Here is a 144179-nt window from a genome sequence, read left to right as displayed (position 1 = left end):
AGAGCTGCTATGTCTCCTAGAATTGGTCGAGTGGCCTTATGTAGTAGGTGTCCTGTAAGGCCCAGTGGTTTAAACTCCCCAATCAACTGAGCTGGGCACTCTAGGTATGCCCCTGTGTGGGCTGTGTGCACAGTCTTATTGTAGTTGAGCCTTATTTGCTGTTGGCATCACTGGGAGGAATTAACACTCAGGCCAATTGGCTGTGAGGATCATCTGTGACTACAGTGGAAAAGTTGCTATGCAAGAGACATCCCTATGGAGCAGGACTTGTTTCAGTGGGATTTGGTGCTCACTGAGTCTGCCCCTTGAGTGTGTTGCTCATGGATGTATTGAGTTGTAATCTGGTATGGTCTGAAGCTGTCCACCTTGTGTATTGGCTCTGGGGCCCTGCTGGAGTTGCAAAGTCAGCCACTGCCTGTGCCCTGTCTGGGGCCACCTGTCAGGAGCTACAGAGTGACCTGCAGATGGCTGATACTTGTGTTGAGCTTGGAAGTTTCCAGGAGAGGCCAAGCTTTAAAGTAAGGCAGGCTGCTGCCAGTACCATCCTTGGGTTTCTTATTGAGAGGTATAGGGCATGCTGACACCAGCTGCTGCTTGATTGAAAGATTTTAGGAAAGTCTTAAGCCTGAACCAGGACAGGTCAGTCATATGGAAAAGCCACTGCAAACAGCTGGGGTGGGGCTGCAAATTGGGTGGGGCAGGATCTCAGGGAATCACCATGGTGGAGTGAACAGTGTGAGACAGATTGATGGAGACTCAGATATGGAGCCTGCCAGTCAGCTCTGTGATGGGGGATGTCTTAGCATAGGAACAATGACCCTTGCGAGCACTTTTGTCTTGGAGAAAGCCACCCCCAAGTTCTTGCTCTGATGCCAGACAATTCAGTTTCTCCTAATACATCCCTGATTCCTCCCAACATACTGCCCCATAACTGGAGGGAACAAGTCAATAAGTCCATTTGCCACCCCTTTAAGGGAAACTTAATGAGGTTCTTCAGCAGCCTCCATGTCACTCAGCCACAATCCCTGCTCATTCTGATAGCCCAAAGTTATGGGGGCTTCTCTTCACAACACTGGACCTTGTGCTGAGGGCCTGATGTAGGACAGAGACCCCTTGCTCCTCACAGGAAGCCTCCACAGCCTAGATATACCTCCTGATTAAAAAATGGCACATGTGGGTGTCGGCCCCTTCTAACGCTCTCCATGTGCTTTCTTCTTTACTTCTCTAGTTGTAGGACTTCCATCCAGCCAGATTTCAGGCGATTCTGAATGATGGTTGTTCTGCATTTTTGTTATAATTTTGATGTGGTTGTGGGAGGCAGCAAGTACCAGAGTACTGTGTTTATCTATGCCTCTGTCTTGGTTAATAACCCATATTTTTAGCAATTTAGTCACTAAAACCAGATAAGCCTCTTTTTTGAAATTCCAGCTGCTCTGCCTGGTCAACCAAACAGTGTGTGTCACTGTGTAGCCTGTTTCCCAACAAATATCAGAGCCACTCCACAGGAATACCTTGTAACTGTCACAACCACATGCATAAAGAGGCTGATAGTTGTAGAAAGGCAAATATCTGAATCAAGAAGGTCACTTTCCATTCCCAGGGAGCTAGTTGAAGGGTTTTTCTTTTCTTTTTCCCCCCTTGTAATATAGCAGCATCAAAGCATTGTCATTTAGTGTAAATTGAGCAATTCACCCACCAAGCCTGTGAAGATGGTTGAAATAGATGCTCTAATGGCTGAAGGCTAGACAAAGGCAACCATTGCAGGGTTTGCTGTTTTGATGGAAAAGCTGATTGCTCTAACCTGACAGTAAGACTAGTAAGTTATACCTGTGATAATTGGAAAGAGCTGGATCTGGAATGATCTGTGAGAGAAGTCGCTTCTCCAATGACTGGCCTATGGTAGCAGGCCCTCCTACACAGAAAGGCCACAAGACAACAGTGTGTTCCCTTTATAACTAGATATAGCAGATCTGCCACAGGCATTTCTCCTTGATGACAGTTAGGAGGAGGCTATCCCTGATGTAGGTATTGATACTGGCAACATTGAGGACAGAAGAGGTGTGGCCAGAGTTCATAAATACATCTTGGTAATGGGTGATCAGATGTCATTGTCATCTTATTTTGCATGCCCTTAAAATAGAAAACTCAATTTGATGTCCTGGAGAGGAAGGTTAGGGCCCCACAAATCTGGGTGTAGGTAGGCTCTAGTGGTCAGACTCCAATGAGATTCTTCCAGTCAATATTAGTGGGACTCGCCTCTGCTGGTGATGCAGGTCTAGCAACCTGCCTTACTTTGTTCATGGGTCAAGAAGAGTAGTAATTATAGAAATTTCTGGCTAACTGGTACAGGGCACAGAAAGGTACAACTGGACTTCAGAGTTATATAGAGATTATTGTTTTAGATAGGTTCTTTGAGTTTCTAAGGTGCAAAATTTCCAAAAGAAAGAATCTAATTAGTGTACTTTATCATCATTATCTCCAGTGAAAGCTCTTTTGACAAACTTCCTCCTGATTTCTGGCCATGGATTGGCTATTCTTGGGTCAGCTTATGAACCAGGAGCCAATCAGCTGTGGCTGGAGGGCTAGGTCACATGATATACAACATGGCTGGTCCTATTCCAAGACCACAGAGCAGAGGGCAAAAGAGTTTCTGGAGTCAGAGACCAGGAATCACACCTGTGGTTGATGGGTTTCAAACATTCATTCTCATTTCTGCACTTATAAAAATCAGATACTAAAACTTCATGGTTGTGTCCCCTGCTTAAAACTTGAACAGTTTCTGCAGATTATGAGAGTAAGTTATAAAAAGAATTTAGCTCAGGCCTTACTTGCACAGTGATTCCTAATCAGTATTCATCATTTACTTAATTTTTCAAACAAGCCCTCCCAAATAAAAAACAAGAATGAAAAAAAATACCCATATTGAGGACAGAAGAGGTGTGGCTAGAAAAAAATCTATAAGAGGGTTTCTTTATTGAATTACCTGAGTTGAAACATTTAGATGTTACCTAAAATAAGCACAGATATAATTATTTTTCTCAGTGTCCAGTGGTTTTATCTAATATTCAACAAGTAAAAAAAAAAATTATTTTCTCTTTTTATAATTCTCATCTTAGAAGAACCACCAGATTTCCCTCCTTCCCTTTTCCCATCTTCCCTCCTTCCCACCTTCAAATAGCTGCATTAATGGCACTCTCCTTTTAGTTCCTGGTGTTACTGGAAAGGGGACCTGGCCCTGAACTGGTCTGCCTAGGGCCAGCTGATGGTTTATGGGTTCTTGATTTTGTGCAGGAAAAATTTCACAACACAAGTCCAGGTGAATTTTAGAGGACGTTTATAAAAGCTGGGGACAGTGAAACAAGGAAGAGCTGGGTAAATGAGTGTAGGCTGGTCTACTTTGGCTCACTAAGAAGTCAGAGAAAAGGGGCCTTGGGAACAGGCTTAGGGAGTCTGCCTGGGCTGAACTGCCATTGCCCATTGCTGCCCTGGTTGCAAACCTTGTGGGGTCCCTTAGAGTTTAGGAGATGCATGCCTGTGAGGAAAGAAGGAAGGAAGGCAAGAGGGTGTTCCTGAGAAGGAGGGAGGGAAGAAAGGAGGGGGGACGTGGGGTAAAAAGGGAAGGAGAAAGCTGGGACCTTTGTTTTGAGGAGTTTAAAGGCTGAGTGTTTAAGGGAAGATTTCAATAGACTATTCATCAGCTTTATGCTGATGAACCAAAATGGGATTTATTTTGTTAACTTCATCTGTCCTTGGGTGTGGTTGACAGATGGCATTAACTGTATTTCTGCTATCTGTCTCCCTGAACAGGATGATTTAATCTATTTACCCTTTGGATGGGGAGATGTGAAAACCACTTACTCTTAAGTGTCCATGGTTTAGGGAAGATAGGATTTACTAGATGGCTGCAAACTGCTGTTTAACTATTTATCTCAGTTTTCCTATTCTGGTTTTACTGGCTTACTGGCCTGTCTCACGGGGGTTGCACAGCTTTTAGTCAATTTATGTCCCTCTCTCCTGTTCTCTCTTTCCCCAACAGTAAGTCATCACTGAGTCCTGTCTTTGTGTCCTTTCAACCCACTCCTTCCAATATATCCCTGCAATTTTGGCAACAGTCTCCCATCTGGGGCTCTGCCACTGACCTTCCTCTAGCCCTCAGGTTTCCAGCACAAAGCCTGAAGAACAATCTGACATAAATCTCATTTGGATCACCCCACTCCTATTTTTGCAAAACTATAATAAAGCCTCTGTCAAATTCAAATCCTACATCACACACTTCCTACCTTAAAGTTCCTAATCACATGTGAACCACACGCGCACACACACACGTGTGTGCACACACACACACACTCCTGCCCCACCCTCACCCCTATGTCTTCTTATCCAAGCCTGGTGCCCAAATGGCTGGCTGCCTAAGCCCCTCTCACATGTAAGACTAGGAGTCCACCGGACTTGTCCTCAGTTTGCAGAAAGAGGAGAATAAAGTCTCTTTTCATCATGGCAGTCCTACCTTGGAGTTGTACTAGATATTGGTTGTATTCCAAATTCACCGAAGAATAGTGGTCTCCTACTGCTGACCACCACTGGTCCCCTAGGTAAAGGCAAATGTTGAGTTCAACACGCATCTATGTTACCTAAGAATGATAAGACATTATCGGCCTCTAGTAAACGCATATCATGTGCTAGTTTACCAGACTAGCTAGAATCTATCTATATATATATAAAAGCCCAGTGACCATTACGGCGAAACAACCAGAATGACCAGTTGCTATGACACACACTGACCACCAGGGGGCAGACGCTCAATGCAGGAGCTGCCCCCTGGTGGTCAGTGCACTCCCACAGTGGGAGTGCTGCTCAGCCAGAAGCTGGACTCACAGCTGGAGAGTGCAGTGGTGGTGGCGGGAGCCTCTCTCACCTCTGTGGCAGCACTAAGGAGTGGCAAGCCAAGTGGTAAAGAGCAAGCAGGCAGGCATTAAGGAGCAAGCAGGCGGGCGGTAAGGAGTGAGCAGGTAGGCAGTTAGGAGTGAGCAGGCAGGTGGTAAGGAGCGAGCAGGTGGGTGGTTAGGAGCAAGCAGGTGGGGAGCAGGCCTAAGCCAGCAGGCAGGCATCCCCCGAGGGGTCCTAGACTGCAAGATGGTGCAGGCCGGGCTGAGGAACCCCTCTCCCTCCAGTGCACGAATGTCATGCACCAGGCCTTTAGTAAATATATATATATTTATACATTTCACACACAATGGTGATGACTGAAACCTTTAAAAGTGCCTATAACAGATGGTAGTTTTAGAACAAAACAGACCCATTAGCTGTCAAAACCAGTTTTCCGTAGGATAAAAATTAGAGTCATTCTCAGGTAGTGCTAAGAAAAGCTCTCACTTATTCTAATACCTCAGGATATGAATTCTTTTGTAATTTTTTTTCCATGGGAACACTGTGGCAACTCACAATTAAGGAATGTCACTACAAAAATAAATAAATAAAGGCTTCTCTAATCAAATAATATGAAACCTAATTCAAAATGTATTTTTTCCCTATTTTCAAAACTTATTGATTTCAGTGAGGAAGGGAGAGGGAGAGAAAGAGAGAAAGATCAATGATAAGAGAGAATCATTGATTGGCTGCTTCCTCCATGCCCCACACAGGGGATGGAGCCTATCCGGACCGGGAATTGAATCATGACCTTGTTCATAGGTCAATGTTCAACCACTGAGCCACTGTGGCCAGGCTCAAAATGTATTTTAAAAGACAGTGCAAATTTTCAGGGTTTTCAGATATGCATTCTTTTCCTCTCTCCATTTGTAGAAATGTTTTATCTCTTCTATTAACCACAAGAAGGATGAAAAAAATAATATCCTATTTCATAAAAAGTAGAGTTTTCTAGAGTGGTAGAAACCCTTAGAAGTCATTACAATGAAGGAAATGACTTGCTCAAGGTCAGACAATGGTTTAGAGACAGAGCAGACACTGGAAATCGAGTCTCTTGGGTGTCCTTGTTACCACCTCCGTTGAATGCTAAGTAGTCATTTCTAAAACACTATTTCTGTAAATAGTCACTCACATCGGTTTTTCTGTATATGTATATTCATGTGAATCTAAGTGATTTGATTTAAAAAATTACACAATATTTTACTCCACCACAGGTTTCAAGATAAATGAACTTACGTGTGTCTTGCTCACTCAATAGAAAGAGCAGAGTTCTTTGTACTCCCAGAATACTGCGTTTACAGACAGATAGCAGAACTTTAATAGTTAAAGCTTAAATGTCTATTTACTAAGCCATCCAATCTGTGTTTAAATCACTCAATCCATAATTTTACATATAAATAAAAATGAAACTTCTACTATCAACCCTAACACAGTCAGTCATGAATCAGAACTGAAATATAGGCATTTAAGCCACAAGAAAGAAAACATGCAAATGAGCAAAACAGTTTCAAAGAACCTGAAAATGTCTCTTTTTGGTTATGTGGGAGAGTAAATTAAATTAATATAAAATATAGCAATTATTTGCACCCTGGAAATCATCACAGTCACCCAATCCGTGGTCATTCTGTTTTCTACTTTCATATAGTTGTCAAATTGGTTTGCCCTTCTATCCTCCCTGAACAAAATAAAGCAACAATCCTGATATTAGACCTAGCTGTATATTAGAACTCTGATTCTAGAATACTAGTAGAGATGCTACTTACTCACTGATGTCTTTTCTTCCAGTTATATAACCTTTTTTGTCTAAATCTTTTGGTTTCTATGAACTCAAATTCAGTTTTGACATTTTCACTATTTCAGAGGAGTAATTTGATTATCTTTTTCATATAACCTAAATACTTGATGTTAAAGAGTCAGACCCTCAAATTGTGAAATCAGTCACACAAAAAAAGGCTTAAATAAAATGATCTGCTATAGCCCAGCCAGTGTGGCTCAGTGGTTGAGCATTAACCTATGAACCAGAAGGTCACTGTTCAATTCCCGGTCAGGACACATGCCCAGGTTGTGGGCTCGATCCCCAGTGGAAGGCATGCAGGAGACAACCAATCAATGATTCTCTTTCATCATCAATGTTTCTCTCTCTCCCTCTCCCCTCTTCTCTGAAATCAAGAAAAATATTTTTAAAAAAATTTTTTAATGATCTGCCATAAAATTAGCACATATTGAGATCCTACTCCATGTGTACCATCTGCTCTGTTTGCCACAATTTTTATGTGACTTTGTATTGGTCTTTACATTTCAATAGTATTTCCATATTGGTCCATGAGTCTCTGAAATAATATTTTTCTAGCTTAAGAATTTTGTAATGAATAAAAGTCATGGTTCTTGCTTTCAATAATTTACTATCCAGTTAAAGAGAAGATGTGCTGGATTGTAATATAAGACATGGGTTTTGCAGAACTGAGAAGACAGAGTCCTGCACAATCACAAAAGGCTATTTGAAGGAAATGAAAGGTCCTTGCAAAATGGGGAGAAGAAAGGGCTTCCAAGTGAGGGACAATGTGACTTATGAGCCACAGAAGTGAGATCTAGTTGTAGGAACAAAAGAGCTATGGTAGAAACGGTATGTGTGCATGGGGAGTGATGGCCTGACCTTGAAGATGCTCTTTAGTCACTTGGCAACTAGAACAAGAGCTCTAATCTCTAGCATCACCAATGACTTGGGTACCTGTTCTACTTAAAAGTACCCATGGATGTTGGACAATTGGATGTTGTCCAATTTGTGGGACTGTAACTGCATACCCTGCTCATCTGCACAGCAGAATTCTGTGGCATCAGAGAGAATTTTGTTTAGCCAAATTCTAACACTAATATAATCCTCCCTCTAGAAATTCCATTTGTTTGGATGAACTCTTTTGAAATGTTAAAAATTTGAAATTAAATAGCAAATTGGATGAGATTTTATAGACAAAAGTCATAAAACTATATCTGTACTGACTCTTTCTAAGAATGAAAAAATTAGAATTTTTTCAACATTAAACTGTCACAAAAATAACTTGCATTAAATTATACATTCCAATTAAATTGTTTTTAAGAAAGAATTTTTTTCCTCAAGGAAAAAAGAATATGTACCAAGTGCACTAAAGACTGACTGCCCAGAAAAACAATGAGAAACAAAGTATATATCTTATTTGCCTCTTTTTGGACACTGAACTTTTCTCCTCCACAAAGGACTGCTTTGTCCTTTGGCAGACAAATTGGTATAAACTGTGTGTCAGTTGTGTAGGACATTAACTCAAATGTTGCATATTACTGACAGGGCAGAAAAGAGTCCACTACTGAGTGTGAAATGAGCTGCATTTGACAATTTGATTAAGAGCTCATTTCTTTTTGTTTGCCTGTGAGATGGTGTAAATAGGCCCACGGTAGAAAATTCTGTCTGTGTTTGGAATTTACCAGTTATCTTAGCTTCAGACTTTCAATACTGAATTCTGCATGCTGAGAACCATGTCCCAAATCCAAATCATTAAATTGCTACTTAGCCTGGGTGGAAATCCAATCCCATTATTGAAAAGAGTTGTTGAATGCTTTGCTCCGACTGACAAAAGACATCCTCAGTTTTATAACCATTGTATTTCCTGTGGCTCCTACACTGGAGGTGTGTCCACAGGAGGGATGTCCACCTAGCTTTTTCCAACCACTAGAGCTTAACTCTTTCCAATTTGAGGCATATGATTTGAAAACGTTAGTATACTTCTTATAACCAAAGAAATTAAATGGACCTGAGAAGTCAGAAACACTTTTTGAAAGGTATACTGATATATTTCTTTGTTTTTAAATATAGAGCAAATTTCTTAGTTCTGCAGATTTTTATTTCTTTTATAAAATATTTTTATTGATTTTAGAGAGGAAGGGAGAGGGAAAGAGAGAGATAGAAACATCAGTTTTAAGACAGAATCATTGATCGGTTGCCCCCTGCACACCCCACACTAGGGATTGAGTCTGCAACCCAGGCATGTGCCCTGGCTGGGAATTGAACCATGACCTCTTGGTTCATAGGTTGATGCCCAACCACTGAGCTATGCCGGCCCAGACAGATTTTTATTTCTCGCTGAAGAATTCCTGCTGCTATCTGTCAGAGAAACAGCAGGATAAGTATAGTGGAGTGAACCTCAGATTTGGGGTCTAGAGACTTGTGGGAGAATCTTGGCTCTTCTGAATTAAGAACACTTGTATGATGAAGGAAGCCCTGTACCTCATTGGTGTGTGGTGATATAGAGTCACCCCCCAGCCTTTCACACCTTCACACCCTCTACCTGGGGCAGGAGGCAAACTTGTATCTCTTTGTTGAGTTTGGAAGGAGCTGAACGCACTCAGATCAGCACTTCTTCCTTCCTCCCTCTGAATCTATCAGTGAGCACACTCAGTCCGTTCTCAGGGGGCGTTGGGGTGGTGGTAGGCTGTGTTTGTTCAGCAGTGACACTGTCCATGACTGAGAGAGCATACCTAACTTAGGGGCACAGTGTTAAGCCCACTTGGGTATTAAACCAAACAGACTGAAACCCCATTTTCCAATATCATTTTATCTGTAACACAATGACCTTACTCAACTGGTTATGAATGTGTGAAATAAAAAAAAAAGTGTGTGTGTGTGTGTGTGTGTGTGTGTGTGTGTGTGTGATTTATTCATCCTTATGCAAAAATACCTGGTGTGGTACCCAGAACCTCACTGGACTTCAGTAACTTTTTGTTTAAAATTAATGAAGGTGGAGAGAGTGGATCTGATGGGAAAAAAGCAAAGTAGGCTGAGTGTGAAAATTATAAATAGAAAGCAGTTTGAAGCAGTTGATCCAGCTTCAAATTCCCGAAGATGTTTCATTAGCATTAGAATAGAAAACAGCAGTGTTCCTCCCCAGGGGAAATTCAGGATAAAATGGTCAGACTTCAGAGTTCCAGAACATCCACCGAATCAGGAGGGATCCTCATTGCAGGCCTCCTGGTTCATTTGTTTGCTTATAGCAAGTGGAGGATCTGCCAGCTCCTTGTTCAGGTTTTAAGTTAGAGAGTTTGGGAGATAGGAAGATAAAGACCCTGATTCAATTTTAGTTTCTTTCTCTTTTAAAAATAATAAGGTTCTGAAGCACAATCATTCAAAAACAGGAATTGGATGAAGTCCATTTTGTTTCCAGGCCCTGCCATGGGAAGAGAAGAAGTCATACATAGCACAGTTAATGTCTACCCCAAGGAGGGAGGCGAGGTACAAAAACAATGCTCATTAACCAAAATGGAGAAGGTTGTTTTGTTTTGTTTTTCCCCTCTTCAGGGGAAATTTTAGAAGCCATTGGTGACAGAAGGACCTATGGTCCCTAAGCCCCCCATAAGATGCCACGATGAGATCGACCACTGGGCAAGGATTCAAGAGACTACATTCCATGTCATTGTAAGTCACCCTGCCACCTGTGAAATGAAGGGCTGGGTGCTTTCTTGCATGGTGGGGAAGGTGGGCCTCTGGCTCCAACTGCCTGTATCTGGCCAGAGGAGCTGAATGCGATGGCTGCCTGGAGGGTGCAGGGCTTGCACCATCTTGAACAGCCTCTTCTCCCCCTGCTTCGTCTGGCTGCCCTATTTGGCACCACTTACAGAATCACTCCTGTGCTTCCATCTGCCGAATCTCAGTGGGACATCAGGGACGGGGGTGTGAAATGTGGATGCTGCTTCCATATATTTTTTTTTTTAGTTGCTGCTAATGGCTATCTAGGGAAGCCCTTTTTGGAAGTGTCTTCTTAAATGTTAAAATACCCAGAGTTCGCTGGATAATTGTTTCATAGGAGATAGGATAGCCACCCCATCCTTGTGGCCAGTGATGCTGTCTCATTTATCCAAAGGGGTGAGAAGTCACTATAGATGAGTTAATCACTTGGAATAGAGCAGCAGATGCCAATTGTCTAGCAAACAGCAAGGCTTTCTGTATTTTGAGGCTTTTAAAGCAAGCGCGCGCACACACACACACACACACACACACACACACACACACACAACTCTATTGTATAAAAACTATTCACAGTACGTGAAAACACAATTGTTTCAAATTAAATTCAAAATGGCTGGTTTGTTTTGTTCCCAATTATGTTTATAAAATGGTCAAAAGAATGTCTGAGTCCCAGTGGTTAACATCAGTGATCTATAACCTGGTTACCTTTTACCAACAGCAAGAGACTATGTTGGCTTTGTCCTTCTCAACCTAATGGGTGCTTATTTAGTTTAGGAGTTATCACCAAAAAAAAGCTGCTGAGCCCAGCAATGTGACAAATGGTGTTCTCTATATTCCTTTGTTTCCAACGCTAATGACACTAAAAATACCCTAAGAGTACACCGAGGTCCAACACTCACTCATCGGGGACATTATCTGCTTACTTGCTGATTGCTCAGGAAACTTTGTAGGAGAAACATTTGCACAAGTGATGGGCAGCCAGAGAAGAAAATGTGGCCATTCTGGGTCTTATCCTTGTTTACTCCTAACCCCCTCCTATCCAGGCAAAGGCCCTCTCAGCCACGAGAAGCAGGACCCTAGATAGCGATTGTGCACCCAGGCTTCTGGGACACTGCTGTCCTCACGGCAGAAGGATGGGCTGCCATCAGCTCACTGGCTGGCTGTTAGCTTCTGCTCTAACTCACATGCCATTGATAAGTGAGATCGGGGTGTGAGAGAAGAACTGAAGCCAGCCCCCATGACAGGATTGGAAATGGCAGCCTGAGGCGGATGCAGCCTTAGATAACCAGGCCCGGAATTGCTCACACAGCCAGCAGGGGCCGCGCTCCTTAGTCTCCTTGCGGGCCACCACCGACTTATTCAGGCCACAGGTGCAGAGGCCTGTCTCCACCTTCATGGCTAAATGAGACTGAGAAAACTCTGGAGAAGTAACAGCATGGTGACTTAAAGACAACTAACCGGTACATCTGTGAGAAGCTCTACAATATAATTTCTGACAGTTATTTGGCATAATGAAAAGATCACTAAGCCGAGCTAAGAAAAAAACTTTTCAGAAATAGATATGATTCTGGATGAGATTCTAATAGCATGATGGGATTTCTCTCTAAATTTATCTTTAAAGGATGTTCCTGACAGAAGCATGGCTGAGACAGTTAAAGAAGTCAGTTCGAACATATGGTGACTGACGTCAGATTTTCTCAGATGGGTGCAGGAGTCAAGAAGGTGGAAAGATGTGAAAAGATGATTTTATCAACTATTTAAATTTCCTCATGATGTCAATAGCTGTATTTTAAACTCTATTCATGTTCTTTAATGTCAATCTAATTTAGGTCTAAAGTAAAAAAGTACATTTTCTATAACACACAGGGATCCTCTGAAATGAGAAAGTAGAGTGGAGAACAGAAATGAAGGCTTTGGGGGAGTTCTTCAGGGGGATCCCTGTAGGGCCATAGCAGCAGAGAGGGCCAAAGCCACGTGTTTGCATGGCAGTACCAAGCCGCAGATCCTGGCATGTGGTGGCAGACAAAACAGAGCAGCTGGGAGCTTCATAGTTGTCAAAACCATCATTCCCACCCTCACTCCACCATCCACCCCCAGGCCCAGCCAATAGGAGCTAGCAGGCCAGGGTGTTCTTAGCTTACCAGACCTGGGAAAGAAACACCTGAGAGCTCTCCATAGAGACACCTGCCCGGTGGACAATGTGCTGGGCAAGAGCTTCACCTCTGAGCACAAAGCTCAGCGCTGTGTGTCAAACTACCCCCTCAGTGAGTGGCTTCAAGGCTTCAAGAAAGAAGCATTTTCTTTCCTCAGGACAGAGTTAGTAGCAGCACCCACGTCAGTATGTTGGGTGCTGGGCATTTGCAGGCTGAATGTTCCTGGTTCTGACTATTTATGAACAAGCCCCAAAGCCTGTGACATGTAATAATTTGTTCTTCTGATGATATAAAAAGTAGAATGGTGAGAGCAATGTTGGGAATGACAGTGAGCCATTTAGCTAATGAGCTTGGTTTACTGCTTAGCAGCTGCATTTCAACTCAGGTTTTGCCATTTTTTGCTCAGCCACTCTTGGGAGGCGCTATCTATCTATCTATCTATCTATCTATCTATCTATATTGAGTGGCCAGATTATTATGATCTCTGAACACATAATAATCTGGCCACTCAGTGACATATATAATTCAGGCCCAGTGCATGAATTCGTGCATGGGTGGGGTCCGGCCAGCCTGGCCAGGGGGAAGGGACATGGGCGGATGGCCAGCCTGCCTGCTGGTCGAAATCCTGGTCGAGGGGACAATTTGCATATTAGCCTTTTATTATATAGGATATACACTGAGTGGCCAGATTATTTTGTGTTCAAAGATCATAATAATCTGGCCACTCAGTGTATATATATATAAGGCTAATATGCAAAGTGTCTACTAGGGAGTTCGACTGGGAGACCAGCACACATCAAACCAAGATCGCTTGCTATGATGTTTGCTGACCACCAGGGGGTGGTGCAGAATGAAGGAAGGCCCCGGCTGGCAGCCCGAAGGCCCCAATTGGCCCTGATCTCCAGCCAGGCCTAGGGACCCTACCCCTGCATGAATTTCATGCACTGGGCCTCTAGTCTCTATATATAAGAGCCTAAGTGACCATTATGACTGGATGACCAGACAACCAGCCAACTGGCCAGTAGCTATAATACACACTGACCACCAGGGGCAGACAAACCTTGGTGGTCAAAAGGAGCTTTCCCCTGGTGAACAGTGCGCTCCCACAGCCAACCTCCTGCAGCAGATCAACCTCCTGCAGTCCCTGCCCCAGGCTGGCCCCAATTGGGAGTGGGCGAGACGGCACCAATTGCCCGGGAGGGATTCCGCTCATGGACGAATTCATGCACCAGGCCTCTAGTTAAAAAATAAAATGTTTTGAGCTGCCAGAGAAACCAAGATGGCAGCATAGGTAAAAACCTGAACTTACTACCTCACACAACCACTTCTAAACTACAACTAAAAGACAAAATGGACATCATCCAGAACCACAGGAAGGCTGGCTGAGTGGAAATTCTACAACTAGAAGGAAAGAGAAAAGCACACTGAGACTCAGAGGAGCTGCGGAAGTAAAGGTAGAGGTATGGAGGCATGCGTGCGGAAAGGGCTGGCAACTGTGTATGCAGCTGTCTTTTTCAATCAAGAGGGAGACAAAAGCTCCCGACTGCTCTGAACTCCATTTCTGGGCAAGACTCTGGGGATCCAGACTCATATGGGGAGAAACTGAACTGTCTGGCATAGGGTGGAACTCGATGGCAGCTTTCTCTCAGAGGTGCTTGCAGTGATTACCGGATTACCACAGGACACTGAGACCCAGGGGCCTCTTAGGGCAGGGCTGATGGGAAGCCATTGCTGTTTGCTCTGCCCTGAGACTCCGCCCACCCAAGCTGTGTGCAGAGGCTTTTGCATATGAATGGCCTGGTCCTTTGAAATCTAAACTTACCTAACAAACTGCAGCTGAGTCAGAGAGACCCAGAACTTCCAAAAGAAGGCCGAAGGCCCTACAGTAGCTTGCATTGCTTCACAGCTGGGCCTCATCTGGGCACCTCCAAAACCCAAAAAAGAAGAGGAATCTGCAGATCTCTCTGTAGCTCCTGCTGGGTGGCCTCAGGCAGAGGCTAAATTAGCACCTCCTTGGAGATCCAAGAGCCAGTGTACCCAGTGGTCAGAGCAGGACCATCCAGATGACAACTCCTCAGATCCATAAGGGACACACTCAGGGGGCAGACTCAGTGAGCACCAAAGCCCCACTGAAGCAAGTCTTATCTCATAAGGGTGTCTCCAGCACAGAAGTTCTCCAATCATAGACACAGCTGATCCTCATAGCCAATTGGCCTGGAGGTCAATTCCTCCCAGTGATACCAACAACAATCAAGGCTTAACTACAATAAGACTGTGCACACAGCCCACAAAGGGGTGCACCAAGAGTGTCCACCTCAGGTAACTGGGGAGGCTGAGCCACTGGGCCCTATAGGACACCTAGCACACAAAGCCACTCTATCAACAGAGGGAAGCAGCCAAAATGCAGAGACAAAGAAACAGGTCACAAATGAAAGAAATGGAGGATATAGAGTTCAAAACCACGGTTATAAGGTTTTTCTTTTTTTTTAATGTAATAAATCTTTATTGTTCAGATTATTACAATTGTTTCTCCTTTTTATCCCCCCATATCTCCCCTCCACCTGGTTCCCTCCCCCCCTCTGCCCTTACCTCCCCAACCCCCCTGCTGTCCTGATCCATAGGTGTATGATTTGGTCCAGTCTCTTCCCGTACCCTCCACACAGACACCCCTTTCCCCCTGAGAATTATCAATCCACTCTGATTCTATGCCCCTGATTCTATTATATTCACCAGTTTATTCTGTTCTTCAGATTTTTAATTCACTTGACTTTTAGATTCACTTGTTGATAGGTATGTATTTGTTGTTCATAATTTTTATCTTTACTTTTTTCTTCTTTTACCTCTTTTTAAATAATACCCTTCAGCTTTTCATATAATACTGGTTTGGTGGTGATTAACTCCTTTAGTTTTTTCTTATCTTTGAAGCTCTTTATCTGACCTTCAATTCTGAATGATAACTTTGCTGGGTAGAGTAGTCTTGGTTGTAGGTTCTTGCTATTCATCACTTTGAATATTTCTTGCCACTCCCATCTGGCCTGCATAGTTTCTGTTGAGAAATCAGCTGATAATCGGATGGGTGCTCCCTTTTAAGTAACTAACTGTTTTTCTCTTGCTGCTTATAAGATTCTCTCTTTGTCTTTTGCCCTTGGCATTTTAATTATGATGTGTCTTGGTGTGGTCATCTTTGGATTCCTTTTATTTGGGGTTCTGTGTGCTTCCTGGACTTGTCAGTCTATTTCTTTCATCAGGTGGGGGAAGTTTTCGGTCATTATTTCTTCAAACAGGTTTTCAGTGTCTTGCTCTCTCTCTTCTTCTGACACCCCCATAATTCTGATGTTGGTACGCTTGAAGTTGTCCCAGAGGCTTCTTACACTATCTTCAACTTTCTGAATTCTCTTCTCTTCATGCTTTTCTGGAGGCGTGTCCTTTGCCTCTTCGTATTCCAAATCTTTGACTTGATTCTTGCATTCCTCTAATCTGCTGTTGGGTCTCTGTATAATATTTTTTATTTCAGTCAGTGTATGTTTCATTTCTAGTTGGTCCTTTTTCATATCCTTGAGGGTCTCATTAAATTTATTGGCCTTTTCCATGAAATTGTTGAAAAACCTTATAATCGTGGTTTTGAACTCTATGTCCATTCATTTGTTCTCCTCCATTTCTTTCGTTTGTGATCTGTTTCCTTGCCTCCTCATTTTCGCTGCTTCCCTGAGTTGGTTAGGGTAGCTTTGTGTACTAGGTGTCCTATTGTTTTAATGGCTCAGCCTCCCAGTTACCTGAGGTGGACGCTCTTGGTGCACCCCTTAGTGGACTGTGTGTACAGCCTTGTTGTAGTTAAGTCTTGATTGTTGTTGGTGTCACTGGGAGGAATTGACCTCCAGGCCAATTGGCTGTGAGGACCCGCTGTGTCTATAAAGGAAGAATTGCTATGCTGGAGACACGTTTATGGGGTGGGACTTGTTCCAGTAGGGCTTTGGTGCTCACTGAGTCTGCCTATTGAATGTGTCCCTTACGAGCGTGGTTGAAATCTGGTGTCATTTCACACCAACCACTAGATGCCCTAGATCCAGAGATCTACAATGGGGTGCAGGTCAGCTACTGTCTGAGGCCCCCCAGCAGGAGCTACAGCAAGAAGTAGTTTTCTCCTCTTTGCTTGGGGTTTGGCAGTTTTGGAGCAGTTTGACTGGAGCTGCAGTTTATTTGGTTAAGCTGCCACAAGGCAGGCCATTTATATGCAAAAGCTGCTGTGTGGAGCCTGGGTGGGTTTGTAGAATGTGAGGGGCGGGGTCTCAGGGCGGGGTGGGGTCACAGGGCATCACTAGGTTAGGGCATGGCAAATGGCGATGGCTGCCGTCAGCCATCTCTGCCTTTCCGCATTTCCAAGTCCCTGTGTCCCACGCTCCAGTGCAGTAAACACTGATTGCTGGGTGCACCTCTGCAAGAAAGTCACTCTCACTTTCCGACCTGATGGCTGAGAGTCCAGCTTCTCCCCGTAGGTGTCTGGGTCCCCGGCGTGTCCCCAGAAACTGGATTTCAGAGTGATTGGGAGCTTGTCTCCCTTCAGCTTGAAAAAAAGCTGCAGGTCCAGTTGCCTGCCACCAGCCCACTACGCGCGCCTCTGTACCTCAGCTTTTCTGCATTTGTTCTCCTTTTTTTTTCCTTCTTAGTTGTTAATCTACCATTCAGCCAGATTTCCCATGGTTCTGGGTGGTAGACGTTTTGTCTTTTAGTTGTATTTTTGAAATTGTTGTGTGAGGCGGCAGTTTAGTTGTCTAACTTTGCCACCATCTTGGTTCCTCTATCTGATTATAAGGTTTTTCAAGAATTTTCTAGAAACCACTGATAAATTTAATGAGACCCTTGAGGATATGAAAAAGGACCAACTAGAAATTAAGCATACACTGACTGAAATAAAGAATAATATACAGAGATCCAACAGCAGACTAGAGGATAGCAAGAATCAACTCAAAGATTTGGAATACAAAGAAGCAAAAAACACTCAACCAGAAAAGCAAAAAGAAAAAAGAATCCAAAAATATGAAGATAGTGTAAGGAGCTTCTGGGACAACTTCTAGTGTACCAACATCCAAATTATGGGTTGCCAGAAGAAGAGAGAGAGCAAGATATTGAAAACCTATTTGAAGAAATAATGACAGAAAACTTCCCCCACGTGGTGAAAGAAATAGACTTACAAGTCCAGGAAGCGCACAGAACCCCAAACAAAAGGAATCCAAAGATGACCACACCAAGACACATCATAATTAAAATGCCAAGGGCAAACGACAAAGAGAGAATCTTACAAGCAGCAAGAGAAAAACAGTTAGTTTCCTACAAGGGAGAACCCATATTATTGTCAGCTGATTTCTCAACAGAAACTATGCAGGCCAGATGGGAATGGCAAGAAATATTCAAAGTGATGAATAGCAAGAACCTACAACCAAGATTACTCTACCCAGCAAAGCTATCATTCAGAATTGAAGGTCAGATAAAGAGCTTCACAGACAAGAAAAAACTAAAGGAGTTCATCACCACCAAACCAGTATTATATGAAATGCTGAAAGGAATTCTTTAAGAAGAGGAAGAAGAAGAAAAAGGTAAAGATAAAAATTATGAACAAGAAATACATACCTATCAACAAGTGAATCTAAAAATCAAGTGAATAAAAAATCTGATGAACAGAATAAACTGGTGAATATAATAGAATCAGGGGTATAGAAAGGGAGTGGACTGACAATTCTTGGGGGGAAATGAGTGTAGGGGGTGCAGGAAGAGACTGGACAAAAATCATACACCTATGAATGAGGACAGTGGGAGGGGGGTGGGTAAGGGCATGGGCGGGGTGGGAACTGGGTGGAGGGGAGCTATGGGGGAGGGGGGAAGAGGAACAACTGTAATAATCTGAACAATAAAGATTTATTAAAAAAAAAAAAAATGTTTTGTTGTGAAAAATGTCCATAAAAAATGCCAGCCAAGCATGCTGATCTTGGAAGTTAAAAAAAAATGCAAAATTATCTTAATAAGCTATGAGTTTTAGCCATAAAATAGAAATTTTTGATGAATTAAAAAACAATGGTATACATTGTATCAGGGGTGTACTAGACTTATTGGGGGGATCACTTTGCAAGTTATATAAATCTCTAGCCACTATGTTGTACACCTGAAACTAATATAACATTGAATATCAACTGTAATTGAAAATATTTTAAATAAAAATAAAAATAATAATGGAAAGAATGTACTAGAGGATTAAAGAAGGATTAAAATCTATAGGTATGCCAAGGTCCTGGATATTGTGTCTACTGTGTCTTCCAATTTGAGATGTGAGAGTTGCTCTTAATGTAGGTACTACACCAAGTAATAAAAGGAATCTACCTTTAGCCAAAACTAAAGTATCATTCACATTGGATGTGGATTACATATTGATAAAAATCACAGATAGTCTTCTAGTTTTTCCATGTAGGTCTCAATCGCATACTGATTCTATGACAAATTTTTGTTGTCCATGTATTTGAGTTGCTTATATCCCATGTATTAGAGTTGCTTATATTTTTTCCACATTTGGCCACCCATGCCAGTTTGGATCATTTGCAATTGGCCTTTCAGTGAAACCATTGGTCCATTCAAGCTGCCTGTGAAGTGTGAGACAGGCATAGGGCTGCAACTGGCTCATTCAGGGCTGCCAAACAAGGGCTGGGAAGGTGATTGAGTTGATGAGTATGCGTGCACAACAGTGCTTGTTGTCTTGAGTTCTGTGAGACCCCCTGAATTCTGGTCCCATGCACGTGGCAATCTTGTATTCTTAGAGCCACACTCTGATATTCAGGTCTTAACTCTAGTGGGCAGCACAAAGCCAAGGGAGCCCCAAGAATAGAGTATAGTTGAGAGATTCAGCATGTATTTGAAGGTCAAGTTTCTTTAATAAGCATCTTCAAAATAAACTAACAACTCTTTGCTTGTGTCGAATATTGGTTTCTTGAGAATTCCTTGGGCATCTTGTCATCACATTGGACACTTCATTGGATCCCATCTTTCTTACACCACACTCTGCCAGGCTCATGAGGATTTCCTGTGCATGAGATGGTTACTGCCATGTGAAATGAAGGAAAGTGAGATTTCTTTTGGGGTTGCTATAGGAAGTCAACAGGAACTTGCCTTCCTGCTTTATCCTAATTGTATTGAAATCAAGATGAAAACTCATGACCTGTGTAGAGGGCTACCATGCAATAGGGGAGATACAAAGAAAAGCCAGATCCCAGATGTTGTCATTGTTGAATGATCACCTTTCTGTTGAAGGTGGAGGAGCTTTGCCATTGCCTGCATCTCCCGTACATGGTCTTGGGGGAGGTGGATGGGGTCTTATGGAAAGAAGTCGGTTCTCTTACTGTTCAAACTAAAGTGTCACTCCTGCCTTTGGAAAGCCCAGCCACCCAATCCCACTTTATTTCCTTCTTGCCCACACACCTCACAGGTTTAGCCTACCAGTTCTCTGTGGTTCTCATTCCCCACTACTTGCCTAAATTTCCCTCTCCCTGATCTCACTGAGGTGTGGGGTATTCTCCCATCTTTTCGTCCTCCCACATTCTCTCTAAAACAAGCGTACAAAATGCAAAGAACATCTAGTTCCCACCAGAGGTTAGTTCCATTAAAATTGGCTGAGTGGGATGTTGGACCGTGATTCAGATTTCCACCCAGGGTGGATTCAGGCCGGTGCACCATAACTATGGTGTAGATCTGAGCCCCTTTTATCCTTTTCCCTTATCTTCCCTGTGACCCTGGGACAAACTTTATGCCAATTCTCTGTGCCTTAGAACTCTGCTCCTCCTGTGGTTCATGGCCCCTTTTTTTCTCTCCTGCTTTGAAGGTCTCAATTTTGCCCCTGAAGAATAGTCTGGCTCTCATCTCTTAGTTATTTGCTGATCCCAGACCCATTTCTTCATGTCTAATTCAGTATTGCTGATAGATATTTACTAGTCAAATTAGTAAAGCTGATTCTATCCCTGGGTGAATCATGGCTTTTAAAACTATTGTTCTAAATTAAGTTTTGGGCCAGCCTTACCAGCAGTCCTGTGGCCTCGATAATGGGTGCCAGGGTCTCAGCTGCCTTGTCTGTATTGCCTCAGCTCTAAGCATAATCAATAGCCAGCTCCCCATATTATCCCATTTCAAGGTTGCATGCCCATCCAGCATGCTAAACTTGGAATTTTGGTTGGAAGTGTGCATTTAGTTCTCTGATCATTTGCACTTCATATGTCCTGGAATCATAACATTTATCCAGCTGTGTTTTAATTATTTGCTTACCTGTTGGTCCCCTGGGATAGACTACAAACTACTCTTGGGCAAGGACTGCATCTGACTCATCATTGGATCGTGAGTGCCTGACACATGATAGGAGCTCAGAAAATATTCATGAGATACTCAAGTTAATAGCTGAGGTTCTCTAGGGGAAACCTTACAGAATCCTAAACCCTCAGCCTGGCATGGACAGTCCTTTTTTCCAGAAATAGGGATAATAACAAATGACAAGCTGTTCCCATTCATCCTAGATAAAAATTTTTTTTGCAGTTTTGTTTTGTTTCTTTGTTTCTGCATACTTATTTGTTCATTTTTAAATAGAGTGGGACTTCTCTCTGGAATTCATGTCATGTTGAATCAGCTGACCACAACAGTCAGGGGGGTGGGGCGAAATGCTGTGTTCCACCTTTTTTTTCCCCATTGTCAGTAAAAGCTAAGCTTCTCTGCACACAAGCTACACCATCACCCGAGGAGCTTCTGTGCAGAGAACCTTCCGGAAAGATGCTATCAGCCTGAACCATAAAGGCCTCCTCATCACTTTGCCTTATGCCTTCCTAATCCACCTCCTGACCTTTCTATCACCAGAGGTGCCAGGAGACAGAAGTATGCGCCAAGCAGAGTGGGTAGTGAGGGGTTGACCCTGGGGACACACAAAGTCAGGTCAGCCTAGAGCTGGACTCATGCTCTGTCCACAAATCCCATCTTCCTGAGCCTCAGTTTCCTCATCTGTAAGATGTGGGAGATGTACCTACCTTTCAGAGTTGTTACAGAGAGTGGTGGTAACATATCCTATCTAATAAAAGAGTAATATGCAAATTTACCATCACTCCAACACACAAGATGGCTGCCCCCATGTGGACACAAGATGGCTGCCACAAGATGGCCAGCAGGGGAGGGCAGTTTGGAGGGACCGGGCCTGCAACGAAGGGCAGTTGTGGGTGATCAGGCCTGCAGGGGAGGGCAGTTAGGGGTGACCAGGCTGGCAGAGGAGGGAAGTTGGGGGTGATCAAGCCTGCAGGGGAGGGCAGTTGGGAGGGACTAGGCCTGCAAGGGAGGGCAGTTGTGGGCGATCAGGCCATCAGGGGAGGGCAGTTAGGAGGGACCAGGCCTGCAAGGGAAAGCAGTTGGGGGCGATCAAGCCTGCAGGGGAGGGTGGCAGAGGAGGAAAGTTGGGGGTGACCAGGCCTGTAGGAAAGGGCAGTTGGGAGGGACCCAGGCCTGCAGGGAAGAGCAGTTGGGGAGGACCAGGCCTGAAGGGGAAGGCAGTTGCGGGGGACCAGGCCTGCAGGAGAGGGAAGTTGGGGGTGACCAGGCCTGCAGGGGAGGGAAGTTGGGGTTGACCAGGCTGGCAGGGGAGGGCAGTTGGGGGGGGGGCAACCAGGCCTGCAGGGAAGGGCAGTTGGGGGCGATCAAGCCTTCAGGAGAGGGAAGTTGGGGGCGACTGGGACTTCAAGGAAGGGCAGTTGGGGGTACCAGGCCTGCAGGGTTGGGCAGTTTTGGGGGGACCCAGGCCTCTAGGGGAGGGCAGTTGGGGGGGGTGACCAGACCAGCAGGGGAGAGCAGTTAGGGGCAATGCAGCTAGCAGGGGAGGACAGTTAGGGGTGACCGGGTCGGCCGGGGAGGGCAGTTGGGGGGACCAGGCCAGCAGGGGAGGGCAGTTAGGGATAATCGGGCTGGCAGGGGAGCAGTTAGGCATCAATCAGGCTGACAGGGGAGTGGTTAGGGGATGAACAGGCTGGCAGGCAGAAGCGGTTGGGGGCAATCAGGAAGGCAGGCAGGTGAGCAGTTGGGAGTCAGCAGTCCAGATTGGAAAGGGTGCAGGCTGGGCTGAGGGACACACACCCCTCTCCCCGTGCACGAATTTCGTGCACCGGGCCTCTAGTAAATTAATATTGTGATTATTATGGAAATCTCCAGGCACAGATCACATTCTCAAGCTGGCAAATAATGAAAGGCAAGGAATGTCAAATGCATTATTCATCACACCTTGACATGGCTTTTATGTAACAGTCAGCCAGAATATCTTCTCCATTTGCTATTCTGAACTCAGAACATAGGATAACTAGCTCATCAGTTCATTGAGCTGATTTTTCTCTTTTAATGAGCATCTGTTTGTGCCAAGGTCTCAGGTTCCTGAATATTTCTGATGTTAAGGTATGAGCTAAGATAGCTCAGGTGGTAGCATGGAATTTCTCAAATAGATTATTAAGGCTGCATATCATGTATGCAACGTGTTTCTATTTGGAGACGCTGTGGGAAGGTGACTCAAGCAAGAGCTCAGATTTTTCTAGTGAGAAACTGTGGAATTTAAATTAGCTTTGAGTCCATTTCTCTGCTGAAAATAGTAGATCTCTAAGCATTTCTTCAATAACATTACAGTAACTATAAAAATTCTGAAAGGAATAATTCACAGGATGTATATTTATAAGCTTAGAGAAATAAGAAAAGCAACATCCAATTTTGCATTTGGTACATGCCTGGAGTTACTGTGAGGTAGATGTTTAAAAATATTAATGACAATAATGTAGTTTGGTTGGTTCATGCTCTCCACCAATGCTCTTAAACAGTACCATCCAGCTGACCTTCCTGCAATAATAGAATGTTCAGATTTGTGCTGTCTCACACAGTGGCTACTGTCCACATTCAGCCATCATGTGATTGAAATGTGGCTAATTTGACTAAGGACTGAATTTTATTTAATACTAGAGGCCCAGTGCACGAAATTCGTGCACGGGGGGGCGTGTCCCTCAGCCCAGCCTGCACCCTTTCCAATCTGGGACCCCCTCGAGGGATGTTCGACTGCCCGTTTAGGCCCGATCCTCCTGGGATTGGGCCTAAACTGGCAGTCAGACATCCCTCTCACAATCCAGGACTGCTGGTTCCCAACTGCCACCTGCCTGCCTTCCTGATTCCCCCTAACTGCTTCTGCCTGCCAGCCTGATCACCCCCTAACCACTCCCCTGCCAGCCTGATTGCCCCTAACTGCTTCTGCCTGCCAGCCTGATCACCCCCTAACCACTCCCCTGCCAGCCTGATTAATGCCTAACTGCTCCCCTGCCAGCCTGTTTGTCCCTAACTACCCTCTCCTGCAGGCCTGGTCACCCCTAACTGCTCTCCCCTGCAGGCCTGGGTCCCCCCAACTGCCCTTCCCTGCAGGCCTGTTGCCCCCAACTTCTCTCCTCTGCCGGCCTGGTCACCCCTAACTGCCCTCCTCTGCAGGCTTGATCACCCCCAACTGCCCTCCCTTACAGGCCTGGTCCTTCCCAACTGCCATCCCCTGCTGGCCATCTTGTGGTGCCCATCTTGTGTCCACATGGGGACAGTCATCTTTGACCACATGGGGGCAGCCAACTTGTAGTGTTGGAGTTACGGTGAATTTGCATATTATTCTTTTATTAGATAGGATTAGCTACGATAGAGGCCTGGTGCATGGGTGGGGACTGGCTGGTTTGCCCTGAAGGGTGTCCTGGATCAGGGTGGGGGTTCCCTTGGGGCATGGGGCGGCCTGGGTGAGGGGCCTGTGGTGGTTTGCAGGCTGGCCACGGCCCCTGGCGACCCAAGCAGAGGCCCTGGTATCTGGGATTTATTTATCTTCTATAATTGAAACTTTGTAGCCTTAAGTGGAGGCCAAGGCAGGCCAGGGCTGTGGAAACTTGGCTTCCTCCATCGCCGGGGGCAACTCAAGCCTCCTGCTCTCTCCATCTCAGTGGCTGCTGCCATTTTTGTTGGGATTTATTTATCTTCTATAATTGAAACTTTGTAGCCTTAAGCGGAGGCCAAGGCAGGCCAGGGCAGGCAGAAAGCTTGGCTTCCTCCATTGCCAGGAAAACCCAAGCCTCCTACTCTCTCCATGGCCACAGCCATCTTGGTTGGGGTTAATTTGCATACTCGCTCCTGATTGGCTGGTGGCCGTGGCTTGTGGGTGTAGCATATTGTGGGAGGTATGGTCAATTTGCATATTACTCTTTTATTAGATAGGACTAGAGGCCCATTGCACAAAGAGATTTGTGCCATAGGCCTTCCTTCCCTTGGCTTTTAGCACCAGTTTTCCTCCAGCACCCGGGACCCAGGCCTTCACTTTGGCCAGAGTCTGCCTTCTTTATCTTTGCTGCAGAGTCAGGCCAGAGTCTGCCATCTTCATCTTCACTGCTTTGCTGCAGACGTCTTCGCTGCAGACTCTGGAGTCTGCAGTCTTGTCTTCACTGCGGCACTCTGCTCCTGTAGATCCCTTCGCCCCCGCCCTCCCTCTCATAGCAGGTGTCCTGCCCCGCCTGGCCACTCCGTGCCTGGAGCAGCTGGGAGGCCACCATCTTTGGCCTTCTAATTTGCATACTCACACTGATTGGCTGTGGGCGTAGCGGAGGTATGGTCAATTTACATGTTTGTCTATTATTAGGTAAGACTAGAGGCCCAGTGCACAAATTTGTGCACAGGTGGGTTCCCTCGGCGTGGCCTGTGGAAATTGGGCCAAAACTGGCAGTCCAATGCCGCCTGCCACTCCTGCCTGTCGCTCCCGCTCATCCTGGCCCCACTGCGCCTGCCACAGGCTTGTGCCCAGTCAGTCCTGATCAGGAGACCTGCATCTGGCGCCCATCCCAAGGGCAGTGGGGGGAAGGATGTGATCAGCCCTCCAGGTGGGCGGTGGGACGCCCTTGCCAACCTGGGATCTGGATCCATCCCGCTGACATTCACGCTGGTTGTTTGGAGCCACCTGGCGGCTGCTTTTATATCATTTCTTCCTTGAGGAACATCTAGAGAGGAGAAGCGGCCACAGTGCCCAAAGCCAACTTCCAGGAGGCCAGAGGCACTGTCGGGATCATGCTGGTGGTGCCGGTCCATTGGTGCCTGGCCTGTTCTCTGGAGACTGGACCTGCAGGACTACTGAGGGAGTGAGTGGCTGCCGCCAGGCTGGTGGGCCACCAGGACGGGTCAGTCAGCTGAGCAGCACTCTTGCTGTGGAGTGCACTGACCACCAGGGGCAGCTCCTGCATTGAACATCTGTCTCCTGGTGGTCAGTGCGTGTCATAGTGACCAGTCGACTGGTCGTTCGGTTGTTCAGTTGCTTAGGCTTATATATATATAAAATTCGTGCACTGGGATGTGTGTCCCTCAGCCCAACCTGCACCCTCTCCAATCTGGGGCCCCTCAAGGGATGTCCGACTGCCCGTTTAAGCCCGATCCCAGTAGGATCGGGCCTAAACGGGCAGTCGGACATCCCTCTCACAATCCAGGACTGCTAGCTCCCAACTGCTCGCCTGCCTGCCTTCCTGATCGTCCCTAACCACTTCTGCCTGCCAGCCTGATCACCCCCTAACCACTCCCCTGCCAGCCTGATTGATGCCTAACTGCTCTCCTGCCAGCCCAATTGCCCCTAACTGCCCTCCCCTGCCGTCCTGGTCCCCCCCGCAACCACCCTCCCCTGCAGGCCTGCCCCCCCCCCAACTGCCCTTCCCTGCAGGCTTGATCGCCCCCAACTGCCATCCCTTGCAGGCCTGGTCCCTCCCAACTGCCCTCCTCTGCTGGCCATCTTGTGGCAGTCATCTTATGTCCACATGGGGGCAGTCATCTTTGACCACACGGGGGCAGCCATCTTGTGTGTTGGAGTGACAGTCAATTTGAATTTTACTCTTTTATTAGATAGGATTAACTAATGAAATTTAAATAGCCACATGTGGCTACTGGCTAGTGTATTGGACTGCACAGATCTAAGGTACCAACTGGAAACCCACTCCAGCCACCCTACCATTTGGAGCCCCAATGAGGCATAGGAGAATGCCCAAAAGGCACCCAGAGAAACACAAACCCACATACTAGAGCTCAACTGAAGCCTCTTGATTTTGTTCTCTAATTTTTCATTTGACAGTAGATTGGGAACATCTAGTTAAAGAGAAGTAAGACAATGACAGCAAAGTGAAATGAAAAAGTTTGAATATAGGCCAGGACTCAAAAGAAACACAGTCTAAGATTATTGAACTCAAGGCTTTTACTCCTCAAAAGTATAGTATTTGATCCTTTGAGAAAATGTTGAGTTCTGGGATGAAGGCTTTAGAAAGGATAGAAAGAAAATGAGCAAGACTCTTTGTCTATCAAAGGTCATAAAAAATATAGATAATTTTGGCATACAAATGGGTGAGTTTTGGTCATCTGGAGAATCTTCCCATAAATAAGAAATTGTATGATACCTAACCGCTGTTGGGCTGAAACCTCAAATAATCACCATGCTCTGACCTGCCTTATATAGCTTTGTCCACCACTCCTGCCTCAGTTCACCCACTTCTCCAGACTCTTTGTTCTCCAGCTATGCCTGGTCTTCCTTTTGGTTCCTAAAGGTACCTTGATCCTTCCTCCATAGGGTTTGCATGTGCTGTTCCTACTATCATCCATCCCTCTCCAGCTCCAGATCCCAGTTCAAAGACCACATTCCTTAGAAAGTCTGTTTATACCTCCACCCCTCCCCGCCCTATCCAGGCCTGGCTCCTCTGTTACTCACTCCTCCAACTGAACCCCTACTGGAACATAGATATTCATCAGTGAGATGATCTGATTTAGTCATTTGTAAACTCTAAAAAAGCAGGGATTGTGTACGCCTGATTCATTCACCTTTGTATCCCCACCAGCTGGTTGATGCTCAATAAATGCTAAATGAAAGAATAATTGGTTAGTTTTGAGATTTTTTAGTATAACAAGTGTCCTCCAATTTCTAATACTTTCACATATTCTCATAAAGTCTCCTTTAGTCTCTGTGATGACTTATTTCTCTAAGTGCCATTCCAAAGTTCTTACTGTCTAATAACTTTTTGTCCTGAAATCTTCAAACTTAAAATTCCACCCACCTCCTCCTTGTGTGCTCTACTTACTACATTTGCCCCAAAACTTCCAGATTCCTTTAAATTGTTGGATCTCATGTTGACAAGCTGAAATACATCTGTGGTTCTTTTCTTAACAAAGCAATTTTATTCTTTTTTTTAGTTTATCCTCCACCCAGTCTTTTTCTATTATCTTTTTCATAGACTTCTAAATTTACAATTTTCCTATTTCTTATACTTTTCATTAAAAGAAGTATTAAAAAGTGGGGGAAATTAAACTTAATTTTTTGCTCAGCAACTCTTGTGAGGCGATATATATATATATATATATATACTAGAGGCCCGGTGCACAAAATTCATGCACGGAGGGGGGTTGTCCCTCAGCCCAGCCTGTACACTCTCCAGCCCAGCCTGTACACTCTCCAATATGGGACTCCTTTAAACGGGCAGTCGGACATCCCTCTCACAATCAAGGACTGCTGGCTCCCAACTGCTTGCCTGCCTGCCTTCCTGATTGCCCCTAACCGCTTCTGCCTGCCAGCCTAATCACCCCCTAACCACTCTGCTGCTAGCCTGTTTGCCCCCAACTTCCCTCTCTGCCGGCCTGGTCACCCCTAACTGCCCTCTCCTGCAGGGTTGATCACCTCCAACTTCCCTCCCTTGCAGGCTTGGTCCCTCTCAACTGCACTCCCTTGCAGGCTGTGTGCCTCCCAACTGCCCTCTCCTGCTGGCCATCTTGTGGTGGCCATCTTGTGTCCACATGGGGGCAGGATCTTTGACCACATTGGGGCAGCTATATTGTGTGTTGCAGTGATGATCAATCTGCATATTACTCTTTTATTAGATAGGATAGAGGCCTGGTACAGGGGTGGGGGCCAGCTGGTTTGCCCTAAAGGGCATCCCGGATCAGGTGGGGGTTCCCTTGGGGTGTGGGGCGGCCTGAGCGAGGGGCCTGTGGTGGTTTGCAGGCCGGCCATGACCCCTGGCAACCCAAGCGGAGGCCCTGGTATCTGGGATTTATTTTTCTTCTACAATTGAAACTTTGTAGCCTGGAGCGGAGCCAAGCCTGGGGCTCCCTCCGAGGCAGGCAGCCATTTGTGTTGGGGTTATAATTGAAACTTTGTTGCCTTAAGCGGGTGGGCCCGGCCAGGGTGTGAGGAAAGCTTTGCTTCCCCTGTTGCCGGCGGCAACCATAGCCTGCTCTCTCAAGCTCCATTCTGCCGCCATTTGTTTGAATTTGTTTACCTTCTATAATTGAAACTTTGTAGCTTGAGTGGAGGCTTAGGCCTGGCAAGGGCAGGCAGAAAGCTTGGCTTCCTCTGTTACCTAGGAAACCTTGCTGTCTGTGGCTGTAGCCATCTTGGTTTGGGTTAATTTGCATACTCGCTCTGATTGGAAGGTGGGCGTGGCTTGTGGGCATGGCTTGTGGGTGTGTCAGAGGTATGGTCAATTTGCATATTTGTCTATTATTAGATAGGATTATTATATAGGATATATATATATATATATATATATATATATATGCGCAAAGTGTCCCCTTTAATCCCTTCCTTCATTCCGCACCACCAAGTGATCTAACTCCCTTTGATTCCTTACCTTTGAAACATAAATCAGCATAATAAAGGAAAGTTGTCAATTAATCCTTTCCAGAACCTTCAGGGGATTCCCAACTTCCCACTTTCCATCTCATTATATTTTTTTCTAAACAAATGAGGGGTAAAAACTACCATAAGTTCATCCCCACTCCCTAAGCCCAATCAAGCAGTTATGCCTCAGGCTTAATTTTCTTTAATTAGAATTAACTTTCTTCATTAGTTAAATTATTTCCCTTTATAATAGACCTTATTTAGTTTGCGTGTAATATCTCAAATTCTTGAATATAAATTACTAGCGGCCCGGTGCACAAAATTTGTGCATGGGGGGTAGTCCCCTCAGCCCAGCCTGCACCCTCTCCAATTCAGGTCCCCTCGGGGGATGTCCGACTGCCTGTGGGATCAGGCCTAAACTGGCAGTTGGACATCCCTCTCACAATCTGGGACCACTGGCTTCTAACTACTCACCTGCCTACCTGCCTGATCACCCCTAACTGCCCCCCCCTGATAGTTAGTCACCTCCAGCTGCCCCCCTGCCAGCCTGGTCACTCCCAACTGCCCCCCCCACTGGCCTGGTCTCCCCTCATCACCACCCCTTGCAGGCCTGGTCTCCCCTAACTGCTCCCCCCCCACGTCAGCCTGGTCACCCCATGCAGCCTGCTGCTCAGTCATTTGGTCGACCCTCACTAACCCCCCTGCCAGCTTGGTCACCCCACACAGACTGTTCAGTTGTCCATTTGGTTGTTTTGGTTGTGATGGTCGCTTAGGTTTTTATATCTACACTAATAAAAGAGAAACATGCAAATTGACCATCACTCTGCTACACCCACCAGCCAATCAGGAGTGAGTATGCAAATTAACCCAACAAAGATGGCAGTGGCCACAGAGCTGGAGCGAGCAGGAGGCTTGGGCTGCCCCTGGTGATAGAGGAAGCCAAGCTTCCTGCCCTCCCTGGCTGGCCCTGGCTTCCACTCAAGGCTACAAAGTTTCAATTATAGAAGATAAATAAATCCCAGATACCTGCTTCCAGCTAGCCCTGGCCTCCACTCAAGGAGGCACTGAAAAAAAAAAGAAAAAAAGAAAGGGCTGGGAGCTTGGGTCGCTGGGGGTTGTGGCCAGCCTGCAAACAGCCCTTAGCCCCTCACCCAGGCTGGCCAGGCACCCCAGCAGCACCCCCCCACGCTGAAGGGGCTGTGGCCAGCCTGCAAACAGCCATCAGCCCCTCAGCCAGGCTGGCCACACCCCCATGGCCCAATCCCTGTAAACAGGCAGTTGAACATCCCTTGAAGGGTCCCAGATTGGAGAGGGTGCAGGCTGGGCTGAGTGACACCCCCCCATGCACAAATTTCATGCACTGGGCCTCTAGTATATAGATAATTCCCTTTAGCAAGTATTTATTAGGCACCTACTATGTGCCAGGCACTGTACTAGGGAAACAGCAATGAATAAGATTTTAAAATTTTTCTTCCTCATGGAAATTACATTTTATGTGGAGAGTATAATACTAGTAAATATATGAACATATATAATATAATTTTAGATAGTGATAAGCTCTACAAGTAATGTTATATGATAAATGCTATGTACAATAAAAAATCTGAATTTATAGCTCCTAGCCCACAGGAATTTTGTGAAAATTAATGAGAATAATGTATGCATAATGTATAGAGGAGGGCTCATGATTCTTGGTGGAAATTGTGACGTATTTTAAGCACAGAGTCCTGTCATAAATGTATTAAGAATTAGTTATTATTTTATTTTTTTAAAGAAAGGAAAGATTACCCACGCATTAATTCAATAGATATTTATGGGGTGTCTACTGTGGGCAAGTTTTACAATGAAGAATAGAAAACCTGTAACGTTCTAACTTAAAAAGCAGGACAAATGGGTCTGGGAGAGGCCAAGCGTCCCTGGATCCAGGTGAGACCATGTGTCCCTGGATCCGGGTGAGGCCTCGTGCACCTAGGCCCGGGTGAGCCCAAGTGGCCCTGGGTCTGGGAGAGGCCAAGCGTCCCTGGGTCCGGGTGCGACCATGTGTCCCTGGAGCCGGATGAGGCCTCGTGCACCTAGGCCCGGGTGAGGCCACGTGCCCCTGGGTCTGGGAGAGGCTAAGCGTCCCTGGGTCCGGGTGAGACCATGTGTCCCTGGATCCGGATGAGGCCTCGTGCACCTAGGCCCGGGTGAGCCCAAGTGGCCCTGGGTCTGGGAGAGGCCAAGCGTTCCTGGGTCCGGGTGAGACCATGTGTCCCTGGATCCGGGTGAGGCCTCGTGCACCCAGGCCCGGTGAGCCCAAGTGCCCCTGGGTCTGGGAGAGGCCAAGCGTCCCTGGGTCCAGGTGAGACCATGCGTCCCTGGATCCGGATGAGGCCTCGTGCACCTAGGCCCGGGTGAGGCCACGTGCCCCTGGGTCTGGGAGAGGCCAAGCGTCCCTGGGTCCAGGTGAGACCATGCGTCCCTGGATCCGGATGAGGCCTCGTGCACCTAGGCCCGGGTGAGCCCAAGTGGCCCTGGGTCTGGGAGAGGCCAAGCGTCCCTGGGTCCGGGAGAGACCATGTGTCCCTGGATCCAGGTGAGGCCTTGTGCAACTAAGCCCGGGTGAGGCCACGTGCCCCTGGGTCTGGGAGAGGCCAAGCGTCCCTGGGTACGGGTGAAGCCAGATCCTGGGTCCGGGTGAGGCCGTGCGCCCCTGGATCCATCCGGGTGAGCTTGGGTCCCAGGCCCGGGTGAGACCACGCGCCCCTTGGGTATGGGTGAGGCCACGTGCCCCTTAGTCCGGGTGACGCCGTGCCCCTGGGTTCGGCCGAGACCAAACCAGAGGGAGTCGGACCTCCATTACCACCATTTGTCCACCATCCAGAGCTGAGGGGTCAGTGCTGACATGTACACATAAGGAACTACTGGACATTGAAATTGGGTCTCAAAAGAACTGTTGGTCCAGGGGGAAGCTCGCTACAGATTGATTCATTTGCCTGTCAGCATAACTATTATTGCTCGTCTCACATTCAGTTCTTATTAGTATATATCTAGTGACATATGATCTCGCTCATCTAGGGGAAATGATGAACAACATAGACTGAGGAACAAGAACAGAACCAGAAGCAAGGAGGCATCGATCGGACTATCGGGCCTCAGAGGGAGGATAGGGGAGGGTAGGGGGAGGGTGGGGGGGAGGGGGAGAGTTCAACCAAAGGACCTGTATGCATGCATATAAGCCTATCCAACGGTTAAGTTCAACAGTGGATTGGGGCATGCGTGGGGAGAGGGGTGGGATGGGAATGGGGGGATGAGGACAAATATGTGACACCTTAATCAATAAAGAAATTTAAAAAAAAATAAATAAAATAAAAAATAAAAATAAAAAAAAATAAAAAAATAAAAAAAGCAGGACAAAAATCATGAGCCACCTCCACTGAGCCAGGAGGCGAGCTGGTACACTTCCCTCAGACCACTCTTGGTGACTCACCTGTCACCTAGTCAATTCCCCATAGCTCTAGATGGCAGAGCCCTGGTTGTTCTTTTGCCATAAAATTTAAAGGTATCCTATTTAATAACAGAGTAACATGTAAATTACCATCACTCTGCTACGCCCACGATTGGGCGGCGGGAGGCTGGGGGGCGGGACTCGGGGTGGCCTATCCGGCCAATGAGAGGCACGGATCCGCTGCCACTGAGGGGGGCTACCCTGCTGTTGAGAGTTGCAGGGGCGGGACTCCCGCCCCCGCGCCTCTCAACAGCCAGATCCGAGGCCGCTGTGGGGGCCTGCTGCAGACACCCAGCTGCGCCTCTCAATGGCAGGGTAGCCTGGTGTCCACCTGCAGCCCCCCTCAGCGGCCGTTGAGAGGTGCAGGGGGCGGGAGTCCTGCCCCCTGTGCCTCTCAACAGCAGGGTAGCCCCCCTCAGAGGCCGCGGACCATCAAAAGTGGGGGAGCTGGGTGCCTGTCTGCTCCGGCACCAGGCCTTTCAGAAGCCTCCCGAGCCGGAAGCTTCTGAAAGGCCTGGTGCACCAGCAGACAGGCACCCAGCTCCACCTCAAAAAGCGAAAGCATGTAGGGGACCCTACACGTGCATGATTCAATCATGCACTGGGCCTCTAGTCCTATATAATAAAGAGCTAATATGCAAATGGTCATTGCGCCCTCATGCCCTCGCGCTCTCGCGCCCTCGAGCCGGGGCTGGGGGACCTGAGACCGGGCTGGGGGAACTGAGGTCCCACCCCCCCGCCCCAGCACTAGGGCTGGGAGAACTGAGGCAGGGCCAGGGGACCTGAGGCCATGCCCCCCGCCCTGCAGGGCTTGACGGGAGTGGGCCTGGCTGGGTCTGGGTCTTGCGTGATTTCAAGGCACATGTGGGTGGGTGGGGACTTGACTCTGGGTCCCATTGTGTGCCCCAGACTCTGACGGGAGGGGGATTTTCATATACATTTTTACTAATTTTCTTTCATCTCTGACACTTCTATTATAGAGAAAGGGCAAATAGCAATACTAAAATATTTTCTCTAATTAATTCCCTTTTAATGTGCATGAATTTTGTGCACCAGGCCACTAGTATTATAATAATAGAAAGGCCAGTAACTCAGATTCATAGACTTGGAGTTGAAAAGAAATTCATATGTCTATTTTGCATATGCGGAAACATATACAGTAATGCACTGAATAATGACTTTTGGGTCAATGAGGAACTGCATATACGACAGTGGTCCCATCCTATAGAATAAAAGGGTAATGTGCAAATAGACCGAATGGCAGAACAACCGAACAACCAATCAAAGCATAATATGCTAATGATATGCTAAGGCTACTCAACTGCTTGTTATGACGTGCACTGACCACCAGAGGGCAGATGCTCTGACTGGTAGGTTAGCTTGCTGCTGGGGTCCGGCCCATAGGGACTGAGCGAGATGGGCCAGACATGCCCTGGAGCCCTCCTGCAGTCCCTTTCCGGCCTGATTGTGCACCAGTGGGGTCCCTCAGTCTGGCCTGTGCCCTCTCACAATCCGGGACCTCTTGGGGGATGTCAGAGAGCCGGTTTCAGCCCATTCCTACAGGCCATTCCCCTTGGGAGGGCGCCAGATGCAGGGCTCATGGTTGGTGAGCACTGCTGCGGCAGTGCGAGCCTCTCCCGATTGGGACTGATTGGGCACGAGCCCCTGGCAAGCACAGTGGGGCCGGGATGAGTGGAAGCAGCAGATAGGAGCTGCAGGCAGTGTTGGACTGCAGGTTTCAGCCATATCCCTGCAGGCCACCCAGAGGGACCCCCAACCGAGCACAAATTTGTGCACCAGGCCTCTAGTAAGATCATAATGGAGCTAGAGAATTCCTATGGCCTAGTGACATCACAATGTCATAGCACTAGGCGTTACTCCTGTGTTTGTGGTGATGTTGCCAGTCATATGTCACTGGTTTATGTATTTACTATACTATGATTTTTAAAAATATATGTTTTTATTGATTTCAGAGAGAGGAAGGGAAAGGAAAAGAGAGATAAATCATCAATGATGAGAGAATCGTTGATAGGCTTCCTTCTGCATGCCCAGTACTGGGGATAGAGCCTGCAACTGGGCATGTGCTCTGACCAGGAATCGAACTGTGACCTCCCGATTCATAGGTAAATACCCAACCACTGAGCCACACCAGCTGGGCTACTATACTATACTTTTTATTATTTTTTAAGAGTGTATTCTTTGTACTTATTTTTTAAAGTTTTGTGTAAAATAGTTTGCATGTTACACCACCAGCAGCCTCATGTCTCATATTTACTGTATCTCTTGATTACATTGTTTTCTCTTGTCCTTGATTTAATCTCATGTCTTTTTATACAGTAATATTCTATATAGACTTATAGCCTAGGAGCAATAGGCTATACCATACAGCCTAAGTGTGTCGTAGACTATACCACCAAGGTTTGTGTACATGCACTCTGTCATACTTGCACAATGACAAAATCATGTAATGACACATTTCTCAGAACAACGTATCTCCGTAATTAAGTGGGGCATGACTGTATTTATATTACATATATATATGCACACACATATACACATTTACATATACATGCCATAAAATTTAAAGGTGTATTATAATAATAGAAAGGCCAGTAACTATTTATATATATGTAAATAGCTTATTCTTTTGACCCAAACAAGCCTTTCCTTATCCTATATAATAAAAGCCCAGTGACCAAATGGCGGAGAGACCAGAACAATGGTTAGACCAGATGCTCAACGCAGGAGCTTGCCCCCTGGTGGTCAGTGTGCAGGGCTCCCACAGCGGGAGCAGCCGCTCAGCTGACCGGGATGAGCAGTGCTCCCACAACAGGCTGATCCCCGCAGGCTGGCCCCCACCAGTGCAGGAATCACAGCACTAAAAGCTGGCAGTTAGAAAGCACCATCCTTGTGGTGGGCGAAGGCCATGTATTCTCCACAGAATTTCAGATAATCCCAAAACCCACCTCAGGGTTAATCAAAGGGTTTCTATTCATAGCTTTAAGAAGGAATAAGATCATCAGCTTTTAAGTAGTTGAGGGAAAACACACACTGCTCCTTTTTCATTCTCTTCCTCCCACCTTCTTGCAAGAAAAGAAACTGGCTCCCACGCCCACCCTAAGCACTATGCTGAGAGCTCACCGGCCCTCGGCTCCAAGTGAGTCTGCCTTCCAATGGCTTTTACAACTAACACAGTTGCCTTAGCATCTTACTCAACCCGTATCACTGACTGAGCACCCGCTGTGTCCTAGGCATGCCTGGTTGTTCAAAGAGCAGCAGGGAGCCAGCCACCCTGTCCTACTGAGTGTGTGTTCCACCAGGAGAGGAAGGGGGGCGGGGAGGAAACACTCTCAGAGGTGCAGCTGTTAGAGGGCACGGGCACCATGGAAACATGGGAATGAAGCCACATAGGAGCTCCCAGAAGGAGGGGCAAAGGGAGGCTCACTGAGGGCAAGTGGATGGATGGAGGAGAGCCAGGCAGACACCTGGAGAAGGGCATCCGGTAGAGGGGACAGCCCATGGAGGGGCAGGAGGACAAGCAAGAGGCCGAGTGGAAGGGGGTCACGGCTGGGTCAGGGGGTACATCCTGCGGGGATCGAGGGACCGTGAGAACCCCTGAGTGCGGGGGGGCACCGGGGCTATAGGTGAGGACCCGCTGGGCTGATGCATTGGGGACAAAACCTCTGGCTTCTGTGTCAGGAGCAGACTGAGGGGGAAGAGGAAGCAGGGAGACAGCAGGAGGTGACGGCACTCTCCCCGAGGGGCAATGAGGAGACAGTGGAAACTGTGGCAGCTGAGGTGGTGGCTTTGGGGTGTGCTGGAGGGAATCCAGAGGGTAAGGAATGATGTGGGGGGGGTGAAGCCTGAGGCAGGGTCTCTGGCAGCTGCTGGCAGGCGGGCATTTGTTTTGATAGTCTGACTGTAAAACTTAGTTTGAGACCTTAGTTTGAGCTCCACACGAGGGATGTGGAATGTTCATGATCAGCCTCCCACCCTGATGTCCAGGAGGGGAGTCATTCCCGGCAGGCTGCCTTAACCCTCCATGGCCCCACCCCCCAAGCTCTCTTCAGTGATGACAAGTACTTATTGGAAACAAGCAAATGGTTTTATTTTTGGTACAAAAAACAACAAAACAATGGATAGTATTATGGAAAGCAAACATTGAAAACTACGAAAATGAAGCCGCCTTGTGGATACACAGATCAGCTGTGCCAGGAACCGGGTCATGCGTGACACAAAAGGGCTCAGGGTCCAATGCAAAGGGCTTCTCCAGGTGGTCCGACTCCAATCCTGACTCCAGTTTCCAGGACAGAGAGGATCCCGCACCACAGAACAAAACAGCCAAGACCAGCACCAAGTCCTGCGGCCTAAGGCAATGCTTGCAGTGCTTCTGGAGAAAGAAACTCTCCTGAGACACTGGGACAGGGCGATCAGCATCCAGATCGCTGCCTCTAACTCCCACCTGGGGTCTGTGGTGCTCCCAGCTCTGCCCCTCCCTCCCCCTCTCATGTCCTCTCCCAGGTGAACCGCAGATGGCCCTTCCCATCCTTCACCCGCCTCAGCTCCCACGGCAGGTAGGGAGGGTGGGGGGTCATGCAGGGAATCTGAGGGCCTCAAGGAAGTGCTGCTTGAAGAGCCAGAGACAGTGTCTGTCCACCTGCCCCCTGGCTGAACCCATTAACACAGAGGCCTCATGAGTGCGTGTTTAGAACCGGTCCCCTTCCCTCCCTCTGACTCTGCCACTGCGTAACTTGGCTTTTTTGGACAAGTCGACCTCTGGAGTATTAATTCTCTCTCCTTTAAAATAAGAACAAGAGCCCAGCAGGCATGGCTAAGTGGTTGAATGTTGACCTATGATTCAGGAGGTCAAGGTTTGACTCCCTGTCAGGGCACACGCCCATGTTGTGGTCTCTATCTCCAGTGTGAGGTGTGCAGGAGACAGCCAATCCATGATTCTCTCTCATCATTGGTGTTTCTATCTCTCTCTCCCTCTCCCTTCCTCTCTGAAATCAATGGAAGATATTCTATATAATAAAAGCCTAATATGCAAATTGTCCCCTCAACCAAGAGTTCGACTGGGAGTTTGACCGCTCACTATGACATGCGCTGACCACCAGGGGGTGGTGCGGAACATGGTGGGCATTGGCAACGAGACATTGGCAGTGAGTGGCAGTGGAGGTGTTGCCGGCCCCAATGGGCTTCCGGGTGAGCAGGGCCGCAGCTGCCAGGACCGCAGGGGCTGGTCAGGCTCACTGTGGGTTCACGCAGGAGCCAGTCTGCCGAGGTCAGCTGGGAGAGAGTGCGATGCCCACCCGGCTTTCATGCGATGCCACTGGGTGGCCCAGAGGCTCACACTGCTCCCTGTCCCGTGGCATCCAGCTGCACTTATCGCATCTCTACGTGGGGACTTGGGCACTGTGACCCAGGTGGAGGGGGGTGCACGGGGGCCCAGGGGCCCAGATGCTGCCCAGGGCCCAGAGGTCAGCTGGGACCTGCCTTTCTATGCCAGATGCTCGTGCTTCGATCACCAGCCAAGCCTAGGGACCGCACCCATGCACGATTTCATGCACCAGGCCTCTAGTCTATAATAATAAAAGCATAATATGCAAATTGACTGAACCACCAAACAGCGAAACCACCTTTCAGGCGAACTGGATGACCTTCAGAACAAAGCCAGGGCTGCGAAGGCCTACTCTTGCACGAATTTCATGCATCGGGCCTCTACTTGTTACTATAATAACCCTACTGACAATAAACAAAGTCAACTTTTCAACTCAGTTCAACCAACTTTTCCTGCTATTTATGTGCAAAAGAGCTTACAAAGTACTCTAGGAGGTATAAAAAAATGAACAAAATTTTTTTCCAGTTTTCAAGGAGTTTTCTATATAACACAGAAGATATAATTTTAAGTGTAATGGCACAATTATGGAAATGCACCCAAAGCAATTGACTCCAGCTTGACTAGTCTGACTGGAACTGGACAGCAGGCAGAGATGGGAGGAAAGGGCATTAGGGATCAGGGAATCAGAAGCTAACTCAGAGGCCTTGGGGCATAGGGCTTCCTCAGTAAACAGGAAATGATGTTACAGGTTCTGGAGTGTAGGGCTCACAAAGGCTGGAGAGGGATGGAGGTGGGAATGCCACTCCCTAATGGGCTTCACAGAACATAGGAATTCAGACTTGATTAGTCCCTGGTTTTGAACAGAAGAGCAACTTCATTAGAACTGTGTTTTATGACTAAACTCACTGAAAGAAGAGAGGAAGGTTGGCAGTTGCCTGAAAAGTGACAGCTCAGTTCTGTTATTCACATGTTACCTAGGATAATAAGAGTTAACAATGATTGAATATGCTAAGAGTTTTGCATACATTAGCTCACTTAATTGTCATCACATTCTTATGGACTAGGAGCTTTTGTTGTTTTTATTTTTTAATTATATTTTTTATTGATTTCAGAGAGGAAGGGAGAGGGAGAGAGAGAAACATCAATGATGAGAGAGAATCATTGATCAGCTGCCTCCTGCATGCCCCTAATGGGGATCAAGCCCACAATCCCGGACATGTGCCCTGATGTGGAATTGATCTGTGACCTCCTGATTCATAAGTCAAAGCTCAACCACTGAGCTTTGTCAGACAGGCGGAGCTTTTATTGTTTTGATTTCACAGATCTGGAAACTGAAGCTTAGAGAAGTTGTGTGCTAGAAAGAATCAGATCAGAGAACCAACCAGGTCAGTTTTAGTTCAAAATCTACCCTCTTATCTGTGGTGCGATATTGCCCTCAATTCTAAATCTGGTTGGCAGTGATTTTGTTAAGGGAGTACACATGGGAGAGGTGAGAAGGATTTTTAGACACCCTTATTTTGGCTGATATTAAAAAAAAAAAATGATAAGAAGACAAAAGCTGAGCTTGATTGTGCTTGTCACCAGCCCTACGTTGTGGGTGACATTTAACCCCTGAGGGGCTCCTTCTGCTAATTTTCTGGCCCAATTAATTCCTTACCTTCACTTTGTATGTGCTAAAATCACACAAGATGACTTTAATATTGATTTAAGAAAATTAAGAATCAGGAAGGTAAGGCTATTATACAGTAATCTTGTTCTATTTTAATTATCTGTCATTGTAAATTTTCTTTGGCATTAATTGACATTAATGCTTTTGATAAAAATCAAAGATCAAAGATCGAAGGCTGATTTTACAATTAAAGAGCAAAAATTCAGAATGGTGATTTTACATCCTATATCCAGACCCAGAATTACCCTAACTATGCTAACCCTCCTCATCACTTATTTCCTAGGCAACATTGAGGAAGAAACACACCACTCTCTTCAGGACAAAATGTCCTATGGCACTAAGACCCCAACAGAACTTCTGTTCCAACACAATTCTAGAGCAATAGAACAACTATTATAGATGATGCTTTAAACATCATCTATCATTTTAAAGAGACATTTCACAACAGGGAAGGTGCATCAAGAAGAAGCATACTCTACAGGATTTTGTCACTGCAAAGCCTACACAGGGTTAATTTGGATGAACACGGTGTGCTTCTAGTATATATATTTGAGTTTGAATGCTTATGAGGTGCCCCCATTTGACTTCTCAGTGATTATCCTCCACCCCCCTGGCTGCACATGCTCAGATGATCACCTGCTCAAATATAGGGAGGCCACAGCTGTGTGCAACAAGCCCCACATGCCTGCCCTCACAGCACCTGGTTGCTGTGCATTTCTCTTCTGTGGTCACTTTTTATTTCCAGGGCAGTCCTGAGTCTTTATTAACACCAGGGACTAAAGACAGGGTCTGTTTCTCCCTCTCAGTGGGACTCTCAATGAGCTTACACAAATATTTGTTAGATGAATAAGTATCCTATCTAATAAAAGAGAAACATGCAAATTGACCATACCTCTGCTACATCCACCAGCCAATCAGGAATGAGTATGCAAATTAACCCAACCAAGATGGTGGTTAATTTGCATATACAGGCGCAGAGCGAAGACTGAAGACAGCGTAGAAGGAAGCCAAGTGCTGCAGAAGGGAGTGAAGCTGCAGAGAAGCAAGCTGGGAAGCGGAGAAGGGAGGGAAGCAGGCGGGGCGACAGATGGCTGCAGGAAGCCTTATTCTTGCAGGAATCTTCCTGCAACGGGCCTCTAGTATAAGATAATTAATGATAGAATGAAATCAGAAAACACATTGTCTAAGGAAGTCAGTCCTAAGGCCCCATCATTTCATAATGAAGCCAAAACTCTTACTTGCTTTTAAATTGCATAGGGGAAAACTTCCTGAAAACTTAAAAAAAATGTTGGCCATACCATTTAATAAAATATGTACCCTATCCTGGTATGTCCTTCTTCTGCCTAAGGACACCTTAGGCATTAGGTTATATCCCAGAAAAATGTCAAGAGCCCAAATTGTGATAAGCATGACTAACGCCGGGGGTCTTGATCCAGCAACTAGAAGGGTTCTGCAATCTGGAGAAGGGGCTGTGCATAAATTAAATAAGAGTCCAGAGACAAAACATATTTTTGAAAGGCATTTGGCGGGGGGTGGTCAGGGGAGCTTGGCTGAAGAAACCAAGTTCTCCTCATTTCAGGACCCCTTGCTTTTTATTAACACAATTTGTCCTAAGGCAAGGTGGAGATATACACATCAAAGGGTAAGGTTAGGTACAGAATCCATTGTCAGATTGGGGAATTACCTCGGCCATTCAGGTGTTTGGCCAGGAGGAGGCAATAACAAGTAGATTAAGATGTCCTGAGCTGTCTGGCAGCAAGCAATCGTCCTTTTCAGGTTTGGGGAAATGCCTTTAGCCATTCCAGCAGGCGATAACATATGTGACTCAGCCCTTGTTGAGTCCCCAAGTTCCATCAACATTTTGATGAAACTCTTGCAATTATGACATGCTGGAATTGGCTTCTGGCACATGGCCATACCAGGGTGACTGCCATTGAGTGCCAGTGCAGTGTGCTTGGGCCTCATAACTTTTCTCTTTATTCAGGCTCAGAGCTGGAGAAGTACAGGAATCCAGCCTTACGATTGGTGAGCACTGATTTGCAATAAAGAGATGAAAATTTTATCAGAGAGAAAGACTTCAAGCATGGAACAACATTAAACACTCTATGTGAGAGGCTCCTGGGGAGAAGGTGACCATCATCCCCAGCATTCAGTTCCCCACGGATGTGCACCCTACTTGGTGCCCTCAGCCAGAGGCTAAGGACAAGGGTGGCAGCCAGCAGCCCCTCACCAGAGCTTTCGTGGAGTCTGTGGGAGGAGATTTCTGCTACTTAATGCTCTACTGCAAGTCCAAGTGTTTCACCCTAGGTAATAAGCACCTTCTTCATAAATACATGTCATCCTACATTTCAATGAAAGAGAAATTCCCAGTGCAGTATAAGGGCCCCATGCACTCAACATTAAAATAATGATAATAACTCTCACATGCTTTCGGCAAGTTCCCATAAGTATGTCCCTCACTGAACATTTTGGAAGTACGTTAGTACCTCTTCTCTGCGGGGGATCATGTTCAAAGACCCCCAGTGAATGCCTGAAACTGCAAATAGTACCAAACCCTACATATACTGCATTTTTCTTATACATATGTACCTATAATAAAGTTTAACTTATAACTTAGGTACAGTAAGAAATTAATAACACTAATTAACAAAAATTTAATTGTAAGAATCCCTTTCCATGTCCCGCGTGGTCCAGGGTTCCGGTTCAGGGTTCGAGTTCTGGAGAAGGGCCGCACACAAATGAATGGAGACTGAAGAAATTCAATTTGGCGAAATGGGGGGGCCAGGCAGTAGTCCACCTCTAGTGGGAGAACTACTCACTGCTCTGGCCCTGCCATCCCTTTTATTGAGGCTTTGGGGAAAACATCTTAGGCAAGATAAACAGAAACTTACATGTAGCCCTTAGGCAGGAAATAACAGAAACTTACATGGGACAAACAAAGGTGGAGGCTGCTTCAGCTAACAATATCTCAACTAAAGGGTGAGTGGTAAGAGCAATTAAGGTTGTTGACCAGCCTTCCTGGCTTCCTGTCAACATCTCTCTTTTAGTGAAACTGATTTGTTTCTGGCATTTAATCACTTATAACAATAACTGTAATGAAAGTTATATGAATGTTGTCTGTCTCTGTCTCTCTCAAAATATCATATTTTCCTGTACTCCCCCCTTCTTTTTGTGATGATGTGAGATGGTACATTGCCTACACAATTTAAAATATGAATAGTTTATTGCTGGAATTTTTCATCTAGTATTTTCAGACTGTGGTTGACCATGGATTACTGAAACTGTGGAGAACAAAACCACTAGGCACTAGGCACTAGGAAGGGGGACTATTATTGATTTTTTCCATCCTGATCTTGATGTGGCAGAGCTTGAAATTCTTGGCCCAACTTGCCCAGTTGAAACACATTAGCTGGCGCTATAGACATCTGCATTCTTCCTCAGGCTGCCGCTCTCACAGGTCCCTGTGCTCAGTTATCTTTGCTTCCCATTCATGCTCATTGAGGTCATTCTCCACCATAGCTGCATGAGTGGATGGAGTACCAATGGCAGACATCATTCAGGGGACAAATATGCTATGTGAGGCTCAAAGGCTGCCTGTATCAGGAGCATCACCTCAGACTCTCCAAAATGAAAGTCTAGACTTGATTCATTAATGGCCTTTTACTTGGAAGGTCCTAGGCAGCAAGCAGTCAGGGAAAGGCTAGTTTTATGGTGCTTTAGGGGGCAGAAAGCATAGAGAGAGAAGGTAGACCAGCAAGTCAATTACCAAATTTCTCTCTCTCTCTCTCTCTCTCTCTCTCTCTCTCTCTCTCTCTCTCTCTCCCCCACCCTTCTCTCAGTCTTGCTACTGAGAAGGTGGGCAGTATTCTGGAATACCAACTCCTCCCTGCTTTCTTGCCTTCCTAACCCCCTCTCTCCCTCTTCTTGCTCTCTTTTTTCCTTCTTCATTCCCCTCTCTTGTCTGTGTCATACCTCACCTCCATTCCTCCTTTGTGCTCCAACACCTCCCTATTCTGGCTGTGTATATTCCGATCTCTTGTCGTTTTTTTCAAACTGAATATAAAACAGGCCTCTCCTTTCTCCTACTCCCAGATAGACTCTTTCTCCCAACTTCCTAATATGGTTAATGGTGCCACATTTTCCCCACCTTCCAAGTTCCAAATTTGAAGTTACCTTGATTGACACCTCAGCTAGTCACCTAGTCTTGCTGATTTTTACCTAAATATCTCCTTCATATCTGTTCCTCCCACGCTGCTCTTATTGCTGCTGCCTTAGTTCCAGCTCTCATTATCTTAAACCTTGATTATCTCTATAAGTACTTTGCTCTTCAACCTCTCTCCCCACAATCCAAGGGGTGGGTGGATAGCAGAGGGCACTACAATCCATTTGTCTTAGCACCAGCGGCTGGGGGTGTGGAGGGTGGGGAATGTGGTCAGGGACTGATGAATGGGTCAGCTGTGGCTCTTCCCTCACAGCACTATCCCTCTGCTCCCCCGCCTGTAGGGAGGGGAGACCCTAGGCCCAGAACTGGGAAGATAACCATAATTTGATTTTCAACTATTCTGCAAGCATATATTGAGACCTTATACTACCAAACCCTGTCCTAGATATTGAGATGCAATAATGAACAAAGCAAAATCCCTGTCCTCATGAAGCTTACTTAGTCACAGGAGCCATAGATTGTCAACAAAGATGCAATGTGACAGGGAGTGATAAATCATAAAACTTATGTATAAAGAAAAATAGAGCCACATAAAGGAAACAAAAAGTGAATGGTACAAATGGCCAACAAACACAGAAAACAATGCTCAATGTCATTAGGGAAATGCAAATCAAAACCACAAAGACACACCACTTCACACCCACTAGTTTGGTTATAATTTAAAAACAAAACAAATGTTGCCAAGGATGTGGAGAAATGGACACTCTCAGTGCTGAGGGAATGTCAAATGGTGCAGCTGCTGTGGAAAGCAGTTTGGCAGCTCCTCAAACAGTTAAACACAGAGTTACCATGTGACCCAGCAATCCCACTCCCACATACTCACCCAAGAGACTGAAAACATGTTCACACAAAAACTCATACATAAGTGTTCATAGCAGCATTATCACAATAGTGAAAAGGTGGAAACAACTCAATATCCATCAAATGATGAATGGATAAACAAAGCATGGTGTATAAATGCAATAGAATATCATTCAGCCATAAAAAGGAATGAAGTACATTGTGAATGAACTTTAGAAATATTGTGCTATGTGCAATAAGCCAGATACAAAAGGCCATACATTGTATGATTCCATGTATATGAAATGTCCAGAAGAGGCAAATCCATAAAGGCAGAAAGCAGGGCAGTAGTTGTCAGGGCTGGGGACTGGGGAATGAGGAATGACTGCTTAATGGGATGATGAAAATGTTCTGGAACCAATGATGATTGCACAGCATTGTAAATGTACTTAATTGTACACTTTTAAAATGTTTAAAAAGGAAATTTTTATGTTGTGTGCTTTTTACCACAATAAAAATAAAAGGTGAATGGGGTGTCAGGGGTTGCTCCTTGAATAGGAGAGTCAAGGAAGCCTCTGCCATGAGGTGAGACTTGGGCAGAGACCTAAAGCAGGAGGGGTTGAGCCTTGCAGTTACCCAGGCAGAAAGCTTCTCAGGCAGGGGAAGCAAAGCTCACAGCTGGATCTGAGCAGCAACTATCATGCTCTGACTCAACTTTTCTCATTTCACCCCTCAGTCCAGATGCACAAATGGCTCCTCAGTGCCCAAACCACCTGCCTCTCTTGACCCAGCCCTTCCCTTCCTGCTATTTACCATGGTATGCATTGCTGTACTGTCCCCCAGATACACTGGCCCCTTCCACCTGTCCATCACCCACATGACTGATCCTTCCAGCCATTTGGATGTCAACAACCCTTCAGGTCCCAGACCAGCGACCACTTCATCTGGGGCACTTTTCTGACACCTGCCAGAGCATGAGCACTAGGCCAGACTGGGGGTTTGAGTGTTGAGTCTACCAATCACCAGCTGTGCGACACTGGGCACTTAGCCTCTCTCTAAGCTTCTATCCCCTCACATGTAAAATGAGTGCTGTTGAGAGAACAAAACGAGATGATTGCAAAGTGATTAGTTTAGTGCCTGATGCACAGTGAGCTCTCAGAAATGGTAGTTGTATTTTTATTTCAACCTGACCTATTAACGGAAGTTTGAAACTTAGCACTCATTTTGTTCTATCTGATAATATTTGGTAATTATTTCATAAATGTAGATAGGGGTAAAAACACATGATAAACACCAATGAAGTTATTTATATTCTTTGAGACAGCCCTAGCGACTATTCCAATACAGAGTTTCTAGAATGCACTTGAATAAATGTTGGACTGGCCAATGATTGATCAATTTGGTTCTATCATCAAATAAAAATGGAATTTTCTTCAAATTAAAACTTTAGAGGAAACATGATATTTTGGGGGGATGGGAGAGAGGAAGGGAGGAAGAGAAAGAGAGAGAGAAAAGAGAATTGGTGAGTAAACACTTGGTCCCACCAGGGTGAGATACATTGAAACATTGCATAGGCACAAGTCTTTACAAAACAAATCCCTGGAGGAATGAAGGCAAGACTTTCAGAAAAATTCACTCTACAAATGAACTGTTCTTTTATTTCAAGAGGCTATAGCTATGGGTGTTCAAAGATAATGTTAACACATTTTACAAATAGATGTAAGACAAATCTTAAATGTTCTATCACTGGAGAATGGCATGTATTAAAAATATGAAAATAGGAGATAGTAGAGAGAGATATTTCAAAAATTTAAAAGTGGAAAGAGAGAGAGAAAGGGAGAGGGAGAGAGAGAGACCCAACTAGTTGAAGAAAAGCTGCTGCAAGGAAAAGGGTACCAGTTTAATTTTATTCAATAAGAAGGTATGATGCCAAGATAGGGTTGGAACCACTCCTGTGTGAGCTGGTCACGGGACCACCCCCCAAGCAGCTGCACCAGAGGGTAATTGGACCAACCTGATTGTCCAATCTCTGAGACCTGTACACACCCTAAAGAGGATTGCTCCACCACACATACCTATTCCTCCAGCATCCAGCCCTTTCTCCCCATGAGACTCTCGTTTCATCACCTCTTTCAGAGAATCAGACACAAGTGCTGTTCAACAGGAAAAAAAGCTAGAAAGCAGCTGGCTTCTTCCAACACTGACTGACACAATTTTCTTAACCATCTTTTCAAATAAAACCACTAAAAAGAAAACATTTACCTGGTGAGATCCCCAATTTCTTCCGAAACTAAAATGGAATATTTAAGAAGCAGCTAAAAATGCATCTTCTGAGAACTCCTTAAATGAAAAGTCTGCCTCCGATAGCAGCTCTCAGTTTGAGCTCTGAATAGAGGCTGTGTTATTTTAACCACAAAGTTTCTAGTCAGTAGGGAGGAGAGATGGAAATGAGGTACATTGTTGGCAAGCAGAGGTGCCATTCACCTCAAGTGCAGCAAGCTCACAGACCTGCTGTACCAGCTCAGGGACATTTGAAGAACCCGCAAACCAACTTTTCCTAAACTAGAGGTTAAAGAACTGTGGAAAATTCCAAAGGAGTAAGATAAGACACTTAGGGTCTTTTCTAAAAAAAGACACGTTGGTATGCCCTGTCTGATACCGTCTGAAGGGAAGCCCAGCACAAAGCTGGCCTCTGGAGTCCTGGGCCTCGGACAGGAGAAAGTGACACTTGTCAATAGCTTTGCTCCATAATGAAAGTAGCCCTTCTGGGGGTTAAAAATACAGAATGACAAAGGAATGAAACAAGGTCAAAAACAAAACCGGTGTAATGAGAATTCATAGAAAGTTACCAAGTAAGGGGATAGATATTCTGGAATGTGTTATTATGGAAGAATAGGTGTGTGTGAGTATGTGAGTGGGTGTGTGTGAACATGAAGTGTGTGTGTAAATGTGTGTGAATGTGTGTGTTCTCTTTACTTCCCCAACAACTTAAAAAGCAAAGATCCAGCCTCAGCTTGGACCAGTTGGAGATCCTGCTCCTTAGTGTTTTGGCAAATACAAAGGCTGCCTTTGGACTTGGAGAAGAATGATTTATGGCACACAGAATCCACAGCAAAGATTAGAGCTGCTGAAATGGCCAATGGTCCTTTACAGCCAGCCCTTCACAGATGCCAAAGGGGTTTAACTCCACTTTTGGAAAACCTCTGCAGTGCTCCTATTAAGCAAGGTCATAACTCAGTTTTATATAGGGTCTTTCATCTCAAAGGAGCTTGAGGTGCATTTACACCAAAATATAAATTATCCTTTGCACAGTCACCTTGGGGACAAAACACAGCTCCTACCTAGCAGCAGCTGGCCAGGACACTGCCAGGCAGTTCGGAGCCACAATCATAGAGCAGGACCATGGCCAAGATGCACTCTTCGAGGAAGAATGAGTGGAATCTGCTTTTCCAATGTCACCCTTTCTTCCCAGGAGCTACAAGGGACCTCTCTGATCTGCCCCTCACTTTCCTTCCTGAGTCCCCTGTACCTCCCTCTAGTGATCCCCCCTCAGTCCTGCCTACACATGCAATCTCACAAACTAGGAGTAAGCAATGGCTGCATTTTAAAAGTTGAGTCTGTTGACTGGGGGTTGAAAAACCATGGCCCTTGGGCCAAATCCAGGATGCTGCCTGTTTTTGTAAATAAAGTTTTATTGGTACACAGCCACACTCATCTGTGGACTGTCTATGGCTGCAAAAGCAGAATGGAGTAGATGTGGCAGAGATTGTATGTAGAGTGTTTCTTTATTTTTTAGAGGTATAAGAAAGGAAAAAGAAGGCTCTTTCAATAATCTCTAAAGATCAGACTATGGAAGAAACATCATATTCAGATCCTGAGTCCTCCATCAGAGAGATTCTTTTACGCAGATACCCCTTCTCCCTGCCTAGCCACACTGCCCCAACGTACCTAACTTCATCCCCAAGAAATTACCCATGACTGTGCCCAACTGGTCTCACAAATAGAAGCATTGGAAGCACCCTCAAGGCCCCACCATGTCACCCACAAAGCACCTTGTCTTTGAACCCTCTCTGGTTCTCTCCAGGCAGAGTTAGTTGCTCCTTCCTCCATGCTCTCATATTTTTGTTTATTCTTATAATTCTTGTAGTTATCTCCCAATTATCTCTTTCTATGTTTTCCTTTCTTATTAGATTATGAATTTCCTGAGAGTAACAATGACATTGTATTCAACTTTTTATACCAAAACCTAATACGGTGAAAGACATATAAGGGGATGCTCCATTAAGCATTATTACAAAAATAACTCAATCTAACTCCACTGGAACATAACCTCAAAGGAAATGAATAAAAGAGTTGTCTGATATTCTCTGAAGATGAGGCGTGCTTAAAATAGTCTGCCCTGGGGATAACCCGGCTCTGTCCTTCTAACCCTTGCCCCTAAGTGGGGCTGACTTGTATACATTCTTCGTTGTTGGTCATGGAGTTTTGAATTTATGGAAGAAGAGCCTCATTACAGTAATATATATTAATAGCTATTAGAAAAAGACAATCTTTGTAACAACTAGAGCTGTCAGAAGACTTGGAAGGGTCTGACATTGGATGGAAAATAGGCTGAGCATTCTTGCTCTAAGGTTTGGAAACAGCCTAGTGTCTCTGGTGTGGATCCATGTGGACAAAAAAAAAAACACACAAAAAAACAAAAACAAAAAAACCATTCTATGAAAAGTAACCTCACAGGGTGACTTGATCATAAATTCCTAACTGGGCAAGTCATGGTGGGCAGTCATGCCCTAAGCATACAATTTCTTTACTAAAAGGCTTATTTTTGCCTTAAGCATACCCTGTCCATTGGCTCTGTGCAATTAGATTAGTGCACCTTGGAAATAAGCTGTAACCACCCTGAAGAGAGTATATACTCTTGTTAAGGATCCTAGAACCCAATCACCAAGTTGCTTCCTCCTACCTTCATGTAATCTTCTTAACTTCCTTTCTTAATTTCAAATGCATGACAAGAAACTGAAGACTGTTATTCTCCAAAGCATTTATCTCAGTCTGTTGGGATCTTCCTCCCAGGTGTATACTCTTTTTGGCTCAAATAAATTTTATAAAAATTCTCTACAGGTTTGGATGTTCTTATGTTGACACCCATCAGAAGACAGAGCTATCACATGGCCCTGGGATGCATATTTGCCCTCATCAGAACAGGAGCAAAAAAGGAATGAGGCCTGTCATGTGGCAAGTGGCATTAGCATTGTATCATTTCAGCAGCAGGGCCACCACTCCCCTTACTCGTATCCTTTCTAATGGTCACAAGTGTGGCAAGACCAGATAACATTTTGTAGTGAACAAAGTTGGTAACGCGGTGTCCTGGGCATTTATCACATGCATGGCCATTCAACAGCTTATGAGCTGTCTTTCTTTGGTCAACTTGATCTTCCCACATTGAGGCCTTGCCTTTGTCGGTTCAGGCAGCCATGGCAAAATCCCATAGGCTGGAGAGCTTAAACTACAGAAATGTATTTTCCTACCATTTGGGAGGATTGAAATCTAAGATCAAAGGGCCAGCAAGACAGGTTCTGGTGAGAGCTGTCTTTCTGGCCCATAGACTGCCCAGCCCCCTTCTCACTTTCTCCCTCTGTGCTCACATAGCCTTGCCTTGGCGCCTGTATGGAGAAAGATCTCTCTCTCTCTCTCTCTCTCTCTCTCTCTCTCTCTCTCTCTCTCTCTCTCTCTCTCTCTCTCTCCCTCTCCCCTCTCTTCCCTCTCTCCCTCTTCTTATAAGCCCACCAATTCTATCAGATTAGGATCTCATCCTTATGACCTCATTAAACTTAATTACCTCTTAAAAGCCCTACCTTTAAATACACTTACATTGGGAGTTAGAGCTTTAACATATGAATTGCCATGGAGGGGAGAGGTGCGAGGCACACAATTTAGTCCAGAACAGTCACCCTTCTCTAAAACAGAAGCCAGATGGATTCTTCCAGCCTCCTTTGCAGCTGGGGTGCAGGCATATGTCACGGGCTGGGCAGTCAGGTGTCTTCAACTCAATAAAGTCCAGGAGGAGGCAGGAAAGGGGTTGAATCCACTCTATAGGAGATTGGTCCCACTTGGCAGGGAGTTATGGGCTCTCAGAATCAGTCCCAGAGGGTGTCCAATTCAGATTATCTGCTAGGTGAGTCTAGGGCCCTGGCCCTTGCTCTATACCGACAATCACCCCTCATCCTCACCCTCACCTTCACCACTTGTAACTTGTGTTCCTGGTTGTACAGCTTCTGCAGCTGACCCTGCAATTAAGAAGGCCAATGTTATAACTGATACTAGAGGCCCAGAGCACAGCATTCGTGCACTGGGGGTAGGGGAGTCCCTCAGCCTGGCCTGCGCCCTCTCGCAGTCCAGGAACCCCTCAGGAGATGTCCACCTGCAGGATTAGGCCCACTTCCCACTTCTGGCTGAGGCACACTGACCACCAGGGGGCAGTTCCTGCATTGAGCACCTGCCCCCTGGTGGTAAGTGCGTGTCATAGCAACCGGTTGTTCTGCAGTTCGGTCGATTTGCATATTAGCCTTTTATTATATAGGATATGGGTGCTGAAAACTAAACCATGCAGTTTCCTTCTGCTTTCTTTGCCAGCTCTTCTGGAGGATTTTTCTTTCTTTCCTTGGTGCTATTTTGAATGGATATTTGACAATGTAATTTTGTACCAATTCTTGGCTTGTTTTCCTTGGGCTCATGCCTCATCTTTTCCCCACTTTATTTTGTGTCAAAAAGGTAGCAGGGGAGGAGGGTTATCCCTGGAAGTTGTGTATTGCAGTCTCCCATGACACCTGGTTTCCAGGTGGTTTCAACCAAGGAGAGGCACCAGAGGGAGATGGAGGGAAAAGCAGGGTATTTCTCCCCCTCTTTCCACCCTGGGTAGCTCTCCAGCAGGGTCATCTCCTGCTCCATGACTTCAGCTAAGCTGGACAAGCCCCTGGAGCCAGCTTCTGCCAGATGCCCCTGGCTCTGTGCTTCAGCCTACGAGCAGTGGCTTCCTGCAGCTGCTTGCCTCTCAATGGCCTCACCACCCCCGTTTGGCTTCTCATTTTTCCCACCATCTATGCTACCACCTCACTGTACTACATGCCCTGTGTTTAAACACTTAGAGTGGTTCTCATTTTCCTGGTTGAATCCTGAATGGTACACTATGAAGACATCACTTCTGTTTCATGTCAAAGAACCACCACATGCCAGTGGGCTTGAGTGGGACTCTGTGCGGTGCCTTCATCCTGTTGTGTAGAATTTCTCTTACTGTTTCAGACAAGATCATGTCTCCAGAGTTAATGACCATGAGGTAAGTCTTATCAGGCCATCTCCACAACTCTTCTGGTCTTTCTAGAGAACAAGAAACAGTGTTCAAAGAGACTTATGATGGGAAAAGTAATGATTAGAAGCAGCAACTAAATCTTTGCCTCACTGACCAGAAGATCCCATGAGGATAAAGCGAGATAAAGCAGAGATAGGTCAGGGAAGGCTGATACATAAATAAGGAATTTATTTAAATGTGCCTGGCTTTTAGAAAAACAATTATAAACACTTTCTTTCTAGTTCAAAGGGGCAGGGGAATATATATGCAAAGTATTAATTATGGTATTATCTATTAAAATAAGTCTTCATGTCCAACAGTAATAAAATTATGTTTCATCATGAGATGTTTTATCTCATGGAATAGTTTACAACCAATAGCAAAATAATGATGAAGGTGATGTAGCAACTTGAGGAATGTTTACAGAAGTGTTAAATAAATCAAACTAACAGGACCAGATAAGGTGTCCGCTCTGTGATCACAGCCATGTGAAAATCACAGATGCATATGGACAAACCAGAAATTGTGTGGAACAATGAATTGGTATGTTAAGGTAGTACAATGATAGGTGGATTTTTTTTTTTTTTACAAAATTGCCTTTTTAAAAATAAAGATGTTTGTACAACAATAAAAATTTCCCTTCCCTTCCCTTTCCTATCTAGGGTCATGTACTACTAAGTGATGACAGGAAGAGGACAGGCAGGGCTGAGAGGCAGCCAGCTACCAGCACCTGGGGCACATTGAAGGGCACATGGGAGTAATAAAGCATATTTAAAGGAATAAAATGATAAATACTGGAGAACCAGGTAATATGAAATTTTAATGATTCTTAGGACCTATATAGAAGCAAGAACAAGTAGGACTTTAAATTTGGGCTGAATAATATATGGTATTTACAATAAGTTATATCCAATACTTTACACATACTACCACATACATTATCATGGAAATGGAGCTCCTTTCCTGACACTATTAACAGATAGAGAAACGAACTGAGAGAGGTGAAGTGGCCTGCTCACAGTTACACCACTGGGAAAGTCTTCTTTGACTCCAATTCATTGGCCTCCACACCATGGTTGCTTCTAAACAACTAAGACGGTGGTTGATCAACACCAGTGTCCCTAATAACTGGAGATGGTCTTCCTTTGTTCACTCTTGATACCTCTTCCTGAGTCTCTTTGAGCTGCTTGGCAGAACACAGCCCTGGGTGACTGCTTCTCTCTCTAGATCAAAGTTTTCCCGAAGCGGAATCTTATCTATGATCAGAGGCTTCCTGTCAGCTGCAGTCTGCTCATCCTCTCCATGTTGACTCCAATGGGAAGACTGCTCAGGAGAGCATCAGCTGCTTTTAGGAAGGGTGCACATAAAAAAAAAGGCTGTCTGCAAGAGGGGGCGGATTTTAGGACCTTCTCACAGGGCCGTTGAAGGAATAAATTTCAAAAATGTGTGTATGGGATTTAGCACTGTGCCTACCACATAAAAAGTTGGCTAGCTAGCTACTAGTAAGAGTCCCATTAGTAGTAACATTGGAATAGCATCAATTAACTAAGAGGTTGGGATTAGAAATAGCACCATGGAAAAATTTCCTTCAGAAATTCTGAGCAAGGAGAAAGGTTTCTTCTTTCATCTCCCATAAAGTTATTTAATTCCTGATCCTAGGTAATTCATGTGCTTTATTTTTAGCCCAACTGCAAGGAGACTCAATTAGGCAATCTTATTTTAGTTTTTTCCTCCCCCATTCTTCATCCTCTTTACATCTTGCTTCCTATCTTAGGTATTATAAATCTGTTTTGAAAGAAGGCAGAATACAAATTAGTTGATTACCAAATAAATCAAGTAGTTATTGTCCACAGCTCAGCTGATTGAATAGGCATGTCACTTGTCCCCCAGTTATATTGTGAATCAAAGTATTTTCATGGTGTGTTTAATCTGTATACTTAGTGTCATTAATTTAGTTACTGCTCAATATAGGATTACCATCAGTAACATAAAGATTAACAAGAAGGTATGTTTTCCTATATTTCTCACTCATGCTATTTCCTGATAAAACAGGTTCATAGTTTATTGGTGAAAAATCTGTGTGTGTGTGTGTGTGTGTGTGTGTGTGTGTGTGTGTATGTTTCTTCTATTGAGTATGCTCTAGCTATCTACACTAATAAAAGAGAAATATTCAAATTGACCATACCTCCATGATGCCCATCAGCCAATCAGGAGTGAGTATGCAAATTAACCCAACAAAATGGAGGGTTAATTTGCATATGCAGATGCAGAGCATCAGGGGGTGGAGGGAGCTACAGGAGCAGTACTCCGGCCAGGAGCGAAGACTACAGGCTCCCAGGTGGCCAGGGGCAAGGACTTGCAGGCTCCTAGGCGGCCGGAGTGAAACCAAGGGAAGGAAGGCCTATTCTTGCATGAATCTTCATGCAACGGGCCTCTAGTATTACAATAGGTACAATTTATAATTTTACCATCACGCAGTCATTCATTTATTCATTTAGCAGGTATTTATCTCTACTATAGGCCAGGTTCTATGTTATAATGGAACCTCCCATGAACTTTTCAAGTTCTCCATGGTCAAGCCTTCCTCCAAAGCCTGAGAGTGGTGAGTGGTGAGTGCCCAGGCCATTCATTTGATACTTGGTATCTGTTCTCTGGCTTTGTAAATTGCTTTTTTATTAATGGTATTCTGTATTTCCCATAAGAATATACTCCTCTCTAGATCAAAGACCTTATCTTACTAATCTTTGAAGCGCTAGTACCTACCTAGTACATTGTCCTATACATACTAGGTTCTCAACAAATGGTTTTATTAATACTTATATTATGACATTCTGGTAATTCAAAATAAAATAAGTGGATATTACATGGGAAGTGAAATTTGATGCCTCTGGATTCATAAAATTCTATCATATTGACATATTGAAGTATATCCAAGGCCCAAGATTAGAGACTGATGGGACAGTCTAAACTAGATTAGTAAGGCTGTAGGCAAGTATCTGAGCAGAGCTGGCTGAGTAAATCTAAAGGTTGGAACCTGTAGCCTAGACTATGTCCAAATAAATGGATGGACTCCCAACCCAACACTATATTTAAACTGACATAGCCAAGAAAAGTATGAGTGTAATAATAATGGGAGTTGGGGTTGTACCTTCTGAAAATGGACAGGCATGTCATGAGCAAAACCATTCCTAAACATTAAGATGAATAGAATTTATCCTGTATATTGGCCCAAAAAAAGAGCCATTTTTCAAGTAGGAGAGATGGAAAATGATTACTTGCCAAGCAAAGCCTTGTTTATCTCAAGGCATAATTGATGAACTAGTAAGAACAGTGGTGTTTAGTTTGGAGGTGGGTGTAATGAAAGATATAAAAATAAATAAATACAAAAAGATCTCTAGGGAATGAAAAGCCAGTCTTTCTACATATTCAGTGTCACAGCTGAATGCTCCCTCCCATGGTCTCCAATGCTAAGGACCCACAGAATACCTCTTAGAAGAAAGCCTTTTTTGCTTTGTGGGCCACGCCCAAGTCGAAGCATCTATACCCATTTAAGTACCAAGAACTTGACACAAATTCCTCTTACATCATAGTAATTCTCAAACTTAAGCTATCATCACTTGGAACTTGATTTTGTTTTGTTTGTTTTTTAAGCATATTCGTGGGCCTCACCTCCAGAGATTTTGATTCAGTAGATCTTTTTTAAAAGTTTCCAGGTGATTCTGATTCTGGAAACTGGCCAGGTTCTGTGTCCAGTGATCCAGATCGCTCTCATTCTTCTGTACCACACTCTGCTGGGGGCTTAGGGTTGGAAAGAGGTGGTTCACCTTCAATGATGAGTTATTGGGAAGAAAAAACTTGCACAAATGAACAAGGAGAGAATAACAGTGATAAAGGAAAGCTTAGGGTAGAGTTAAGATGTCCCTAGACTGGAAAAGGGGCGGGACATCCCTAGCAAGAAAATAGCCTTAGCAAAGCCACAGAAATGAGACTAAGCAGGGAGCAGGGCCAGCTGACTGGGGTGGAGGAGACACATATTGGTGTAGATGGAAATAAGTCTGACTTATGGATATTTAACAAGTGACTATGTAATTCTTGTTAAAGAATGCTACTCATACACAGTAACCCAGTGGAAAGTGTGACTTGAATCAATAATTCCCACCAAGTTGGAGTTATAAGACACTGCAATTGCTGGTGTGATTTCACAGTGTCCCACTTTTCCCCTCCATATCTCTCCAAAGACCTCATTAGCATGGCATCCAGGCCCTAAGCACGTCAAGTTTTCCCTTTGTGAGGCTTTAAAAATGCTTCTCAAGAATTTCCAACTCTAATATAAAATAACACTTGAGTTAAAAATCTATGAATCACATTTCCATGTCAGCACATTTCCCAGCCATGTCCATGTAGGAATATGGGAAAGAGGAAGCCTATCAGAGAATGTTACAGAGCCCATCTTAATCAGAACAAGACCTATCACCTCATATTGTTAGTGCTAACTGGGAAACTTATCTAACAATGTATGCTGAAGATTTACTCTGAGCCAGGTGTCATAAGTACAGGATCTAGAGTCAACTGGTCTTCCTTAAGGAGCTCACCTGTTCATTAGATTGAAAGGTAAGTCCAAATTTGGATGTGCACCCAGCACAAAAAGATCATAAGATCCAAAAATGGTGAATGGCAAATAGAAGAAAGTGATGATACACTGAAAAAGGTTAAGAAGGGTCTGCTAAGTTAAAGAGTGGGAGTTTTTTATTCATACCTGTGATTGTAGCCATGAACACAAGTACAATACCAGGACTAAACAGGATCAGAATGATGAAGTAGTAATCTCTTACTTGCCTGTGGCATCAGCAAGAATTGCTGTAATTGGCTCACTTTCATTGTAGTTTTGTTGTTTTTCTTTAAACATATGTTTTTATTGATTTCCAGAGAGGCCAGGGAGTAGCTTTGATTTTTAAGAGTGATACACAGAAAATAAGAAGGCAAGAAGAACAATTCAGGTAGGTAATAGAAGTGAGCCCTAGAGAAAAGTGCAATGATTCTAATTCCTTCCAGGAGAAGAAAAGCCAGAAAGGGGACTTAATACAACATTTAACTAGAGGAGAGTTATTTTATGGGGGGGAAAAAAGCACTTATCTGTCTTAAAGTGGCTTCACTGACAGGAAATGGCTTTAATTTCAACAAGAGAGGTTAATTTACGTATAAAGATAACTTTTTGACTAGAAGCATTATTACAGAGAAGATAACTGGGGACTTGGTGGACTCTCCTTTCTTAGAGACCTTAAAGATGAGGAGAAACTGACTTTTGTCTGAAATGGTAGAATTATGGCGGGGGAAGAAGAGGTGGGGTACATTGCACCCAGCAATTCAGACTCTGCCATCCTATAGAACAAAGAAGGTGATTTTTATAATAACAACAACCACAGTCAGAGCTGTCCTTTATCTAGTGCTTACCAAGAGCACAACAACCCCATAAGGCAAGTTATTATATGCATAGTACACATAAGGACACCGAGGCACACAGAGATTTAGTTATTGTTCAGAGTCGCACATCTACAAGGAGCAGACCAGGTGTATGGCCCAGGGTGGGTTTCTGAATGTCTTATGCTTACCCACTGTGAGGACCTATATCTCCACCTCTAACTTACATCTTCTGGGAGGCAAGATAAGAAGGGCTATATTTAAACTTACATTCTTCACAAAATATTGTGGCTGAGGGGTGGAACTCTTTTAAGTCCAGGTCTTTTCTCAGAAGCTTTCTCTTCTGTCCACACAGTGAATGGGCAATAGTGGTGTTACCCAAGACATTTGGCTCACCTCCTGACCCCAGCTCAGGACCCACTTCCAGTTATGAAGCAAGGCACAGATCCTTTATTAATTTACCTCCGCATGCCTTATTCCAAAAATGATTTAAGGCAGCTCAAACCTAAAACAATTCTTAGTTTCAAGCAAATCAATACCCCTGCTTCTCCAGTCTACCAAAGAGCTTCCATTCATATGTACCTGTCCTTAAGCGGATGCAGTGAAACACTCCACTCTCATACAGTTTCAGGTATAATCAGGCCAGTTAAGCAAAAGAACAAAATGTTTACTTGGTGTGAGAGATGGTCTTAATCCACCAAAGGAAGGCTGTTCTCAGGTTGGGAATGGGATGAGAAAAAAGAAAAAAATTAAAAAAAAAAAAAACACCTGTTCCCCAACTATTAAGACCGATTTTTCTCAACCAGAGATAAACAGAAAAACTGACACTGTGTTTCATGGCTTTCTGGATAGTTCCAGAAAAGACCTTAGGAAATAAAATGTGCAGATTTTCATCACAGCTTCTCTTAACTTGGATGCAATAATTTGGGTCCAGTGTGAGTGTGGTTGTCTATAATCCAGAAGAAAACAATTTATCATTTTGGAACATTCAATGTTTGGGGTTTTCATCTCTATACCCCTCATCCTGCCTGAAGTGCCATTGCTTAGGTTTGCTCCATGTGAGAATTCATCTTACAGCTCTTACTTCATGAAAATTAGTCAGAAAGACCAGGGCCCCGTCTTCCTCTGACCTCTGCCACTTTCTGTCTGCTCAACAGGAAAGTATTGGTCTTGTCATTGGGGAGGGTCCCCTCAAGTTCAAGACCTGCCTAAAGGGTAGGCAAAACCACTTGTGATCCCAAATGAAGCTTCTGGTGAGAGTCCAGCCGAGGAAGGCAGGGACCCCTGGCTCAGTGAACATGTGGGCCCACCACCCTTCACACCAATAAACCAGACCTTCACACCCTATTGTCAATCACTTGAACGAGCCAGTCGAGAGCCTTCTCAGGTCTGTGCCCAGTGTCTCCACCCAGAGACAGTCTGGAATCCACTGAGTTTGGGTCACACGTCAGAAAGAACGCACAGGTGGGCAGGTCTCCTCGCACTGCGAGAGTCAGGGTGATTGTCTTGGTGGTCCATTCACCTCCCATTACCATCAAATAAGCCCTGGATTGAATTACTAATAATTTAACAAAATAGGGGGGTTGGGCAGCAGGGGTGGGGAAGGGGCAAGAAAGCCTAGAAGAGAAGCAGACTATGTAGTAGAGTGATGTGACCCAATGTCACAATGTCAGGGATTCTTAACATTTTGAGGGGCATGAACCATTTGTGAATCACTGAAAGTACGCGCCCATTCTTCGGAGAATAATGTCACACAGCACAACGTCTTACATGCAGTTTTAGGTGGGTTTCAAGGACACCCTGCAGCCCAGCTATGGACACAGACAAGAGCCTCAGCAAAGAATCTTTGGGGCAATTTTACATCCCTGAGAAACACAAGCCACACAAAACTCAGCTCTATGACAAGAACAAATACTGATGTGGTAGAAATACCTGCGAACCTCTCTGAAGCCCCACATTGCAATCTGCCAGAAGAGCAAATGAAGAGGGAAAATGTGTAATGAGATTCTTCTCAGAATCTTGGCAGCTGCACCCAGTGAGTCCCACACTGCTGCAGCTCCAAAGGGACCATCAGGGAACCTTAGGCAACTAGGAAATTTCAGTTCAAGTGATTAAGGCCTTTTCCACAGGCATAACCCATCAAGTTCCATTTTTAAACATATCCTTGACAGCATCCATCAAACCAAGTCACGTTTCTCCCACTCTCTTTGTTTTTAAGACAGTCACACGTCAGGGCGTTAAGGGAACAGGGAGGAGGGAAGGCGGAAGGCAAAGGGCCTCCCAGTTGGCAGTCTGTGTGAATTTTCACTTTCTAGGGGTAGGAGGTCCTTATGATTTTGTACCTGTGGTTTTCTAGGTGCACATTAGTAGCGATACCCTCTGACTATCAGTACCTGTAAAACAATGACCAACGTCACCTACCTTATAGTGCGTGAAATTAGTCCTCGCTGTCAGTGGGAAGGGGATCCGCTGAGCCCTGGCTGGTGCCAATGTCTAGGCTTGGAAAGGCGCCTCCATCTGGTGGCATACACGCAGGTCACGCGTAGGGAGAGCATAAAGCACATGGCTCAGAAATGGTGGAGCAGCAAACATGCATTTGGTTCTGGAGTCTTTGCTCTAAGTGTGCTCTGTGCAATCTACGGTCCTACCTTGAAAACAACCATGGGACAAATCAGCCCCGGGAGGGAGAAAAGAGGCATCTCATAGCCGTGGGAGTCTAACCACAGACCTTGTCCTCATGTTGACAATTAATTCACAGGATTGGCATGCTGGGTCCCCAACTGGAGAAAATTTGACTCTGAATATTCCAGCTGTTGGTCTGTAGGGCCCTCCCACACTGCGAATTACACTCTGGGGATAAACCATTTACGAGCAGCTCTACTAATCCGGAGCAGATGTGGGAGGGTTAATCTGGAGACCCTTCGGGGCAGCAGGTGAGAAACGAGCCAAGTCTGTCTGCAGGCTCCACCTCACTCTGCACCGACCCACCAGGCAGAAGAGCCACAGATCTCCATGCTGCCTCAAACCGGGCCGCTGTGGAGAGGTGGAAGTGGGGACGGCTCAGCTGAGGTCCCTGGACACTTGAGAGAAAGGAGTAAACACTCAGGCCAGGAAAAGGTGGGGCTTCAAACTGTGGAGCTCAGGAAAGGCTGGTTTGCTTTGAAGTGAGGCATGCAGCTGGCATCTTCCCATCGTGGGGCAAAGTCTTACTTCTCTCCAAGATGCTGGTCTATAATCCAGAAGGCACAGGTGCCGAGGGCTGAAGCACTTAAGCAAGGCTGGCTGGATGCCTACATGGGGTGACTGTTGTGTACAGGCCCAATGGAAAACTCAGGAAGGGCCCGCCTACAAAGCAAAGGACATCACACATACACGTACATAAACAGTCACATACCACACACATCACATGTACACATATCACAGATGCACACACTACATGCGCATCACACATACATAAACATGCCATACCACACACACACACACACACATGCAGTCCGATGCCTACTTTGGGCAGGCAAGGTTCTCTAAGTGGAAGTTCCTAGGGCAGGCCCTGCTCTACCTGTCCCCGCAGGCCCTAGTCAGGTGAACAACAACTCCGACGCTCCAGAGAGGGCACATTGCACAGGAGACCCACCAGGTTCCCAGTCTCCTGTCAGCCCCAGTGATGTGCTCTGACAAAGCCCTAAGGGGCAGCTGAAAGGAGAGCCCTGCAATGTGGAAGCAAGCAGGGTTGCGATGGAGAGGGTGGGGGGTGGGGGGGGGGAGTTGGGCAGGCAGTGAGCACAGCTCCTGGACACCTTGTCTGTCACCTGGTCTGATGAGAAACAGACATTTTAAAGTACAAGTACCCTAGGAGATTGAAGGAATTTATTGGTGATATAAGTTAATACTTATTTTTAAAAGTAGCTTTTATTATTTGTTGAGCCTTGTCGTGGGCCAAGCACTTCGTTGGGTGCATGGCATAGATTGCCACTATGGTGAGATGAAGGCACAGAGTGCCTAAGATAGGGCACAACAGCAAAAGCAGGACTTGAACAGGTCTGCCAACTCCAGGGCCCAAGTTCTTTACCTCTGAACTATGTTTCTACCGTGTTGGGAAATTTTGATTGCCCTTCAGAAAAAGACATATGACAAAATGTACCAGGGGAGTCTAGGAAGTGAGATCAAGCAGATCAATCTAGTATAAAATTTGTTTCTAATTAAACCGGATACAAAATTTTAAAATATGTCATCATATACTGTTGCCAAACAAAAAGTGTTCCCAAATGCTAGCCACAACCACTGACTTCTCAGAGAGTTACAACGTCAAGAGGCCTTGGTAGACACTTGAACAGTAGAAACCTGACTACAGACTGAATTAGCCCGGAGCGCCGCCCTGCTGCTTTTGCTGGGAGCAGGGAGCTCCGCCTCCCTAGCGGAGGCCACAGGTCTGAGAAGTATCTATTTGTTGGAGGAGCAACTGAATGATTTTTAAGTCAGTTTGAAACCAGTGGGTGTTAGAAAGCTGCCCATAAAACTGGCCCTAAACTGATACTCTGCGTATCAATGTGGTTGTGTTACAGGATTCCAGGACAGAGGAATAGGGAAACTGAGACAGGAAAGTGAAAACAAAGCCAAACAGTGCTGGCAATTTGTACCCAGTTTGTAACTAACAAGCCATTATCTTCTCAGCCAAGGACACAGAGCAAATGGTTTAAAACCTCCCTAAGGAGAGAATGCCGAAAGGGAGGGGGAAAGGAGAAAGGACAAAAAGGTGGTTTTACTCCCTAAGCAGGGAAGCCAGCAGTCTCAAAGCTTGGCAAGATAGTTGCCAGGTGCTTCTCATGCATTCTGGGAAGGCCACAACACAGCAAAAAAAAAAAAAAAAAAAAAAAAAAGGGGGGGGGGGGGGGACCTTGAGAATGAGTCTGTACCAAAATATTCAGCAGATATTTTAAACCTACAGACAGGAGGGTATATGACACCTCGGACCCCCACCCAACTTGCTCTTCAGATTAGCTGAGAGCCCTTCTATGCTTCATAAGCCAGATGTATAGGTTTGCTTGCTTTGCTCTTTCAATAAAGGTGCATGCTTTAATTGCTTTAATAAATTGGCTTTTCACAATGCAGTCAAGGTCTCTCCTATAAAGTCGTTTATATGAGAAGATAAGGATCGGATCGAAGTTGGGGACGGCCCTCTCCCGCTGGCTCAGGCAACACCTCTCTGGTGTCGGTAGGAGGTGCCTGTGACAGTTGCCCAACAATATCGATATCAACAACGCTTCCAAAGTGATCGTGGGCATCAGCTCTAGTCACTTGGGTGGCTCCACCCCCATCCGGAGGCTGGTGATCTAGTGGGAACAACCCTGTGGCTTACTGCAATCAGCTGTTAGAGGCAGACTCAGGTTAATACATGTGCATGTTTTCTAGACACTGCCTCCTACAGGTCCTCATACAGGTCATGCTAAGCTATAGGAAGTAACAAGCTCAAGTTGGTCAACTATAGCATGACAAGGCAAAACACTGACTTTTAAAAAATTAAGTCAAGGTGGAAGAGGGCATTAGAGTGGACAAATGGCATTGGGAAAAAAATTAAAAATATATATAAAAAATAAAAAAATTAAGTCAATAAATTAAGGATCTCCAAAGAGGGACAGCTGGGTCCTTATAATCCTGATGCCTGTCTCCCTGGAAACCATCTCTCTTTTAGGGCTATTTTAGGCCAGCCTACAAGGACCTGCTCTTTAAAGCTTTGATGAGAGTGTACTGCCACTCAAATGTGGACATAAACTCCTTCCATTTATTGCCTGCAATGCAGTTGTGATATCACTGGAATATTAAACTGAAGGTTTAGGGATAACAAAGGAGAAATAAACAAAGAAACTAACATTCAACTAAACCATCTTGCATCAAAATACTGTCATCTCATCCTTCTTTGTCCTGCTCCCTACCTGCCTCCAAGAGGCCAAGACCATCCTCATTGCCTGGAAGCATTATCAGTCATGTTTACACACCTCAAAATCCAAAGTCGTGGGTAGAAGATCTGGAGTCAGAAGTTCCCTCCCTCATGCCCAAGGCCTCCTTGTTCTTGCTCAGAAGGTCTATTAATTTGTCCCTTTACTCATCAGATCGTTATTGAGCACTTCCTGTGTGCTGGACATTTGGATGGCTCTGATGATGCAGTAGTGGAAAAACTGCCACCATAGATAGAGCTCCTTCGGGTGGTTTCTGGGGTTCTTTCACAAGCCCCTGGAGGTCCATGTGCTGTCATAAATAATTTTTATGTTTCCATATAACTTTCCTTTGACTATTGACTCACTAGCTTCTGGGACAGTTCAGTCTTTGTGTGAAGGGTTAAACTCTGAGTTTAACCTTTAGAAAGAATCCACAATGGCCACTTCTGTTTTGATACAAATGGGGTTGATGGGCTACTAATGGTCTGGGGGTTTCTGGTTCTAGGTATCAACAGCACAGATAGTGCTAAGACTCTGAGAGGACTTCATTTTTTAAATATGTTTTTAAGCCCTCATTTCAATGCATTAAGCATCACAACCATGCCTACATCACAAACATGACCTCAGGATATCTTGAAGCTCCAAAGAAATCCTTTTGACCCTAGAAATTTGTTGTTCATTGTACTGTGCCTGTGATTTTGACAGGACATCTGTACTAAAACACTGCACAGTCTTGGAAGACTGGTCAGAACCAAGACCAAGGAAGCACTGAAACCTAATTCAAATCTGAGAGCAGGGACTAAGCTTATGTGAGGAGAAGGGTGAGACAAGAGTTAGAGGCCAAAAAGAGCTGAGCCAAGTCTGGTGAATACTTCGTACAGAACCATATAGTCAAGGGCAAGCTGGAGGTCTGTGGAACAAGGTGTCAAGTCAAGGAATTTCAAGCCTCTGTGTCAGCAGAAGACAAAGATCTAGAATGATGTAGGATGTTGAGCCAAAGTGGTTGCAACCTCGAACTTGCAGGAGTAAGTATGACACTCAAAGGCTAGACTCTGGGGCTAGCTCTGATCTCTCAAAAGCTGGAGTGCTGAGGTCCAGTTCAGCAGGTGGCTGGAGGGGAGCACAGCACACAGGGGATGGCTAGGTCAAGTCAGAGCTTCTTATGTTCAAGCCATCTTCACACTCACCACTTTCCTAGAGATTCTCCTAAACCCTGGCCCTGCACTTGGTTCCCTCCCCCACCTCAGCTCTCCAGCACCAAGAGATTTTCAGAGGCCCCGATCATGCCCATTACTTCCACAGAAAAGAAATAAAAACTTAATCATGGATACTATTGCATTCCATCTTTCTAAAAGTTTCTCAAGATAATTCATATAAATTTATAGCATGTTAAAGCCCATATATTTTGTTTGTATTCTAGAGTGCTGTATTTCATTATTTGACTGCCAGGAGAATAATTCCCCATTTGGTTACTAATTACTATTTTTATTACATTCAAGAGACTGATTTTCTTTTTTTTGGTGATGTTTTTGCCCTGTAATTAGATGTGATGAAAAAAATTAGAAGATTTTTAAAGTGATCTTGGGGTTTTCTTTAACAATCACACTGAGAGATGAAAGGATCAAAGAGCCAAAGCACTAAAAACAGAGGACATAGTTGTCACTTACTGTCCTAGGACAATGGTTCTCCAGTTTGGCCCATGAATGTATTGGAGTCACTTTCTGTGTAATCCATGGAGCCAATACTATTGTCCTAATGATACTAACAAGTTATTTACCATTTACTTTCTCTTGACACTTGCACAGAAGCAATGGTGGGTAAACTGCTGATGACTTAGGACAGCGGTCGGCAAACTCATTAGTCAACAGAGCCAAATATCAACAGTGCAATGATTGAAATTTCTTTTGAGAGCCAAATTTTTTAAACTTAAACTTATTCTAACGCCACCTCTTCAAAATAGACTCGCCCAGGCTGTGGTATTTTGTGGAAGAGCCACACTCAAGAGGCCAAAGAGCCGCATGTGGCTCACGAGCCACAGTTTGCCGACCACTGACTTAGGACAACCAAGGCAATACACCAAACTCTACTAGTATCATTTTATTCGTCACCACTACAAACTCAGAGAGAAAAAAATGTCTCAATTGAGGACACCCTAGAATCTAGGGCCTAGATGAAGCAATTAATATTATTAGTTTTATTATATCTCCAACATGCAATATAAGGACAGATCCATGCATGGAAGATCAATGGACTTGAATGTAACAGAGCATGACTAGTGCAAGGATATGGTTTTTTATTCTACATTGCAACTGACTTTTAAACAAAACTACCATTTGTTGAGTTTCACTCTAGTAACAAAAAGAATATCCACAATTATCTGAAAAGGTTGGTAAAATACTCCTCTCTTTTCAAGCTACCATAGCAAACATGAGAATCTAGATGTCTTATGTTAAACCAGACATTAAAGAGGTTTGCAAAAATGTAAATAAATGCCATTTTTCTTCTGTTTATTTGGGGGGGAAATGTGTACACATCCCTCCATTCTTATCAGACCAAAAAAAAATCTTGCCTGACTCATTAAGAAGCAGAAGCATTTGAATTGTTTATAACAAGAAGAATCCATCTATAATAATAAAAGCCAAAATGACACCCATACACCCTGCCCTAACCCCTTCCCCGCCCCCCCCCCCCTGCCCCCCGCCAACAACAGTTACCAGCAGTCTGTCAGGACAGCCTGAAGCCCATATCAGAAAACATGAGTTTGATACTCAAAGGATGGATGTTGCCAGCTTCTCGACAATATCAAGATTGCTCCAAATTAACTGTTCTACCATCTCTGTTATTAGAGTCACATGTTCTCATTTTTACATAGTGCCAAGGACAACCGGGCCTGGCCTTTCTCCTTATGTGTTACTCTTTAGTTTCCAAGAGAAAAGTTCTACTAACATCTTCTATGTGTATAAATATTCCATAAGTCAGAAATAAGTTCTAGAGCATTCTAAGGAGTCAAGAAAGATACTTGACTTTCTTCCAAGATTTACCCCCTGAGACTATAACTGTGCCTGTGGAGTCTGGGTTCAAGTGCATACTTAAGTAGGTTTGTAAACCAGGGACTAAGAGAGCCATGGGTGTTAGCAAACCAAAGGTATCTTGAGGCTGCCTGTTCTGCCTCACACTCACCTTAACCAACACAGGACTCTGGACCAGTGGTTCTCCAAGTATGGTCTCCAGACCAGCAGCATCAGCTTCACCAAGGAAGTTGTTACAAAAGCAAATTATCAGGCCTCAGACCAGACCTCAGAAACTCTGAGGGTGAATCGCAGAGTTACAAGTCCCCAGATAACGCATGCACATGAAATTGGAGGACCACGGCTCTAGATAACAGGTGAAAGAGGTTAGGTTTGTCTCAGACACCTCCTACCCCATCATTTCAGAGTAATTTACCCTTTCCCAATTGGGTTTCTCAACGCCCTGCCATCTCTCTTACTTCACACTGTGACAGGACCTCATTCTCATCTTCCTGCCAATGCTTCCCAAAATTGAAATATGTGCAAATAAGGCTTAAGGTATCAATCTTCATTTTTTTAAAAATCCCTATGTGTGGAACTAAGAAGGCTGCCCAGAGGCTACCTTAATCTTGTTCTTGGTCTGTAATGCTTACCAATAAGTTCTAGTTTTCCTATGGTTTTATATAATTTTGGAAGTATTAATCTTTAATCTCTCTTTAGCTTATGCGTAATTAATAGAAACATTTGTGACTGGGCAAGTGAGCCTTGCACCTTTGTTCTAAATTCTCGTGGCAATGTTAGAGCAAGATTTCCTGGAAAGACCCTATTGCTTTCCTTTCTTCTAACACTGAGGCAAAGGAGGAGGACCTTAATGGCCAGTATATTGGACCCTCTTGGCCAGGACCACATTGTCAACACCTGCTGAGTGCTTCTGAGGCTAATTTAGCATTCAAACTAGAACTGCTAAACCTGGCCAGTTGCATGAAAAATATGCTCAGCCAGTCCAATGTATTACCTTCTCTGGGAGAATAATTTACATTTTGGGTTCTCCTGTCATGGATTCCGAAGTCTAATTCCCAGGAAAAGCACAGCATGGATTTGAAGAGCCAAATGGATTGGGACTTAAGAATCCCTGGCACTAGCCCCCCATCCCATCCTGCAGCACCTGAGAGAAGAGAAGGGCAGTACTGTGAGTGCCTCCCCACCACCTTCAGATATGGGCGATTCTGAATCTTCCTGTGTTGGTGAATGTCATTGGAACAGTTCCCCAAGAGTATCAAGCAAGATTCAACTTTGGCGACTGGCATATACAAATATTTCCTCTAAAATGTGCCTTTGATTGGCACTTCTGTTTTGTCATTTTCTATTCAGTATGTAACAAAATAACTTTACCAACAAAGAAACCACTTTTGAATGCCAATTAAGTGAATACACCCCCCCACACACACCTTCTTCCAGGATGCATGTCTGCCTGTTCCCAATATTGCTGCCAAAAACAACCCCAAACATTGGTACACATTATTTTGTCGAGGGTGGGAGTTCTCCATCTGGCAAGGTCAAGATATGTGCAAAATCTTGAAAGAAACTTAAATTTTAAAATATTTTTATTGAATTTATTGGGGTGACATTGGTTAATAGGATCATATCGATTTCAGGTGTGGATTTCTATGTTACAGGATCTGTATAATACACTGTGTGCCCACCACCTAAAGTCAGATCGTCTTCCATCACTATATAGTAGGCCCCCTTCACCTCCCACTGCCCCACCCCCTTCAACTTAAAATATTAAACAAATATAGCTTTCTCTCTTTTATCAACTCAGGGAAGAAAAGATAGGCTGAAGATTACTTGGCACAGGGATTTCTGTATTCTTAGCCTACATTCTCTTGCTAACTTCAGTAGCACACACGGGTCACTTAATATTGGGGAGAGAAAAATCACAAAAGATCACACCTATTATCCTTTTGGTAGGACTACGCTGTGTCAGGTGCAACATCATCATGTTCTTAAAGATCTCCAGGGGAAGAGTTCATTCTTTCATCTCTTTTCTCTAATGACATACAATAGGACACTGGAGAAAATTTTGTAGATTCTCCTCTCCTTTGTGGTGCCACTTATCCCATATGAGATGCTAATGAAGTAATAGAAAGTAAGTAATAGAAACTGGCTCTGGCTCTTGGAAGCAATTTTACCTAATAATAGACAAATATGCAAATTGACCGTACCTTCGCTATGCCCGCGATTGGCCAGGAGGCGCGGGGGAGCGGGACTCGGGGTGGCTGGGGTGGCCGATTGGGCCAGCAGGATGCTGAGCTCACGTCGCCAGTGGCAGTTCGAACTCAGCATCTGTGCCATGGCTGTGCTGCGGCACAGAAGGGGCCTCTGGGACAGTGAGCTCACGTCCCACCGCGGACCATCAAAAGCAGGGGAGCTGGGTGCCTGTCCACTCAGGCACCAGGCCTTTCAGAAGCCTTCGCCACACCGGAGGCTTCTGAAAGGCCTGGTGCACCAGCGGACAGATACCCATCTCCCCTGCAATCGAAAGCAAAAGCATGGGAGCTGGGTGCCTGTCCACTCAGGCACCAGGCCTTTCAGAAGCCTTTGCCGCGGCAGAGGCTTCTGAAAGGCCTGGTGCACCAGCGGACAGATACCCAGCTCCCCCATGATTGAGAGCAAAAGTGTGTAGGGGACCCTACACGTGCATGATTCAATCATGCACTGGGCCTCTAGTCCTACCTAATAATAGACAAATATGCAAATTGACTGTACCTTCACTATGCCCAAGATTGGCCAGGAGGCACGGGGGGGCAGGACTCGGGGTGGCCGGGGTGGCCAATTGGGCTGGTGAGACGCTGAGCTTGCGTCGTCAGCGGTGGCTCGAGCTCAGCGTCTGCACCATGGCTGTGTTGCAGCACAGAAGGGGCCTCTGGGGCAGCAAGCTCACGTCCCACCGCGGACCATCAAAAGCGGGGGAGCTGGGTGCCTGTCCACTGGTGCACCAGGCACCCAGCTCCCCCGTGATGGAAAGCAAAAGTGTGGGAGCTGGGTGCCTGTCCACTCAGGCACCAGGCCTTTCAGAAGCCTTCGCTGAGCCAGAGGCTTCTGAAAGGCCTGGTGCAACAGTGGACAGGCACCCAGATCCCCCGCGATCGAAAGCAAAAGCATGGGAGCTGGGTGCCTGTCCACTCAGGCACCAGCAGACAGGCACCCAGCTCCCCCGTGATCGAAAGCGTGTAGGGGACCCTACACGTGCATGATTCAATCATGCACTGGGCCTCTAGTATATAAATAAGAGGATATGATTTGGAGCTCTCGGAATTGATAGAAAGCTGAAAGAACAGGGTTGAGAGAGCAAGAAGCATGAAAGATCTGGAGAGAAGGGTCACAATGAATAAAACAAGCAACAGCCTTTTGTAGGTACAGTTTAATCAAGACATCATTTTGACAAGGGCTGGAATGTTGTGATGAATCTAATCTCTGAAATTCCTCTCCTTCCTTATGTCACATACACAGAATTGAAAGTCCCCAAGAGCAAGCACCAGATTGGTGAAGCTTAGATCACTGACCCAACCTGGCTTGGAGGAAATATTTTGCCCCCTTGGCCTCCATAGTGGGGACAGACAGAGAGAGGGAGGCAGAAACTAGGATGGCTTTCTGGCCAATAACATGCTGAAGAGGATTAATTCCCAATAAAGAAACTGGGTCACCATTGGGAAGGAAAATCCTATCTGATAAAGAGCGAATATGCAAACTAACCATCACACCATCACAAATATGGTGGTACCCGCAGCGGACACGGGGTTTCCATAACACAAGATGGCTGCACACACAGTGGAGGCCGAGTTCCCGTAACAAGCCTTAAGGAGCAATCAGCAGGGACCTGAGGCTGCATGGCACTGGGCTAGGGCAGGGAAACTGAGCCTGCACCCCCCACCCAGCAGGACTTGACGGGGATCTCAGGCCATGTCCCCCACCTGGCAGGGCTTGACAGGGGACCTTAAGGCACACACCCCACCCTGGCCCAGCCTGGGGGGCCTCAGGCCATGCCCCCTGCCCCAGCACTGGGCCGGGGGACCTCAGGCCACATCTCCCGCTAACAGGGCTTGATGGGGGACCTCAGGCTGTGCCGCCCGCCCCATCGCCAGGCCAGGTGACCTGAGGGTGTGCTGGGGGACCTGAGGCTGCACCCCCCACCCAGGGCTGGACCAGGGGACCTGAGGCTGCGTCCTCCGCCCTGCAGGGCTTGATGGGGGTGGGGCCGGCTGGGTCTGGATCTTGCCCAATGGGGGTGGGGCTGGCTGGGTCTGGGTCTCATGCGATTTTGAGGTGCTGCGGATAAACAGGGACTTAACTCTGGGTCCTGAGGAGCACCCCAGACTCTGACAGGAGGAAGATTTTCATTTACATTTTACTAATTTTCTTTCATCTCTGACACTTCTATTATAGAGAAAGGGCAAATAGCAATATTAAAATATTTCCTCTAATTAATCCCCTTTTAATATTTCCTCTAATTAATCCCCTTTTTAATGTGCACAAATTTTGTGCACCAGGCCACTAGTAGATATATAATAGCCCATAAGAATAAGATATTAGTCTTTCTCCAAAAGAGATTTAGGTATTGAATATTATGGTTAAAATCAAATACTGACACCTGGCTAGTGTGGCTCAGTTGGTTGAGCATCATAGAATGCTCCAAAAGGTCACTGGCTGATTCCCAGTCAGGGCACATGCCTGTTTCAAACTGGATTCCCAGTAGGAGGCATGCAGAAGGCAAGCGATTGATGTTTCACTCACATCGATGTTTCTCTCTATCCCTGCCTTTCTCTCTAAAATCAATAAAAACATGTTTTTAAAAAATATTACCACAGTGTACAACATTTCCTCATAACACACTTTCCTTACATTTCTCAAGGCTCCTGGCCCAGCAATGAACTGCTTGCTGGTCTTCATCTGCATTGCAACAATGGCAGATGTTTTGTATTTTGATGTATGTTTCACTATTGCATCTCTAAGCTTGGGTTCTTACAAGGTACATTGATTTTAAAAACATTTATCAACCTACATCTTTTTTAAAAATATATTTTTATATTTTTAGTGATTTCAGAGAGGAATGGAGAGGGAGAGAGAGATGTCTTCTGCATGACCCCTTCTGGGGATCGAGCCCACAACCCTGGCTTGTGCCCTGACTGGGAATTGAACCGTGACCTCCTGGTTCATAGGCTGATGCTCAACCACTGAGCCACACCAACTGGGCTATCAACCTAGATCTTGATGTAGATGGTTACTGTATCTCAAAACAGAGAAGTAAGGAATGTTCTGTGGCCACAGCTAAATCAATCCACCAGAAACAAACTGATATATCCCCACTGAGTCCTACAAACTCAGAATCCATGTCATGTCAAAAAGAGGTCCAGTGGGCCACAGTACTTCTCAATGACCAAATGGCACACACATATTTCATGACCAAGGTGCACCTCTCTCTAAGGTGTACCATTTCTAAGAAAGAGTAAACACTACCAAATGTAAGACAATATTTTCTTATTATGAGGAATTTCTATCTTATGCATATTAAAAGAGTTATTTTATTCCAGCTGGCATAGCTCAGTGGTTGAGCATTGACCTATGAACTAGGAGGTCACAGTTCAATTCCCTGATAGGGCACATGTCTGGGCTGCAAGCTCTATCCCCAGTGTGGGATGTGCAGGAGGCAGCCAATCAATGATTCTCTCTCATCATTGATGTTTCTCTCTCTCTCTCCCTCTCCCTTCCTCTCTGAAATCAATAAAAAATATATTTTAAAAAGTTATGTTAGTATTTAGACATAGGTTTTAAAGTCTGAATGTCTATTTAAAAAGGAAAACACAAGAAAAATAAATTAGACATATCTTCACATTCATTGTCTAACTCTCCCAAATTGTTCCTTGACTCAGCTGAAAGCTCTGTCGTTTTATATGAATTGTCCTCTGGGCCAACCACTTCTTCAAAGAATTAATCAAAGAGCTAAAAGCCAATGGTGCTGATCTCCTCAGCTGGCTCTACAATTATTTAGAGTCTGCCTTCTGATGACTTCCTCTTAAGAACTGCCATCTGATTCACCATCTTTCCCTCCCTTCCTCCCCACCAAAGAATTTGGTCCCTCGGTGTTACAAGATGATTGTCCCTGGGACTTTTCCAGGAAGCTGCCACCCCTGGTGCAGCCTTTGATGTTGGCATTTTTAAAGCTTAGGTAATGATAATGAAGTAACAACTGACACCTGGATTACAGTGAATATAAACACTAATTTTAAGATGCATCTATGTTTCAGAAATGTTTAAATATATATTTTAAAATGTATCTTATAAATTTAGGATCAATTAAGTGTGAGGTTTAAAGGTGCTCTTTAAACTTGGAAATGTTATAAAATGAGAGTTATTAATGTTGCCTTGTAACAGTTATTATCATGTAAAACATGGGCAGCAGGAGGGCATATTTTTATGGTACCATTTTGATGAGTTTACATTGACATCTTACTTATTTTATAGTCCTAATCACACCATTGAATGTTCAGCTTTGTACATTACCAAGAAATGTAGGCAACAGACATATTCTTCACCTCACCCATCCCTGAGCTGGAGCTTCATTCTAAGGAAAGGTGGGGTGGAGTTAATGATGGGAAAAGGGTGCCTTGTGAAAACCCAACAACATGAGCAGGTGGGTTTTGGGGGTCAGTGGGTACTGAACCTGGGAGAAGACCAGGGTCTGGGCTCTAAAAAGGAGAGTTCAGGATTAATAAGGGTGTGACAACCAAAGATCAAACTGGGCTAGAGCATAGATGGTTGAACCAAGATCTAGAGTAGCAGAGGACAGGTAAACCAGATTATAGGTGGTTGAATCAAAATCAAGGATGAAGTGATGGGCACTGGCCAAGACCATATGGGGATCCCAGAGAGCTAAGCAAATTAAGCCACAGGCATTACCAATTATCTGAGTACATTGAATCAGCCAGTCTTGGTTAAAGACTTTATATATACTTCCTGCCAGAACAGATGCTGGGTAGGGCATAGATCAGCCCAGGTCTAGAGAAATAAATAGTAGATGAACCATAGCTGGATGAGGTAAAGAGAACTGGGCCTGTGGTAGAGTCTGATTATTCCCCAGGCATATGTCGGGTTGACACAGGGGCTAATATTTGAGCATTGTGGTACAATGAAGAGTTCTTTCTCTGGCTCTGAGAATAATTTCCTGATTGTTTTCCATGGTTATTCCCTGTAGTCACCCTGACTATTCTCAGTGGGACAGCTAAGTTCCTGATGTAGAAACACCCCTGGATGTGTTTTCATCTAATGTTGTTAAACTCAATAAAAGATTATGACAACTTGAAACAAAAATAAAACTTTCTTTAAAGCATGGCCACCCCACCTCCATACACGCAGCTGGAGTTTCCTGATAATGTGATCCTTGAGTATCTGGAGGTCCTGGCCAACTGACAAAACAATTTGCTCATGACGGTGACTTAATGACAAAGAGGAAATCTCTTATGAACTGCTGGGGCAGCAAGAAGTGTCCAAAGAACACAGCATTGTGTTATTGTAGCTGCAGGGACCAATAGAGCTAGGAGTACCTTTTATTTCCACTGAGAATGTTCCAAAGATGACAAGCTCTGCAGGAAATCCCAGGTCCTATATACATATTTCTACTGCTGCTTCTACTCAGTCCTAATTAAGTCCTAGATTATTAATAGAAAAGAAGCTTATCCATATGGAAAAGAAAAAAAAAAGCAAAGCCCAGGTTGCAAAAACCTGCACACAACTTGCTTTTGACAGCATTTCCCAGTGCTCTCCGGGAGATAGGAAGTCATAGAAATGTTTGTACCTGCAGCAGCAGGGCAGAGAGCTAGCAGGAAGCTGAGTGTTCCAAGGATTGATTTTTCATAGCTTAGTTTAGTTCATTTGGTTATCACTTTGGTCTGATCAAAAGGTAAAGTTTTTGGTCAATAAGTCAATAATTTTTAGAAGTTGAAGATAAAGGACACAGTGTACTGATACCACACAGTTGAGTTTTTCTACTCTCTATGATATAAACTAAATTCACAAGCAAAAAATCACCAAAGGCTTATTTACTTTAGACAAGACTAGAAGAATTTCCAAGACTTTATTGGTAATTTCTTGATATTTTCTATCTTTGCCTGGTGGAATGGATGGTCACTCCCTTGGCTACATTGAATGCATAACATATGACTTCATCTTAGTAGGTCGTCCTAAAAAGAGAGATTCTCCTGCTGGCCTTGAAGAAGTACTGAGTATACTGCTATATGAGGGGGCCATATAGCAGGAGGCTGTGGCAGCTTATAGAACTGAGAGCAGCTCTCAGCTGACAGCCAACAGAGAAATGGGAACCTCAATCCTATAGCCTCAAGGAATTGATTCTGAATAAGCTTCTAAGAGGACCCAGAGCTTCAGGGGAAAAAAAAAAAAAAAGCTGTCCAGCTCATGCCTTTGGCTGTATTTCTCTATTACAAACTCAGCAATGAACCGCCTTCTACACACATGCAAGTATTTCTGATGGATGTACTATACAAAATGGATTTTGCTAGTAAATATTGCCGAATTGCCCTCCACGGCTGTGCCAATTTACACTCCCACCATAACCAACCATGTTTGAAAATGTCTAGTGCCCAGGACCCTACAAGCACTTAGGAACATGTCTCTGGTTATTAATGAAGTTGAGCATCTTTCATCTATTTATTTGCCACTTGGTTTTCCTCTTCTGCAAATTCCTTTTTGTATCTCTTGCCCATTTTTCTATTGGGTGATTTATCCTTTTTTCTTAATTCACAGAAATTATTTATAAATTTAGAATATTAATTTGTTTTCTATTGTATAATTACAAATATATAATATTTGCACATCAAAATAGTTGGTTCATTTTTTTCTAAAATTTGTGTATAATTTTTTTAATCATATGGAAGTTTTAAAAAATTACTGATATGTAGTTAAATTTATTAATTTGAATGTGTTTTGATTTTGAATTTCTTTTAAAGCCTTTCTACACCCAAGATTATAAAATATATTCTCCTATGTTTTCTTACAATATTTTTTTAAATATATTTAATTGATTTTTTACAGAGAGGAAGAGAGAGGGATAGAGAGCTAGAAACATCGATGAGAGAGAAACATCGATCAGCTGCCTCTTGCACACCCCCTACTGGGGATGTGCCCACAACCAAGGTACATGCCCTTGACCGGAATCGAACCTGGGACCTTTCAGTCCGCAGGCCGACGCTCTATCCACTGAGCCAAACTGGTTTCGGCTTCTTACAATATTTTTGAGTTTTATTCTTATGCTTTCACTTTTATTGCACCTGGAATTTGTTCTGCATTGTCTACTCTGCCACCCACCCCAACATGGTGTGTACCTCACCATTCACCTGATACTGCTTTGGATAAGCTTTCTAATGAGGTCTATGTTGCTGAATCAAAAAGAAAAAAAGAAATAGTTGTGTGGCCTTGTTTTATTTGATTTCTCAGCAGCATTTCTCAGAGTTGAGCATACTTTTATTTTCAGATACTACCCTTCCTTGCCCAGCTGGCATGGCTCAGTGGTTGAGTGTCAAGCTATGAACCTGGACATCACGGTTTGATTCCTGGTCAGGACACATGCCCAGGTTGCAGGCTCGTCCCCAGTGTGGGGCATGCAGGAGGCAGCCTATCAATGATTCTATCTCATCATTGATGTTCCTATTTCTCTCTCCCTCTCCCTTCCTCTCTGAAATCAATATATATATATATATATTTTAAATACTACCCTCCCTTGGCATCTGAGACAGCATACTTTCCTCAATTTTCCTTCACCTCATCTCAAGTTCCCTTATCGAATTATCTTCCTCTTCCCAATCTCTAAATGTTGGTATTTCTCAAGATTTTGTTTCAGACTATCTTCTCGGTCTCTCCCTTTACATAAACTCTATAATTATTCTTTAATTATATCTCTAGCCTAGATGTCCTTCCTAAGCTTTCCTTTCTTTTGTATGTTCAGATACTTGCCTGGCATTTCTCTCTGGATAATCCATAGCCAAATCAAACTGTGCATGTTCAAAAGACAAAGCTCTTGATTCTCATCTCCTTTTCCAAATCTCCTTTCTCTCTAGGCTTCCTCACGATCCACTCAAACCAGACACCTAGGCACCATCCTTAGTTTTTTTCTTTCTTCTATCACCATATTCAGTCTATCAGCAAGTTCTGTCGACTTTATCTACCAAATATACATATCTTGATTTGAGCTGCTACCTTTTATCTCCACTTCCACCACCCTCATCCAGGCCACTATTATCACTCACTCTTGTTTCTACATTGGCTTCCCTGTTTCCATTCTCTCTCCACACAGAATGTTCTCCTTGTAAAATGCAGGTCATAGTTCCTGCTTCAAACTTTTCAGTGGCTTCAAATTGTACTTTAAGCAATCCAAACCTTTTTCCAGGTTCTCTATGACGCAGTGTGGCCTGGGTCCCGACTCTCCACCATCATCTCAACCTCGTCCATGGGCCCTCCTCCAGATCTTTGAACAAATTCAGATCTTTACTTCAGGGCTGTATGAGTTTCCTAAGGCTGCTGTAACAAACTACCACACAAGAACCATTTCCTGTTTGTTGCCTTCAGAATTAAATATCCATAGGTTTGTGTTTTTGTTTTTGTTTTTTATAATAGCGAATCACTTTATAAAGACCAGAGAAAATATTTGTCATGTAGAGTCATTCAGTGAAGCAACTAGACTATCCTAGATCAAAAAGGCTCTGTTACTGTGTGAATCAAGTTATGGCATTAACTGTAATGCAGTGTCTGTGGATTTGTTACATGCATGTTTGTTAAATGGGGAATTTGAGATCTAGAAGATAGGGCTGACCCATATGTACTGCCTTGCATGAGGAGGATTTCCTTAAACATGTTTAAACATCCAGTTCTGGTTTCACTCTGTTTTGTCTGTCCCTGAGACTTTTAAATTAACCAAAGAGAGGGATTATAACTATTTATGACTCTGCCTATAAAACACCGCAGGGCCTGACCTTCCTGAAGGCGGAGTGCTGGCCACATTTGCACTTCACTCTCCCTGCGGCTGCTTTGAAAGCATCTGCTTTTCTTCTCAGAGGCTTTTTGGGATCTGGACAGACACACACTCTGGAGTTATCTCCTCTTAAGCAGATAATTCAGGGGTTGATTTATCTTGGTAAACATGAAGATCCTAGAAGGAGAATTGGAAAGTCTCAATGAAGAAAGAGAAGCTATTCCAGACCTCCCCCATCCAGTACATAGCACAACACTGGAGCCCCCTGGGGAGGTTCCAAGTCACCTGCATCCACCATTGTGCCTACGGTGGGGTTAAGCAGGGCGGGCTCTTCAGGAGCCATATCTGCTTCCCCTTTCAGCCCAACAGAGAGCTGGTGATAAGTTCACCATGTGTGCCTGGAGAACATGAGCTCCCACCCACCCCTCCCCCACTTACCATTCTAGGGGAAAAGTGACTCAACCAGCCGTGGCTGCCATTGCTGGGAGCTGGGCAAAGGTTTCTGTCCCACGCTAGCCTTCCCAATGCTTTATGAGCAGCTGGTGGACAACATTTTCATCTGCTTTTTAGATATTTAATCTTTAAACCTCCGTCTTCTCCCACCTTTTGCCCAGCCTTTGACTCTAAGAACTAGATCCAGAATTCCCGACTGGTTCAGATGCTTTGCACACAGTAAAGGAGTCCAGTGAGCCCTAACCAGTTTGGCTCAGTGGATAGAGCATCAGCCTGGGAACTGAAGGGTCCCAGGTTCGATTTCAGTCAAGGGCATGTACCTTGGTTGGGGGCACATCCCCAATAGGTGGTGTGCAGGAAGCAGCTGATCAATGTTTCTCTTTTATCAATGTTTCTAACTCTCTTATCCTTCTTCCTTCCTCTCTGTAAAAAAATCAATAAAATATATTTTTTAAAAAAGAGTTCAGTGAGTGTGAGGAATTTTAATTACACAAAATCAAACTTTTCTTTACTGCAGGGTTTCTCCAAGCCTCCAACAGACTAACTTATATTGTAACTCTCCAAGGAAAGGGTACGGTGCATAGGATTTCCCCAACATGTGTATTTACAACATACACATCTTGCAGTCTATCAGTGACCATAGAACATAATTTGGGACACCCTGCACTGGGCCATATACTGTCTCTGTGCTCAGGAGTGCGGGAAGAGAGGAAGTGTAGTATTTACTGTGGGTCTGTATGTGCCACAAGCTGTGCATGCCTTTGGCAGGCATTGCCACTTGTATCTATAGTCTCTCAACAACTTTTCAAGGTGGGTATTGTCAACGACACTCCTTAAATGTGAGATGATGTCATTTACAGCCATAGTAAGTTTCAAACACCAGGAGCATCCAAACAATTAGACTGCCCCAAAAGAATGTTTTTATGATCATCTATTTAAAAAATCAGGCTATTGTACTGAGCGAGGAACAATTAGCCATGGTGTGTGGTACAGGCAGTGGTGTGCTCTGCTTGCTAGTCTGTCAATCACTGGTCAGTGAGGTCATGGTGGACTTGGGTATAAGATAAAGACAGGGTGGGGGTGGGATACCCAGGCATGTATCACAAATGACTCAGTTAGAAGACACTTTGTGTTGTGGAAATCTCAGAAAAAAACATGGGGGAAAAAAGGTCATTTACAAGTGTCTTAGAAGCTACTGCAAATTCACAGGCTGAAGGAAAAATTCTGAAAATAAAGGAGTGGCTCAAAGTACTCTAAAGGGCCCATGAACCTGTTGGCAATGTTAAATGAAAGGAGTGAGCAGAATTTTTGGATTGTGGAAAGAGAATTGATAAAACATATTATTGCTTTAAACACACACACACACACACACACACACACACACACACACACACACACAAGCTTTTCATCTTATACTACAGTAGTTTTAGATTTCCAGAACATTTGCAAAGATAGTACACAGCTCCAAATGTCCACACCCATTTTACCTAATTTCTAACATTTGTCACAATTAATGAACCAGTATTGTTATGTCATTAACTAAAGTTCATATTTTATTCAGCTTTCTTTAGTTTTTACCTAATGTCCTCTTTCTGTTCTAGGATCCCATCCAGGAGACGATATCACATTTAGTCACCATATCTCCTTCGATTCCTCTTGACTGTGATAGTTTCACAGATTTCCCTTATTTTTGGTGATCTTGACGTTTTGAGGCCAGCAATCCAAACCATTCTTTAAGTATTTTAAAGAATGTTCTTCTATTTGAGTTGACTTGTGTTTTTCTTGAGATTAGACTGAAGTTACGGGTTTTGAGAGGAAGACCACAGAGTTAAGGTGCCTTTCTCATGCCATCATATTGGGACACATACTATCAATGTGATTTAGGTTGATGTTAACCTTGATCACCTGGCTGAGGTAGAGTTTGTCATGTTTCTCCAGTGCAAAATTACTCTTGCTATCTCTCCCGTATACTGTATTCTTGGAATGGAGTCGCTGTGCACAACCCACACTTAAAGGATGGGAGTTATGCTCCACCTCCTTGAAAAGGGAATAGCTACATGAGTTTTTTGGAATTCTAATGGAAGATGTGTCTATTTTCCATTTCAAAAAAAATGTATTCAATCATTAATTTATATCAGGGTGGACTCATGGATATTTATATTATATCTTGTATAACTATCTATAATAATAAAAGCATAATATGCTAATTAGACTGGACATCCTTCCAGACGTCCTTCTGGATGACCTTTCAGATGAAGCCATGGTGGTAGGGACCAAGGCAGAGGCCCCCGGCCACTGCACTGAGGCAGAGGCAGCTGCCGCGGCAGTGGAGGCTGAGCCCCTTGCACGAATTTCGTACATCAGGCCTCTAGTTTATATTTAATACCATATTGTTGCTCCAGCTTTGACCATTGGGAGCTCTTTCAGTTGGCTTCCTTAGACATGCCCCTATTTTGCGTGTGTGTGTGTGTGTGTGTGTGTGTGTGTGTATGTACCTTCCTTGTGTTTGTTTGTTTTGGGGGTGTTTGTTTTGCTTTATGTTGTTTTTTTTTTTTAATTCTTGCTATTTAATACTTAAAAATGCATTAGGTTCATCTTGGATATTCCTTGCCCCAGCCCTTTCTAGAAACAGCTATTTCTCCAAGAAATCCTATTCCCTTCTTTTGGAGAATGATATTAGAAGCCAAGACCAGATCTTGGCTGAATGTGTTTATTGTTATTAAGGAGTCATTTCCTCTATGCCCCCTGGGCAAACAGAGCAAAGAAATATATGTGTATGTAACACATATATATGTGTAAGAAATAACCCATTTATGTAGCCGTCTTTAAATAAATTAAACTAAACCAGAGTTCATACTGATGTCTCCAAGTCTAATCCAGTATAACATGGATCTTTCTAGCTCTCTCTCCTCTAGTCTGTAACCTTACAATCTAACAGTGAGAAACCCAGCTTCCTCCATCTGTAATACATTTACTTCATTGTTCAATTTCCAGTAGTCATGTTTATTGATTTGAGAATTCTTACTCCATATCCCCATGGGAGACAACTTTAGCAATTACAGGACAATGTTCATGAACAATTCCTTTGCCTTTAGTCCTACAGTCTCATTTCTAAAGTTAGTTGATCAGCACCTTTTCTCCCCTCTCTTCCAGAGAGGTGTGTGATACATTTATAGTACAGTTAGATCCTTTTGTCACAGTCTGCATTTTACTCTGGGATTCTCTGGCCTCCTAAATAATTTCTTTTTAATTTTGCTTATATTAAGGTTAACTCCATGCTGTGATGTTCTGTGGGTTTTGACAAATGCATAGTGTAATGTATCTACCATTACAGGGTAATTTCAGCATTCTAAAATGTCAAGACATAAAAGCAACCTAGGTGATCATTGACAGTTGAATGAATAAAGAGGTTGAGGTATAATGTGTATATATGTGTGTGTGTGTGTGTGTGTGTGTGTGTGTGTGTGTGTGTGTGTGTATATATATATATATAATGGAATATTATTCAGCCATAAAAAATGAGGGGATCCTGCCACTTTTGACAACTTATATGAACCTTGAGGGCATTATGCTGAGTGAAATAAGCCAGACAGAGGAAGACAAATACTGTATGATTCACTTATATGTTGAATCTTAAAAAACAAATAAACAAACTTGCAGAAGGAGATCAACTTTCTGGTTCCAGATGTGGGGGTGGAGGTATGGAGGAGTGGAAATTGGATGAAGATGGTTATAAGGCACAAACTTCCAATCCTATATAATAAAAGGCTAATATGCAGATTGTCCCCTAGGGAGTTTGGCCAACTGGAAGTTTGTCCGCTCACTATGATGTGCACTGACCACCAGGGAGCAGCACAGAATGAAGAAAGGCCCTGGCCTAGGGACCCTACCTGTGCACGTATTTCATGCACCGGGCCTCTAGTTATAAGATTAAATAAGAACTAGGGATATAATGTATAACATTATTATAGCTAACGCTACTGCATGATATATAGGAAAGTTGTTAAGACAGTAAATTCTAAGGGTTCTCATCACAGGGAAATATTTATATTATTTATATTTACCTTTATATTATTTATATTTATATAAGAAAATGGATGTTAACTAATTTATTGTTAGTTATGATTTCACAATATGTATGTCAAACCATTAAGCTGAATACCTTAAACTTATACAATGCTGTATTTTATTTATATCTCAATAAAACTGGGAAACTAATACCTTTACCAGGTGCAGAATATTATGCTGTGTGTAAACATTTGTGTTAAAAATAAGAGTGAGGGGGAAAAAATATCCCTGTGTTTCACCTATTCCACTCTCCTGCATTTTTGTGTGTTTTTTCCTTTCAAGTAAGCAGATACCAGTATTTTAGATGAATAACAAATAATGGCATATATACATATATATATATATATATATATATATATAATGCAATTTTTAATTGTTTTCATAATGTAGTTATAATAAATAAAAGTTTTTAAAGAATAATGTTATATAAAATCTGTGTATTTTGTACCATACTTATATAGCATTTTAGGTACAATAAATTGCAGGCTAAAACTTTATTTTAAATCATTGGTCTCTTTCATAGTAGGGAAAGTTAAATTCCACAATTTCACTACTCTGGAAGAGGCCAGGGCCTGCATGCCTGGTTCACAATCTATACTATAGGCAGTGTCAGAGCCAGCATTGAAAGATCCAAGTAGTCTTTCAGAATTTTCTTTTTTTTAAATATACTTTTATTGATTTCAGAGAGGAAGAGAGAGGGAGAGAGAGATAGAACATCAATGATGAGAGAGAGTCATTAACTGGCTGCCCCCTTCTCGCCCCCCACTGGGGATTGAGCCCACAACTCTGGGCATGTGCACTTGACTGGAATCAAACCTGGGACCATTTGGTCCACAGGCCAAAGCTCTATCCACTGAGCCAAACCAGCTAGGGCCAGAATTTTCATAAACCTGAGGGCTTAAAAACTTAGCAAAAAACTTTTTTTTTCCCCTTGCAACCAATTCTTGCCCTACCCCATTTTTAAAGTCTAAATTATATTTATTTACAAACTCAAAGATTCACAACAAAGGCATCAGTATGCCCACTCTACAGCCAAAATTAGAATGAATGCAAAGGATAATTTATTTACCTCATGCTTGTAGTCGCTGCCATGTTTCATTGACAACAACTTTATGATTTCAAGAGCAAATTTCATGGAGGTAAAACTTTTATGACTAACGTTAATTCAGTGCTCTTGGCTGTCATGTTCCTCAACTTGCTATCAAGCCACAGAAGTATATTTTTAGGATATTTCTAAGACAAGTAGTGTGAGGACTTATAAGACAATATTTATAGCAAGACTTCCTGAGAAATGAAAGCAGGTGGATTCTGCTACACACACATTCACATACACACACACACACACACACACATGCACACAGGCACACAGGGAGTGCTACACTGCCTGGTATGTAAGAAGAATAGGAGATAAGTTCTTTGGAAATGTGGCCACATCATGAGAACATCCTTTTCTATGTATTTTCTGATTCCCTGGTCTGACTTATCTTTTGGTGTCACTACAGGTTCCATGATGCAAGGAAAAACATGATATATCAGTAGGGAAGGAAGGAAACCCAGAGAGAGGAAAGGAGAAATGAGTGAGAAGAAGGGTAGGTAATGAGGCAAGGAAGTGAAAGGAAAGGAAGCCAGGCAAGAAGAGAGAAAGGGTGAGGGAGACAGGGAGAGAGGAAGGCTATTTCTTAGATACGGAAGTTTCATGGAATGGACCTGTTGTTTCACTACATTCTCTCACTTATTCATCATGACAACATGACTGAGAGGATGACTTAAATGACATCAGTGATACCAAAACAGGGTGGTGAAAATTTGATGGAGAAATCAAAGAAAAAAATTTCCCTTAAAGCAAGACCCTCAGCAGGTGTCAAATTGTTTCTCCCAGTGTGGCCTTCTTTTATTAACCTGATTAAAGTTTCTGCTTCACACATATCCTCTACAAATGTGTAACTTGATTATTGCATTATTTAATCACTAACCCTGAACATATCCAGAGCCTTGGTCTCTTTTGCCTTCATAGGCCTTTCCTTCATGAAAAAAAAGTATGTATTTTTTATAACTATGCTGGCATAAAGATGAATAAATTAATATTATCTATTGAAACATCTTAATTGGCTTAAAAGTTATTTTTTTTTCTGGTTTTAAAAGAAATTAAAACATTTTTTCCAGGTCCCTGAAGGTATCATGGGAACTTGGCACTGGCCTCACTGTGCCAAATGATTAAGTTGGCCCTGACAATAGTCTTTGTCAATTGATTGGCATAGCTCCCATATGTTGCCCATGGTTCCTGAGTCCTGATGCAGGATCAGTGCTATGTGTGGACAGAGTGTGATTTTGCATTGCTAAATGGCAGTGGGCAAATTCAACTAACCTACATTCACCAGATCTTTTCTTTTTCTTTTTCTTTTCTTTCTTTATGTTTATTGTTGAGAGCATTACAGATGTCTCTCCTTCCCCTTCTCTCCCATTGCCCTTCCACCCAGTTCCCACCCCACCCCAGGTCTTTGCCACCATATTGTTTGTGTCCATAGGTAATGCATATCTATAATAATAAAAGCATAATATGCTAATTAGACCAGACGTCCTTCCAGATGATCTTCTGAATGAAGCCGGAGCTGCGAGGGAAGCCCAGGGTCCCGGGTGCCAGAGGAAAGCCAGTGCCGGCAGCCAGGAGAAGGAAAGCCTACTCTTGCACAAATTTTGTGCATCGGGCCTCTAGTATGCATATAAGATCTTTGGTTAATCTCTTCCCACCTCCTTTTTCCTCTGGACTTATCATCTGTCTGTTCCATGTTTCCATGCCTCTCATTTTATTTTATTCATCAGTTTATTTTGTTCATTAGATTCCTTATTTATTTATTTTGATTCTTAGATTCAATTGTTGATAAATATGTATTTATTACCATTTTATTGGTTTTTTTTTAATTTCTTCTTCTTCTTCTTCTTCTTCTTCTTCTTCTTCTTCTTCTTCTTCCTCCTCCTCCTCCTCCTCTTCCTTCTTCTCCTCCTCTTCCTCCTCCTCTTCTTCTTAAAGAATATCCTTCAACATTTCATGTAATACTGGTTTGGTGGAGGTGAACTCCTTTAGATTTTTTTTTTTGTCTGTGAAGCTCTTTATCTGACCTTTAATTATAAATGATAGCTTTGCTGGGTAGAGTAATCTTGCTTGTAGGTTCTTGTTCTTCATCACTTTGAATATTTCTTGCCACTCCCCTCTGTTGAGAAACGTTTCTGTTGAGAAATTAGCTGACTGTTGTATGGGCACTCCCTTATAGGTAACTAACTGCTTTTCTCTTGCAATTTCTAAGATTCTCTCTTTGTCTTTAACCTTTGCCATTTTAATTATGATGTGTCTTGATATGGGCTTCTTTGGGTTCCTCTTGTTTGGGACTCTGCACTTCCTGGTCTTGTAACTATTTCTTTCACCAGGTAGGGGAAGTTTTCTTTCATTATTTCTTCAAATAAGTTTTCAATATCTTTCTCTCTCTTCTCCTTCTGGCATCCCCATAATGTGAATGTTGGTATGCTTGAAATTGTCCCAGAGGCTCCTTACACTATCTTCATATTTTTGGATTTGTTTTTCTTTTTTGCTCTTCTGACTGGGTGTCTTTTGCTTCCTTATATTTTAAATCGCTCATTTGATTCTCAGAATCTCTACTCTACTGTTGATTCCCTGTAAATTATTCTTCATTTCAGTTAGTTTATGTTAATTTCTGACTGGTCCTTTTTCATGTCTTTGATGTTCTCACTAATTTCCTTGAAATTCTCACTAAAATCCTTGAAATTCTCACTAAGTCCCTTGAAGCTCTCATTAAGATCCTTGGGTATCCTTCTAACCATTGTTTTGAACTCTGTATCTAGTAGTTTTCTTTGCTTCCATTTCATTTAGTTCTTTTTCTGGAGATTTCTTCTGTTCTTTCATTTGTGACAGGTTTCATTTTCTCCACATTTTGGCTGCTTCCCTGTGTTTATTTCTATGTATTAGGTAGAGCTGCTATGTCTCCTAGAATTGGTAAAGTGGCCTTGTGTAGAAGGTGTCCTGTAGGGCCCAGTGGCTCAGCCATCCCATTCACCTGAGCTGGGCACAGTAGGTGCACCCCTGTGTGGGCTGTGTGTGCTATCTTGTTGTAGTTGAGCCTTGATTGTTGTTGGTATCACTGGGAGGAATTGACCTCCAGTCCAATTGACTGTGAGGACCAGCTGGGACTACAGTGGAAGAGCTGCTGTGCAGGAAACACACCTATGGAGCAGGACTTGCTTCAGTGGGGTTTTGGTGCTCACTGAGTCTGCCTCTTGAGTTTGTTGCTACTGGATGTGTAGAGTTAAAATCTGATGTGGTCTGAAGCTGTCTACTGGTTACACTGGCTCTGGGGCCCTGCTGGAAGTGCAAAGTCAGCCACTGCCTGTGCCCTGTCAGGGGCCTCCTCATCAGGAGTTACAGAGCAATCTGCAGATGGCTGCTACTTTTGTTGGGCTTGGAAATGCCCAGACAAGGCCAAGCTATGAAGCAAGGCAGGCTGCTCCTAGTGCCAGGCCTGCAGCCTCTTATTGAGTAGCATGGGGTATGCTGATGCTAGCTTGTTTGAGAGACTTTAGGAACATCTGAAGACTGATCTAGGACAGGCCTTTCATATGGAGAAGCCAGGCTATTGCAAACAATGTGGGTGGGGCTGCAAATTGGGTGGGGGGAGTCTTAGGGAATCAGCATGGCAGAGGAAACAGTGTGAGCCAGGTTTATGGAGACTCAGATATGGCCCCTGCCAGTCAGCTTGTGGCAGGGAAGGTCTCAGCATAGGAACAATGACTGCTGTGTGCACCCTTGTCTGGGAGAAAGCCTCCCCTGAGTTCTTACCTCAATGCCAGATAATCTAGTTCCTTCCCATATGTCCCTGGATCCTTTCATGCTGGAGCTCAGAGGGATCAAGTCTTAAAGGGCCATGTGCTGGCCCTTTAAGAGGAACACCTGGGTCTCCAGCAGCCTCTGTTAGCCACAATCCCCACTGGTTTTTATAGCCCAAAGTTATGGGGGCTTCTCTTCCCAGCACTGGAACCCTGGGCTGAGGGGTCTAGTGTGGGGCTGGGACCCCTTGCTCCTCATGGGAGGCCTCCCCAGCCAAGATATCCCTCCCAATTTAAAAAAACACCACACATGGGTGTCAGACCAGCCTGTTCCATGCCTTCATACCTCCTACAAGTTTCAATGTGCTTTCTTCTTTACTTCTCTAGTTTTAGGACTTCCATTCAGTCATATTTCAGGCAGTTCTGAATGATGGTTGTTCTATATTTTATCTGTAGTTTTGATATATATATATTTTATTGATTTTTTACAGAGAGGAAGAGAGAGGGATAGAGATAGAAACACCGATGAGAGAGAAGCATCGATCAGCTGCCTCCTGCACACCCCCTACTGGGGATGTACCTGCAACCAAGGTACATGCCCTTGATGGAATCGAACCTGGGACCCTTGAGTCCGCAGGCCAATGCTCTATCCACTGAGCCAAACCGTTTTCGGCTTATTTGTAGTTTTGATGTGGTTGTGGGAGGCGGCGAGTACAGGTATTTACCTACACTGCCATCTTGGTTCTTCCCTCCAAATCTTTTCTTAAATATCTGCTGAAAATATGTTCACATCTATATTGTAAAGTGTACAAAAGCAGCACTGTATGACTGAAAATGGACTACATTTACTCAAAAAGACAAGTTTTACACATGGTGGAAGCTCAATTTCATCTGTGCACATTTCTGCCCCTCAAAAGCAACTCTCTGGAACAGAGCTAAGTGATCTGGAGAAGATAAGATATTAGTAGCAGAGACTTGTCATTCTTTCTTGGTGAAGATTCTAAGGGCATAGAAAGAGAAATAAGGCAAGATAAGATTTTTAAAAAGCAAATTCCAAAGACTTCCATTTTTTTTCCCTTGAGAACTAGATACTATTCCTAGAGTCTTTCACAATTTTTAGTAATTGTTATTATGACATTCTTCAGAATAAAGAAAGGCATTTGTTTATCAAATTGATATATCATCCAAATATATTGTTTACATTTTTGTAAATAAAATTACTAGAGAAGTTCAGAGAGGAACTTTAAAGGAGTCATTTTTAAAGCAATAAACATCTTCTAATGTAGCCCTTCGGTAGGCTGTGGGAGTGGATTGGAGAGTATACAATACAACGAATTTCCTTAAAAGCAGAAACACCAGAGAAGGATAGAAGAAAAGTCACTTCTTTTGCATTTGAATTGCATTTTTCTAGACCACTTCTCCCAGGTCTCTGCATGACTCATGCCTTTTCTTTGAGATCTCAACTCAATTATCCCCACCACAAAGAGAACTTTCCTGCCCACCCTATTGCTCTTTATGCCTCTTTCATGTTTTATTTTCCTGATAGGACATGTGGCCATCAGAACATTTAGATACCTATTGATTAGTGGTTGCTTCACTTATTTGTTGTTTATCTTCCACTACTAGAATTTAAGCTCCATGAGAACAGACAACTTACATGTTTTGCTCACTGCTGAATGTCCACTACCTAGAGTAGTGTCAGGCACATGTTAGTAGTATGAATACTTGAATGAATGAATGAATGAATGAATGAATGAATTCAAAGTGTCTCTTCCACAGCCCGTTGGAAATATGCTTCTGAATAGTCTGGGAAGTAACAAGGAATAGCACACCAAGTTAGAGCCAGAGGACATGGGCCCTCCCCTTACCCCGGCCACTCACTTTACAGATGAAGATAATTGGTGGCCTAGAGAGGTAAGAACAGCCCGTGGCAGAACCACACAGAGGTTGGGTCTCAGATGTTTCCAATTTCTGAGGCAGGCCTCAAACCACAGTTTTAAAATAAAGGCACATGAAAACCAGACTGAGTACCAACCAGAGTCGTCTTCTCTAAGATAAATAACAGTCTGTCTACTCTCACACAGCTGATATTTATCAAGGCAAGCCCATCAGTGCCCCCAGAACCGTGGTCGGCAAACTGCGGCTCGCGAGCCACATGCAGCTCTTTGGCCCCTTGAGTGTGGCTCTTCCACAAAATACCACGGCCTGGGTGAGTCTATTTTAAAGAAGTGGCATTAGAAGAAGTTTAAGTTTAAAAAATTTGGCTCTCAAAAGAAATTTCAATCATTGTACTATTGATATTTGGCTCTGTTGACTAATGAGTTTGCCGACCACTGCCCCAGAACAAACAATCTTCTCTCTTTTTGAGCTTTCAGCCCAAACCAGTGATCACTCTCTCATAACCTCCCTTGGTGCCCCACAATCTCTCACTTTATTTTGGATAAAAATGAAAGGAACTAAAACTTATTCAGAATTTACCATGTCTTGGGCCATATACTGCTTTTCATTCTTCATCTTCAAGAGGGAAATAGTATTCTTTCCATTTTATAGAAGGGAATTTAGGGTTAAAGATGTTAGATCATTTGCTTGAAGTCAGACAGCTGATATTAATGGAACTTGGGTACCATCTCAGGCTATCTGGCACCAAAACCTGGATATAAAGATTACTTAACTTATTTTTTAATAGATAATATATTCACAATGTCCAAAAATTTAAAACTACATATAAATGTACTAACACAAACTCTCTCCTACCCATTGTCACCCCATGACAATATAATAAGCTTTTTAAGGGTCTTTTTAGAGATATATTATGCATATACAAGTCAATAAAGGTGTGTGTGCATATGTATGTGCATAAGTTAATATTCTTTTGTAACCTTTTTTCTGTGGAAAATGTTGACTATATACAAAAGTGAACAGATTCTATATTGGAGCCTCCATGTCCCTATCCTGCTTCAAGTACTATCAACGTAAGAAAAATCTTGTTTCAACCACATGCTACCTGTCTCCTCCCACACATCAGAGCATTTCATCTATAAATATTTCATGTGTGTATATCTAAAAGAGAAGACTTTTAAAACATAACCACAATACAACACCTTAAAATTAACAATAATTTGTTAATATTATAAAATATTCAATCAATATTCAAATTTCCAATTGCTTCATAAATGTAATAGTTTTTAAAGTTGGTTTATTTTAATCAGAATCCAGATAAGATCCATGCACCGCACTTGTTAATGGTTCTTTAAAGTTTCTTTTAATCTACAGTTCTTCCCCTACTTTTCTTCTTTTATACTCTTTGCAATTTGCTTGTTAACAAAATCATTTGTTTGTTCTATAATATTTCCAACAGTTTGGATTTTGCAAAAGGAGATAAAAATCCCTTTTACATAAATGGTAGTGTAAAATTCATATATGTTATACTTTCTTCACTTAACAGGCTTCATAAATCCATTCAACAAATATTGATTGAGCACCTAACACTTTTCTATGTCCTGAAAATAGAACAGTAAACAAAACAAACACACAAAGAAAGCATCTCTCACCTCATGGAGTTTACATTCTAATGGATAGAGACAGGCAAACATAAGTAAATAAATATACATTGGACAACTGTGTTATCAGAAGAATAAAGAAGGAGGGAAATGGAGCCTGTATGAGAACTACAATACATATAATAAAAGCCTAATATGCAAATTGTCCCTTGGGTGGTTGTTTGACCACTCGCCATGACATGCACTGATCACCAGGGGGCAGCACGGACCATGGTGGGCATTGGCGATGCAGTGCTGGCAGTGGGCACTGCAGGCCCCAATGGGCCCCAACGAGAGTGGGACCTTGGAGGGATGGTGGAGCAGGTGAGCAGGAGGCACCAGGCCAAGGCAGGTACGAGTGGGGGCCTGATCACCCCACAGAAGGCAGGGCCACTGCCCAGCTCCCAGGCACTGAGGGAGCCAGGCGGGGGGGGCCCTGGCCCTGTTCAGTTGCCTCGCAGGTGGGATGATGGAGCAGGTGAGGGGTGGCACCAGGCCAGGGCAGGATACCAGGCGAGGCTGCGGGGCAGCGAGGCTGGGGGCGCGAGCTGGGGCCCACTCTTCACAGGCCACCCTGAGGGACCCCACCCATGCACTAATTCATGCACCGGGCTTCTAGTTTTAAATAATGTGATCAAGGAAAGTCTCTCTGAGAAGACAGCACTTGAGCAAATTATTAGAGCAGGGGAGCAATGGAACCATGAGGCTCTCTGGGGAAAGAGCAGTTTCTAAGTAGAGGAAGAACAAGGGCAAAGTCTGTGGACACATCAGGGAAGCAAGCCCTGAGCCCAGGAGTTGCAAATATTTTCCCCTCAGTTTGTATTTTACCTTTTTGCTTTGTGTATGATAATTCTTACTTTAAAAAATGTAGTCATATTTAAATCTTCTCTCTCGTGGTTCCTAGGTTTTGTGTCCAAGTTAGAGAAAACTTGGATATTTTTTAGTCACCAGGTTATTTCACTAGCCAAGATTGCCTGGGTTTAAGGACAGATATAAATAACCTGTAAATTACCGCAGAATCTCAATGGTTTAACATAACAAAGCTAATTTCTTGCTCACACCATGTGTCTAGTGCTGGCCCTCTCAGCCCACTTTCACTCAGAGACTCAAGCTTCAGGGACCACCTTAATAGGTGCAGCAGTCCTTGTGTCAGAAGGAGTTTTGGCAAACCACACACTGGGAGTTGCAGGCTTTTACTCACATTTCATTGGCCAAAGCTAGTCATGTGGCCTGAGCTCAAGGTGGCAGGGGCGGAGTGGGGGGCGGGGGGAGGGGAGTGTGATTCCAATTGTGCCTGGAAGAAGACAGAATGCGAATGCGTGTGAATCACCACAGGCTCCTTCCACCTTGCTTGAGTCAAGGTGAAGACTTGCTTTTCTGCTAACCCCAGTTCTATGACCTACACTACACAGTCATAAGCAAAGTAATGTAATACAGACATACCACAGCAGGTCCTCGTTAAATGTCATTTTGTGATAACGCCGATGAGACACTAGGAACCTAACTGTTGTTTCTATCAATTAGCCTACAGTAAAAGTGATTTTGTAACACATCGTTTCATCAAAGTCCCAGAACCTATGGACAACATTAAGTGAGGAGTTACTGTACTAAATCTAGCTGATAGGCTTGAGTGACCAGTTTGAGAATCTGTGTAGGAGAGCTATTCAGAGAGGCAGCACTTACTCACACGGAGCTCCACGGCCTCCATTGTTCTCTACCCTTCTCATTTCAGGAGCCAAGATGACACTGTTGTCCACTGGCCAGTTTAGCTTTTTTGGGTGCAACATCTGGAACAAATGCATAAATGAATGCTGGTCACTTGCAGATAAAGATAAATAGTCTGTCTCCTACAGACCCAGAAAAAGGTGTTGTTTGTTTAGATAAGGGATTTTTTGCAGATTTAGCAAAGCCAATGGATCTTGGAACTTTTGACATAAACAGTGAAGAAACTAAAATAAACCCTTACAGAGCAGAAGAGATAGGAACATTTTCTTCAGCATGAATCATGAGCTAATTATTGTTTCTAAAAATGTAAACTAAATTAATTTATGCTCAGTCAGCAGCTAGAGAACAGCGTGGATCCAGTACCTGCCTTGTGTTCAAATACAGAATATATGGAGACAAGAGCTGTGTTCGATTTTTCTGCTTGCTAGAATATAATCTCTCTCAAGTCACCTCAAGTAATGGGAGCTTCTTTGTAGGAGGCACATGAGTAATAAGAGAAAGTGGGATCTCATGGGAACCTAAGACTGAAAGCACCCAGACTTTGCTGGAAATGAAATCACATCCAGAACATCCCAGGATATTGTCCAGTAGCAGGAGTGAGATTCTACATACAAGAACCTCGGGAAGAGAGAGGCTCTGAGCTAGTGCTGGTGCTTGGCTGGGATGGGGAGCAGTGGGAACCTCCTTCTTATCTTGGGATCACGAGCCAACCGCTCGTGGCACATGTGCAGTGGTAAAGGAGCTAATCAAAGTGCCTGCTGCCTTGTGGGGACCCAGGACATGTGCCCACTAAAGAAATAGGGACCTTAAGAGCAGAGACATTAGATGACAACTTTTTACCTTATTAGGACATTATAGCATTAAAAAAAAAGAGAGAGAGACAAATCTCAGTTCTGGATTAGTCAGTTTAAAGATGTAAAAATAAATAGATAAATAATCGTGGCAGATTGTATTATTTATTCTAAATATCCATTGTTCCTCCCTATAGGTTCACCCCTAGAGGGTCCCTCCCAGGGGTGCCTTCTGCTGGGAAGAGTATACATGTTGCTCATTGAGGTCAAGGTTCACCATGTGACTTTCTTTGTCTGATGGAATTTATACCATTTCTGAACAGATGTTTTAAGGGTCCTTGCTCTGTTCTTTCTGCCACAAGACTAGGACAGCAGAACAAAAAATAGAGCGAAAGCCAATGCACTGCCAATATGTACGTGAGCAAGAAATAAATAGCTGATGTCGTAAGGCACCAGGATTTGGGAAGCCATTTATTACTGCAACATAATTTAGCTTAAGCTGATGGATACAGATATCAGAACCAGAAATGTGGTGCTGATCTAGCAAAAACCCTGAAATGCATAGCATGTTGTCTGAAACAAATTGTTGCCTACAAAGAAAAATGGGCTAATTGAACTTCTGGTTTTAGTTAAGAAGTAAGAAAGCAAAACATTGGTACCAGGAGTTTGCTTTTAGTGCCTGCATTTGACAAGGAACTACAAGAAAGCGATAAGCTCCAAAAAGACTTCCAGTTTGAAAGCAGAACTGAGAGGAAAATATGGGAAATCCAGATATCCCAAAGCTAACAGAGCCAGGGCTGGGGCAAAGGGCATGAGACACAGAAAGCTGGGTGAAAGCTGATTCAGAAGTAATCACCTCTAAATCCTCCTTCACTCTCTGCCTCTGGGCCACTTCTTCCTTGCCTTGGTGGAAAGGTCATGGATGGATGTCAGTCACAGTTGCAGATATACACTGAGTGGCCAGATTATTATGATCTCTGAATGCATAACAATCTGGCCACTCAATATATATAGAAGCCAGGTGCATGAATTCATGCATGGGTGGGGTCCAGCCAGCCTGGCCAGGGGGAGGGGACATGGGTGGTTGGCCAGCCTGCCTGCTGGTCGAACTCCTGGTCGAGGGGACAATTTGCATATTAGCCTTTTATTATATAGGATATACACTGAGTGGCCAGATTATTATGCATTCAGAGATCATAATAATCAGGCCACTCAGTGTAGGTATGGTATGTAGATTGAATGCTTAATGCAGAGACACTCCAGCTCATTCAATTCCCAGAACTCTGGCAACCAGACCCTTCCTCTCCAGTCAGATTAAAAGGCTCTCTATGGAGAATCTTACCAGCCCAAGAAGAAATATTTTAAGATATTGACATTAGGGAATCCCCCCCAAAATGGTCCACCAAGGTCACATAGATGAATAGTGAATACTGAACTAAAATGGGTGCCTGGGAACTAGAGACAACGAATTCTCACATTCTATCTCATCAGAGTTTTGACATTTGAAGTACTTGAAAGTTTTCCTTATTCAAAAACCTTTGTAACTTATTTTAAAAATCTGACAGTATCAAACCAAATGTTATTGAGTTTATGAAAGCATATACTGTTGGTGAGAGAGCAAATCAGTAAACCTTGGAAAGCAATTTGGAAATATCTCATAACATTTGGGCCTGCAATGACACTCTTAGAAAAACTTTTCCACATGTGCTCAGGAAACATACAGGAATATTCAAAACAGCTTTGTGTATAATGATTTTAAAAGAAAGAAAGAAAGAAAGAAAGAAAGAAAGAAAGAAAAAAGAAAGAAAGAAAGAAAGAAAGAAAGGAAGAAAAGAAGGAAGGAAGGAAGAAAGAAGAAAGAAAGAAAGAAAGAAAGAAAGAAAGAAAGAAAGAGAAAGAAAGAAAGAAAAGAGTTCTCCAAGAGAAAATGTACTTAAAGAAATTGTGATTGATTCATACAATGGACTATCATGAGGCAGTAGAAATGACTCAACACCAATAAAGATCACAAAATGTGGAAAGGAAACAAGAAACAGAATAAAATACCCTATACGGTGCTGTTTATGTGACATTCACGCAGGAACAGATTCTATATATGCATGCATACAGTAAAGCCTGATGTGGATGAGGATGACAGGTGAAATTCCACACAGCAGTTTCCTCTGGAGGAGAGTGGGAAATAAACTAGGGGGAAAATATATAAAGACTTCAGTTTTGTGGGTCATGGCACATGTGCTCCGTTACGTTACTCACTCTAACTTCTTGATTATCTGCTGTATAGTATTCCTCCCTCATCCACAGTTTTTCTGTTTGCAGTTTCAGTTACCCATGCTCAACCAAAGTCCAAAAATATTAAGTGGAAAATTCAGGAGTAAACCATTCATAAGTTTTAAACTGAGTGACATTCTGAGTAGCATGATGAAATTTGGTTTCATCCCACATCATTCTGCCCAGGAGGTGGTTTATCCCCTTGCCCAGCATCTCCACACTGTAGCTACTCCCCGCCCGACAGTCACTACGTAGCCTCTTGATCGTGCTTCCTTTAAGTGAAAAGGTGAGAGAGGGAGACCTGTCATATATCTTTATGTTATTATTAGTTATTGTTGTTAATCTCTTACTGAATTAAACTTTATCATATCATGTGTGTATGTATAGGAAAAAAATAGCATATATAGGGTTTGGTACTATCTGCAATTTTAGGCATCCGCTGGGTGTCTTGGAACACATTTCCCACACATAGTGGGGACAACTGTACTTCATCTTAATGAATAAAAACTATTACCAAAACCATCTAGAATACAGTATCTCCACCACTACAAATTAATTATAATAACAAAAGACTAACAGAGACGATTGATTCCAACAAGTCTGACCTTGTATTTTCTATCATTTTATATTCCGGATCTCAGGGGGTATTTTTACTCTGTTGTGTCTAGCTTGATTCACTTGAACAGAAAAAAAAAGGGGGGAATAAAAATGTCCTGGAGTTTTGTAATTAAATCATTAAATGTTTAGAGTTGTGAGGAATTTAACCAATGGCATCGTTCAAGCCCCTCCATGTTATAGGAGAAATTGAGGCCCAGAGAAGTAAGAAACCTGCCCAAGGATACCAGCCAAAGAAAGGTCTGGCCTCCCAGCCCTTGGCCCAGGCCTCTGTCCTAGACATGGCTTTCTTATCAGAGAAGGAGCAGTGATTTCCCAAGAAGGCCTTTAGTTCCTGGACTAGGCTCTAGCTGGACAGCACACCAGTGAGCCTGTGCCTACCAAACCATGAGAACAGGATTTCCTAGACAGACAAGCCCAACAGTGGAGTGTGTGAGTCAGACTGACTTTCAATACGCATGCAGAGTATGCGCTTGGTTAAACGCCCTGCTGGCCCACCCAACCCAGCAATGGAAGGCTCTGAGAGTCCACGAGAGGCAGGAAGCACAGTGAGTACACTCATGGCTCCCATCCGGTCTCTGAGGCTTCACCAGCAGAACACCCGCATGGCTCTCAGAGCATTGGTCTTCAAGCCCGCAGCCTGGGTCAGTCCAGGTTCTACCACTTACCAGTGGTTTAGACTCAGACAACTTTATGACTTCTCTAGTCCTCTAGTCACCGGAAAAATGAGGGTATTCCTACACCCATCTCATAATGTGCTATGCAATTATATATTGCAAAGTGTGTGCCCATGTGTGGTCTAGCATAAAGTAAATGCTTAGTGGTAGATTCTATCCCTATTATCCTTTTAGAAGAGAAAGGTCACAAATTTTTAGGGCCTAAAAACAAAGCTGCTCTGGGTCACAGAACAACAACCACACACACACACAACAACAATAGTTAGCACTAGACCTATCCCTTCTGCCACATGTTTCAAGTTTCAAGTTCAAGGTAAACTAGCCTCTCCTGGCCTGCAGAAGCAGTATGAGTGGATTTATGCTTTCCCACCCCTTTGGAGACCCTTCACAGACACCAAGGGATGGAGGCTGATGACAATAAAGTCAACTTCTCTTAACCTGCAGATGCAGCACCTTAAGTGGTTGGTAACATCCTGAGCAGGTGTTACCAACAAATGAGTTGATGAACCAGGTAATCTGTCCTCACGCAGCCGTGTGCCCCCAATTCAAATGTATGGGGTGGGGTTGGGGGGAGTCCTCACATCACTGAGCAATTCTCAGATACCGGCTGGGTTTCCTACAGTTCAACTCAATTCTGACACTACCTACCTGGAGGTAGCAACAGATTCCACAGGTTAAGGACTCAACCCCACAAAACAGCCTTTTTCCCCACTTCAAACACCAGTCACAAGTCCAGGTTGTCACCTGTGCTTCTGTCCACATGGTTGTAAATGGGAGGTTCTAACAACCCCTTCCTTGGGTTCAATTAAGTTGCTAGAGCAACTCACAGACGTCAGAGAAACCTTTACTTCCTAGATCACTGGTTTATTAAAAGGATGTAACACAGGAACAGCCAGATGGAAGAGGTGTGTAGGGCAAGGTATGTGGGAAAGCGTGCGAAAATTCCACACTCTCCCCAGATCTCCATGTTCCAATGACCTGAGAGCTCCCTGACCCCTGTCCATGTGGGTTTTATGGAGGCTTCTTTACATAGGCAGGATTGATTGAATCTTTGGCCATTGGCGATTGATTCAACCTCCAGCCCCTCTCCCCCTTCTGGGAGGTCTGGTGGAACTAAAAATTCCAGCTCTCTTAATCACAAGGTTGTTTCTCCTGGCAACCAGCCCCCATCCTTAGGTACCGTCCCAGAGTCACCTCATTACCATAACAAAAGATAACTTTATCACTCTCCTCACTTAAGAGATTCCAAGGGTTTTAGGAGTCTGCCAGGAATGGGACAAAGACCAAATACATATTTTTATCATAAATCACAATATCATGGCTAGGTTTGGGGAATGACAGAAAGTCTGGGAGGGCTTTGGCAGTGAAGTTTATTGTTGGGCAGGCTGAGAAGCAGCCAGCCCTCTCTTTGCCTTTTTTGGAGAAAGAGAAATAGGATTTAAGTTCTTAGGAAAGATATGATGGAGAGTACGCTTCTCATTACATTACAGGGAGGCAGATGAGTATAAGGTCAGGCCCGGGTCTCTGTGGTTGAGGCTTAGTAACAATTTCCTGTGTTGGGGCAACTGCCTGATGCACACACTTCCCTGAGAATCTGACCCGGTAAGACTCAGGGCACAGGAATGAGAGCCCTGGAGAATCCTGGGTACATCTCTTCCACTGGCTTTTTCCTCCCTTCTCTTTTTCTCTACCCTCCCTAATGGTCCCCTGATGCCCGCTGTTTGTGTTCCTTCCTCCCAGCCATCCAGACTCAATGTTCCAGCCCTGCTTCCTGCACTCATCTGCAGAGCATTGCATGTCCCAGCCCCCACCCGTGCCCCATTGCCCAGAAGGCAGACAAATCAGAAGCATCCCAGCCCTGCGTCTCCCCTTGCACATCCAGGGAGGCATCTGCCATCTGCTTTCAATGAAGTGTGGGTTTCGGTACATATTATGGAAGCAGAAACGGAAAAACCATTGGGGTCCCTCCTGCAAAAACAATCAATATCCAGTGAAGTGAGCTCTTGGGAACTTCCGGGTGGAGAGCACATCACTGTTAATGAAGGGAAATTCAGAAAGAAATTCTGGCAGGGCTGCACAGATGCGAGAGGGAAGAAATGAAATGTTTTTACTCACCCAGCAATCGGGGAGAATGCCTTAGCAGAGCAAACTGAGTGGTCCTACAGCCAAGGCTGAGCAAGCTGACACCTGATCCCCACAGCCTGGCATCTCTCCATCTCAAGAATGTGGGCTTGCAGGGTCACAGTACTGGGGATCTGGGCTAAGTTGCCAGAGAAACACCAGTATTCAACCAAGGGCCAGTTTAGCAAAGGTGGGAAATGCCATCTGCCCTGAGGGCCACAGTGTGCTAGACAGGGGCCTGGCCAGTCTGGGGCTGTGAGTGCCAGGGAGTGAGAGCTGGGCCCTCAGAGAGGGCCTCAGGCCAGGGCTTCCAGGAGGAAGTTGCCCTCCTTCCTCCAGCACACATGCTGAGGAGCTGCACATGTAACACTTGAGCCTCAACAAGTCTACAGTTTAGCAAGTGAGAAAAGGAAGCATTCAGGACAAACCTGTGTGTACTAGGCACTTAGTAAGGATCAGAGAGGAAGGAATGACAGACAGGTCCAGACAATGTCTTCTGTCTTTTCTCCTACCATGAGAAGAACCAGCACTGCACTTTCCACCAGAAAGAGGTATAGATTTGTACCCTTTCCAGTAAGTGGTGTGGTATGCATTGTGTGTGTGTGTGTGTGTGTGTGTGTGTGTGTGTGTGTGAAAATCCCAGCTTTCTTTTGCTCACCAATGTCTGAAATTCCACACTTAACCTTTTGCACTCGGATGTCGAGTGACTCGACACTGTTAGCATTAGAATAAAGGAATTGAGAAAAAAAAGCAAGCGAGTGCAAAGGGTTAAAGACCTATTTCCTTCTTCCCTCTTATGATACCACTAGAGGCCTGGCGCACGAAATTCGTGCATGGGGGGTGCGGTATGTGTCCCTCAGCCCAGCCTGCACCCTCTACAATCTGGGACCCCTCGAAAGATGTCCGACTGCCCATTTAGGCCTGATCCCAGTGGGATCAGGCCTAAATGGGCAGTCGGATATCCCTCTCACAATCCAGTACTGCAGGCTCCCAACCGCTCGCCTTCCTGCCTGCCTGATTGCCCCTAACCGCTTCTGCCTGCCAGCCTGATCACCCCCTAACTACTCCCCTGCCAGCCTGATCAATGCCTAACTGCTCCCCTGCTGGCCCAATTGCCCCTAACTGCCCTCCCCTGCCGGCCTGGTCATCCCCAACTGCCCTCCCTTGCCAGCCTGGTTGCCCCTAACTGCCCTCCCCTGCCAGCCTGGTCATCCCTAACTGCCCTCCCCTGCAGGCCTGGTCGCCCCCAACTGCCCTCTCCTGCTGGCCTGATCACTCACAAGTGCCCTCCCCTGCAGGCCTGGTTCCCCCCAACTGCCCTCCCTTGCCAGCCTGGTTGCCCCTAACTGCCCTTCCCTGCAGGAAGTTGCCCCCAACTGCCCTCCTCAGCAGGCCTGGTCCCTTCCAACTGCCCTCCCCTGCTGGCCTGATTGCCCACAACTGCCCTCCCCTGCCAGCCATCTTATGGTGGGCATCTTGTGTCCACATGGGGGTAGCTATCTTGTGTGTTGGAGTGATGGTCAATTTGCATATTACCTCTTTATTATAAAGGATTATCTGGGAGAGAATAACACTTCAAGCTTTATCAGCAATTGGCATCTAAGGGGAAAATTAGTTCATCAGACTCTCCTCAAATGAAGGAAAAAAGGGAAGGAATGAGAGCATCTAGAATGATATGGGAGCAGATCACATGCAGAAAGAGAATTGCTCTGCTCCCAACTTTGCTAAGAGTGAGGGGGTCCTGACCTTTCTGCTGTCAGGGCAGATGAGCACACTCCCAGGGAGCATGCATTCATGGCAGTTTTTCAGGGAAAAGTCTCTGTTGTTAGGTAACTGGTTTTCCAGATCTGCATTCTTGATAGCTGGGTCTGGATGTGACAGCTCCACCCAACCCCACAACTTGCAAATACTGTGCTTTCCATTGGTTGACTCCTCAATGGTGCTTATTGTCCTCAAAGTGCTGTGGCATAACTTTTCTCATGGATCTGCACAAAAACGTAGACACGTAGTAATGTTCACCTGTTGGCAAAAGCAAGCAAGTGAGGCACAAATGTGAGCCTGAGAACATAGCACCTCAAATCCCAACCCTGGCCTCTGCTCCCTGACAACACTGTTGGAGGCTCAGTCACACACACACATGCTCACCTGCACACACACTCAGGTGGCACCACACTCAAAATGTGACATGCAGCAAGAAGCCACTCAGCTTCCAGGGAATGAGCACCCAGACACAACACTGTAGTAAGAGGGACAATTGTCTAAGAGACTATGTGGCAGACAAGACGGATGGCCCTCAGAAACTTCAAGGTCAGCTTATGCTACATACTGTCTAGGTATGCTTGTACACGTTAGCTGACAATTACATTATAATAAAGTTCTCCATTTTTTGCAGGCTGAGAGAAGGTCCTGAAGGTTATGAAATAGTGTCACACTTCCCCTCCACTGCAGAGGGACAGGGACTTTTGTACTCCTGGTAGGCGGGCTATTTATTTACTTGGCTCTCTGGACAGCTCACCAACAGCATCTGAGTGGTAGGCTTGAGTAAACCTGAGTAGAGTGGCTACACATGCTGGGATTGCAAGCAGCCTGTCCCCTGCCCCACCAGGTCTTTCCTGAGTCACTCTGCAGATTCCGCAGGGGCATGGGCAGGGGCAGGGCCAGGGTCCTGGGAAACCTCTGCCACATGCAGATCCTGGGTCAATCCAGCAAAGGCAAGAAATCTTGCAAACAAAATCATGGGCTCAAACAAGTCACAGACCCCACTTAATTTGGTATATCAAGTTAGTTAGGCAGTTACTTATTCCACGCTGCTCACCCACCCATCTATATCACTCCTACTTGCTTCAATACTTACTGTTATTTTATGGTCTAGTATTTCAGGCAGGGATTATTTTTCCTAAGTTTTAACATACATCCCATATGAAGTTCTGAGCACTCCTTAGACCCCCTGGATATGTGGGCAGAAGGATTGTGTGATTTGTCAAAAGCCACCTGGGGAATCTTAGGAATTTACAACGGCAGACTACCACTTTGCTAAAAGTTCCTTCCTACCTTTGGAGGTACATTAACTAGTTCAGGCCCCTGGATACTGTCTGGTAACTCTGGATCAACTGGAATTAAGGGTCAGCAGGGGCTGACTGAGCCAAGTGCCACACTGTGAACATGATTGGTTACTCACATGGCTGGAACTGACAGGACAAAGGTCATTTATTTTGCTTCTGTGATCTGGCTATCATTGCCTAGTGACCATGAATTAAGACCTCCAGAAGTGAAGAAACCTATGGAGAAAAACATGAATAGCTGACACTTAGATAAGAATTACCCTGTGCCAAGCATTGTTCTAAACTCTTTGCATATGTTAATTCATTTAATCCTCCAAACAGCTCCATGAGGTAATTTCTATTATTACCCTCATTGTGCAGAAAAGGAAATGGAAGCCCAGAGAGGTAAGTAATTTTCCCCAAATCCCCAGTGGTTAACTAGACCACATACAGAGCCAAGACTCAGTCCCTGTTTGGTCTTCTATGTGGGGAATTGCCAACCATGGTGAAGCTTTGGACAATAATGGAGCAGATTGGCCCTGGCTGGATTTTTGCTGCCACCATGAGGAAGAGAAGTCACACTTCAGTGAGAAACTCAGGCGCCAAAGAATAGGAGGAGAATGTGAGGCTGATCAGTCTCCACTCAAGAAGCAAGCAGCAAAGAGGGTGGCCTCTCTGTCCAGGCTCCCTCCCTCCCCAGCAGTGACCTGGAGGGCAATAAGCCAGGTCAAGGAGCAGAGCAGGCCTTGCCTGTGGACTGGGGCCTGACACTGAGCTCAGAGTCCAAGGCCAAAGTGAACAGAAAAAAGCCAGGCCAACATGGCTGAGTCATCTGTTCAAAAAGATTAGGTGGGTCAGAGGAATGTAGGTGTGAACCAGCAGATGGAAATCAAGACCCAGAGTGAAGGCGGACCATGGGAGAGGTGGGGACAGATAAGGACACATCCCAGAGCCCACTGAGTGTGCCTTGCTGCTTCTCATAGGAAACCTGCAAGCTACTGTGTCTCAGGGAAGGAGTGGGGAGGTTCTGGGATATCATCTATGCTGTAGGTCAGTGATGGGCAACCTTTTGAGCTTGGTGTGTCAAACTTCGCCAAAAAACTGAGCATAACTCGGGTAGTGTGTCACTTTGAGGAAAAAACTAACTCCAAGACTCTAGTCATAAATGTTTCATCCTTAGGAGCAGCAAATGTTTCATCCTCGGCATGCGGCTGCGTGTCATCAGAAATGGCTACGCGTGTCAGTGCTGACACGCGTGTCATAGGTTCGCCATCACTAGGTTATGGTCTAGTTACCAGTATGTTCCAGGATATGGTCTAGTTACTAGGATGTTCTGGGTTATGGTCTAGTACTAGTATGTTCTAGATTATAGTCTAATTACTGGGAACATACTATAGTAACTTAGTCTCAGTTGTGACCTTGGGCAAATTCATACCCGCCCTCTAAGCCTCAGTCTCCTGGCTATAAAATAGGAAGAATAATAAAACAAGTAACTTACTAGGTTAATGTAGTAGTTAAATGAGAGAGTAAGTGCAGAGTGGTTTGCACAATGGTTGACATAGTCAATATGCAATAACTGATATGTCTTCTTGCTGTTATTGCCAGTGTTAGGAATAACAGAATATCTGATTGGACAGTGGCAAGGTGAAGCCATCACTTGAATTGTTTGTGGAGCCCAATTTTCTTCCTCTACTTCTAGTTGGGTATAAGACCTTCCAAAGGATCACCCCTTTCTTTCCTCTCAGAGCCCTGAGCAAATATCAGGTTCTTAAGGAACAGGGAGGCGAGTAGGGGGAAGCCCTGGGTCTTCTGCCCCCCTCCACCATTTGCCTCAGTTCTTCTAGCTGCAGAAGAGCCACAGAGAGTCCTTGATCCAAATAGTCATAATAAAGCCAAGCCACTTTGGTGTCTAAGACCATTTCCTCAGAGGAGTTCTTTGGGCCATATCGCAGTCCTGGGAAGCGGCTGAGGAGTCAGGCTCTGTGAGGCAAGGCCATCCAGCCCAGAATTGCAGCCTGGCTTTTCCTGGCTGCACCTGGTCTAGACGCCTTGGTCCTGTGAATGCCTGCCAACTACATGCATCATCTGCTGAATTTCCCACCTCTCCACAAGGCATTACCTAAGTGTCCATCTTTTAAACCATGAGGTAAAAAATCTGTGTTTATGTGTTTGAACAAAGCTCTCATCATCTTGAATAAGTATCCTGACTCCAGCTTTATGACAGGATGTGGGTCCCACACTCACCCACTGAAACCTTGAAACTGAGTAGAAAAACCTCCTCCCCTCAGGCACCCTAGCCTTCTCCTAGGATGATTTTCTATCCATCAAGAGACATCTCTGATGCCTGGGAGAGCTGGGTGCTGGGCCCACAGTGCACACCTTCTGCCCAGCGAGGCATGGATGACTTCAGGATACAGCAGTTTACAAAGAAAAATATGAAGGCAGCCTGATTTTCCCAGCTGCCTAACACGGGAAAGGAAGCTGAGCTCCATGAATCATACAATGGCATTGAAACAATTCAAGGAACTGTACAAAGGAAGTGACCAGAATAGCCCAGCTGATTGCTACAAGCTAATGGAGCAAAGAAAATGGAAACCAGTATCTCTAGAGTACAGGAGAGAAACATTAACCAAGAAAAGCAACTTTTCCCCATAGTGGGGAGAACGGCCCTTCGGAAACGTTGATTGAAATGAAGCTGTCTGTTGACTCCCAGGCCCTGGACAGAAAGGTGGGCAGAAGAGGGCAGAGGTAAAGGCCGTGGTTCTGGGGACCAGCTTGGCCACCTGGAGCACTGTGCCCATCTCTCCCCAGATCACTGTCCCATGGGTGGTGTGGGTAGCTTGTCATGGGCCACAATGCGACTAGTCACACCAGGAAAACTGGCAAGTGCCACAAACCAGGGCTGCTCTCAGTCCCAGAAACTATGTTTCAACATATACCAGTATACCACTGGGAGGAGAAGCCTCTAGGGAACCAGGCGGCCATATTAAAGGACTCCAGTGGGTTTAGGCTTGGGGACAAATGCAGGGAAAGAAGAGTCTGTCACCCAGGCTGTGTGCCCCCTGGGAGAGGACCTTGCTTGCAGAGAAGTGAGGATATAGCTACTGATTCCTGAGGTCTTTTCCTCTCCCCCTGCTCTAACAGTGTCAATTCTGAAAATCTCTCTCAAGGGTGAAAGAGATTTAAGGTTTTCAAGACCCAGCTAACTAAACACAGAGCCCAAGAGAGGATAAACAGTCATCTGCTATCATACTCATTATCCAAGGCTTCAAAGGACTCCAGTGTGTTTATAAAAAGAACACGAGAGTTCTCTATGTTTATTTTAAAGTATGGACTTTGATAAACAGTCTTTTAAAAAAACCAAATAACACGCAGGGGAAACAACCTTCTTTCTTTGTCTTATGTATCAGTCAAAACATAGCACTCCCCTTGGCTTTGGCCTAAATGAGTTTGATTTCTTCACAGAAGTTCACCGTTTATAAAATACATACAATTTATTGACTTTGATCTCCCCACTGGCACAGCTTGAGGTTGGTTCAAAGTTCTGTAGAGTTAAACATAACCACATGTGACCGGGCAGTTCACGTGCAACATTTGCCGATGTCGGCGAAGGCAAGATCAGGGCTGGAAACGTTAGAGAGGTGGGCAGGGCCAAGATCGAGGGTGTGCCTCACCCCAGAGGACCTCAGCCAAATTCTCTCTGCTCCCAGCCAGCTCCTGCATAGCCAGCACTTCACCAGGAGAGAGAGTTGGGCTAACTCAGTGTGGGTACACACTACCTCTGAGCTGGCCCCACATCAGCATTACTTTTGCTAATCCTCCCCAACTGGGGATATTTTGATGAAAATGAAAATCTTAGAGGATTTTTTTTAGAAAAAGGTTAAAAACAACAACAAAACCAGCTGGTGTGGCTCAGTGGTTGAGTGCCAACCCAGGAACCAAGAGGTCACCAGTTCGATTCCCAGTCAGGGCACATGCCCAGGTTGTGGGCTTGATCCCCAGTGCAGGGCGTGTAGGAGGCAGCTAATCAATGTTTCTAACTCTCTATCCCTCCTTTCCCTTCCTCTCTCTCTAAAAAATCAATAAAAACATAGTTTTGTAAAAAAGAAAGAAAAAGGTAAAAAAAAAAAAAAAAAAAACAACCCACACTGCTTAGTTATGAGTAGTTAAAAGTGTAAGCATGTTAAAACTGTGTATGTGTGTAGGTAGGTAAATAAGTAGGTAGATGAGATAGGTAGATAGATGATAGATACATAGATATATAGATAGATAGATGATAGATAGATAGATAGATAGATAGATAGAAGACAGATGATAAATTAATAAAGAAAAAAGTAAATTCATAGCTAACTCTGATCCAATTCTTCTTGCAAGAAAATTCTCTTTCCTATATCCATTTTGGAAGATGCTGGGCTGCCTCCTTGACAGCCATTGTCTCTTCTATGCTGACAGAGCCCTGGTTAAATTCCAGTGTCCGACTCTCCTCCTTAGAACTCAGGGTTACACCTGATTGCTCTAGGCCAATTATGTTGACATAAGTCCCCTTGCTGGAGACTGATTTAGTGTTTGGTAAGAGAGCAGCTCTACTCAATGAGACAAAATGAATAAGCTTGAACATTACTGAAAAAGACTTTTCTTTCTGAAATAAAGGAACGTTAGAAAATACTCCCTTTTCTGTCTCCAGAATGACTGAAGCTGCATCGCCTGTCTTAAAATCATTCAGGCAGTTAACTACAGATGGGAAAGTAGGAAGATGAGAAAACCTACGTTAAGCCACTGAATTAATCAACTATTAAACTGACTTAATTCTAGACTTCCTGATATAGAAGAAGCAAATTATCTTATTAGCTAAGTAATTTTTGGTAATAATAAATTAAAATACAATTCCCCACATACAACATAATGTATCCACTTAAAGTGTACCATTCAATGGTTTTTAGACTACTCACAGAGCTGTACAACCATCACCACAACTCATTGTTAGAACATTCTCACCATCTCCATAAGAAACCCCCCATATCTTTTAGCTATCCTTCCCCAATCCTCCCATTTTCCATATCCCTAAGCAATCACTCTTAAGCCAGATGCTTTAGGGTGATGGGGAACATGATAAGACTAGTGAATTACATGGGCATACACCCACTGCTTCATTTCTTTTGCTATGAAATTAGGTCTTTGGCAAAGCTCTAAGGGAAGCCATAATAGTGAATATTATATTCCTTAAGTCCACGGATGAAGATGTTGCAGAAGTATTGCAGGCAAAAGACAGACCCCCATCTAGAATAAGAGCTTACCCAGTAGTATAAATTGCTTCTCCCTCCTTCATAAAATAAAAGGGATCCAGTTTAATCACAGCCTGTAGGTGACTTTCAAGAAGGTGTCATATCTGAGATTCAGTATATTTCTGCTACTGGCAGGTCAGGCACTCAGTAGTGGCAACAGCGAAATTAACCTTGGTGAGGAAATCTCCGTGTTGTGGAATACATGCAGGGCTTTCATTGGTCAGCATAGCCACCTTGTCCATGGGCCCTTTGACTAAGCACCAGTGTGGGTGAGGGGGGAAACTGACCAGCATCCACAGAATGTGTTGCCTTTTTCATATGATTACCGAGAGCTTCTTGTAAATGTTATTCAGTGAGCATTCACTGCTGGAAACCGAACATTGAGGGAATCCAGAATGCTTTGGTCAACCTTAATCGCTCTGAATGGTCAGAGCTAGTCACTCATTGTTTAGTTGAGACATTGGTAGTTAAAGCAACTCTCACCTGTTAATCATATGTAAAATTTTGCTGATTGTCTATTATTGGAATTTCCTGCCTAAAGGATATGGGTGTATCTCAGAACCTCAATAAAAGGGATGGCAAAGGCCAGAGCAGTGAGTAGTCCTCCCACTAGAGGTGGGCTTCGCCTGGCCCCCCATTTACCCAAATGGATTCTTTTCTAGCTTCTCTTCATTTTGATTTCGGCCTTCTCCAGAAACCGGACCTGAACGGGAACCCTGAAACACGCGGTACGTGACAAGGGATTCCACAATTCACATAGAACAGAAATAGGCTCCCAGTTTGTGCTCATTTTGAGATGTCTACTCCCATACCTCCTCTCCAGTTTTTAGGGGGTTCACCACTCAAGAGTATATCAGGATGGCATCTCCAGAGTGACAGACAAGTTGCACTTTGCACCTCTTACAACTAGGAGCACCTTTAGATTCTGGGAAAAATATATACTCTACTCATTGTGTGCTGTTCTACCAAGAAACAGAGATGAGGGTTGAAATGTCTGAGCCTATTATTTTCTTCTCTAAGTTCTCTACTGCATTCAGAAGCAATCATCTGGTTTCTCAAAGCCTTGCCTTCAACAGCCACTTTGCTGCAAGCAACCACAGATAACGTTAATTAATCATGATGCCACTGCATATTGAGTGGCCAGTATTCAATTTTTCATTGGCAAGGAGCTCAGCATTGCTTTTCAAGTCAAAGAAAGAGGAAAATCACCCCAAATTCCTATCTTTAAAGGTTTATTTTCTGGGATCCTCCCCCCCCCCTCTTCTGGTACCCTAAATACTCTTATCAGCCAGGTTCTAGTCAGGAAAGGAGAAAGCACAGTAGGTGCTTCAATGCACAGAATCCATTAAACAGGCACTGGGAGGCTGAAAGAGCAACAAATGAATGTTAGGAAAACCAGAGATTATACACAGCAGGAAGGAACTACCATCCAGGGCTGGGAAGATAAAAGGGAAGAGAGGTTGTTACAGGATGTAGGCATGAGCCCACTCAAACCTCTGGGGTGGGTAGGGGGTCCTGCACAGCCGGGGGGAGGTCAATGGGGGAAAAAGGAGACATATGTACTACTATTAGGAATACTTTAAACAAAGAAAAAAAATGAGGAATCTGAGACAGAGGGAGGTAAGCAACCTCTCAAAGGCTATTCAACCAATGAGTAGTGCCAGGACTCAGATTTTGAGGATGTGGTACCTTGCTCTGGACAAGCTGATCTTCAGGGGGAAGCGATGCACTGCTGGTGCTAGACCTCTGAGTAGAGTGTCTTGGCTGACCACCAGATGTGGAGGTGGGGCTTCTGTCTGAGAGGTGCGTGTACCTCAGAAGGAGGCCTGGTCATGGCTTGGATCTCTGGGTGAAGTCACAACCCAGTCTCAAGTCAGCGGTATGACTAGGAGTGGGCCCTGCAGATACTCAAATGCTCTGGGAGGACGAGGGGTGGGGGTGGAGGGAGGGGCCAGGGTCTAGCTGTGCTGGCACCTCTGAGCAGGCACAGCATGGGCAGTGCTGACAGTAGTCACGAATGGGCAGCTGGAGTCTTCTCTCTGCTGCTGCTAGAACAATGCTGATCAGAACTGGAAACTAGGAAGGAAGCCCCTTTCACAGTCCTCCCACTTTCCAATCTCCCCTAAATGCCCCCTATAGGCTGAACCCAATAAGAAGGCAAGGGAGTAGGAGCAAATGATCTTGGAGAGCTCCAGTCTCAGGTTTGGAAGGTGGGGTCAGAGCTGAGAGACAGCAGGTCTCAATAACTGAGACAAGAGAACAGAGAATCTGGAGGCAGAAAACCTGGGACCTGGCATGACTCATTAGTTGAATAGCCTTTGAGAGGTTGCTTAACCTCCCTCTGTCTCAGATTCCTCATTTTTGTTATTGTTTAAAGTATTCCAAATAGTAGTACATATGTCTCCTTTTTCCCTCATTGACCTACCCCCGGCCTACCCTACCCGCTGGCACATGCCCTCACCTTCCCCACCCCCAGTGTCTGTGTCTATTAGTTATGCTTATATGCATGCATACAAGTCCTTTGGTTGATCTCTTACCCACTCACCCCAAACCCTCCCCTGCCTTCCTGCTGTAGTTTGACAGTCTGTTCAATGCCTCTTTGTCTCTGTATCTATTTTTGTTCATCAGATTATGATGTTCTTTATATTCCACAAATGAGTGAGATCATGTGATATTTATCTTTCTCTGACTGGCTTATTTCACTTAGCATACTGCTCTCCAGGTCCATCCATGCTGTTGCAAATGGTAAGAATTCCTTCTTTTTACAGCAGCATAGTATTCCATTGTGTAGATGTACCAGTTTTTTAATCCACTCATCTGCTGATGGGCACTTAGGCTGTTTCCAAATCTTAGCTATTGTAAATTGTGCTGCTATGAACATAGGGGTGCATATATCCTTTCTCACTGGTGTTTCTGATTACTTGGGATATATTCCTAGAAGTGGGATTACTGGGTCAAATGGGAGTTCCATTTTTAATTTTTTGAAGAAACTCCATACTGTTTTCCACAGTGGCTGCACCATTCTGCATTCCCACCAGCAGTGCACGAGGGTTCCTTTTTCTCCACATCCTGCATCCTCGCCAGCACTTGTCATTTGTTGTTTGTTGATGATTGCTATTCTGACAGGTGTGAGATGGTACCTCATTATTGTTTTGATTTGCATCTCTCGGATGATTAGTGATTTTGAGCATGTTTTCATATGTCTCTTGCTTTCCTTGTGTCCTCTTTCAAAAAGTGTCTATTTAGGTCCTTCGCCCATTTTTTGATTGGGTTGTTTATCTTCCTTTTGTTAAGTTGTATGAGCTCCCTGTAAATTTTGGAGATTAAACCCTTATCGGAGATAACATTGGCAAATATGTTCTCCCATGCAATGGGCTTTCTTGTTGTTTTGTTGATGGTTTCTTTTGCTGTGCAGAAGCTTTTTATTTTGATGTAGTCCCATTTGTTTATTTTCTCCCTAGTTTCCATTGCCCTAGGGGCTATATCGGTAAAGATATTGCTATGACAAATGTCTGCTATTTTGCTGCCTATGGCTTCTTCTAAGATTGTTATGGTTTCCCATCTTACGTTTAAGTTCCTTATCCATTTTGAGTTTATTTTTGTGTATGTTGTAAGTTGGTGGTCTAGTTTCATTTTTTTGCATCTATCTGTCCAATTTTCCCAAACCATTTATTGAAGAGACTGTCTTGACTCTATTGTATGCTCTTGCCTCCTTTGTCAAATATTACTTGAGCATAATGGCTTGTGTTGATTTTTGGGTTCTCTGTTCTGTTCCATTGGTCTATATGTATGTTCTTGTGCCAATACCAGGCAGTTTTGAGAACAGTGGCTTTGTAGTATAGCTTGATATCTGGTATTGTAATCCCTCCAACTTCGTTCTTCTTTCTCAAGATTGCTGCAACTATTCAGGGTCTTTTTTTATTCCAGATGAATTTTTTGGAGAGTTTGTTCTATGTCCTTGAAGTATGCCATTTGTATGTTAATGCGGATTGCATTGAATTTATAGATTGCTTTGCGTAGTATGGACATTTTAATGATGATTCTACCAATCCAAGAACACGGTATATTTTTCCATTTGTTTATGTCTTCCTCTAGCTCATTTTTTCAGCATCCTGTAATTTTGTGAGTACAGGTCCTTTACCTCCTTGGTTAAATTTATTCCTACGTATCTTAATTTTTTTTTTGTTTCAACGGTAAATGGGATTGTTTTTCTAATCTCTCTTTTTGTAAGTTCACTATTAGTATATAAAAATGCCATAGATTTCTTGGCATTAATTTTGTATCCTGCTACATTGCCAAATTCATTTATTAAGTCTAATAATATTTTGATGGAGTCTTTAGAGTTTTCTATGTACAGTATCATGTCATCTGTGAATAATGACAGTTTTATGTCTTCTTTTCCAATTTGGATACCTTTTATTTCTTCTTCTTGTCTAATTGCTATGGCTAGCACTTCCAGTACTATGTCACACAGGAGTGGTGAAAATGGGCATTCCTGTCTTGTTCCTGTTCTTAGGAGATGCAAATCAAAACAACAATGAGGTACCATCTCACACTAGTCAGAATGGCTATCATCAGCAAATCAACAAATGTCAACCAGAAGCTGGGCTGGCGAGTGCAGCAGCAGTGGTGGGAGTCTCTTCCACCTCCACTGTAGGCAGGCGGTAAGGAGCAAAGGGTCCCAGACTGAGAGCGCCCCGGATTGCCAGAGGGATGTCTGTCTGCCAGCTTAGGTCCGGGGGATCGGACCTAAGATGGCAGGCTGACATCCCCCAAGGGGTTCTGGACTGTGAGAGGGCGCAGGCCGGTCTGAGGGACACCCCCCCCCCCAGGGTGCATGAATTTCATGCACTGTGCCTCTGGTATATGTATAAGTGCTTTTTAACCTCTAAGTGCTATTTCAATGTGAGGTATTATTGTGATAGCCAATCTGTGTTGCTGAAATCTACCGAAAAGAAGTATATCTGTCTAGAATTTTTCATACCTGGTACAAGTTACCTATGTATAAAAGAGAAGTCCAGGGACATGCAAATGGTAGGCAAGGGCATTACCAAAAGGACAATCTAGAAAAAAAATAGTTTCAAATCCCAGAGCCTAACTCAGACATCAGTTGGAAGAAGAAGTCAAAAGGTGCTTTAAGTTAGCTGCCCATGGCCCAAGTTCATTCTAGGAACAAGTAAGGGATAGTGATGGGATATCCAAGATTCAAGGCAGGAGCACAATCTTGTGGAGTGGGGGACTCAGGAACTTGCTTGTCTAGCAAGGGGCACTTTCTTGGCTGCTGAGGACAGATCCTTTGTGGAGTGCAGCAGGACTGAGCAATGGGGAACTTGGAGGGCGACAGTAACCCAAGACCTAGTTAGGTCTTCATCCTTGCGCTTTAGGGCTGCCATGGATGAGTTTCTTCAGTGTTTCTACTGTTATTCTTCAGCCCTTTTTAAGGACACAATGAGGATAAGCAATCAGGATGCATGTCTTTTTTTAAAATATTAAATAATTGACCTATAACATTATATCAGTTTCAGGTGCACAACATAATGATTTGATATTTGTATATATTATGAAGGAATCACCACAACTAAGGGTAGTTAACATCAATCACCACACATATTACAATTTTTTTGTGATAAGAACTTTTAAGATCTACTCTTAGCAATGTTCAAGCATACAATACAGTGTTATTAACTACTAGAAGCCCGATGCATGAAGATTCGTGCTAGAATGGGCTTTCCTTTCCCTGGCTGCCGGCACTGCCTTTCCACTCTGGCCCAGCCCCTTTCTACTCAGACCCCAGAGCCACCTCTTTCTGCTCCAGGAGCCACCTCTTTCCACTCCAGCCCCGCCTTCCCACGCTGCCCAGAGGCCCTGAGAGACCTGGGGTGGGGCAGAATGCCTGCATCATCGCCATGGCGACGACACAAGTGTCCCGCCCCCATCACTCAGCTCCTGTGTATGCAAATTAACTGCCATCTTTGTTGGGCTAATTTGCATATCACTCCTGATTGGCTGGTGTCGTAGCGGATGCACGGTCAATTTACATGTTTGTCTATTATTAGGTAAGATAGTCACCATGCTGTATATTACAACCCTAGGACTGATTTCTTTTATAACTGGAAGTTTTTACTTTTTGACCCTCTTCACCCATTTCGCCCCACTCCCTCTCACCCCATTTTTGGCAACCATCAACCTGTTATCTTTATTTATGAACTTGTTTTGTTTTTGTCTCTCTTTTGTTTTTTAGATTCCATATGTAAGATCTTATGGTATTTGTCTTTCTATGACTGGCTTATTTCAATTAGCATAATGCCTCTAGGTCCATCCATGTTATTGCAAATGGAAAGATTTCCTTCTTTTCATGGCTCAATAACATTCCATTTTGTGTGTGTGCATTTGTGTGTGTGCGTGTGTACTAGTATGTGTGCATGCATGTGTGTGCATAAAAATTTTCTTTATCCATTCATCCATCGATGAACAATTAGGTTGTTTCCATATCTTGGCTATGGTAAATAATGTAATGAACATGTGATGCATATATTTTTTTCAAACTACTGTTTTTGTGTTTTTCTGATAAATATCCAGAAATGGAATTTCTGAATCATATGGTAGTCCTATTTTTAATTTTTTGAGGAAGTTCTATACTGTTTTCCATAGTGGCTGCACCAATATACATTCCATCAACAATGCACAAGGGTTCTCTGATTTCTACATCCTTGTTAACACTTGTTATTTCTAGTCTTTTTATAATCATTCTAACAGGTGTGAAGTGATATTTCTGTAGTTTTTTTTAAAATAAACTATTGGGGAGAACTAACTAAAATTCAAAGCAAATATAATATGTGAGACCAGAGTTATCATAAAAAAGTGCAGAGAAGGGGGAGGGTGTTTCTAGTTGGAGTTCTTAACTTATGAGTTGTAACTCCCCCCCCCCCCCCCCGCCGCCCCAGTAATTTGTTGTGATTCTTTCTTTTTAATTTTATTTTTTATTATTGACACTATTACAGATGTCTCCCTTCCTCCTCCCCCAGCTCCCTTAGCTCACTTCCACCTAGTCACTGCTCCCTTCACCTGGCCTTCACCATACTGTTGTCTGTGTCCAAGGGCTATGCATATGGTACATTCTTTTTTTTTTTAATTTCTTTATTGATTAAGGTGTCACATATTTGTCCTCATCCCCCCATTCCCACCCCACACCCCTCCCCACGGATGCCCCAACCCCCTGTTGAACTTAACCATTGGTTAGGCTCATATGCATGCACACAAGTCCTTTGGTTGATCTCTCCCCCCTTCCCCCAACCTCCCCTATCCTCCCTCTGAGGCCCGATAGTCCGATCGATGCCTCCTTGTTTCTGGTTCTGTTCTTGTTCATCAGTCTATGTTGTTCATCATTTCCCCTAGATGAGCGAGATCATGTGTCACTAGAGATATACTTATAAGAAATGAATGTGAGACGAGCAGTAATAGTTATGCTGACAGGCTAATGAATCAGTCTGTAGTGAGTTTCTTTCTGGAACAACAGTTCTTTTGAGACCCAATATCAATGTCCACCAGTTCCTTATGTGTACATGTCGGCACTGACCCCTCAGCTCTGGATGGTGGACAAATGGTGGTAATGCAGGTCCGACTCCCTCTGGTTTGGTCTCGGCCGGACCCAGGGGCATGGCTTCACCTGGACTCAGGGGCACGTGGCCTCACCTGGACCCAGGGGGTGCGTGGCCTCACCTGGACCCAGGTGCGCGCAGCCTCACCGAGACCCGGGACCCATGGTACATTCTTTTATTTATTTATTTTTTACTGCTTATCTTGCCCTAGAAGATATATCAGCAAAAATATTGCTCCAAGAGATGTCTGAGATTTTACTGCCTATTTTTTCCCAACACTATTTACTGAAGAGACTATTTTTACTCTATTTTATACTCTTGTGTCCTTTATCAAATAATTAACCATAAAGTCATGAGTTAATTTCTGGGCTTTATGTTCTGTTCCATTGATTTATATGCCTGTTCTTGTGCCAATACCTGCTGTTTTTATTACAATGGATTTGTAGTATAGTTCTATATCTGGTATTGTGATACCTCCAACTTTATTCTTTCTCAAGATTGCTGAAGTTAGTTGGGTTCTTTTGTGGTTCCATATATATTTTTGGAATACGTGTTCTAGATCTGTGAAATATGCCATTGGTATTTTAATAGAAATTGCATTGAATCTATAGATTTCTTGGGTAGTATGGACATTTTAGTGATGTTAAGTCTTCCAATTCATGAACACAGTATATGCTTTACCTTGTTTGTATCTTCCTCTATTTCTTTTTTAATGTCCTATAGTTTTCCTAGTATAGGGTTGGTTTCTTTACCTCCTTGGTTAAGTTTATTCCTAGGTATCTTATTTTGTTGTTGTTGAAATAGTAAATGGGATTGTTTTTTTAATTTCTCTTTCTGATAGTTCATTATTGCTGTATAAAAATACCACTGATTTCTGAATATTCATTTTGTATCCTGCTACTTTGCTGAACTCATTTATTAGATCTAGTAGTTTTTTTGGTGGAGTCTTTAGGGTTTTCTATGTACGATATCATGTCAGCTGTAAATAATGACAATTTTACATCCTCCTTTCTAATTTGGATGCTTTTTAATTTTTCTTGTCTGATCTCTGTGGCTAGGACTTCCAGTACTATCCTATATAATAAAAGCCTAATATGCTAAGTGTCCAGTTGACCAGTTGGCTGCTCAACCAATCAAGGTATAATATGTTAATGATATGCTAAGCACACACAACCACTCACTATGATGTGCACTGACCACCAGGGGGCAGATGCTCCAACCGGTAGGTTAGCTTGCTGCTGGGGTCCCGCCGATTGGGACTGAACAAGATGAGCTAGACATGCCCTGGAGCCCTCCCGTAGGCCCTCCCCGGCTAGCCAACCTCCAGCATCTCTCCCGGGCCCCAATAGTACATGGGTTGGGTCCCTCAGCCTGGCCTGCACCCTCTCGTAATCTGGAACCCCTCAGGGGGTGTTGGAGAGCCGGTTTCAGCCCAATCCTGCAGGCCAGGCCAAGGGACACCACTGGTGCACAAATTCGTGCACAGGGCCTCTAGTATTGAAAAAGACTGATGAAAGCAGACATCCGTGTCTTGTTCCTCATCTTAAGGAAAACACTTTTAGGTTTTGCCCATTGAATATGATGTTGGCTGTAGATTTGTCATATGTGGCCTTTATTATGTTGAGGTATAATCCCTCAATTCCCACTTTGTTGAGAGTTCTTATCCTAAATGGGATGCTGGATTTTATAGAATGCATTTTCTGCACCTATTGATTTTTATCTTTCATTTTGTTTATATGATGTAGCACATTTATTGATTTGTGAATATTGTACCAACTTTGCATCCCCAGATAACTTCCATTTGATCATGGCACATAATCTTTTTAGTGTATTGCTGAATTTGATATGCTAATATTTTGTTGAGGATTTCAGTATCTATGTTCATCAGGTATATTGGCCTATAATTTTCTTTCCTTATAGTGTCTTTACTGATTTTGGAATTAGGATAATGTTGACCTCAAAAAAAAAAAAAAAAAAGACTTTGGAAGTCTTCCCTCTTCTTGAATTATTTTGAAAAGTTTGAGAAGGATAGGTATTAGTTCTTCTTTGAATGTTGGGTAAAATCTGCCTGTGAAGCCATCTGGTCTGGGCCTTTTGTTTGCTGCGAGTTTTTTTGTTTGTTTGTTTGTTTGTTTTTACTGGTTCAATTTCATTAGTTGTTATCAGTCTATTCTGGTTTTCTGATTCAGTTTTGGAAGAGTGTATGTTTCTAGGAATTTGTCCACTTAACTCGGGTTGTCCAATTTGTTGACAGATAGTTGTTCATAGTATTTTCTTACAATCCTTTGCATTGCTGTGATGTCAGTTGTTACTTTTCTTCCATTTCTGATTTTATATTTGGGTCTTCTCTCTTTGTTTGTTGTTGAGCCTAGGTAAGGGTTCATCAGTCTTCTTTATCTTTTCCAAAAACCAGCTCTTGGTTCATTGATCTTTTATTTATTTTAGTCTCCATGTCATTTATTTTCATTCTAATATTTTTTTGTTTCCTTATTTCTGCTTACTCTGGGATTTTCTTGTTGTTCCCTTTCTAGTTCTTTTAGGTGTAGGGTTAGATTGTTTATTTGAGAGTTTTCTTGCTTCTTGAGATAGGCCTATAAAGCTATGAATTTCCCTCTTAGGACTGTTTTTACTGTGTCCCATAGATTTGGGATTGTTTTGTGTTCATTTTTATTTGTTTCTAGGTAATTTTTTATTTCTCCCATGATCTCATTGGTAACCCATTCATTGTTTAATAACATGCTATTTATCCACCATATGTTTGAATGTTTTTGAGGTGTGTGTTTTTTATTTGTGGTTGATTTCTATTTTCATGCCTTTGTGATCTGAGAAGATGCTTGATATGATTTCAATCTTCTTGAATGTGTTAAGACTTATTTTGTGTCCTAACACGTGGTCTATCTTTGAGATTGTTCCTTGTGCACGTAAAAAGAATGTAAAATATTCTAACACTTTTGGATGAAATGTTTTATAAACATAAATTAAATCCATCCAATCTAGTCATTTAAGGTCACTGGTTCCTTTTTTTATTTTTTGTCTGGAAGATTTATCCAGTGAATACAGTGGGGTGTTAAAGTCCCCATTGTGATTGCATGGCTGTTGATTTCTCCCTTAAAGTTCCCCAAGACTTCTTTTTATATATTTAGGTGCTTCTATATTGGGTGCATATATGTTTACCAAGGTTATATCATCTTGTTGGATTGGTCCCTTTAGTATTATGTAGTTACCTTCTTTGTCTCTTTAATGGCTTTATTTTGAAGTTTAGTTGCCCCAGCTATTTTTTTATTTTCATTTCCATGTGCATGGAATATTTTTTCCAATCCCTCCACTTTTAGCCTGTGTTCATGTTTTGTTCTGAGGTGGATCTCTTGTAGACAGCATATGTATGGACCATGCTTTCTTGTCCATTCAGCTATTCTATGCCTTTTGATTGAAATATTTAATCTATTTACATTTAAGTTTATTACTGATAGGTACTTATTTATTGCCATTTTCCTCTTTGTACCTATGTTCCTCTCTATATATACATTTTTCTTCTTCTTAAAGCAGTCTCTTTAACATTCCTTGCAGTGCTGGTTTGGGAAGCTCTCTATTTCTCCTTCAATTTAAATGATAGCCTTGCTGGTTTGAGTAATCTTGGCTGTAGGTCTTTGTTTTTCATTAATTTGAATACTTCATGCCAATCCCTTCTGGCCTAAAATGTTTCTGTTGAGCAATCAGCTGACAGACTTATGGAAACTCCTTAATAGGTGACTGTTTCTCTCTTGCTGTTTTTATGATTCTCTCTTTGTATTTAACCTTTAACATTTTAATTACAATATGTCTCTGTGTGGATCTCTTCAGGTTCGTCTTGATTGGGACTTTCTGTGCTTCCTGAACTTGTGCGACTTTTTCCTTCACCAGGTTAGGGAAATTTTTGCTCATTATTTATTCAAACATGTTCTCTATTTTCTTATTCACTTTCTCCTTCGGGTACCCCTATAATGCAGATGTGGTTATGTTTCATGTCCCAAAGTTCCCTTAAACCATACTCATTCTTTAAAATTCTTTTTTTGTCCTTTTGCTGCTCTGATTAGGTGGGGTTTTTTTCTACTTTGTCTTCCAAATTGCTGATTCAATCCTCTGTTCAGCCAACTTCCTTTTAATTCTTTCCAGTGTATTCTGGATGTCAGATATGGTAGTCTTCATTTCTGACTGGTTCTTTTTCATGGTTTCTTTGTATTTTTTCATGCTGTTATTTTCACCAAGTTCTTTGAACATCCTTATAACCATTACTTTGAACTCTATATCAAACATATTGCTTGCCTCCATTTTATGTATCTCTTTTTCTGGAGATTCCTTCTGTTTGTTCATTGGGTGTTTGTTTTTATGTCTGCCCATTTTAACTGTCTCTTTGTGTTTGTTTCTATGTATTAGATAGAACTGCTATGACTCCCAGTCTTCATGGGGTGAACTTATGTAGTAGGTTTTCTGTGGAATCCTGTGATGCAGTCAGCTTGATCTGAGTTGGATGCTCTAGGAATGTTCCTTGTGTGGCTTATGTGGGCCCTTATCTTTTAATTGAGTCTTGATTGCTATTGGCCCATTCATGTGTGGAATCTACCCTCAGACTGACTTTCTGTGAGGCTCAACCCCAACCACGGCATGTGAGCAGCTGTGCAGGTGCTGACCACATGAAGCAGATTTGCTTCAGCTGGGTTTAGTGCCTGCTGAGATATCCCTTTGGATATGCCACTGTGAAGCTTATTGGATCCTGTTCTGATGCTGTCTAAAGATGGCAACTGTATTTGGTGGTTCTGAGCCTTTTGGGAGAGACTCTGGCTCAGAGCAATGTCTGACACCATTTGTGCCTGTCCCTCAACAACCCTTTTGGAGCTACAAGTGATCCACAGTTTGTGGCTGCCTCTGCTGCATTCGGATGCTCATGGAAAGGACCAAGCTGTGCACCAAGTCCAGCTTTACCAGCACCGGTCCCAAGGCATCCTAAGATTCATCTTTACCTGCCTCTGTATGCTGGCTGCGTGTTAGGCTCAGTCACTCTACCACCATATTGTTTTAAACATTGATTTGCAAACTGGACTGCATTTGACCCTCCCTCTCGCACAGAGCTCACTCCTGCTGGCCCAGCACTGCCTAACTCAAGCAGCAGGCTTGCATGCCAACCCCCACTACCATCCTCAGTGTGTACAAGGAACTTTTGTCTTTTGGATAAAGAAAATACTCTATATCTCCTTTTTTTTAAAAAAAATTGAAGTGTAATTGACAGAGAATGTTCTATTAGTTTTAGGTGTACAACACAATGATTTGATCTATCTATCTATATATATATGTATATATATATACACTAGCATATATAGATATATATTGCAAAATGATTACCATAATATATTTAGTTAACACCTGTCATCATGCATAGTTACAATTTTTTTTTCCTTTTAAGATCTACTCTCTTAGCAATATTCAAATGTACAATACAGTAGGTCCTCGGGTTATGTCAGAGATCCGTTCCTATGGCACAACATAACACGATTTTCGCTGTAAGTCAGAACCCACCTACATAAGTACCTACGTCACTCACATGGAGCACATACACAGCAGTAATAAAGTGAAACAGTAAAAAAAAAAAAATTAAAAGAAAGATAACAATTCATGACCTTTACTTGTGGTAAATAAATAATAAAAAACATAAAGCACATGTGTACATACGTCGAAATGACGGAACTTTTTCTTTTTAATAAATTAATGGGAGATGACGACATAACCATGAAACGACGTAAGTTGAGTTCGACGTAACCCGAGGACTGCCTGTATAGTATTATTAACTATAACCACGCTCTGCATTACATCCCCAGGACTTATTTATTTTATAAGTGGAAGTTTGTACCTTTAATTCCTGCTCACCCAATGTGCCCACCCCACCCCAAGCTCCTGCCTCTGGCAACCACCAGTCTGTTCTCTGTATCTATGAGAACAGTTGGGTTTTTTGTTTTGTTTTTGTTTTAGATTTCACACATAAGTGAGATGTGTCTTTTCCTGTCTAATAACCACAACATTTTAGATTCTCTTTGAAAAAGATTCTATTGAATTGTTGAAATTCTGAAAAGTATCACAGCAAGGGTTGGGCTAAAACAAAATCTTCAAGTAAATCACTGAGTGGGGTGGGCAGCCTCTAAAATGGCTCCTGATGAGCCCCAATCTTGATGTTCACACCCTTGTATAAACCCCCCTCCCTTGAGTGTGGGCTGGACTTAGGGACTTGCTTAAAACAAACAAAAAAATTACATCAAAGGTAATGGGCTGTCACGTCCAATATTAGGTTACAGAAAGACCTGATTTTATTCTTATTCTCTAATGTTCTCTCTCTTCTTCCTCCCCCCATCTCCCTCTTCACCTTCCCCCTCCTTCTCCTATGTCCCCCTCTCTCTGCCTTTGAACCGGTTGCCATGTTGTGAATAGCCCTATAGAGAGGCCACATGGCAAGAAACTGATGTCTCTGGCAAGCAGCCAGTTAGTCCCCGAGGCCTGCTGGCAGCCACGTGAGTCAAGTTGGAGGCAGATCCTCCTCCAGTGGAGCCTTGAGATCACTGCAGTCCGGCTGACATTTTGATCTCAGTTGTGTGAGAAACCTTATTTGCTTTATCTTATAGAGGTATAGGATATTTTTATATTTTAGAGAGTCACAAATGCTCAGCTAAACTGCAACCACATTCCTGCCCCATAGGAACTTGAGATAATACATGTTTGTTGTTTTGATCCACTGTGTTTTGGAGTTACCTGTTATGCAGCAGTAGATGACATATACTAGGACACTGAGTATTTGCACTACTATGAGGCACTAGGCTTTATTTAAGACTCTAGCTTAAAGAGTGTTTGCACTCTCTGAAGCCATTGTCCATACTTGACCATACTTACCACATGAAGGAAAGACCAATGGCTCTGGCTCAGGAAGTCATTCCCTGAGCCCTAACTCCGTGACTGGTTAGCTAGGCATCTCTTGGTTAACCGCCTTCACTTTCCTTATCTTTAAAAATGGCACAATAATTCCTGCCCTTTTGTTCCAAATTACCATGGCCAAGTTAAAATCATCCATGTGAAAACACTTCCAACAAGTGAAGCATAGTATAAATGTGATATGTGCAGTTTTATTTTTTAAATATATATTTTTATTGATTTCAGAGAGGAAGGGAGAGGGATATTGAAAGAAACATCAATGATGAGAAAGAATCATTGATTGGCTGCCTCCTGCACACCCCCTACTGGGGATTGAGCCTGCAATCTGGGTATGTGCCCTTGACTGGAATCGAACCTGGGACCCTTCAGTCCCACAGGCCGATGCTCTATCCACTGAGCCAAACCGGCTAGGGCTGATATGTGTAATTTTAAAAGCCATAGCTGGCCCTATTGTCATTGTCTGTTCTGTTCTTTTAAATGCATGCATCATTTGTGCAATCTCAACTGGGCTTGAGGAATATGACTGACTGCAACTGTACAACACATGGCGAGGCTAAAAGCTACATTGAGGTGTTACTGAAATGCGGTGTGTTTTTTGAGTCATTTCCTCTTCTGGGGAGTTGGCTGTCAGATTACATCCTGGCATGTGGAGATGAGCACATCCTCTGGTGAATCAGGGTGAAGCCAAAGTGAGCTCTTTGCTGGTGTTTCTAGTACAGCTAAAGCTTCTTCTCTGTTAAGTAGACAAAGGAAGCACCTCATGACTTCCTGTAGTCTAGTCTCTGGGGTGTCATCCTGGTAAGGGAATACTGAATTTAGAAAGGAAATGTGTTTTCTAAAACAGAAATAGTAATTAAGCCATATAAATAAAAATATATCTGGGATTTTAAAAACTTAAAAAAAGTATAGTGAAACAAATCTAAATGCAATCATATGATATCTAACTAAACTCAGTTAACTAATGAGCATTCATTAAATAACATGTGTCCAAAACATCTTTGTGTTCTTTAGGTATTTTCCTACATTTTATAAACTGTCTACAGTGAACTGGTAATACTTTAGTAATCAAGAATGTTAAAGGGTTTACCGCATGGTGACTAGTTAATAATGTGGTATTGAACATGTGAAAGTTGCTAAGAGTAGATCTTAAGTGTTCTCACCACATACACACATACACACAGTTACCTATGTTTATTATGTGAGGCAATGAATGTGTTAATTATCTTAATATTTGTGATTACTATACAATGTATATGAATATCAAATCATCATCTACACTTTAAATATTATTTTTGTCAGTTATTTTTCAATAAAGTTTACAAAAAAAAAAAGAATAAAAAGGGTTTAATTAGGAAAGGCTTCCAGTAAATCATACATAGTATATTTGCTTCTTGGTGTATATTTTTTAATGTTGTTTTTTGAAACCATTTAGATGTTTTAAGTAATCAAAAGACAAAATGTATTTTTTTAAATATTAAAATTGAAAACAAACAGAAGCAAATAAATTTAACTATACATTAAAATGATTTTTTAAACTATACTTGAAAAATAATTATTTCAAATAACTTTTGATTTTAGGGAACTTGTAATTCTGATTAATTCAAGTCACTTTTTTCTCTGTAATAGAATATATTCTAATGCCAAAAAGAATTGAAAAAATGCTGAAATTTTACTTACTAGGTTTGTTGATAGTAGTAATATTTATATTTGTGAGGGTTAATTTTATGTGTCACTTTGACTAGGTGTGTCTTTGAGGTTGATTCAGTGGCATTAACATGTGACTTGGTAGACTGGATAAACCAGACTACCCTCACTAATTTGGGTGGGTTTCATCTGTTGAGAGCCTGAATAGAACAAATAGCCTGGCTTTTGCCTGACTGCCTATAAGTTGGGACATTGGCTTTTTTCTCTGCTTGTGAACTAAAACTGAAGCATTGACTTTCCTGAATCTCCCAACTCACCCTGAAGCTCTTGAAACTTGTCAGCTTCCATAATTACATGAGCACTTCCTTATAATCTCTCTCTTGTTCTCTCTCTCTCTTCTCTCTCTCTATATATATACACACACACACACACACACACACACACACACACACACACACACACTGAGTGGCCAGATTATTATGATCTCTGAACGCATAATAATCTGGCCACTCAGTGTATATCCTATATAATAAAAGTCTAATATGCAAATTGTCCCCTCGACCAGGAGTTCAACCAGCAGGCAGGCCGGCCAACTGCCCATGTTCCCTCCCCCTGGCCAGGCTGGCTGGACCCCACCCATGCACAAATTCATGCACTGGGCATGAATCACACACACACACTGAGTGGCCAGATTATACATGCACACACACACATCCTATTGGTTCTGTTTTTCTGTAGAACCCTGACCAATACAGAATTATAATTCTAAAACAATTCTATATTTTTTTTCTGGATAGAGTAAATAAGTACTCTAGTATTCATAGAAAACAAGAGTTTCTCTATAAGAGAAAAAGAGATGAAAATATAAAATAAAAGAAGTTAAGAAAATGCTTTATTCCATGGCATTTGTATAGGACATATCATTAAGAACTCGTAATTATTTTGAAAATATATCTCTCAGCTTTATTCAATGAAATAGCAAATAGCAATTAGAACACACAGCACCCATCTTGAAGGGCAGAACTGCTGTGACTAGGACCCCAGCCTCACCACCACCCAGACTGGCCTCAGACAAAAACTGGGACCCTACAGCCACTCTGGACAAAGACCTGCTACCATAGCTGTAGACTCACAGACACCGAGACTCCAGACATCCCAGCTGCAGATTCCTGTGAGTCACAGAGCGCATCCCCTACCAGCCAGCCACCACAGCTGCAAAGGGCTGGCATGACCTGTGGCACAGGAGCGGGCCTCCTGACGACACAGGGCGGCTGTTCAACCCAGCCCCCCTAGTAGGCAAGGGACTCTGATTCTTGGCATGGGCACACACACGGACTGATTCTCGGAACACACGAGGCCACAGTGAGTACCAGTGACTTTGAATCTCAGCGCACACACTCAGGGACTCTGATTCTCGTTGAGCACGTGAATGGAGACTCTGATTCTCAGCAAGCACACAGGCCAAACTGAGCACCCATGACTGATTCTCAGCACAGGCATGCAAGGACTCTGATTCTCAGTGCACACGGCTCCCACTGGCCCATGGCAGCCACACATCTCAGTGCCTGAGTTCTTCAGTAAGGCTCAGGTGGTGCAATGCTCCTGCCGCACACGGCTCAGGCCTCTGCAATTCAGTGCTTGGACCTTTCGGTGATAACTAGAATGGGGAGACAATGAAACAATCCCCAAAGGAAAGAAAAAAGAGGACTCACCAAGAAATGAACTAAATGAAACATAGGCATGCAATATGTCAGAAAAAAGAATTCAGAGTAAGGGTCATACAGTACATAAACCAGATGGGACAAGAAAATCAACAACCTATGCAAAAATTAGGAAGAAATCAAAAGTGATATAGCTACAATAAAAAATGCGATGGTTTTAACAGTAGACTAGGAGAAGCAGAGGACCAAATTAGTGAGATAAAAGATAAGGTAGAGAAACAAGCCCAATCTGAATAACTGGAGAACAAATTAAAAAGCAGGAGGAGAGCCAAAGGGAGCTTTAGAACAACATAAAATGAAGTAACATACGTATAATAGCGCTGCCAGAAGGACAAGAAAAGCAGAAGGATTAGAGAACCTATTTGAGGAAATAATGACAGAAAACTTCCCTGATATGGGGAAGAAAAAAGTCACACAAATACAGAGAATCTCAAACAAGATGAACCCCAGAAGATCCACACTGAGGCACGTCATAATTACAATGGCAAACATTAACGACAAAGAGAGAATCTTAAAGGCTGCAAGAGAGAGGCAGAGAGTTACCTACAAAGGATCTCCCATCAGATTATCAAATGATTTCTCAACAGAAACACATCAGGGCAGAAGAGGATGGAATTAAGTATACAAAGTGATGCAAAGCAAAGGACTGAATTCAATAATACTCTATCCAGCAAGGCTATTAGTCAAAATTGAAGGGGAATTCAGGAGCTTCACAGACAGGAAAAAAAAAAAAAAAAGGCTAAGGGAGTTTATCAATACCAAGCCAGCAATGCAAGAAATGCTAAAAAGAAGAAATAGAAAGAGAAGAAGGAAGACAAGCATTAAAGAATAGAAATGGCTACGAATGAGTACCTATCAATATCATTAAACATAAATGGACTAAATACTCCAGTCAAAAAGACATCAAGTCACTGAATGGATAAGAAAACATGACCCATATATATGCTGTCTACAAGAGGTCATGACCTATATATATGCTGTCTACCTCAGAACAAGGAATTCACACAGACTGAAAGTGAAGGGATGAAAAAATATCTTTCAGACAAATAGAAATGAAAAAAAAGCTGGGGTAACAATACTTATATCTGACAAAAAAAAGACCCCAAAGTGAAGGCCATATAAGAGACAAGGAAGGCCACTTCATAATTCTAAAGGGATCGCTACAACAGGAGGCTATAACTCTGGTAAACATATATGCACCCAATACAGGAGCACCCAAATACATTTAAAAAAAAAAAGTTCTGGAAGATATCAGGGGAGAGATTGACAGCAATACAATCATAGTCAGAGACTTTAATACCCCACTGACATCACTGGATAAATCCTCTAGTCAAAAAATAAGCAAAGAAACAGCAATCCTAAATGACTCACTAGATCAGATGGACTTCATCGACATCTTCAGAACATTCCAACCCAAAGCTCCAGAATATACATTCTTCTAAAATGCACATGGGACATTTTCAAAGATAGACCACATACTGGGTCATAGGGAAAGTCTTTCCAAATTCAAGAAGATTGAAATCATATCAAGCTTCTTACCAGACCACAATGGCATAATATTAGAAATCAACTACAGTAAAAACAATCAAAAACATTCAAACACTTGCAGGCTGAATGGCATGCTATTAAATAATGATTGGGTTACCAAAAAGATCAAAGAAGAAATAAAAATTTCTGGAAATAAATGACAATGAAAACACAACAATCCAAAATTTATGGGACACAGTGAAAGCATCCCTGAGAGGGAAGTTCATAGCATTACAGGCCTACCTCAAAAAACAATAAAAACTGGTAAAAAAAACATCTAACTCTGCAACTTGAAGAATTAAAAAGAGAGCAACAAGAAAAGCCCAGAATGAGCAGAAGGAAGGAAATAATAAAGATCAGAGTGGAAATAAATGACAGAGGCAAAAAATAAAATAAAATACAAAAGCATAAACAAGATTGATGAACTTCTAGCCAGGCTCAACAAGAAGCAAAGAGAGAAGACCCATATAAACAAAATCAGAAATGAAAGAGGCGAAATAACAATAGACCCCTCAGAAATACGAAGAATCGTAAAAAAATATTATGAGCAACTTTATTCCAACAAACTGGTCAACCTAGAAGAAATGGACATATTCCTAGAAAAATACAACCTTACAAAACTCAATCAGGAAGTATAAAAAAATCTGAATAGGCTGATAACTATGGAGGAAATTGAAGCAGTAATAAAAAAAACTTCCAACTAACAAAAGCCCTGGGCCAGACACCTTCACAGGGGAGTTTTATCAAACATTCAAAGAAAAACTAAAACCTATATTCCTAAGACTATTCCAAAGAAAATTCAAGAGGAAGAAACAATTCCAAGCTCTTCTTATGAAGCCAGAATAACCCTAATCCCAAAATCAGATAAAGACAATACAAAGAAAGAGAATTACAGGCCAATCTCCCTCATGAATATAGATGCCAAAATTCTCAACAAAATTCTAGCAAATCAAATCCAGCATTACATTAGAAAAATCTTACACCATGACCAAGTGGGATTTATTCTGGGGATGCAAGGATGGTACAATACCCCCAAATCAATAAATGTGATACAACACATAAACAAATTGGGAGATAAAAACCATATAATCATATCAATTGATGTAGAAAAAGCATTTGACAAAATCCAACACCCTTTCTTGATAAAAACCCTCAGCAAGGTGAGAATAGAAGGAACATACCTCAACATAAAAAAAGCCATATATGACAAACCTAAGGCCAACATCATACTCAATGGGCAAAAACTAAATCCATTCCCCCTAAGAACAGGAACAAGACAAGAATGCCCACTTTCACCACTCCTGTTCAACATAGTACTGGAAGTAGTAGCCATGGTGATCAGACAAGAAGAAAAAATAAAAGGCATCCAAATTGGAAAAGATGTAAAGCTGTCATTATTCACAGATGACATGATACTGTACACAGAAAACCCTAAAGACTCCAACAAAAAAATATTAGACTTAATAAATGAATTTGGCAATGTAGCAGGGTACAAAATTAATGCCAAGATATCTATGGCATTCTTATACACCAATATTGAACTTAAAGAAACAGAGATTAAAAAAACAATCCCTTTTACCATTGCACAAAAAAAATTAAGATACCTAGGAATAAACTTAACTAAGGAGGTGAAAGATCTGTATTCGGAAAACTGAACACTGAAAAAAGAGATAGAGGAAGACATAAACAGATAGAAGAACATACCGTGTTCATGGATTGGTAGAATCAACATCATTAAAATGTCCATACTACCCAAAGCAATCTATAAATTCAATGCACTCCCCATTAAAATACCAACAGATTACTTCACAGACCTAGAACAAACTCTCCAAAAATTCATCTGGAATAAAAAAGGACCCCGAATAGTGCAGCAATCCTGAGAAAGAAGAACAAAGTAGGAGGGATCTCAATACCAGATTATCTGTATTACAAAGCTGTATTACAAAGCCACTGTTCTAAAAACTGCCTGGTACTGGCACAAGAACAGACATACAGACCAATGGAACAGAACAGAGAACCCAGAAATCAACACAAGCCATTATACTCAATTAATATTTGACAAAGGAGGCAAGAGCATACAGTGGAGTCAAGACAGTCTCTTCAATAAATGGTGTTGGGAAATAAATGGTGTGGAGAAAAAGGAAGAGTATTTATTTCCTTTTTGATTCTTAACCTTTTTTTTTTTTAAGTTTGAAAAATTTCAAAGTAAGAAGCTGGGGAAAAGTATTAATAACATCTTTGAAAAACCGAGTCAAGTTGCTGCAGGAAAGAGAAAAGATTGATCGGTGTTCTTAGATAAGAATAGTAACTTCCCCCAGCTGGGGAGGAACAGCCCTGTCACTGTCAAGGTTAAATCTGTGATTCTAAGTGTGCCTCAGTAATTTAACAAGGCAAACCTGATCTGTGTCCTCCTGAAAAATCACTATAAAAACAAGAACTTTCCAGGGTAGCCACATCCAGGGAGGCAGAGCTTGGAGGACTAGAGGATCTTCTTTCAGAACAAAGGAAAGTAGTAAATAGGACTTGCCCTTGAAAAACCCAGCAGGGCAATATGTTAATTGCACAACCAGGAGAGAAGGCTGCAGGGTGAACAGAGGAGTAGGAATGTGTAACTGAAGGAAGAAATGGTGGGCTCTGAGATAGAAGCTTAAAATAACTTAAAGCATGAGAGTGATATTTCTCAGTTTCCTGGAGAGTATTTTGGCTATTGTTGATGGGAGACTTTCTGTGGCTTCACAGTGTGTTCTGATTCTTTCACCTGTCTCTACCTTTTCTCACCACATACTTGATTACCTCCAAAACCTCTGCTCTCTTCTCTCACCTCCACAGCATTAAGAAGAAATACTTGTCAGTTACTCTGTCCAGAGTTCACTCAGGTTTTTCAGGCCTAGACTTTCCCAAAGGAGCCTTTTCTGTTACTGGGGATTTGAAGACCCACATGTAACCTTAAGAGATTCCCAGCTAGAGAATGAAGTTGGTGGCATAGGTAAATGCAGGTGCTCACCACCTCCCAGAACCACATCAAAATTACAACTAAAATACAGACCAATCATCATTCAGAACCACTTGAAAGCTGGCTAAATGGAAGTACTGCAACTAGAGAAGTAAAGAAGAATGCACATTGAGATTGATAGGCACAGAACAGCTTGTCCAACACCCACATGTCGTGTGTTTTTATTCAAGGGGGATAGCTTGGGTGCAGAGCAAGGGTCCAAGCCCCACACCACACCCCCACCCCAGTGTTCCATAGCTGGGAACAGAAGTCCCCATAACTTTGGGCTGTAAAAAGCATCAGGGATTGTGGCTGAGTATGTAGGCTGATGGAGACTCAGTCAGTTCCTCTTAAAGGGCCAGTACATGAACTTACAAGGACTCGCTATCTCTAAGCTCCAGCGCTGGAGCAGCAATTTGGGGATATCCAGGGACATAGAGGGATTATCTGGTATCAGGGCAAGAAGTCAGGAGTGTCTTTTTCCCTGACAGGGGTGATTGCAGGGGTCATTGTTTCTATGCTGATACCTCCCCCACCACAGAGCTGACTGGCAGCCATATCTGAGTTTCCATTAACCTAGTTCACACTGTTTGCTCCACCATGGTGATTCACTGAGACTCTGCCCCACCAAATTCTCAGCCCCACACAAGCTGTTTGCTATGGCTTTCCCATATGAATGGACTGTCCTGTTTCTGGCTTCAGACTTCCCTAAAATCTCTCAAACAAGCAGCAACTGGTGTCAGCTGCCCCATACTTATTAAGAAGAGGCCCAAGGCCTGGCACTAGCAGAAGCCTGCCTTGCTCCACTGCTTGACCTCTCCTGGGCACTTCCAAGCCAAACACAAGAACAGCCATCTGAAGATCTCTCTGTAGCTCCTGCCAGGTACCCCAGAGAGTGGCTGACTTTGCACCTCTTTGGAGGCCCCAGAGCCAGTGCACCCAGTGGACAGCTTCAGACCATACCAGATTACCACTCTACACAGACACAAGTAACACGCCAACAGCAAACAAGGCTCAACTACAGCAAGACAGTACACACAGCCCACACAAGAGCAGACCTAGAGTGCTCAGCTCAGGTGACAAGGATGGCTGAGCCACTAGGCCCTACAGGACACCTACTATACAAGACCAATTTACCAATTCCAGGAGACATAGCAGTTCTACCTAATACATAGAAGCAAACACAGGAAGCAGCCAAAATGCGGAGACAACAAAACATGTCACAAATGAAAGAACAGAAGAAATCTCCAGAAAGAGAACTAAATGAAATGGAAGCAAGAAAAGTACTAGATACAGAGTTCAAAACAATGGTTATAAATATGCTCAAGGATCTTAAGGAGAGCTTCAAGGGACTTAGTGAGAATTTCAAAGACATGTAAAGGACCAGTCAGAAAATAAGCATACTGAAATAAGGAATAATTTACAGGGATTCAACAGTAGAATAAAGGATGCTGAGAATCAAATCGGCAATTTGAAATATAGGGGAGCAAAAAACATCCAATGAGAGGAGCAAAAAGAAAAAAGAATCCAAAAATAGGAAGATAGTTTAAGGAGCCTCTGGGACAACTTCAAGCATACCAACATTCCCATTATGGGGGTGCCAGGAGGAGAAGAGAGAGAGTAATTTATTGGAAATCTACTTGAAGAAATACTGACAGAAAACTTCCCCTACCTGGTGAAAGAAATAGACTTACAAGGACTCTAATGAACAAAATAAACTGATGAATAAAATAGAAGAGGCATGGAAACATGGAGTAGACTGATGAATCTCAGAGGGAATGGGGCATCAGGAAGAAATTATGAACTTATATGAATAGATGCATTACCTATGTACACAAACAACAGAGTGGTGAAGACCTGGGTTGGGACGAGAACTGTTGGAGATAAGATATGGGGGGAAGCAGAGGGATATGTGTGATACTCTCAACAATAAAGATTTTTTAAAAAGAGAGAGAGATTCCCAGCTCAGCACAAAGAATCATAGTTTCACAGCATCAACTGGGATTGCACACACTAGGCCCCCCTTATCTACGGGGGATATATTTCATGTCCTCTACTGGATGCCTGAAACAGCAAATAGTTCTAAACACTATATATACTATGTTTTTTTCCTACACATACATACCTTTTCACCTAAAGGAAGCACTTCATAGCTTTTCCTTGGCATATCTGAATTGCCAGCATCATTACTTTTGTACTTTGGGATAATTAAGTAAAATATGGGTGACTTAACCTTTTTCACTCAGATGTCGAGTGTGACTCGACATGGTTAGCATCGGTAGCAGCTCGAGAAAAAAGCAAGTGAGTGCAAAGGGTTAAACACGAGGACTATGAGACCACAAAGGTTGATCAATATCACCCATACTAACTACTAAGTGACTAATGGTTGGGGAGCATCTGCAGTGTAGAGACTCCGAACAAATGGATATTCATGTCCCAGGCAGGACAGAGCTGGACAGCAGGAGATTTCATCACACTACTCAGAAACAAAGGCAGTTTAAAACTTATTGCTTATTTCTGGAATTTTTCATTTAATATTTTCAGGCTGCAGTAACGGAAACCATGGAAAGTAAAACCATGGATAAGGGAAAACTACTGTATTTTTCAAGTTCCCTGCCAGAGTGACTATTTTTAATATATTATAAGGAAAAACTTAAATAACTCTGAAATGGTATGGTCAAAGCTAGCTGTTTTAAAACACATACCTTTTGGATAGGAAACCCCATATCTGCATTTCTGCACTTCACTATGCAACGAAGGGTAGATAAGACTTGTGGGTGCTAGTTGAAGAACACTTCAGAGAAGAAAACAGGCCAGGGCACCCTGACACTTCATTTCTTCCCATGAAATCTCTTCAGGATAGGAGAAACCAAGATGGCAGCATAGGTAAACACCTGAACTGCTGCCTCGCACCACAACTTCAAAACTACAACTAAAAGACAAAATGGACATCATCCAAAACCACAGGAAGGCTGGCTGAGTGGAAATTCTACAACTATAAGGAAAGAGAAAAGCACACTGAGACTCAGAGGAGGTGCGGAATTAAAGGCAGAGGTATGGAGGCACGCGTGTGTGGAGAGGGCTGGCAACTGAGTACGCGGCTGTCTTTTTCAAGCGGGAGGGAGACAAAAGCTCCCAACTGATCTGAACTCCAGTTCCAGGCAAGACTCTGGAAATCCAGACTCATAAGAGGAGAAACTGGACTGTCTGGCAGCAGGTGGAACTTGAGGGCGACTTTCTCTCAGAGGTGCTTGCAGCAACTACCAAGGGACACTGAGAACTGGGGACCTCTTAGGGCAGGGCTGACAGGAAGCCATTGCTGTTTGCTCCACCCTGAGACTCCACCCCACCCTAGCTGTGCGCAGAGGCTTTTGCATATGAATGGTCTGGTCCTTTGAAATCTAAAATTACCTACCAAACTGCAGCTGAGTCAGAGAGACCCAGAACATCCAAAAGAAGGCACAAGGCCCCACAGCAGCTTGCATTGCTTCACAGCTGGGCCTCAACTGGACACCTCCAAAACCCAAACAAAGAAGAGGAATCTGCAGATCTCTCTGTAGCTTCTGCTGGGTGGCCTCAGGCAGAGGTTAAATTAGCACCTCCTTGGAGATCTAAGAGCCAGTGTGCACAAGGGTCAGAGTAGGACCATCCAGATGACAACTCCTCAGATCCATAAGGGACGCACTCAGGGGGCAGACTCAGTGAGCACCAAAGCCCCACTGAAGCAAGTCTTGCCTCATAAGGGTGTCTCCAGCACAGAAGTTCTCCCATCATAGACAAAGCTGATCCTCATAGCCAATTGGCCTGCAGGTCAATTCCTCCCAGTGATACCAACAACAATCAAAGCTTAACTACAAGACTGTGCACACAGCCCAGAAAGGGGTGCACCAAGAGTGTCCACCTCAGGTAACTGGGGAGGCTGAGCCACTGGGCCCTATAGGACACCTAGCACACAAAGCCACTCTATCAACTCAGGGAAGCAGCCAAAATTCAGAGACAAAGAAACAGATCACAAATGAAAGAAATGGAGGAAAGCAAACTATGGGATATAGAGTTCAAAACCACGGTTATAAGGTTATTCAAGAATTTTCTAGAAAAGGCCAATAAATTTAGAAAGACCCTCAAGGATATGTAAAAGGACCAACTAGAAATTAAGCATATACTGACTGAAATAAAAAATAATATACAGAGATCCAACAGTAGACTAGAGGATCACAAGAATCAAGTCAAAGAATTGAAAAACAAAGAAGCAAAAAACACCCAACCAGAAAAGAAAAAGGAATCCAAAAATATGAAGATAGTGTAAAGAGCCTCTGGGACAACTTCAAGAGTACCAACATCCGAATTATGGGGGTGCCAGAAGAAGAGAGAGAGCAAGATACTGAAAACCTATTTGAAGAAATAATGACAGAAAACTTCCCCCACCTGGTGAAAGAAATAGACTTACAAGTCCAGGAAGCGCACAGAACCCCAAACAAAGGGAATCCAAATAGGACCACACCAAGACACATCATAATTAAAATGCCAAGAGCAAAAGACCAAGAGAGAATATTAAAAGCAGCAAGAGAAAAACAGTTAGTTACCTACAAGGGAGCACCCATACGATTGTCAGCTGATTTCTCAACAGAAACTATGGAGGCCAGAGGGAGTGGCAAGAAATATTCAAAGCGATGAATAGCAAGAACCTACAACCAAATTACTCTACCCAGCAAAGCTATCATTCAGAATTGAAGGTCAGATAAAGAGTTTCACAGATAAGAAAAAGCTAAAGGAGTTCATCTCTGCCAAACCAGTATTATATGAAATGCTGAAAAGAATTCTTTAAGAAGAGGAAGAAGAAGAAAAAGGTAAAGATAAAAATTATGAACAACAAATACATATCTATCAACAAGTGAATCTAAAAATCAAGTGAATAAAAAATCTGATGAACAGAATAAACTGGTGAATATAATAGAATCAGGGGCATAGAAAGGGAGTGGACTGACAATTCTCAGGGAGAAAGGGGTGTGGGGGTGCAGGAAGAGACTGGACAAAAATTGTACACCTATCGATGAGGACAGTGGGGGGGGGGGGCGTTTAAGGGCAGAGGGTGGGGTGGGAACCGGGTGGAGGGGAGCTATGGGGGAAAAAAGAGGAACAATTGTAATAATCTGAACAATAAAGATTTATTTTTTAAAAAAGAAATCTCTTCAGGATATCTTCCACTGAAACTTTTCTTAAATTTATTTTCACATTATAAATGAATTGAGTTCAGGCATAAGATAGTTGTTTTTGTATAACCCAATAAGCACCCATTTCCACAAAAGTCCCAAGGATTTGATCTCTGAACGCATAATAATCTGGCCACTCAGTGTATATCCTATATAATAAAAGGCTAATATGCAAATTGTCCCCTCAACCAGGAGTTCGACCAGCAGGCAGGCCAGCCAACCGCCCATGTTCCCTCCCACTGGCCAGGCTGGCTGGACCCCACCCATGCATGAATTCATGCACCAGGCCTCTAATATGTGTGTGTGTGTGTGTGTGTGTGTGTATACACACACACACACACACACACACACACACACACACACACACACTGAGTGGCCAGATTATTATGAGTTCAGAGATCATAATAATCTGAATAATCTGGCCACTCAGTATATACTAGTACACACTCAATACAACTTAAAACACTATGCTCCTGGGAACATGGCTTTGCTGGATGAATATCTGTTGGATAGAATCACAAGCTTACTAAATATATCTTCCTTTCCCACGGGCTGCTGAAATGTTCAGAGCCAGATTCAAAGCCCACCTCTAGCAGCCTGATCTATAAGGCCCTGCATCTTAGGTACCAGTTTTACATGATTTGTTACCTTACATTTGGTTGTAGTTCTGTAGGTTGCCTGGAATCCTTCTTAGAATGAGGAGGCTTGTAAAGGATGAAGAACACTGGCCAAATATAAGACATAGCAGAGGCTTCTCAGGCTCCAGGACATTCTCAATTTGTAGTGACCCCCAGGATGCCCTTTGCCAAGTATCAGGGAAAATGTGCCAAAGGCCTGAACTTAAATCCACCATAAGGACAGAAAATTCCTGGAGAGAAGCTCTCAGTTTTCAACACCCACAAATGAAGATGCTGTTCTGACTTTTTATGCACAAACTGCATGTAGGAACAAGGCAGTGCTGCAGAGCATCCCCCACAATGGATACGCCTGAATGCCTCCTGATGATGCTGAGACTGTGCCTAGGAACCTGAGAGAAATAGGAGCTAATTGTGCTGAACACTTGATATACACTAGCCCCATACTCTCCGTGACAGCCTGTAATAGAATGTTATACTATTCCATTTACACACAAGGAAACTGATGCTCAAGGAAAATAAGTTACTAAGGTCACATAGCTGCAAGAAAATAGCAAAGCAAGAGGTAAAATCCTGGAGTGGCAGACTTAAAGTTCTGGCTTATTGTGCACACCTATAGGGCCCTTGCCTCCATTTCCCCATGTATCACATGCATGAATGTCACATCTCCTTTGACCTCTGATGAGGTTGCTACATGAAATCTATAAAGCATTTTCATTTGTTGGAGGAAAAGAACCTTAAAAACATAAAGTTTATGCAATGAGGTCCAAAGAACCACTAGGCAGCTGACTGCCTGGTTTGATTTTGGGCCCTTCTGAGAACTGGGGAACAGTCAAAGAACAGATCTTGGTCTCCGACATCTGTGGAGTCACAAAAAATTGTGGAACCTCTGGAGAAGTTCTGCAGTTAAGTTCTGCAATGCGGCCTGCCATTGTCTTAACCACAGTGCAGGTGGCCTGTGCTGTCAGCCCCATAGAGGAGATCTGACCTCAGATGGAAGCAGGGTATGGAGAGGGGTTTCCTCTTACTCAGGAGCAATGGTTCCCAGCCAGAGCTACAGACACTGCAGGAACTGCTCTGACCAGTGGATGCAACTCGCAGAACTCTCCCTGGGGAACCCTCAGTGAACTTGATTCAGAGCTGGTGCCTTAAACTTCTCAGATCCCTCAGAACAATCCCAGGAGGTATGGCCTAAAACATATCTTCCCCTCCAAAAAGCATGTGTATACTCTTTTTTTCTAATAAAGTTCCAATCCTTTCACCTTCTTTTGGATTCTTTTTCCTCTCCTATACTGATGTTATTGATACTGGTCTTCTTAAGTTCTCACATATGCTCTGCTCTCTCCAAGCTTGTGCACAGTACTCTCTTCCTGGAACCCTGGAATACCTGCCTCTCCCAGGTCCCTTCTCTGACTTTGACTTCCAGATAGTTCCCCTAATTCTGAGAAGGCCTCTTGACTTCCCTAGAAAGTAAGGCCTCTGCTAGGGAGCTCTGTTATCATCCTGTAATTCTTTAGCTTTTATCACTGTATAGCTGTTATTTATTGTCTGTCTCTTCCATTAGACTCCAAGTTTCCTGAGAGCAGATGCCACATCTTAATTGATGACTGCTCAATGTCTAAACAAAGCCTGGCACAGATTAGATGCTCAATAAATGTCTAATGAATTAATCTCTTAAAGAATAAAGATATGACTTAGACTGATACCATAACAATGATAACAATAAAATGCCCTCAGGTTCATGCAGCTCTTCATAATTTAAAAAGTGCTTTCTACAACTCTATAGAAACAAATTTGATCATCTAGATAAAATGGATCAACTGTTTGAAAGACACAATTTGCCAAAACTCAGATAAGAAGAAATAGAGAATCTGATTAGGTATATATCTATTAAAGACATTGAACCAATCTATATCATAAAAGGCCTCTGGTTGTGACACCGGAATGGCAAAATGACCAAACAACTGGTCACCAGGAGGTGCATGGAACACCTCTCGTGGGCCAGGACTCATGGCTCACGCAGCAAGGTGGGGCTCATGCAGGTATGGCGGGGCCAGCGGCTTGCGCAGGGAGAGTCTGGGGTTCTGTGGCTTGCACAGGGTGGGTCTGGGTTCCCGCGGCTCATGCAGGGTGGGTCTGGGGTCCCGCCATCGTGGCGGGTCTGGGTCTCGCATGATTTTGTGTGCTGGGCCTCTAGTCTATAATAATAAAAGCTTAATATGCTAATTAGACCGGATGTCCTTCCAGATGACCTTCCAGATGAAGCAGGGGCTGCAAGGGAAGCCCGGGTCCAGGGTCCACAGTGCCTTCTAATGGCTGGAGGGAAATTCAGGTCCCGGGTGCCAGAGGGAAGCCAGTGCCAGCAGCCGTGGGAAGGAAGGCCTACTCTTGCACAAATTTCATGCATTGGGCCTCTAGTAGTTAATAACCTTCCAAAACAGAAAGCACCAAGCTCAGGTGAGTTCATGGGTGAATTCCATAAAACATTTAAGGAACAGATTATATCAACCTTCTAAAATCTCTGTAGGGCTAGTCGAATGGTTTGATTCACCAGTGTTAATATGCAATATCACATCTTAAGCCCTGGAAGTGTGGATCACCTCACGAAAGGAGATATACAGATGATAAATAAGCATATGAAAAGATGTCTCACATCACATGTCATCAGGGAAAAGTAAACTAAAAACACAATGAGATACCACTATAAACCTGTTAGAATGGCAAAGTCCAAAACAATTACACCACCAAATGCTGGTGAGGGAGTGGAGCAACAGGAACTTTCATTCACTTCTGGTGTGAATGCAAAATGATACAGCCACATTGGAAGACATGTTTGTATGCTTCTAAACATACTCTTACCATATGATCCAGCAATGGTGCTCCTTGGTATTTACCAAAGGAGTTGAAAACTTGTGTCCACACAAAAACCTGCATATTTTAGTTTTATTCATAATTGCCAAGAGAAACCAAGATGGCGGCATAGGTTAAACACCTAACCTGCAGCCGGGCACAACAATTTCAAAAATACAACTAGAGGTCAGAACGGACATCGTCCAGAACCACAGGAGAGCTGGCGGACTGAAATGCCCACAGCTGGGGGGAAGGAGAAGGCCACGGGGACAGTCGGGGAAGCCGTAAAAGCCTGAGGTATGGAGAAACGGGCGGAGACACGAGCACACGCGCCTGCGGGGAGGATGGAACCGGAGAGGAGGGGGCGGCTGATGACCTGGCCGGAGTTCACTGGCAGGAAGGAGATAAAGGCTCCGGAGTGCGCTGAGCACCGGCTCCGATTGCACTGAACCCCATTCCTGGCGAAACCCTGGGAAACTCACTCACTTTCGCAACTCCGCCGCCCCCGCAGGCCGCCCGGCCCGGGACGCTGGGGACGCCGCTGCAGCGGCGGCGCCCGGAGCCCGGCGGCCTCCCAGCACCCGTCCCCGCCGCGCAGCCCCCGCGCGCCTGGTCCCGCGGGCCGCGCGCCCCGCACACCGGACGGAGGCCCGGGCACCCTCTCCGTGCACCTCCCGGCGGCGCTAGACTTCAGTAGAGTTGACTGAATTCAAGGGATTAAAAAGTATAAATTGGGGGGACGCCGCGGCGGCGATGTCCGGAACACGGTGATGGCGGTGCCTGGAGCTCGGCGGCCGCCCAGCGCCCGTCCCAGCCGCGCAGCCCCCGCGCGCCTGGTCCCGCGGGCCGCGCGCCCCGCACACCGGACGGAGGCCCGGGCGCCCTCTCCGTGCACCTCCCGGCGGCGCTAGACTTCAGTAGAGTTGACTGAATTCAAGGGATTAAAAAGTATAAATTGGGGGGACACCACGGCGGCGACGTCCGGAACACGGTGATGGCGGTGCCTGGAGCTCGGCGGCCGCCCAGCGCCCGTCCCAGCCGCGCAGCCCTCGCGTGCCTGGTTCCGCGGGACGCGCGCACCGCACACCGGACGGAGGCCCGGGCGCCCTTTCCGTGCACCTCCCGGCGGCGCTAGACTTCAGTAGAGTTGACTGAAATGAAGGGATTAAGAAGTACAAATTGAGAAGTTTGAAAAAGATGGCGGCGGAGGTTAAAGGCTGTTCTGTTGCCTCGCACCCAGCGAAATCGGAGGGGATGAGGTGTGGAGGTGCGTGGGTCTGGCTGGTGGCGGGGGAAAGGGGCTTTTGTTCCAAACCTAAGGGAGATTAGCTCTCCATCACCCTGAAACCCATCTTCTGGCGAACCCCGGGAGACCCAGATGCCTGCGGGGAGAGGCGGGACTCTTGCAGAGGTGCGCCCAGCAATCAGTGTTTGCTGCGCTGGAGTGCGGAACCAGGGGACTTAGATACATGGAAGGCAGAAGGACCAGACTCACAGCCATCGAGGCTCGCCGCACCATGGCCTGTTGGCGCCCTGAGACCCCGCCCCCCCCTGGGACCCGCCCCGCATGTTTTGAAGACCTGCCCCGAAAGTCTTGCAGGCACACCTGCGCCCCAAGCAACGGCTTATGCATGTGGGTGGCCTGCCCTCTGGCAGCGGACCAGATGATCTGCTGTTCTAGTCGGACTGCTCCAGGGCCACTCAGACAGGAGGAAGAAACTACAGTTTTTGCTGTAATCCTTGCTGAGTGCCTAAGGCAGTAGCTGATCTACACCCCATTGGAGACCCAGAAACGAGGGCATCTAGTGGTCTGTGGGAGATGACACCAGATTTCAACCACGTGCATAAGGGACACATTCAACGGGAATATTCAGTGAGCGCCAAAGCTTTGCTGCACCAAGACCCGGCCCATAAACGTGTCTCCTGCACAGCAACTCTTCCTTTATAGACAAAGAGAGCCCCCCCAGTGACACCAACAACAATCAAGACTTAACTATACAAAGGAGGACCAAGATGGAGGCATAGGGCGGAAGCCTGATTGTTGCCTACCACAACAACTTTGAGACTACGACAAGAGAGCAGAGCAGACACCATCCAAGACCACCATAGGGCTGGCTGAGTAGATGCTCTACAACTAGAATAAAAGAGGGGTATGTGGGATGATGCTGATGCCGGTGACCCAAAGACCACACTTTAAGAACTACAGCTCAGGCGACACAAAAGAACTATAGCTCAGGCGATACAACAGCGGCCTGGAACGTGCTCGGCGCAGTTCCCCCGGCGGTCTCCGGCTGAGGGGACGGCTCCACTGGCAGCCAAGCACGGACAGACGAGCCCCTATGAGACATGGGGTGGGAGACTCCGCGCTTGCTGACCTCTGAGTCCGTCAAGAATCTCAACGCCCCGGAAGCGGCCAGGTGCGCATGCTCGGCGACCGGCCACCTATGCAGACCCAAGGGCCGACGCAGCGACGCCAGACTGGCCCACCGCCATGCACCGGGTGCACCGGAACTTCGCCGAGCCGCCGCCCGACGAGTTCTGCAGCAGCCATACTGGAGCTCTGGAAGGATGGCCAGGGGAATTGCTGAGGGGGGATTGACCGGCAGGAATTGGGATCGGGAAGACGGGGCCCCGCTGAGACCCGGGTGCGGGCGGGGTTGCGCGCCTCTGGACTCGGGTGTGGTCACACGCCTCTGGGTATAAGTGAGGCCTCACGTCCCTGGGTCTAGGTGAGGCCACATGCCCCTGGGTCCAGGTGAGGCCGGACTCCGGGTCCGGGTGAGGCCAAGTACCCCTGGACCCGGATGACGCTGGACCCCATGCCCGGGCGAGGCCAAGCGCCCCTGGGTCTGGGAGAGCCCACACACCCCTGGGTCCAGGCGAGACCATGTGTCCCTGGATCCGGGTGAGGCCGCGTGCACCTAGGCCCGGGTGAGCCCAAGTGGCCCTGGGTCTGGGAGAGGCCAAGCGTCCCTGGGTCCGGGTGAGACCATGTGTCCCTGGATCCGGGTGAGGCCTCGTGCACCTAGGCCCGGGTGAGGCCACGTGCCCCTGGGTCTGGGAGAGGCCAAGCGTCCCTGGGTCCGGGCGAGACCATGCGTCCCTGGATCCGGATGAGGCCTCGTGCACCTAGGCCCGGGTGAGCCCAAGTGGCCCTGGGTCTGGGAGAGGCCAAGCGTCCCTGGGTCCGGGTGAGACCATGTGTCCCTGGATCCGGGTGATGCCTTGTGTACCTAGGCCCGGGTGAGCCCAAGTGGCCCTGGGTCTGGGAGAGGCCAAGCGTCCCTGGGTCCGGGTGAGACCATGTGTCCCTGGATCCGGATGAGGCCTCGTGCACCTAGGCCCGGGTGAGCCCAAGTGGCCCTGGGTCTGGGAGAGGCCAAGCGTCCCTGGGTCCGGGTGAGACCATGCGTCCCTGGATCCGGATGAGGCCTAGTGCACCTAGGCCCGGGTGAGCCCAAGTGGCCCTGGGTCGGGGAGAGGCCAAGCGTCCCTGGGTCCGGGTGAGACCATGTGTCCCAGGATCTGGGTGAGGCCTCGTGCACCTAGGCCCGGGTGAGCCCAAGTGGCCCTGGGTCTGGGAGAGGCCAAGCGTCCCTGGGTCCGGGTGAGACCATGTGTCCCTGGATCCGGGTGAGGCCTCGTGCACCTAGGCCCGGGTGAGCCCAAGTGGCCCGGGGTCTGGGAGAGGCCAAGCATCCCTGGGTCAGGGTGAGACCATGTGTCCCTGGATCCGGGTGAGGCCTTGTGCACCTAGGCCCGGGTGAGCCCAAGTGGCCCTGGGTCTGGGAGAGGCCAAGCGTCCCTGGGTCCGGGTGAGACCATGTGTCCCTGGATCCGGGTGAGGCCTTGTGCACCTAGGCCCGGGTGAGCCCAAGTGGCCCTGGGTCTGGGAGAGGCCAAGCGTCCCTGGGTCCGGGCGAGACCATGCGTCCCTGGATCCGGATGAGGCCTCGTGCACCTAGGCTCGGGTGAGCCCAAGTGGCCCTGGGTCTGGGAGAGGCCAAGCGTCCCTGGGTCCGGGTGAGACCATGTGTCCCTGGATCCGGGTGATGCCTTGTGCACCTAGGCCCGGGTGAGCCCAAGTGGCCCTGGGTCTGGGAGAGGCCAAGCGTCCCTGGGTCCGGGTGAGACCATGTGTCCCTGGATCCGGATGAGGCCTCGTGCACCTAGGCCCGGGTGAGCCCAAGTGGCCCTGGGTCTGGGAGAGGCCAAGCGTCCCTGGGTCCGGGTGAGACCATGCGTCCCTGGATCCGGATGAGGCCTAGTGCACCTAGGCCCGGGTGAGCCCAAGTGGCCCTGGGTCGGGGAGAGGCCAAGCATCCCTGGGTCCGGGTGAGACCATGTGTCCCAGGATCTGGGTGAGGCCTCGTGCACCTAGGCCCGGGTGAGCCCAAGTGGCCCTGGGTCGGGGAGAGGCCAAGCGTCCCTGGGTCCGGGTGAGACCATGTGTCCCTGGATCCGGGTGAGACCTCGTGCACCTAGGCCCGGGTGAGCCCAAGTGGCCCTGGGTCTGGGAGAGGCCAAGCATCCCTGGGTCCGGGTTAGACCATGTGTCCCTGGATCCGGGTGAGGCCTTGTGCACCTAGACCCGGGTGAGCCCAAGTGGCCCTGGGTCTGGGAGAGGCCAAGCGTCCCTGGGTCCGGGTGAGACCATGTGTCCCTGGATCCGGGTGAGGCCTCGTGCACCTAGGCCCGGGTGAGCCCAAGTGGCCCTGGGTCTGGGAGAGGCCAAGCATCCCTGGGTCCGGGTGAGACCATGTGTCCCAGGATCCGGGTGAGGCCTCGTGCACCTAGGCCCGGGTGAGCCCAAGTGGCCCTGGGGCTGGGAGAGGCCAAGCGTCCCTGGGTCCGGGTGAGACCATGCGTCCCTGGATCCGGATGAGGCCTCGTGCACCTAGGCCCGGGTGAGCCCAAGAGGCCCTGGGTCTGGGAGAGGCCAAGCGTCCCTGGGTCCGGGTGAGACCATGTGTCCCTGGATCCGGGTGAGGCCTCGTGCACCTAGGCCCGGGTGAGCCCAAGTGGCCCTGGGTCTGGGAGAGGCCAAGCGTCCCTGGGTCCGGGTGAGACCATGTGTCCCTGGATCCGGGTGAGGCCTCGTGCACCTAGGCCCGGGTGAGCCCAAGTGGCCCTGGGTCTGGGAGAGGCCAAGCGTCCCTGGGTCCGGGTGAGACCATGTGTCCCTGGATCCGGGTGAGGCCTCGTGCACCTAGGCCCGGGTGAGCCCAAGTGGCCCTGGGTCTGGGAGAGGCCAAGCGTCCCTGGGTCCGGGTGAGACCATGTGTCCCTGGATCCGGGTGAGGCCTCGTGCACCTAGGCCCGGGTGAGCCCAAGTGGCCCTGGGTCTGGGAGAGGCCAAGCATCCCTGGGTCCGGGTGAAACCATGTGTCCCAGGATCCGGGTGAGGCCTCGTGCACCTAGGCCCGGGTGAGCCCAAGTGGCCCTGGGTCTGGGAGAGGCCAAGCGTCCCTGGGTCCGGGTGAGACCATGTGTCCCTGGATCCGGATGAGGCCTCGTGCACCTAGGCCCGGGTGAGCCCAAGAGGCCCTGGGTCTGGGAGAGGCCAAGCGTCCCTGGGTCCGGGTGAGACCATGTGTCCCTGGATCCGGATGAGGCCTCGTGCACCTAGGCCCGGGTGAGCCCAAGTGGCCCTGGGTCTGGGAGTGGCCAAACGTACCTGGGTCTGGGTGTGACCATGTGTCCCTGGATCCGAGTGAGGCCTCGTGAACCTAGGCCCAGGTGAGGCCACGTGCCCCTGGGTCTGGGAGAGGCCAAGCGTCCCTAGGTCCGGGTGAGACCATGCGTCCCTGGATCCGGATGAGGCCTCGTGCACCTAGGCCCGGGTGAGCCCAAGTGGCCCTGGGTCTGGGAGAGGCCAAGCGTCCCTGGGTCCGGGAGAGACCATGTGTCCCTGGATATAGGTGAGGCCTTGTGCAACTAAACCCGGGTGAGGCCACGTGCCCCTGGGTCTGGGAGAGGCCAAGTGTCCTTGGGTACGGGTGAAGCCAGATCCTGGGTCCGGGTGAGGCCGTGCGCCCCTGGATCCATCCGGGTGAGGCTGGGTCCCAGGCCCGGGTGAGACCACGCGCCCCTTGGGTATGGGTGAGGCCACGTGCCCCTTAGTCCAGGTGACGCCGTGCCCCTGGGATCGG

The sequence above is a fragment of the Eptesicus fuscus genome, chromosome 5 (genome assembly GCF_027574615.1).
Source record: "Eptesicus fuscus isolate TK198812 chromosome 5, DD_ASM_mEF_20220401, whole genome shotgun sequence".
Lineage (NCBI taxonomy): Eukaryota > Metazoa > Chordata > Mammalia > Chiroptera > Vespertilionidae > Eptesicus > Eptesicus fuscus.
The sequence above is the reverse complement of the archived record's forward strand: the minus strand, read 5'-3'. Positions refer to the sequence as shown.